General features: G+C 39.1%; 2 protein-coding genes and 1 long non-coding RNA gene across 5 annotated transcripts; 2 read left to right on the top strand and 1 right to left on the bottom strand.

The window, feature by feature from the left end:
* Positions 1 to 23613: 23613 nt before the first annotated feature.
* On the bottom strand, positions 23614 to 24898 carry LOC134519980 (T-cell activation Rho GTPase-activating protein-like). The gene is made up of 4 exons (XM_063344860.1): positions 24834 to 24898; positions 24290 to 24485; positions 23931 to 24053; positions 23614 to 23658 (listed from the first exon to the last, which is right to left on the bottom strand). Exons 1-4 carry the CDS (start codon positions 24884 to 24886, stop codon positions 23632 to 23634), a joined length of 399 nt encoding a protein of 132 aa, XP_063200930.1. The 5' UTR covers positions 24887 to 24898; the 3' UTR covers positions 23614 to 23631.
* Positions 24899 to 26259: 1361 nt separating this feature from the next.
* On the top strand, positions 26260 to 28582 carry LOC134519936 (uncharacterized). The gene is made up of 3 exons (XR_010072336.1): positions 26260 to 26868; positions 26962 to 27111; positions 27690 to 28582. It is a non-coding gene; the product is annotated as an uncharacterized LOC134519936 (long non-coding RNA).
* An 11248-nt stretch (positions 28583 to 39830) lies between these two features.
* On the top strand, positions 39831 to 98133 carry RBM26 (RNA binding motif protein 26). 3 transcript variants are annotated; one of them, XM_063336059.1, is made up of 22 exons: positions 39831 to 40345; positions 53540 to 53658; positions 54208 to 54344; positions 55228 to 55316; positions 55924 to 56135; positions 57975 to 58235; positions 60994 to 61233; positions 62681 to 62821; positions 63193 to 63333; positions 64363 to 64474; positions 65287 to 65446; positions 66847 to 67011; positions 70551 to 70682; positions 71708 to 71779; positions 74973 to 75101; positions 77298 to 77372; positions 77986 to 78156; positions 84001 to 84105; positions 86621 to 86830; positions 89290 to 89376; positions 92716 to 92829; positions 95045 to 98133. In XM_063336059.1, the coding sequence occupies exons 1-22, from the start codon at positions 40275 to 40277 to the stop codon at positions 95132 to 95134; spliced, it is 3033 nt and encodes a 1010-aa protein (XP_063192129.1). In that variant the 5' UTR covers positions 39831 to 40274; the 3' UTR covers positions 95135 to 98133. The 3 variants fall into 3 exon arrangements, with proteins under 3 accessions (XP_063192129.1, XP_063192121.1, XP_063192136.1); XM_063336051.1 differs by having other exon boundaries at positions 62681 to 62848; XM_063336066.1 differs by lacking the exon at positions 74973 to 75101 and having other exon boundaries at positions 62681 to 62848; positions 95045 to 98132.
* Positions 98134 to 144179: the final 46046 nt, after the last annotated feature.

The raw sequence follows: 144179 nt of genomic DNA, 5'->3' as shown, positions 1-144179 counted from the left end.
CTCAGACGGAGGGAAGCTCCCCTCATGTAAACTCCTCATGTACTTTTTAGAAAAAGTAGCCAACGGACACAAAAATATGGCATCCTACCAAGGCATGAATATTTATAGCACCAGATGTTTGAATGAACTAGAAGACCCTTAACTCCATCTGAACCAGATTCCCATAAGATAAGAACAGAGCTAAGAGGGGGAAAAAAGACAGCTTTTCAGGCTTTTTTTCTGAATCAGAGAAACATGAGTACCATTTCAGTAGGAGAGAGGTATTTTCTTGTAATGGGAGGCTTGGGATACGTCACAGAATTAGTAGCCTCTGCTAATTCTGAGAAGGCTACTTACCACCAGGGTAGAGATAGCTGATACAAAGTTCAGATTTAGCAAAGGAAAAAGCGGTATGGATCTTTGCTGTCTCTTGTTACTCTGCTGTTCCTAAACATTATACCTGACATTTATTACTGAAAAATGTAGTGATTCTATATCAGAGAGAGTAATAGAGAATCAGTCAGTATTCAGGAAATCAGTGCTGGTGACCTCTATCTTTTGGGATAAAGAGGCTGATGCCACACTCTTTGATACTACTTTTGTCCAAATCTAGCTGGCAAGTTAATACATCCAATAGATCAAGTTGCTAATTCATTTCACTATTAGTACTGTTGCCCCTAAAGGTGAGTAATTGTGTTTAGTGCCTGTGTTTGTAAACTCCATTAGAATTGGTTTATGTGATCATCACGTCACAGTCATGCTATAAGAGCTCTTAAATCTGAAAGACTTAACTACCTATACCAGAAAAAAAGAATTTCTGTGCAAAACCAAATGATTTGTTCAAAAATATTAATGAGTCAGAGTCTATTAATGGCCCCAAAACTAAGTGACTGGCTTCATTCCCAACAGCATGAATAAGAAAAGTAAACACACTAAGGAGCGACTAGGCTGGTTTCATTCTTCGTTTCTTCAGTACAGCAGTCTGGCAATATTTAGGACACAAGCACAATCCCAACAGACATTGTTAACTAGAGTTGTGTCTTCAGTATGTGCACTATGTCCACCACAGCTGGAATATTCATAGACAAGTGCTTAAACTTGGTTCTTCAGAAAAATAAACCGCTGTATGTTGACTTCGTATTGAATTTCATGCAGAGTTCAAGATTTGAAATACCTACCTCCAAATCTGTGATTGATTTATGTCCATGATAACCAAGAAAAGATGCAGATCCACAACCGCTCTCTCTTATTTTCACAATATGAAGCACGCAAAAGTGAGCGTAATGATTGCTTGTGGGTTTTGAATAATCACTCCATGACTCAGTATCTCTTGTAGACTGTAAAATTTGCTATGACTTACTCTTCTTTTTGCTTCGCAGTGCAGGGTGTAAGCTAATTTTCTCTCATAGTAACACCCAGACTATGGTACAAACTGTCCAGTTTCCCTTTATGAGAGCAAAACAGAAGAGGCACCTGATGTGCAGCACCTCAGCAGCAGGTATCTCATCAAGAGGATGGCAATGAATGCAAAAGGACATAAACAGAAGTTTTCTGGTGTTTTATGAAAGCACATAAAGTTAGTTTTCTAAGGCCATAGGAGGATTTTAAACGTCTGTCTTGAGTTTAAGACAGCTGAACACATGCGTAGTTGACAGCAATGAGAGTTTATTTCTGAATTGCAGGTAAATGTGGTGGAATTGCTGTTGCTGTGAGCCTTCCTATAGAAAATGCATAAAGGCACAGGAATGAACTCTTCCTGAAGGACCATTTCCTTCCCGTAAATTTCTATGGAACAAAAGCAAATTTCCTGCAAAAGCTCTCATTCACCTCACTGAGAGCAGAATTGGGTGCTTAAAAACGAAAGAGGATAAAACCAAGGTTATTTAGCAGCTAACTGTAAGGGGAAGTATGTTTTCCCTGGCTACTGCAGAAGAGCTACTACATTGTCTGGCATTCCCCTGAAGCAGTGTCCTTGTCTGCACAGAGGCTGGATGAAAGCTCTTGCACCACCTTTTATCAGAGGAAGGCACAAATGCTAAAGATGTTGTGCCAAAGTACACATTAGTATTTGATTTTTTTAAAAAATACCATTGTGTCCAAAGCTAAAGAACAAATACAACTTTATATTTTTCCTGTATCTTGGTACAATAATGTGTTGTCACTTCAGCCAAGTATGAATAATTCACTCAGTGAATCATCATCATTTCTTTTTAAATGAGGGTAGAATAAGATAATAGTGCCTTTTGCAACAACAGTTGGTACCACAATAGTATAACTTCCTAAGGTTAAAATAAGCATGGCTAAAATAAACATCTTTGAACTGTAAGGGCCAGACACTTCGCATGTCCCTAACTGTTTCGATATGCCCAAAGGCACAAACCAGCTATAAAAACAGGATTCCTAAATCCCTCTGGAATAAATTCTCAGGTGTCATCAAGCTGCTGTATTGCTCCAAAACTAATTTTTTTTTTTTGTAAATAAATTATTTTCTGGAATAGAGTAGATACTCCATCGCACACAGACCACTGGAATTTAGAAAAAAACATAGCTATAAGACACTGTTAACTTAGGACAGCTATTAGACCTGCCCCAGTTCAGGGGAAAGTAATGTTGGATTACTGCAATTGTTTCCTTTTGTTGTCTCCCTTCACATTATATTTGTATTACACAACTTACCAAATCAACTGGAAATGCTAGATTAAAAAAAAAAACAAAAACAAAAAGACCACACCCCCCAAAAAACCCAAACCAAACCAAGACAAAAAATAAAACCAACCAAACAAACCCCCCCACGCTTTTCCATCACTTCAGACGTTAGGTGAGGGTCATCTGAAAGGCCCTAGGGCACTCAATAGAGGGCTGGCAGAACCTAGGGGATACCTCAGCTTTTCGAGGTGTCAGATGGCATCTCTCTGAGAAACCTGAGGGCCTTTGAAATGGCAACTGAAAACTGAGGCAACTGAATCAACCTTTTTTTCTATCTTTTCTGTCTAATTCTCTTCCTTCTCCCCCCCATCTTAGGAAGCACACACAGCAGTCTCTAAAGAAATAAAGAAGGAGCTCTCAGTAGCAATTCATTTTTTAATTGATAAAATTATATTTCTGGGATAACTTTTTTTTTCTTCTTTTAAGTTCTCAAAGATTAAAAATGGCCAGACTGGCTCGTAAATGAAACAGCAGCAGGCTAACAACAAAGGCAGATGACTAAAATACTGTATAGATCCATAACTATTTCCATTAACAATCTGCTATTACAAAAAATACCCACACAAATAATGGGTCATTTTAAATTATGCTGTTACATAAAGGAGGAAGGGTGTGTACTGAAAAAAAAGGTCTTTTATGCTTGCCTTTTTCACAGTTCTAGCAGTTATCTAATAAATTGAAATCTCTCTCCCACAGGTCTTGCCTCATTTCTGTTCTTGGACAATCATGAAAATCACAACAATAGTTCCACGCTTATTTTATAAATCAAATAAATGATGAACTTTAGAGGCAGTAGAGCAAGAGATCAAGAATACTGAGAATGGCCAGAATTTCATCTGTCAGATTCTCTTTCCTAGTCATTATTTGGCCCTATTGGAAAATACCTTTTTTTCTGAGATTTGTTGGATAATAAAATTTGGTCCTATAATATTCCTCTCTGGAATCTGACTGGGTTCCAGGAAAGTATTAATGAAAAGTGAAAACTATGGACAGTAATTACACTAATCTAATAGCTTCTGTCTCTCAATCATTTCATATTTAAGGAATATCTTTAGCTTGCATTACTCATATTGACTTATTTTCTGTGGATTTTATAGATATGCTTTACATATGCAAAATTACATGTTAAGAAGATGCTTTGAAAAATTATGATGCCAGTTGGTGGCCACTTAAGTGTTGTCTGTCAGAATACTAAGGGAAGTTGACTGTGAAGCTGTAAAGCACCAAAAGGCAGTGAAAAAACCCAACACCTTGGCACAATAAAAAACAGAAGAAAAATAGCCGAGGTGCTCATAAAATACAGTGTTTTGGAGAAATCCAAATAAAGACAGGGATATCAGATAATGTTAATACAACGGGCTTGTGGGTTTTAAAACCATGTGAATATTATGGCTGATCTTGATGCAAATACGGAGGCCATCAGTATGGCAACAGGAATGATAAGGACAGGGTTTTGATAAAGCCTGGAAAAGAACAACTGAGAATAGATGTGCCTCAGAGATCATATGTCTTTGGAAAGAGTATCTCTGAAAAATGTGGTAAGGCAGAAGAGAGGCCAAGGACAGCCTTGGCCTCTAGGTCATACAAACGCTCCCAAAAGCTACCAATAGTAGATGCAGAGAGAAGAGGGTAAGAAAAAGACAAGCATATAGTGACACATCCCTAGAATATTTGCCCAGCTCCCAGCAATGTGGCTTACAAACTGTATGCACCATCTTCGACTGCATCTAACAGTCCCCACCGGGATTTTCTTCAATACATTTTTGATTGCTTTTTGAACTCTTGTGACATTTTAATACTCCAGTGCCATGTGGCCAAGACTTCTACACTGTGTGAAGAAGTATTTCCTTTTCTGATTTTTTTATCTGTCACCCACCACCTTCATTTGATACCCCTTATTTATTTTTCTGGAAAAGGCAATAAACAATTGATCTCTATTCACACTGTCCACCCTACTTGTGTAGACTGCTGTCATCTTTCTCTTGGGTCTTCTCTTTTTCACACCTCCTAGGTCTGGTATTGAAAGAGCCAGTGAAGAGCTGGTGGTAAAAGCACTGCATATGTAGCTCTCTGAAGGAGATGGAGTAGGGCAAAAGGAATATGGGAAGACAGTATCACTAAACTGGAGAAGAGGTTCTGATGAAGAACAAAAATGGTCATCTTTTCATTTCAAAGAATACAGTTATAGAGCAATTGAGGGAAGATTTGAGTACACTTAATTATCTTAAAAGTAAAAACTTTTTTTCTGGAAGCAAATATGGGAGAAATAATTTTTAAAAGAAACTGAAGAAGAAATTACATTGCTTGGGAACAGCAAGATAACAGATACTGGTAAATCTCTTGATTAATTATTAAACACAGAAGATAACAAAAAGACTTGACAAGCTAGACTTACTGGTCTGGAAATAACTCAGCAGAACAGATGAACATTAACGCATACCAAATGATGAGAAAGCATGGCTAGATTAAATCAAAATATTATCCCAAAATCAAAGGAAATGGGAATATCAATATGGGATTTACAATAAAGGTATCCCTGGGGTATCAAATATTTTTGCATTTGTCAGCTACTCAAGAAAAAAACATGGAAAATACTATTAAATATATGGATTTTATCAAATCTGAAAAAAGAACATCATGACATTCTGTAAAACAGTCTTGGGTTTTGATGAAAAATTTGAAATCTCAAAAGATTTGAATTATAAAATTAGATGCTTGGAACTGAAAAATACACTGTATAGGTAGGGAGGGAAATCTCTCTTCGGTTTTAAAAGTTTATGAATATTCTAGGATATACTGTATCCTCTTTAAAGTGATTACTGAAAAATGGTTTAATAGAAGGTAAAATTTTCAGAGCATCACAACTGGAGAAGAGTTTTACTGTCTTTTTAGATATGCTAATAATTTGGTTATGATAGGAGATATTTTAGATATGGAAAAAAGGATTATTGGATTAGGAAAAAGGAATTTAAGATCAACAAGAAGAAAGCCAAACTTCCTATTGTAAGCTGACAAATAATATTAGCCACCAGCCAGTAAACATAACTATCAGTAAGATAAAGCAATTTAAATACCTACAAGCATTAACCAAGAATTGTTTGGGGACAGAGTAAATTAAGGCCTGGGTGCATATACAGAATGTTTATAATTATTATTCAGATAATTTTAGTTCCAAAAATTTAGTTGTGGAAGACTGTCTCACATAAAAGATTCTTAAAAGTTTTGTTTTCTATGGATGGAATATTTGAGTAAGAAAGACAATTCAATATATTATAAAATTAAGTACCAATTTATCTTTGGGTTAGTGAATGTGTTTTTTTCATTAAATTTATAGGAATGTAATTGTCATTTGAATTTTCCATCCCTTTTTCCAGAATACCTTGAAATAGTAAATAGGTTCAGAAGGAAGGACACGCTCAAGTGTCATTTTCCTAGGAAACAGGATGAATCTTTCACTTTCCCTGTGCATTTTTCCACTGTAGGTTTTTAAAGGATCATCACCCCACAGTGATTGCTGAAGAATCTTTGTTCTTTAACAGAACTAAACATTTGAGCCAGTTCATACCTACCTAAAAATTAAAGTAGAAATGTGTGATGCAATGCTGTACAATACTGATACAACTGTTTTTCTTATTTAAGCAATCTGAAGGCTTATGAACATCGAAGTACTTAGGTGTAAGTCATCCCCTTGATATTTTCATGGTTCGTTAAAGCCAAAAGAAGCTGTGCACTTTCAAGGAGTGAAATCTGGGCATTGGATTTTTTTTCCATCTTTGAGCATCTTAACGTAAGAATTTATTTTACGTATTTGAAGCCTTGTTAGTTCATCAACTCGTTTTGAGACATAATCTGCTTGAAAATGCTGTGCTGTAACAAAGAGGGTAGAGGAGCATAAGAGAACCAAGCCATTCGTGTTGCTATTTTTGTCACAACTGTTTGCTGATGATAACCTAAGTCTTTCCGTGTGCATAAATTATGTACAAATGGGCAATGGAAGGAGAATTTCTGGGCATTTACTGAGCAGCCAGAGGAGGGGAAAGCCAATACAGTGCTCGGAGAGAGTGTACCCAGCTGGCAGCTGGCACATCTCCTAGACATCAGGTTTCCTCCTGCATTAAGGAAGAGCTCTTTGCCCTGTACTTGTTCAGTTATTCAGGCCAACATCTTTGTAAAAACAGGTCTATAATTAGGCCCTAAATACATACATTCAACTTAAGCAATCGCACTTTCTGAATTGTCAAGCATCTGGAAATTTCCACATCAGCTGGCTGGTCTATATTAAGAAATCAAATGTACCAAGGACTGTTCTCTGGCACTAAAGGCAACTGGCATACAGCCGCCCCCAACCCCGTACCAACGCAACTTGGCTCTTCAGAACAGGGTGGTCTGGCCTAAGTAGTGTGTTGGGAATGGTCTCTTTACTCATGCTATTCCCCAAACCATGCCTGGAAACTGTTAGAAAGCCGGGCAAAGCCCAGTCTTCTCCAAGGGATTGTACTTGCAGTTTCATGATATAAACCATTAAATGACGGTGCCTGAGGATTCTCCCGTCTTTTTAAATTGCTAGCACGGGCATGGCTGGTAAGCATTCCTGGGTGCTGGAGATTTCTAAAAACAAGGCCTCTTGGTTGTTTTTTTTTTCCTCTTACTCTTTCACTGTTCCCATTTGGAAAAGATTAGCCTAAGCCACTTTGTTTCTTTACTAATGTCAGTGAGAAAAGACCTTCCATTCTGTCCTTCCCACTAGACTAGGATGTTCCTTCCAGCTTTTCACCGCTTCATTTTCTTAGATACGGGGTTACACATTAACCTGTGAAAGTCAGAGGTGGGCTGGGGCAGCACTTTGGAGATCCAGTCCTGTTCTTTGCCCTGTACTTTTTAGGCAGCCCACTGTGATCCTCTTGCTTGTATTACGTCATATCTTACTCTGAGTAGTCCACTGATGTCAGCGTGATTGCTTCTGGTGGAAATAAATAACAATGGTGAAAAACGCTGGCAGACGTAGTTCCTGGGAGTCACTCCCCACCTTATTATCCATGGATTTATGACTGCTTTGGGTCTCTCGGACAGCAGCTGGAACTTGGAGCCTTTCACAACGTAGTAAATCAGTAAAGGAAAGGAAAAATAGATTACAATGCTGGTCTAAAAGTTAAAAATTAAAGATGTCCATGGTCAGACAGAAGCTATATAAAAAGGAATAAAGATCAGTCAGCCAAGTATTTGCATTTCTTCATGCCCACTTAAGCTTTCCAGCAAAAATATAAGCAATAATTATTTGGTGTGAAAGACAAAATGCCATGAACTTTTCCAAAGACAACTCTTACAAAGTTACCTTTGTGAATCGCTCAGTTTCACTGGTAAGCAGAAGTGTATCCGTAGTTCCTCAATTAGAGAGTTGGGGTTGTTCAGCCTGTAGAAGAGAAATCTCCGGTGAGACCTTATAGCGGCCTTGCAGTACCTGAAGGGGGCCTACAGGAGAGATGGGGAGGGACTCTTTATCAGGAGTGTAGTGATAGGACAAGGGGTAACGGTTTCAAACTGAGAGAGGGGAGATTTAGGTTAGGTATTAGGAAGAAATTCTTTACTGTGAGGGTGGTGAGACACTGGAACAGGTTGCCCAGGGAAGTTGTGGATGCCCCGTCCCTGGAAGTGTTCAAGGCCAGGCTGGATGGGGCTTTGAGCAGCCTGGTCTAGTGGGAGGTGTCCCTGCCCAGGGCAAGGGGGTTGGAACTAGGTGATCTTTAAGGTCCCTTCCAACCCAAACCATTCTGTGATTCTGTGATCTTCAGGGAATGACCAGCGTGAGTGGGTGGCGTGAGATGCACTGATGGGACCGTGTCATGTGAGGACAGAAGGACTGGCCAAAGAGAACTGCTGTCAGGATTATATGAAAGGAAACTTAGGGACAGGAAAATTCCTAGATTTAACTAGCATTAAAGACTTGGGTAAGAGTCTAATCACATGTTTTAAGAAAACTATACTCTTTCAGACCTCAGATTGTTTTGGCATAGCTTCTTTTTAGTATTTAGGAAGTCTGAAAAAGGAAACAGCGGTCTACCTATATTTAAGCATACTGTAGTACAGTATGCCACAGAAAGTGGCAATGAGGACATGTCTAATTCTCCCATAACTGACAATTATAATCTGAAAGTTGACTCAAACTGAGTTCAATCATTTTCATTTAAAATTTAATTAAAAAAATTCCTTATCTTCTGTTTGGATGAAGACCACAAAAATTCATAAAGGGAGCTGCTATTCCTCCTGATTTGCTATTAACAAAAAAAAAAAAAGAAAAAAGAAAACTGTATTTTGTCAGAACTATCTGTTTCTTCTGGTACTAATTTAAGGAGGGAATTATCTACACATGAGAACTGTATTTTTCAGTTCTAAAATGCTGTAAAAGAGAGAAGCAACAAAAGCTGGGATTGAGGCATCAGTTTCCTCCGTAAGTAAGTAAAAAGGTAGTGCTCCCTATTGAGAGTGCAGCAAGCCTTAGGATCTCTCAGACAGAAAAAGAAAAATCCAAGCAGAGCTTTGTGGAGAACCTTGAAGCTTGAAGCTTTTAAGCATCTGGTACAATTATTAGCGTGGCTGCCTATTGTGCTTACATCTCCAGTTGAGTTGCCTCAATACATCAGCTGTGCAAACACAGGTAGAAAAAGGAGCTTGAAAATGTTTAGTATGTTTTTTTTTCTGTTCTTCAGAGAGGCTTTTGGTGTTTTTTTCTTCTTTTTTCTTTTTCTTTTTTCTGAGATGACATGCCAGGGTAAAATCCTTTTATTATGCCGGTGAAGTAAGCAGAACTGAACCAGAGATTATTTTTCCCAAAGCATATAAATGTTTAATGTTTATACCGAAAACTTCCTTATAGACTATACCATGGTCAGTCAGACTAATGAGGATATTTCGTGTACGTAAGAAGTTCTCGTTATTTCATCTATGTTTCAATGAAGACCTTGCAACAGCTATAGCATTAATGTTGCCAAGTAACAATAATAAAAAAGACAACTTTGATCAGTGTTTGCTTCCTACAACAGATCTATGACATAATATAGATCTTCTGACATATAATAAAGCACGGGTATTGAGTGAAGCAGGTAGGAGGGAAATTTGTAAAATACAGTTCAAATATTCTTTCAGGCAATTCTTCATCAAGACTTGTCATCCATATGTTTTCCCAAGTGTAAATTTTACATGGGAACAACACTTTTTATGCTTTTGGTGCTTTTTATGCCATTTCTATTGAGATGTCTGAAATGTAAGAACATAAATGTAAGTGTGTTCAAAGCCGAAGACCAAAAAATAGGATGATTTGGCTTTTGAAGGAGAGCATTTACACAAAGTGAAGAAGGAAACCAACATTATTTGGATGGGTATATGGGACATAATTTTATCTACTCAGTTGCTAAAGACGTAGGGGGGTTGTATGTTTATACTCGTGTTTTAAAACTGTTCTTTCCTAGCTTTATCTTTCTGATTCCTTTCTTAAGCATAAAATAAATGGGTCCAAGGAAACAACTCCTATCCCTTGCAACCTAAGCCCGGATAAGATGCACTCTTGTTCTAGAGACGTACACATGTGAGTTCCAGTAGCATCCTAACTCTAAGGAGAACTGAACATGTCTTGAAAGGTGTTGAGGGTTCTCAGTTCCCATTGGCAGTAGGACTGTGTATGTAATTAGTGTTTAAAGCAGTGCATGTACTCAAACTAGCTAAATCTGAGACAAATAGTGGGACTGCTTGTATTCTTGAAGTTAAGCACCCACTTAATATCAGTGGATTTGATTTTTTACTGATTTTGCTATTTAGGAGGTATTTTCCTTACAATAGGTTAGCAAAATAGTTGCAAATCAGTCTCTAAGTTAGAGTTTTCTGTAATAGTGTAGTACAAAATTAATCTGTCAGTATGTACGAAGTCTACAGTTTGCAGTAATTACAGAAACAAAATGTACGTGTCTATGGAAGGAGTGCCAAAAATAAAAGAATGGTAATCAGTCCTTATTTCTGTGCTCAGAAATCTTGACTTTGCACCCTGTTGTGAATTAGCAATGCAAACTGACTTCAAAAAGAAATACACATTCCCAGGGCTCAGTCACACAGGTGCCTTGGGGTGCTAATGTTTGAAGACAAAATACACCATGTAGAAGCAAGAGTTGTGTCAGGAACACCTACGCTTTCAAATGCAGTATCGCATTCTTGCTTTGAATTAGTACGAGCAGAGATGTTGCTTCTTGAATCACAAAGGGGAAAGGTACTAACATGCAAAGTGACAGAAGAAAAGCAACATGAACTGTCTTGGTATAAGGAATATACATTAAAACCAAGCCAAAGGTCATGAAGCACAGAACACTAACGAGGCGCGAAAACCCATGGTTATGATTAAGCTAAAGACATAGTTTTGAAAAGTCTAGAAATCAGAGTGGTATCGAGACACTGTGGGATTTGTGGACTACTTGTAATAAAAATAGCTAAGAACAGCAAGGGTGCTTCTAGGAAGCTTAACTTTGCGTTATTTTTCTCCTGTACAGGAGATACACACATTGAAATGGATTGAAAACTACTGAACTTTTTCACACTTATAACCTGAACAGAATATTCAAGGGAAAAATCAACAGTATTATCCCTATGGTAATTTATTGATGTACTTAATTGTATTGTTTGTTGCAAACACATTATTAGTAACATAAATAAACATGGCATTGGTTTTTACGCCTATATATACAGCTACCAAATGTATGTATAAACAGATTATGTCAGAGTTAGTGTTACACTGGTGAAAGGGGCAGGATGCTGTGGTAGCATGTTGTTTTTTGCTATTTTGTTATTTCTGTAGCCTATTTACAAATAACATGAAGAACGGCGTTTTTAAACAATTCAATTTAAAAATCAGTATGTGTCCCTTTCCCACAAATCAAACTCCCAGCAGAAGCACCTAAATGAACTATTTATAATTTTGGTGTTGTCAAGACAAGCTAGTAATAGACTTAATAGCAGCTGGACCATTTCCTGAGGAACAGGGAGAGCTGGCTCTGTGGTTTCTTGAAGAAGCAGCCACGGCTTCATGGAAGAGAGAACACAGGGCAGAGGGCAGAGAGCACAGCCCCGTGCAAGGCGTAAGGGGCCAGAGAGAGAATCAGGCAAGAAAACAGACAGAATGAAAAGAGAGATTGAAAAATCCATGCTCTACACATGTATTAGTTTGTTATCGATGAGGTTTTGAATAAAAAAAAAAATAAAAGTTTTGGGAATATGGCCCAGATTTCAAATATATTTCTTTGGGAGCAAGTGTTGTATCTGCTGTGATGCTGTAAAGGAAGAAGAAATAACTTCTTCGTTTCCCTCCCTGGTATCCAGCTGGGCCCTTCAGGGAGCACAGACACCCAGGACAGGATCCACCTGACCTAATTGTAGACACTTAACATGTTGGTAATTAGATCTGAGTTAGCTGTCTGGACTATCTTCATAGCAAAGAAACAAGCAGTTGTATGGCACCATTCCTCTCAGTTGAAATAAATACTCATAATAAATAGGTCAAATTAATCGCTTCCTAGAAATGCGGTTAATCATAAAGGGAGCCCAAGGTGACTAATAGAGGCATAGATCATAAATGCACAGGATAATTCAGGCAGGCAGAGACTTCAGCAAGTCTTGCTCACCTTCCCGCAGGCACTGGGGGCTGCTTTATGTGTCCCTGAAGCCATTGTTTCTCCAGGCTGAACAGGCTCTGGACCTCAGCGTCTTCTCACAGGCCAAGTGCTTCAGCCCAAACCATTGTGGTGGCCCTCCGCTGAACTCACATGAGTTTCCTATACTGGGGAGTCCAAAACTGGATGCAATATTTCTAGAATCATAGAATGGTTTGGGTCAGAAGACACCTTTAAAGACCATCTGGACCAATCCCCCTGCCATGGGCAGGGGCAGCTTTCACTAGACCAGGTTGCTCAAAGCCCCATCCAACCTGACCTAGAACACTTCCAATGACGGGGCATCCACAGCTTCCTTGAGCTGCGTGTTCCAGAGTCTCACCACCTGCATTGTAAACAATTTCTTCCTTATGTCCTATCTAAACCTACCCTGTTTCAGTTTAAAGCCATTGTGCCTTGTCCTGACACTACAGGCTCTGGTAAAATGTCTCTCTCCATCTTTCTTGTAAGCCCTCTTTAAGTACCAGAAGGCTGCTGTAAGGTCTCCCTGGAGCCTTCTCTTCTCCAGGCTGAACAACCCCAGCTCTTTCTGCCTTTCTTCATAATAGAGGTGTTCCATCCCTCTGATCATTTTCATGTCCCTTGTACATGACATTTTCATGTCCCATGTTTCTTGTACTGGAGACCCCAGAGCTGGACGCAGTACTGCAGGTGGGTTGTCACCAGAGCAGAGTAGAGGGGAACAATCACCTCCCTTGACCTCCTGGCTACGCTTCTTTTTATGCAGCCCAGGATACTATTGGCTGTCAAGCCCACTGCAAACACGTATTGCTGGGTCATGTCCAATTTTTTGTCTACTGGTATCCCCAAGGTCTTCTCTGCAGGGCTGCTCTCAATCCATTCATCCCCCAGTCTGTATTGATACTGGGGATTGCCCCAACCCAGGTACAGGACCTTACACTTGGCCTTGTTGAACTTCAAGAGATTCATATTGGCTCATTTTCCAAGCCTGTCAAGGTCCTTCTGGACGGCATCCCTTCCCTCTAGCAAATCAAATGCATCACTCAGCTTGATGTCATCTGCAAACTTGCTGAGAGTGCACTCAATCCCATTATGTCATTAATAAAGATATTGAACAGGGTCTTTATTAAGTGGTGTCTCTCAGGGGTCTGTATCAGTACAGACCCCTGAGGGGCACCACTTGTTACTAATCTCTACTTGGGCACTGAGATGTTGACTGCAACTCTTTGGACATGGCCATACAGCCAATTCCTTTTCCATCAAATAGTCCATCCATCAAACCCATATCTCTCTAATTTAGTGACAAGGGTGTTGTGTGGGAGCGTATCAAAGGCCTTACAGAAGTCCAGGTAGGTGACATCAGTTGCTCTTCCCTTATCCACCAGTGCAGTCACTCTATTGTAGAAGACCACCAGATTAGTCAGGTACAACTTGCCCTTTGTGAAGTCATATTGACTGTCTTACATCCCTGTCATCCTGTCATTTAGGTGTGGTCTAAGTACTAAGTGAAGCAGGAGATAATCACTGACCTTGACCTACTGGGCTCCTGTTAACATTGCCCTGGATGCTGCTGGCTGTCTTTGGTGCCAGGGTGTACTGCTGGCTTACGTTCAGTTAGCTGTCCCCCAAGGACTTCTTCCCACAGCTTCTGCTCCCCAGACCATTGTTCCCCAGCCTGTGTCACCACCAGAGGGTCTTCCTTCCCGGAGGCAGGATTTTGCATTTGTTCTCATTAAGTTTAATGAAGTTCCTGTCCATTTTTTTTCCAGCCTGTCTAGGTCCCTCAGGACAGAAGCCCTGCCTTCCAGCTTATCTACTGGCCCCCCCAGTTTGGTATCATCTGCCAACTTTCTTGAAGTGCACTACATCACCTCCTCCAGGTCACCGATAAAGACGATAAACAGAACAGGTCATACCATGGATCTTTATTGTTACTGACCTCCAAGTAGCACTGCCCTCTGGCCCCATCATCCAACCAGTTTTTTACTTATCTGGCTTTTCACCCAGCTGGATCATAGCATCCATAACATGGATACTAGAAGATTATGAAAGACAGCATCAAAACCTTCCTAAAGTCAAGATGAGTGTAATCCCTTATTCATAAGTCCAGCCACCTTATCACAAAAGGCAATCAGGTGGGTCAGGCATGGTAAATCCGTGCTGACCGTTCCCAGCAACTTCACCTTCCTGTGGCACAAGTTTGTTCCCAGAGAACTCATTCCATGATTTTCCCTGGGGACTGAAGTGAAGCTGACTGGCCTGTAGTTGCCCAGATATCCTTTCAGACTATTTTGAAGATGGGTGCAACATTTGCCTTCCTCCAGTTATCAGAGATCTTCCCTGATCTCCATAACTTTTAAAATATGATAGAAAATAGCCTTGCAAGGTCATAGAATCATAGAATCATAGAATCATAGGGTTGGAAGGGACCTCTGGAGATCATCTAGTCCAACCCCCAAGCTGGTCATCGACCAGCTCTCTCAGCACTCAGCGATGCAGTCCTGCAGGTAGTGTGGACTTGTTTAGCATGAGTCCTCTGAAGTGTTCCCTGACTTCATCGTCATCAACAGCTGATTGCTCTTCTTTTCCTTGAACCCTGCCTCTAAGCACAGGGGCCTGGGAGACCTTGTTGGTGAAGGCTGAGGGAAAGAAGTTATCAAGCCTCTCAAGCTCTCTGAGTCTGCTGCCACCGAAACCACCCGCCACCCTCAGCAAGAGGCCCACATGTTCCTTGGTACAGTCCCACAGTTTTCTCATTGACCCTATGGACATAAAACTAGATATATTGGATCATAACTCTTGTTAGTGTCACTGCCTTTAGGTCAACGGCAAGTTGGAGTTAAGCACAGTATGCAAAATAGTAGTGTTGTGGATGCCTACATTACTGCAGCTTTAGTTAACTAAGTATTTCAATTATGAAGAGAACTGTCTTTGGTTACTGAACTATTGTAGATATTTTTTTTAAATGTTTTATTTAGGTGTCTAAAGTCTGTGTAAAGTGAAAAAAAAAAAAAAGAAGTAGGTTCTGAAGTAGGTTGTGTTGTACTCAGTGAGTACTACGCCCTCAGGTCCTGATGTTCTTTGGGTCTAATGTCCTGTAAAATACACAATGCCAGTGCCAGCTCTGGTGTTTCTACATCTGCAGAGTAAATATCCTTGCATTTTCTTTAACTAAACCAAAATGGTTATTCTCTCTATTAAACCCTTTCAACACTTAACGAGGAGAAGCAGCAGTGGGTCCTTTCCTTACCATGAGAGGGCCATAAGCTGACAGTCATTGGGCTGAGACACAAAACTGAGGCCATTTTTGCTTAAACTCATGGAACATAAATATGCCATGAGAGTGCCACGGGCGTAGGAGGTCATGCAGAGCGCTGGTCATCTGTCCTTCCTGGAGGGGTCCAGAACCTGTTTACTTGCAGGACAGGAAGAGATAAAGTTTACTGACTTCAGTTGGACTTAAAAACATATTTGAGCTGAGCATGTGGTGGAGCGGCTAGCTAAGTCCAGGATGAAGGACGCATTGTAAATGTGTGGGTATTTAATTTGTCTACTCCATTTTGACCAGCAAAGTCTTAAAGGACTTAGAAATCATCAGCACATTGAAGATATTCTAATAAGCTGATCTATGGCTTTGGCAAATCTCTGTTCTACTGTCGTCTTTTCCTTTTTTTCTACCTTTTCTCTGCACTTTACAGCCTTAATAGCATGAACTGTCAAATACAATGTATTTGTTCAGAGCCTATAGTCGTTTGGGATCTCTAGACACTTTAAAATGATAACAGTGCTCAATAGTATATAATGTGTACGCTTTTAATAAACTACTATTACTTATACTATTTGTTGTACTTTATGTTATAGTTTTTCAGTACCGTTAAAAATTTATAAAATATTATGTCTAATTTATAGCACATGGATATACCAACCTCCATAGGCTAGTTTGAGATGCAAGGTTAAGTCTGTTACAACTTTTATAGGTTATAAGCCATTCCGAAATTAGCTTACTTTTTTAACATCTGCAGGGCAGCACTAATACACAAAACACACTATGAGATCCAGAAATATTCTGTATCGTGGCTAACATGTCAGCATCTGTTCTCACATCTTCAATTTTAGCATATAATGTTAAGATGAAAAGTATGTAAATCTTTCACCGTTTGGAGGGCTTGGTTCCATGCTTGTTATTAAACAAATTACGTAGTTAATTTGCATTTAATTGAAAGTTCACTGTGTATGCTTAAAATAAAGTGAGACTTCAAAAGCAATGTGATTTTTCAAGCTAAAGCTGTGACCGCTTGACAATTTGCTCCTCTCGCGTGATGCGCAGGGATGGCTGTTGCATTGCTCAGGATCCAGACATTTCAAAAATCACTGTAACATTTTCTCAGAGAAATTTTGAGGGAAAAGACCATGTGGAAATAATAATCTAGATGCTCTGCGTTGCCCAGCAATCAGTGTGTGCAGCAGGAAGGGGCTAAATAGTAGTGGGAAAAACAAGGGACTTGGGGGTTAAATGATGACAGGAAATGCCTCAACTCAAAAAGCGTCTCTGTTTAGGATAAGACTTGAGCAGCCATGTGTAAGTCTCTGTGTCTGTGTCTGGCCTGACCTGCTGGGGTCATGCTGTGGGGTCCTGAACCCTTGTAGAACAGACATGGAGGCAGCTGCGGCTCTCCCGTTTCTGTCTAGCTTCAGTACCTCTTTTTTTTCCCCTCAGTAGATATGGAGTAGATATGGATGCCAACATGGATGCCTCATAGCTGGCTGCGCATCTACCCCGAGGAACATAAAAATATACCTGGGTCGGATAACGTAAAACATTACCGTTGCGGTCACACGCAGCTCAGGTACCAAAAATGCTCTGCCCAGTTTGGTCAGAGCACAGAAACCCTCCAGTGCTGACACCAGTTCTGTGTCATGGGCACTTCCAGCTGGGAATGCGCAACTGCTGGTCGCTACCAGGGAACCTGGACCACTCGACAGCCAAGTGGTAGACAGAAGGCTGTTCTTGCACAGATATCATGAAACTGAGTTCATGTCTTCTTGCATAAATTTAACCAAGTGCTGCTCCTCATTTCAAAAGTGAGGCTAATAATATTGGCATTATCGGTTTAGCTTGTAGATTTTTCCACTACAGTCTTTCAGTATGTATTGGTATTCTGACCAAAGTTCTCGGTGTCAGCTGGAATTTGTAGGTATTTTTAAAAATAGAAAGAGTCAAGGAGAAAACCAGCAAGGTAGCATTTGGCCATGTTGCTGGGAACAGCACTGTTCCAGTACTTGAGATGAAATGTTGATTAATAACAAAAAAAACCTGCAGTATATCATTATTTTGAATGGCTGCATGAAACCTTTCCTGATGCATTTGTCCATCATGCCAGGACCCGGACCTTGGACTTGCCTCATCACTATGGGCTTGCCTGGAGATCGCTGGATGGTGGATGACCTTGGTTGCCTGCACAGACATGCTCCCCACACAGGGAAGGGTTCTGACTTCCCTTGACCCCAGACCTCTTTCATCCCCACAGACATGTCCAGCGACCCAGACTGATGGTTGGCCTGGTTGCCATCCCTGGCTCTCCTCTTTTCTCTTTGTTTGGGTGCCATGGGACTGCAACCCATTGAGGAATCGATGTGCTGCCAGCCCCACCATCACTCCCAGCTGCCAGACCCCCTGCCCCTGTACAGCCTCCCACAGAGCCTGGCTGTCAAGCACTCAGCAGACACTATTGAGTGTTTGAGCACAGGACGTGCATGTGGGTACTTTTATTACAGGTGGTGCTAGAGATGTTTTTTTGGAACTGCTTGTGACTTGTTATGAACCAAATAACCCTCCCTCCTCATTCAACTCTGTTCTTAAAATACATTTTATACATTTTTTTTTTTCACCAGTATGGCCTTGTACTTTACTCCTTCGTGTATGCTTCAAAGTATTACAAGTAGCTAATGTTTTGGATAATATTTAAGCAGGAACATGGCTATTTCCTATTTATTTATACAAAACTAAACACGCATTCAAGGATCAATAAATAACAGAGTATGACCGCTACCAACTAGAAAATGCCAAAATTATGGTGAAAAAAGGCCAAGTGTAGAGAGTATATCTTGCCAACAACTTTTTTATTGTCTAGCCGTATGAAAGTCCTTTATCTTCTCTTCCTGCTCATTGTCCTTTGGAAGAACAATTATCCAATATATATTGGATTGTTTTGGCTACATATATATTGGGCTATACAAAGCCCAATATAATCTTGGGCTGTACCCTTGAGAAAATCAATAGAAAGTGTCTGCGGGTTTTTGTAGTGTGTTAAATGCAAAGATGCCACTACTTTAATTTCACTTATTAAAGTGCTTTGTGTGTGTGTGTGTGGAGATTAACTGTACTCTACTTAAGTTACTGTTTAGTTAGCGTTATAACTTTTGCCAAAGAACAATTATATTATCTCTTCCAAAGTTATTTTGTGCCCTTAGATAAGTCTGCCCACTAACTCCAAATACAAGCTGACTTTAATGGGGCCGTAAGTGAACTAATTTAACCCACTTAAATCTGGCTGGGCTTCAGAGCCAGCTGGTGTTTTCCTTGCATGGCACAGCTGAGAACTCCTCAGGCTTCCTCTTGCTCCCTCATAATCTGACACGGCATCTATCCACAGGCTTTTGGCACCCCCTCACCCTCGTTGAATAAATAGCGAGGAGCACTGGTTTTTAAACCAACGAGATTATAATAAATGTTGATAGGAGTCAAATTCTGGAGCTTAAAAGGGTTCCCCCTCTGTGTCTTGTGTCTGTGCTTTCCTGGCAAATAAGTTTAAAGGCATTATTTCTGTAGAAGCCCTGTTGTAACCTGTGACTGTGTTATTATCAGTATTTTTATCCATACTATTATCCTCAGTGATATTTTTAAAACTTCTGGTATTATTTTAATGTGTGAGTTTTGCAAAAATTCTCTTGAGTATCAAACTAATTTTTAGATATCATTTTCTGATTACAGATAAATATGGAAACATAAAAAGGGTTCTAGCGGGTGAATAAATTATTCCTTATAACATGTTTTCATGTTTCTAACTCCATGGCCTAAATTTTAAAATGTCACCAATTATTTTGAATGAGTTTTTGGAACCCTCACCTGAGTTATAAATGTGCCTGGTTTTGAGAAAACACTACAATCAGAAAGTACTAAGCAATCCCTTGCTGAAAATGTGCCCCTTTTCAGCTATCTGTCTCAGGCAGAAAATTAAAATTTAGATTCTCAAAACCACAGATTGATATTTGAAAATGTAAGATAAGTATAGAAGAAATCCCATTCCTGCAGAAATTCTTCGTAAAATCGGTTGACTTCTTTGGTGATAGTATTTTACAAGTTCTTAGTGTAATAGTTGCTCAACAAACAAGAAGCTTTGTTGTTATGTTAAACAAGGCATACTGTTAAGGATTTTAACTAGCAGAAAAGTTTCCCTTGAATATTTTCTATGCATCCTGCTTCCTCCATTCAAAGCTCTGTCCTTTGGTTTGTTTACATCATCTTCATTAGATTATACTAATCCACATGTATCTTAGTATATTTATAGGAAATATCATTCCCTCATGGATACCTTTTACTGGTGACAGTAATTTCTATTTTTAGTTGAACAACATATTTACTGGGTGCCGGTGCAAGTGCTTAGTTTCAGATTTGTAACACAGACAAGGTTTCTTGAGCCAACAGCTTTATGGACATATTACTATGGGTGATAACAAAGGTGTCAAATACTTACACACAAATCGTGTGTATTCTTACATTTCCAAGATTTATATATTTAAAATTCTGCCAGCTTCACTCCTCAGACTGCGCCTAGGGTGGTTTTTTTTTTTTTGAGCTGACCCCTCCGTAAATATATGCCTATATTAAAATAGGCAAATACCAATATCTAATTCTCTTTGCAAAATCTGACAGAGATTTAATTTCATTTCATTGCAGGCTAGCCATTACCATGCCCAAAACATTACTATAAATGCCTATCTAGAGCAGAAGAGTCTCTGTCAGTGGAACTATGTCCCATGAGTATTTTGGGAGAGCCCTCTAGTGGGAAAAGAGGATGGTTTTTGGAAGAGGTTTTTTTTCTGTCACACCGCATGACTGAAATGCACGATGGGCCTACACTGCAATATGGGGAGAGGAAGGAAGAAAAGGGCGTTTTGCTAGAATAATCAGAAGTTAGATGCAAAAAAAATCATTGTAGATCAGGCCAGGTCAGGGTGCTTTATGGAACTGCGTAAAATGTGATTGTCATCTTCCCTGTGTGTGTCTTTATTCCTCTTTTCCTAGAGGAAAAAAAGACACAAGAAGTTTCTTTTATTAGATGTGCTGCATATTTTTTTATAGAAAAATCCTGCATATCTTTGCATAAACAGCAGGTTTTAAATGCCTTTCAGTAGTACCCAGCATAATCTTCTCCATAATTTTTACAGGAACTGGGGCCAGACTGACAGGTCTGTGGTTCCCTGGGTCTTCCCTCATGCCGTTTTTTGTAGACTGGAGTAACACTGGGCAGTTTCTAGTCAGCAGGGACCTCCCCAGGCTCCCAAGGCCCTTTGTAGCTGATTGAGAGGTGTCCTGCCATAACATTCAATAATTCCTTCAGTACTCTGGGATGAATCCCATCAAACTTGTGATGAGTCTCATCATGAACTTGTGAATATTCAGCTGATACAGCTGGTCCCTCACAATTTCACTGCCCACAAAATGACAGTCATTGTTCCCAAACTCATGGTCCTCTGACTCAGGGGACCAAGCACCCTAAGGTTTATCATTAATATTAAGTACTGAGGGGAAAATAAGCATTAAAAGCGTCAGCCTTTTCTTCATCACCATTTGTCAGGTGACCGTCTTCATCAAGTATTGATCCAGTATTATACTTAGACCTCCTCTTGCTATGAACGTACTTAAAAAAGCCCTTTTTTATTGTCTAACACAAAGCTGGCCAGTTACAACTCTAGGTGGGCTTTGGTGTTTTGTGTTTTCTCCACACACATGTGAACTACAGCTCTGTGATCTTCCTGTGAAGCCTGACCTTGCTTCCAGAGATCATACAATTTCTTTTTCCGCCTGAGATGCAATAGGAGTTCCCTGTTCAGCAAAGCTGGTGTTCCACCTGGCTTGCTTGACATAAGACAGCAGGTGACTGCCTGCTTCTGTGTTTACGGAAGGTGGTTCTAAAAAACTGGCCTGCTGTCATGGACCCATAAGTCCTCAAAAGCAGATTCCCAGAGGACACTGCAAACTAGCTCCCTGAGTATCTTTCTCAAACCCCAGGGTAGCAACTCTGCTGTCCTTTATGTCTTTATACCAAAAATGTTAAACTCAACCGTTTTGTGGTTACTGGGGCCAATACACCCACCAACCTTCACATCTCCTATGAGTCCTTCAATATTATCAGTTGGGTAGATAAGCAGCCATGGGGAGATAATGAGCAACAGAGCGACTCACCTTGTTGGCCATGTGCAGCCTGAGTGAGGCAAAGTGCAACCCTTGTATGACATTTTTGTCTCCTTGGACAGTTAAATAGCAGGCACAGGGAGGTGAAACACAGAGAAAGAGAGAGGAAGAAAAGGATGGTAAGGGATTTCTCCAAATACTGAGACTGGCCAGATATACGTTTGCTACTTTATTTCCATAAAGTAACAGTGAGAATCTTTAGGAAGAAGGACATGGGAGGAAATGCTAAGAAGTGGCGCTGCGGCTTCGTGGTGCGCGAGTGAAATCTGCCGTCCAGAGCAGAAGGTCACAGGTGCCTCTCTGCTCGCCTCCGCCGAGGTGGTGCTGGGGCTGCATCGTGGCCCTGGCAGCCCAGGCGTCAGAGCTCACCCAGGGAACCCAAGCAGCAAAAAGAAATTGGGACCTCCGGGGAGAGAGTCAGAAAGCGCTGATGAAAGCATGGAGGCAGGACCAGGCGTGTCTTTGTCTCCCCTTCTACGGGAAGTTCAAGGGCCGCTCTCCCAAGGGCAGGCGCATGCTTCCTGCCTGGGGCCACCTCTGTGCAGCGCGGAAGTGGTGTTTGGTTTAGTGGCCAGCCCAGCCCAAACCGCGACAGTGGTGCATGAGCGAGATGTGCCGTCCAGAGCAGAAGGGCACGGGTGCCTCTCTCCTCGCGCCCGCCGAGGTGGTGCTGAAGGCCAGGCATCAGAGCTCATCCAGGGAATCCAAGCAGCCAAACTAAATCGGCACCTGCAAGGACAGAGTCAGAAAGCACCGATGAAACCATGGAGGGGGAACAAGCATGACTTTGTCTCCCATTCTTTGGGAAGTCCCATGCAAAAGGAGTAGTTCCTGGCACAGGAGAGAGGGCCCTTACTGGTGGCGCCTACGGTGATGCTTTGCTCCCTTCTCAACACATGCGATAGCCTGAGGGCACGGCAAGTTGGCAGAGATGTGCGGTGCCCCTTTGCCGGGCAGTAGGGCTGGGCAGGGAGCCCGCGAGGAGCTGTGGTGTGGCCCTTTGCAAAACCTGCGTAGCAGCATCCCTCACCGTCCCTTGCTAGAAACCCCGGTCTGAAGGCAAAACAGGCTTCTCCTGTATGGTTTGGTTGTTTTCTTCTTGCCTCGATTATCTCAGGTGAAATGGGAGCCTTTTAAGAAGTGCCAACATCCCAGTGTCTACAGCTCCTTGGCACAACTCCGTGCTGTGTCTTTGGGATTCAGACAACACCAGGCAGTGCTAGGATGGTCAGCTGACATGAGCGGAAAAGTGGGACTTTGCCTCTTTCTGTTGGTAGTGTGTCAAAGAACTCACACCTGGGAGTCTTGTGACCCTGCTGGGGGATCTGCTCAGCCTTGCGCCAACATTGCTCCAACGAGTGCCAAATGCAGCCTGCCAGGGTTGGGGTGGCATGTTCCTCCTGACGTGCATGTTCTGCCAAGGGCAGGTGCATGCTTCCGCTCTGGGGCCGCCTCTGTGCACCTCGGGAGTATTTCCCCTGCTCAGAGCAGTGTTCAGAGCTTTGAAAGACGGACAGCCGAGTCTGCTACGCACCTGGGCTCCTCGTTCTCCTTGCCTGCTTGGATGTGCTCCGTTGCCCGTCCCTTAGAGCTCACTTTCATGCTTTCTCCTCTTTCTCTCTGGTTGCCCGTCGCTCCCCTCTTCACAGGATGGTTTTCTCTTTCTGGTTTCTTGTGAGGAGCCGGGCAACCTTTCCATTCAAGAGTACTGTTAGACAGGCAAAGCCGGGATAAACTTGAACCAATTCTGCTCTTAACCAAAGCCGTCTCATTTTACCTGCTCTCCTGGGACGAGCTCTGCTGGGGTCAGCTTTCTGGCACCACTGGAGGCACCTGCAATGGAAATGTGGCAGTTAAGAGGTGGCAAGGACCTACCTGCCCCAGCTCTGAAAGGCAGATCCTTCGCATGGGTTTGCTCCATTCAGCTGAGCCGCTGCTGTTGGGATCCCCACGCAAAGTGCGTTGGCCAACCTGCATCAGCCTTCCTCTGCGCTTTTGCAGAGCTGCAGGCTGCTGCGTGACCTTGTTTGTCCCTGCGGCGGCAGCAGTCCCACCCTCTGAGGGGGGAGGCTTTTGCTGTCACGCTTTTTGTGGCCCCGACATACCTCTGCTGTTTCTTCTGCCCGTCGTGCTGGCGACTCCTCACCCGATGCCCCAGCAAGGCCAGCCTCCTGCTCCTCAAAGAGTTCCCCATGGTGGTCGATGAGGAACTCCACCAGCTGCGTCACCTGCACACAGCAAACCATTGGTTTCCACCTAGGTGCCTGAAAAGGGGTCAAACAGCCTCCCCCACCACAGACCCTTGCTTCTGCGCACAAAGCTGCAGCTGTGCGCAGGGCTGCTCTTCCCGGCACCTCTTCCCGTCCACCAGCGTTTGCCCAAGAGAGGAGGCAGCCAGGTCCCTGTGAGCAGCAAAGCTCGGGTGGGTCCGGAAGGCTGTGGGCGGCTGGTAACCAGAACGTACCTTCTGCGTCACCTGGACCAGCCTGTCCAGGGGCAGCGTGTGCTCCTTGGGTGGGCTGAGGAGGTTTGGCCCCATGCAGATGGCCAGGTTGTGGGCTGTCATCTTGCTGGTGGCCTCGTTCCTGCTGATGTCTTGCAGCAGGGACAGCAGGTGTTTGAGGAGGAGGAGGTTGGCTTGGGGCAACTTGCTGGCCACTCTGAGGGAACAGGAACACAATGTTGAGGTAGCCCAGGCTAATCTCCCCCAAGCCCAGGCAAGGGAAGTCTCCCTGGCCATGCATGGTCTACAGCAGAAGGACTGCCTTCCCTGAGGTACGGCCACCTCCCTCCCTCCCTGCCCTCCTGGCTAGAGTCCCTCCATGGAGCAACCCCCAATGCCTGCGAGAAGTGCTCCAAGGAGAGAAGGGCTTTGCTGTGCCACTTTTCCCCACGGCAGCCAGGGGTGGCTGGCACAGAAGACGGCCTTTTCAAGGAGGCCATTGCTTTGCAGGCAAGTGCTGGCCTCTGCCAGTCCCTGCGCAGCAGGCAGGCTGCCGGCCACTTACTCTTTCAGTGCCGCCAGCTTCTCCTGCCTGCTGGTCATCTGCAGGGCGCTCATCCACTGCTTGTAGAGCTGTGCCTCCGGGAGCTTGGAGGGCATCTTCCGGAGGAAGTCCTGCAATGGCAAGGGCTGTGGGTGAGGCTTTGAGCACTCCCGCGGGGAGCACAGGCAGCATCCCCGGCACTCTGGCTCACGAGCAGGCAGCCGTGTTTTGTCTCCTGCTCTCGCAGGTGCCCATGGGCAGCGAGAGAGCCGGGAGGTGCCGAGCCCCAGGTCAGCAGGGTTTACCTTCAAGATGACGGCCAGCAGTTCCGTGGGCTGGCTTTCAAGATGGACCTCCGCCCCGCTGTCGAGGGCCTCCCTGAGCTCCCGGGAGGCACACTCGCTGGCCGCCAGCCGGAAGATGCCCTCCGTGGATGGCCCGTGCTGGTGCAGGAGAGCCAGCAGGTCCTGCGGGACACAGAGGAGGAGAGTTGCTTGGCTGGAGACAGGCCCTGGGGCAGGTGAACCTACCCTAGGGGCAGGAGCAAGCGTGGGCAGCTCTGCAGCTCTCATTGGGAAAGGAACCATGGGGACATGGGGAGGAACTGGCTTTGTCCCCGAGTCCCACTTGGGCTCCCTTTGCTTGGGCCAGTGCCTCTGTGGAGGAGACAGAGGGATGGGCACCCTCTGGCCAGGCATGCTTACCTGGATGGGCTGGGGCAGGGTGCCGTCCTGGCTGCAGAGAGCTGCCAGGGGCCGGCCAAAGAGAGCCCCGCTGCCGCCAGAGCCCGATGGCTTGGGCTCCTCTGCAGCCGCCGAGGTCCCTCTCTGGGCAAAGGGCCACGGCAGACGCATCCTCCACCTCCCGCGGGTCCCACCTGCTGTCAAGGAAAGGAGAGCAAAGAGACATGGAGAAGATGTGCTAGGCAAGCAGTCCCGCACCCTCTCAATGCTGTCCCCCGACTGCCAAAATCAAGGGAGAGGCATCTTTTGGGAAGGAGGGGCCCTGAGGGCTCAGCTCTCTCCTGCCACAGAGCCATGGGGATGGACGTGCCTGGCGGCAAAGCAGCAGCAGCCCCGGTGCAGCACGAGTGGCCGCCTGCGAGAGGAGAAGGGCCGTCCCATCCCCAGCTTCTCCAAACTCACCAGCCGCGTGGCCAAGTCCACCTTGGTGGCCAGAGGGGATGGGAGGTGGCTGCTGCTTGGGACCAGCCTGCAAGAGATGCACTGCGCTCAGCGGGCAGCCCCGCAGCAGACAGGGACCCCGGCGAGCTGCATCAGCCCTGGACGTGTGTGAGAGGTGGAGACGGCCGAGACTGCAGCCCGGGCGATCCTCACCTCTGCCTGGCCCTGGACCAGCCTCTCCAGGCTGCTGGCACGGACTGTCGTCGCCTGGGCAAGGGGCAAAGAGCAGAAGGTGAGAAGCCACGCAGCTGCTGCTGGGCTGGAGCAGGCTGTGGGGGCAGAGCGGGAACGGGAGGGACACTCACAGGATTGCGGCGTCTCAGCTCCTTCAGCAGGAGCTTGAGGGAGGGCAGCAGGGTGACGCGGGCTCCCTCCACTCCTTCTGGTGGCCTGTGCGCGGGGAAAGGGCAGAGAAAGAGCTGTGTGAGACCCAAGCTGCCTTGTCCCTCTCCTGCCCGCCCGGGGAGCACTCCCAAGCTGCCCCGAAGCAGCCGGGGAGCGTGCGGCGGTGGAGCGGAGAGCAGGGGCAGTGGTGAGGCCGGGGCTGGGCAGGCGTTGGCTGGACACAGCTGGGCGAAGCAGCTGCGCCAGCTGTGCCCGCTGGAGAGGTGCCCGCAGCCGTGGGGACACCTCTCCCCAGCTGGGCAGCGGTGTTTCGGCACGGTCCGGCTGCGCCTGGAGCATCACCCCGTGCTGTGAGCCCAGCTCTTACCCAGCGTCCTCCTGACAGTGCTTTTTGGAACCGAGAGCCTTTTGTCAGCAGCCTCACATGGGCCAGCTGGGCACTCTTGTGACCCCCACAGCTGTGTCCCACGTGAGGATTCCCCTGCCCTTGTGAAGATGGGACAAGTGAACTGCTGCCACGGCTCCAGGTGAGCTCCCGCCATGGCTCGGGGACACGCCGGCACAGCCGGGCCCCGCAGCAGCCGCCTTGCTCATCATGCCCGATGCCGTCTGCTCCGCAGGGACGACCCGGAGCCCGTGCAGCAGGGCCTGCCTGCCGGAGCAGCACCCGAGCCGCTGCAGCGGCAGCGCGTGCGGGTGACCCAGGGCTGGCGCACGAGGACCAGGGACCTCCTCCTCTTCCGGGACTCACTGGCCATCGCCAAGGCCAAGTAAGTCTGACAGAGCCCAGCTGCCTTTCCTCCCGAAAGCCGGTAAAGTCGGCTTTCTCGGTAAAGCCGAGTCCAGCATTGTGATGGCATCGATGGCAGAAGAGGGGGGTGGTGTCGGGGGAGGGGCACCGGGGGGCTCTCCCCGGTATAGAATCATAGAATCGTGGAATCATAGGATGATAGAATGGCTTGGGTTGGAAGGCTCCTTAAAGACCATCTAGTTCCAAGCCCCCTGCCATGGGCAGGGACACCTCCCACTAGACCAGGCTGCTCAAAGCCCCATCCAGCCTGGTCTTGAACACTTCCGGGGAAGGGGCAGCCCCAACTTTTACTGGGGAAACCCATTCCAGCGCCTCACCACCCTCACAGTAAAGAATTTCTTCCTAATATCTAATGTAAATTTCCCCTCTCTCAGTTTAAAAACCGTTAGCCCTCATCCTATTGCTACACTCCCTCATAAAGAGTCCCTCCCCATCTCTCCTGTATGCCCCCTTTAGGTACTGAAATGCCGCCCTATGGTCTCCCTGGTGAGCCTTGTCCAGTTGAATAACCCCAACTCTCTCATCCTGTCTTCATAGGAGAGGTGTTCCAGCCCTCTGATCATTCTTCGTGGCCCTCCTCTGGACCATGTGGTTGGCCCTCTCTTGTAGACCCTAGCCTCTAAAACATGGAGGGGTAACTCCAAGACACAGAGTGACCAGAACAGTTGAGTTTCTGAGCACCTTTGAACCTGTATTTTTCGATTCCTCCTTCCCATCAGCACTTGGCATCACCACTTCACCCTGCAAGAGCAAGGCAAGATCATGGTCAGGACCCAAACAGAAGTCTGGACCTTCTTGTCACTCAACATTTGAGCACAGAGCCAGTGGGAAGGTAGAGGAGATGAAAGGATGATCGGGACCTTTCTCTGTACAGGATGTTTGTTCCCTAATAGCCTGTTTGTTCCAATAATGATAGCCGCCCTTCTGAGGCAGACAAGACTTTGAAAGGACTTGAAATGAATAAGTTGCTATTTCACAAGTGGAATATACTTTTGGTAACTCCTACAATAATTTGACGTAGGTATATGTAGGAGAATACATGGTATAAATCCAACCACAGCTTTTGCAAGTGATCATGGGTTGCTGCTTTAGAGTGGAAAAGCGGCCGAGCCCTCTTGTACATGACAGCAGTGAGATTCATGTTCCATTCTTTGCACACAAGCTACTTGGTGGGGTGGTGGCCAACCGTCTGGGTGACTTTGGACTTCTGGAAGTTCTGCTGCTTTCTTGACACTGCAGAGAAACAAAAGCACCTTCCAAAAAGCAGCCATGGGTATTTCTAGCTTCTCAGGAGACACTCTGGCTGAGGTGGGAAGGGCTGCTGTTTACCCTTCTAAGAGCTTCAGAAGCCCAAACGCATGCTGACGTTTGTTCTGCCTCCAGTTACAATAGCAACCAATGGGTGCTGTGGCTTGAGGGGCTCCCTGTGATATTACTGGTGATGGTGGCCTTAGACAGAGAAGTGTTACTTAACAACAATTAAAGCTACATTCTAAAAATTGTTTTTCCTGCTGCCTGGCCATTTATTTTGAAGCCTTTCCGAAGGACAGCTAGGGCGGGTCCATCACAAATCGTTGCTGTAGTAGAAGCGGACAGCTGGGGCTCTTGTCGCTGCTGTGCTTGCTGCTGCCACAAGTGCAGTGGCTGACCCGACTGCGGCCAGCGGGGTCATCTCCTCTTCAGAAGGAACAAACCACGAAACAGAAAACGGAAAAAGCAAAGTTAGTGGCTGAGGAATTTGTTGTACCAGAAGAACTTAGAGCTGAGCTCCATCCCCACGAACGCCATAGCTGAGTACCCTTGGACTCTCTAAATGAAAATACATAAACATAGAGCTGGGGAAATGTGGCTTTTTTTTGATTTGTCAGGAAGAGATCGCGTGGAAGTTAAAAAGTAGAAATTCATGAAGGAAGGATAATTTAGTCTGCCCATCACCTAAAAATGTAGCATCGGTTCTATATAACTAATGTTTTATATTGTTCTCTGGGTTGAAAGGCTGTAATTTCTGGGTTAGAATAGAATAGAATAGAATAGAATAGAATAGAATAGAATAGAACAGAATAGAACAGAATAGACTAGACTATTTCAGTTGGAAGGGATGTACAACGATCATCTAATCCAACTGCCTCACCACTTTAGGACTGACCAAAAGTTAAAACATATTATTAAGGGCATTGCCCAAATGCCTCTTAAACATTGACAGGCTTGGGGCATCGACTGCCTCTCTGCAAAGACTGTTACAGTGTTTGATCACCCTCTTGGTAAAGAAATGTTTCCTAATGCCAAGTCTGAACCTCCTCTGATGCAGCTTTGAACCATTCCAATGTGTCCTGTCCCTCTAGAACTACCTGAAAGGAGGTTGTAGAGAAGTGGCGGTCGGTCTCTTCTCTCAAGTAACAGGCGACAGGACAAGAGGAAACATCCTCAAGTTGCACCAGGGGAGGTTCAGATTGGATATTAGGAAAAAACTTTACACTGAAAGGGTTATTAAGCATTGGAACAGGCTGTCCAGGGAAGTGGTTGAGGCACCATCCCTGGAGGCATTTAAAAGACAGGTAGACATAGTCCTTAGAGATATGGTTTAGTGATGGTTTTTGTCAGAGTTAGGTTGATGGCTGTACTAGATGATCTGAAAGGTCCCTTCCAACCTATGAAATTCTATGATTCTTTGGATCCCAAGTAGAAGCAATCAGCACTTCCCTCTCCACTTTGCCTCCTCAGAAAGCTGTAGAGAGCAACGTTGTCGCCCCTCAGCCTCCTTCTCTCCAAACTAAAACCCAGAGTCCTGAGCTTCTCCTCGTAGGACATTCCTTCCAGCCTTTTCACCAGTTTTGTTGCCCTTCTCTGGATGCACTCAAGTACCTTAACACTGTGGGGCCCAGGACTGCACACACCACTCAAGGTGAGGCCGTACCTATGCTAAATGCAGTGGGATAATCAATTCTTTGGCCAGCAGTTTGTACTGTGTTTGATGCACCCCAGGATGTGGTTTGCCTTCTTGGCTGCCAGGGCACACTGCTGACTCATTGAGCCTGCTCTCGACCAGCACTCCCAGACCCCTTTCTGCCGGGCTGCTCTCCACCCACCTCTCCCCCAATTTATACTTGTGTCCAGTGTTACTCTGTCCCATGTGCATAATTTGGCATTTATTCTTGTTAGATTTTATGCCACTGATGATTGCCCAATGCTCCAGTCTATCTAGATTCCTCTGCAAGGCTTCTTGTTCCTTGAGAGTCAACAGCACCTCCCAGATTAGGATCATCAGCAAACTTACTAGGGGTCCTGGTAGTACAATCTGTAGAGAAAAATGACCTCTGGAACAGGACCTGTTAGTCTAGAAATAACCACAGACTCCTGGAGTTGGTGTCCTCAGTCTACAGCATTGGCTGATGCTGTGCAAAGAGGGAAGGACGAGGGCTTGTTCTGTTGTGACCCATTGAGCTTCTGGGTTGTGTCTCTATCATGTCTTTGATGACAATGACTTCTGTGCCAGCTGCCAGAATATGCATTTCCATGTTCTGTCGCATTTTGAATTTGATAAGGTTTGTGGCTTTCTCTCTCTAACGAGAAATTACAGGAGAATTACTGCCTGTCAGCTCAGCAGAGTACCCAGTACTTCTCAAATGGGGACCACTACTGGTGGGGTCCTTTTACCAAAGGATTGTATTGTGAGCACAGGAGTCTCCAAATGCCCACTTCTGCCCACCAGAAAGCCCTCCATCTTACTGAGATTTAACAGGTTATTCTCCATCAATATAGTGGCTAACACAAACGTTCTTTGGTTACAGGGCATACCCTTCAGCCTGACAATTCTTAATAGGCATTTACAAATCCTTTCCCCTTCTGTGGGGTTCTGTGTACTTTGTTTCTGTTAGGTTTTCTTTCTTCTTTTTTTTTTTCTGTTTTTTTTTGGTAATCTTTCAATGGTAAAATTTGGAAATTTTCAACCGAATTCAATCACTATGGCAGCAGGGCTATCCTAGGGATGAATATGCTCAGTTAAACGATTCCTGAAGTTCTATTGGCTTCAACAGAACTACGCTAAGATATAAACTTTTGAATTTGTGAGCGTGACCACCCTGTACTGTCAGCACAGGAATATGTGCTCAAAATATAATACATTCAGTAGCATATCCAGAATACAGTATAAGTAGTATTCACCCTATCTTATTTCAGTGCCCACCAAAATAATTCTATTTGTGGAGTTTTCCTGAGTTAATGCCTTTAGGACCTGAAGTTTAAACCTAGTCAATAGGATCTATAAGATTAATTTCAAGTGCAAATAAACATCACTAATAATCTGACCACCCACAAGCAGTTCTGCAAAGAACACTGACTCTAGGAAGAGATCTGAAGGAACATGTATGCTACTATTCAAAAGACAGATGTTGGCACGCAAGGAAATAAGAAAAAAAGCTAGTTTCATTTAAATCTATCACAAAATCTACTTACACTTCCGTGAGAAAAAACTCACTGGTTAAGCTTCCATTCTTTTACTGGAGCTGTAATTTATCTCACTGGGAGTAGCAAAAGGACCAAAGTTTGAAGAGCAAGTGCAGTATTTAACTACGCTTATCCAAGAGGACAAGACCAAGTTCATAATGCCACACATCCCTTGCAAATGCACACTTTCGGGAAGAGCAATCCACAGATGACCTTGGGTCCTGCTCTCACAAATCCCACACAGAAGCCAGTTTAGGCAAAACCAAAGGCATATGAGTGAATCACTTCTCAGTACCACAAAGTCATCACACTGATTATAAATTTTAATTTTATTCAGGGAATTCTTAAAAACGCTTCACACAAGTCCTGCTGCAGGGAAGCAGTGCGACTCTCCTGTATCAACAGATTAAGTAGTAAAAATGATTATCAGGGTGCAACAAGGCACCTTCTGATAACTTTCACTACAAAGTCAGGAGCATCTAAGTTGTATGAGAAATTATAACAACTGAGAAATATAAGAAATGACAGATGTGAGATATGAAAAGTTCTAACAACTACTATTAAAAAGTTTACTATTAAAAAGAATTTATGTGTGCTTTGTGTCTTTAAAATAACGTTTTTAATATCTGAATATATCTGAAAATTACTGAGTAAATATATGATCTGAAGTTAGAATACAAATATGCTTAAAGACACTTTCTAATATTAATTAGACCAAAGTGAAGCAAGCTTTTCTATCATATTTGGATTCTGATAAACTTCACCTTCCTCAGTGGCTTCAGATGAAAATGCAAAAAAACTCTGTAAAAGGCGTTCAAAATGTTAAAATGCTATACCAGCCATTCATAAAATTGCAAACATTTTTTTTTTTTTTTTTTGCTTGGTAAGAATTGATGAAAATACCCAGTTCTTAATTCCCCTTCATTAAATCTTATTTAAAAATCTTATTAAAAAAAGAAAAAAAAAAGAGAAGGAAAAAAGTATTCTACAATACCTCCTCTAAAAATAGATGTAGCGATTTTCCTCTGTGAAATAATCCAAGTCGCCTCTACGACGTGGCCAAGAAGAAATAATGTCTGTGCTCCCCCTTCTGGCTCTGCGGCGGCGTTGACCTAAGCGAATCCTGGCCGCGCTGACACAAGGGCTGAGGCCCGCAGGACACCGAGAGAACAAAATCCCCAAGCACCGCCCTGCTTCAGCTTCCTTAAAGAGGAAAATCAAACGTTGCTTCAAATGGAAATTAAAACAGTTATAAAAGTATTTTACTGCCAGATTTCCTGAAAGTGTTTTCCAAGATCTGACAGTTGAGAAATATAAAATTGCCTTGCACAACGGACGCCGGCGCTTTTTCGGTGTTTGTAATACGGCAGTAATGTTCAATAATCCAAGCAGTTAGAGAAATCCTGATCCCTGCGGTGGGCAATCTGAAAACTTTAAAATAATAACTTCTCTAACAAATTGTTCACAGAGAAGATTTAAATAACCTTTTTAATGCTAAATTTAGATCCTTTTTAATTGTCTAATTGTAAGCCAAATAACTCATCCAAAACAAACAGTAACAGAAATGAAATCAGATAGCCTCGTCCTCTCAGGAGTGATTTATTTGTATATTTCTGTAGGAAGAACTCGTACAACCAAGACTTCGCGGCTTCACCATAAGTGATTCCATACACAGTGGTCTACTTTGAAGAAGAATAGATAGCATAAACAACACAACTTTCACCTCAAATATGATAGAAGGTAGCCTTTAAAATTCTTTGGCAGTGTTTCTAATACATTGAACATGGAGCTCTCACATCGGTCGTATGAAGCCGTCCTTGCTGGGTTAGTCACGTGGCCTGTCAGAGCTGTCATTAACAATGGCTGGCACTCAGTTTTAACTGAAAGGACTATTTGTTTATAATTAAAATTAAATTAGTGGTTTCAAGATAAATGGGTAAAGTACATTCTGCCCCTTGCAATTATTCTTTTCATTTACTACAAGTTCGATGATGATCTTAGATAGCTGAGCCATCTCAGAGGCAAAGGAGGTTCATACCGTGGCTCGGGAAAGCCTTACCCCTGGCACGGTGCATCCTGCACAAAGACTGGCTCGGAAAAATAATTTGTCTCTACGCTTGTTCAATTTAACAGGAAGGTGGGCTGGGGATAAGGGGTAGCAGGAAGGGTAAAATCAAGATCCTGCCTGCCTCCTCCTGTGGTTTATGTATGACGAACATCTGAAACAGAAAGGATACTGCGTCTTTTATTTCTGTATGGGATTTGCATAGCAAAATATACTAGAAAGCACCAACTCAAAATCTGCCACTCCAGGAGTCAATAGTCCATGTGCTGTGCAATGTGGCCCAAAACTCTAGGCTTATGGCCAAAAATGGTGCAGAGCTGATGTAGAAGATGCACAGCAGACAGGAGTTTGTAAATAACATTTGGGATGGATCTACTTAATTACTTGGAAGCCAGTCTCTCTCCCCCACACACAGGGCAGGTGCTTCATGACATGAAAGCTGCAACCACGGTGCCGTCATCAGCGTCACAGCTGCCTCCAGCCTCTGCTGGGCTCACAGAGCCACCGTGTTCTTGCAAGGCACGGGAGCCTTGCTGCTGCCTCTGTCACAGTGGTTTGCCCGAGGGGACTGGGGAACGTGGGCGGCCGCTTACCCCCATATGCAGGCACAAATCCATCCAGGTGTGGCTCTGCCCCGTAATCGTTGGCTCACGCAGACCAGAATGACACAGTTGGTACTTGCTGACTGCACTAAGAAGATTTCTGGAAGATGAAGCTCTGCTGGATGGTGTCACAGGGGCAGAGTTATGTATGAACTATGTCTTTCCTTTCCTGCTCCACCACATTTTGGGAAGAAGAAGAGGTATTAATTACACCCTGGGCTCTTTCCCAGTCATCCTTCCCATAGGCACAAGCTGGGGCTAAGCTTAATTTTGCTGCCGTTGGCAAAGTGGAGCAATCCTGTCCCTGCACTGGTACAAGCTAACGAGCAAGTACACAACAAGCTGTCCCCGCGTTAGTACAAGCTAATGAGGTTCCACAACACAAGCATCTTGTATTACAAAATTGACCCATTTTATTTTGTAAAACATGAGGCCATTTAGAGATACACAATATAGACTTAGCATAGTGTGACTTCAGAAGCATGATGCTGGTTGCTAAATATTCACAACTGGTAATGTCTCTATATGTAAACAATAATAAAAACCACACAGTTTGTACATTTGACTTTTGACTTTAACAACTCTGACCTTGGCTTTCAAGAAAACCTGTTAAACAACTGCTATGTCAGTTCAAAAAAGCAATGCCCAATTCTATGACCTGCAATCTCAGTCTAAATGCTGTGTGTACCAGCTACGAATACTTCAAACACCTGTGGCTTTGGGACACTCTGCCAAAAGCCTTTCATAGAATCGTGGGACGGTTGAGGTTGGAAGGGACCTCTGGAGGTCATCTGGTCCAACCCCCTTGCTCCAACAGCCTTTTTCTCCATCTGTATCACCTATCTTCTTCCTGCAGCAACACAGGAGAGATACACAACCCTATAGCTTAGGTCTGCTGTATAGAAAGACCATGGTCACAGAAAGTCATCTAACATTCACAGCATATTTCATGATTAAATTTTTCTGGTTTCAAGACTAGAGGCAGACATTCAGACCTTAAAGACCATCTGCTCTGACACCTTTTACAGGCCCCAGTTTTTAAGTCGCAATAACTTGATTTGACTGAATTCACTATTCAACAGTAAAAAAGCAAAGGACTAAACATTCACATAGACATCGATCTTTTTGAGGCACAGTCAAGTAAGAGTAACACAAAGCTGACACACTGCCCTGTTGAAGCACTAGTAGGTGTATTTATGGATAAAAGGAAGCAGTGCCTCAGCTTTCAGATGCTCGGGAATTGATAGATATTTGCTAATTGTGAAGGACCGAAGGACGAGTCTTCAGGTTTGGACCCATTCCATGACATTATCCTCAAAACTCATATTGATGCCTCCCAAGATGAAACTTGCTATGGAGCAGACAAGGAGCATCAGGAGGAATATCATTTGACCCTTCTACACAGAGCAAAGACAGTACATCTACAGATGTACACTTACACATATATAAAGAGCAACTCACAGCAAAATCCAAAACTCAATGGAACTACAAACTAAAAATCTGAACAACATACAAAACCAGTTTTGTTCCATCAAGCCATCCTGATGCCACCCAGTTTCATCAGCCCTGCTGTTTTAGCCCATGGTCTGATGCTAGGGGCTGTGGTACGCTGCAAGGACACGGAATCCTTGATCTCCAGATCATCCACTCAGATACATCTGAGGCCTGTAATGCTTAAATACTTTTTCTGTGAGATGCTAGGGACCCCACATCTGGAACCGGTGGATTACATCTGCTAAGCAAAACCAGAATCACATTTAATACTAGTAGAAAACCTACAATCAGAGACAAACGTTTAAATCCAATTGCAAATCCAATCGCATTTTCCTAAATAAAAAAGATGAAGGATTAGAAGGATAGCCTGAAGAATTTCATAATGCCATAGACTAGTCTGGCAGCTTCAAAAAAATTAAACTCACTTAAAACAAACAAAGAAAAAAAAACACAAGAAAAAACAAACACAAACAAATAAAAAAGAATAATAATTAATCTTTTTTCTGTATGACAAACACTGACTGATGAAGGTAGCATAAGTTTGGCAAAAAGATGCATGTGCCCAAAAGTTCTACAAAAAGTTCTACAGTGACTTTTTGTATTAAAAAATTTAAGGGACAAATCTGAGTTAAAAAGAGATCTATGGATATTCAAGAAAATTAAAACTTTCAAAGAAAAATCTGTAACGCTTAAAACTGCAGCTTTACACAATGACAAAGATGGTTTATAAGCAGAAGTCCAATGGCTTTGGAGAGGAGTCAGCAGAAATAAAATTGATTGATTGATATCTCTGTCTTGGCTTGAAACATTCAGCTCTCACATGAGTATGTGGAACAATAAAAATGTGAATAAATAAATACAACCCATTATTTTTAGACATCAAAGGTCACTAAATTGAGTTAGATAAGACTACTGCAAACTAAGCGCACACCAAACCTATGAACTTTGGGAGTTATTATATATGAATACATCTATACTACTCTGAAGAACTTAAAAATGTTTTTATAAGCCAAAAGGGCTGGTAGGAATCAGTAATTCTGATCCATGAATAAATAAGGGCGTTAGATTTGTATTACTTTATTAACATAACAATTTATTTCTATTTTAAGTTATTGATGTTAAAACACACTTTTTATATTAATCCATATAATATATATGTATATATTTGTATTTTTGAGATTGCTATTATTTAGTTCCCATTCAATATTTGGTATCCGTGGATCATATACATGATACAGAATATCACAAGCAGTTAGCAACAGGAACCGATTTTTTAAATGAAGGTGGTAAATTGTTGAAACCTGAGGAGAACATGTTCAATTCTTCTTTTGCCACTTTCCAGTCTTTTCAAAGATTCATTCTTTTCCTTGGTGTCTTCTTCAGGCCTTTAATTTTACAGGTAGGGATGAAATTTAGGGTATGTTTTACTTTCCCTCAGACTGTTTATGAATTTTACATTGAATAGCTACAGGAGAAACAGAAACATATTTGTCTCACAGAAATATGACACTGTAGAAGTTAATAATTACTTTGATCCTTTGTACAGATTCTCTATTATGTTGCGTTAAATGGAACATGACCTTCAGGATTTTTTTCAGTTAAAGTACTGATTTCATGTGTGACTAAAGACTGATTTAACAAAAGACTATTCCTTGTGTTTTTAAAATTGTTATTAAGAACCTAAAGATGTTGTGTGTTAAATAGAAACCACGTTATGTGTAGAAGCCACTTTATATTTTAGAGGAAATGGTTTCCTCAGATCTAATAAGCAGTTTTACTTTGTACTCCTCTAATTCCTGCCATGAAATGAAATGAAAATTGCCTCAAGGATGCTACAGAACATTGCAGTCACTTCTGAAGATGTGGGATCTCAATCTTTATAATTTTCAAGATTTCAAGTCTGCAAACTGTAGGACTGGGAATGTCATCAGCTCTTATTTATTTATTATACTTACTCTGAATATTGCCCCAGAAGGGTGATAACAGCATACTTCTATAAACACAGTAATGTTCAAAAATTACCACATGTGGACAAGTCTTATCCAGTGCATAAAATGTATTCATGAAGTCCTTTTGCTGATCACAAATTTCATTTACTTACAGCACTGTGCTTCTGAATGGCAGGAAAGCAGTTTAGAAATAAAATGTCAAACACAGAGAAGCTGCTACCATGATTATATCCATACATTTTATGTGGGGAAGACTTAGAGGCTGTGTTTTCTTGCTGGCCGTTGCATATTCAAGGATCAAAGGTAGTTACAACGATGAGAGTGAAGTGGACTGACACAGTGCTTGCCTGAATTATTTCCACTAGACACTGGCTTTTGCAAAGGATTAAGAGCCAGATTCAAAAACAAATTTAGATTCTTATCACAATGCCTAATTTCTGTGTGACTGTCCCTTCAAAGACCCATCAGAATCCCAAGCTTAGTGACCCTTTGTATGTGTTCAGGGGGAGTTAACTTCCAAGTTGCTGACTGTGAGCCAAGGACTTCTTAGATGTCTACAGAACAGTCTCCAGAGAATTTCAGGCTCTGGTGATTTTCTGTCTACTGACCTGATGTGCTGTTCACTCTCCACTATGTGAGGAAACCAAACCATATCTTGTAATTGGGAAGTCCTCACTGAAGTACCTACTAAGCTGGCAGTTTATTTGGTTGGCTTGACAGACTCTCACGTTTTCAACCAACTTTCAAGGATGATAATCAAGCCACAAATAATTGCGTGCAGGCAGCCATAGCCTCCTCCAGCTCTTATTTAGCTGTCTCAGATACCGGATTTCTTGGCAGTGTCTCTGCTGAGGTTAAGTGCTTCCCGGCGGCATGAAAAATTGTGAATAAGGGTCATAATTGCCAATGATCCTTGCTCCATTCCAGATGCAGTGAAGTAAAATTGAGTTGTTTCAAACAGAAGTACTAGCATTCCATTGCAGGTTCCCAAGGGCAGGATGAAGCTGGGGACGGATCTTGGAGTTCTCATGCCAGGAGAACATGCAGGTATCCTACCTTATATCCGATCAAGTCTTCTTGGCTTCGTCCCCGCTCTCTAGGGCTCCCTCTGCTATTATCCCGATTCCGTTGTGACAAAGGTAGGACTTCAGGATATTCATAATTTGACAGGTCAGCCAAGACCACCATTGCCATTTAAGATTAAGTGAACTACCTGAGGTTCCTCTCTACCTGAGGAAACCAGGCAGGCAGTTCGAGAGTCATCCACTCTGCCCTCGAAAAAGGCAGAGCGAACCATTTCTTTAAAATACTCACCTTTGTTCATTGACTGTGCAGAAGGAATCACTTGGGAGCTCAGGTTAAGATGCCCGCCTTTTGGAAGCCCACCAAACCGACTGAGGTAAATTCACCGTGGCCATTTCCTTTCACCGCTTCGTTACTCCAGGGTCCTGGCGAAAGCCACTGCGTCCACTCACTTTTCATGGGCAGGCCCCGCACTGGTGGGCGCTGTTTTTTTTGGGGGGCCCTGTCCGTGTGCCCCACCGCCATTACCTCTGGGGGTGACTGAGCAGCCGCACGGGCTCATCTCCTCCATCAGGTCCATCTCGCAGGGCCGGGACCAGCCAGGGCACCACCATGTGCCCATCAGCGTTGGCACCTGCCGGCCCACGGCAGCCCCTCACCCCACCCCACGCGGGGCCCTGCCTGTAGTCGGGAAGACGCGGCAGTGTGCTGCCAACACCCATGTTTTCAGAGAAATTTTGTACTCCGATCGTTTCTAAGAAGAAATAATTTATTTTTTTCTGTCAGTTGCAAACATTTGTGGCACTTCGCGTCAAGGCAGGGAGGGAGGGAGGGAGGGACGACTCCGCTGTGCCGCCCTTTCTGCTTCTCCAGGGCGCCTTTCCTTATTGCAGCGCTTCTCCCTGCAAGGGAGGACGGGGGCAGGCCGGGGGACGGCTCTCCCCTCCCGGGAGGGCGGGACAGGCTCCTCCCAGCCGGGCCTGGGGCCGGGGCCGGGGCCGGGGCCGGGGCCGATGGTCACCACAGGCCGCGCCTCCCGCCTCCCGCCAGCCCTCGCGCGCCGCCCGTCCTCGCGAGACTCCTTATTCTCGCGACAGCGGGGCGCCGCCATCTTAGCTGCTCGCTCCCTCACTCCGCCTGGCTCTGCGGCTGAGGGGAGAGAGAGAGAGAGACCGACCGATCGAGGGGGGGGGCTGTCCGGCACGTTTCGGAGCCGCGCTCGGGGCCCATCGGTCGCGCCGCCCTCCGCTGAGGCGGGGGAGGGGGGGAACCGCGGAGCGGCCGGACCGCGCTCCCTCGGCCCAAGGAGCGGCGAGAGCGGGGCCCGCAGGGAGCAGCAGCCGCTGCCGCCGCTCGGGTGGTTCCGCCCCCTTCGTGGCGCTGGGCCTCCGGCCCCTGCCAGGCGGCCTCTGCCGAACCGGGAGGCGGCCTCGGCGGGTGAAGGGAGGCGCGGCGGGAGCCGGGGTCCCGGCCGGCGGGGCGGCGTGGACCCCGCCGCCGTTGTTGCTGCTGCTGCCGGGGAGGCGGGGGGCCCGGGCCGCTCTGGATGGTGGTTAAAATGATCATAGAAAACTTCGAGGCGCTGAAATCCTGGCTCAGCAAAACCTTGGAGCCCATGTGAGTAGCCGCGACCCCTTCCTCTCTCTCCCGCCCCCCTCCCAAAATCAACCTCCCCTTGGAAAAGACGGGGATCCTCAGGGGAGGGAAAGGCCGTGGTGGAGAGGCCCGTGAGGGCGTCCCGGCATCTGCCCTCCCGGCGCCCTTCTTCCCCACACACACTCTCGGCCGCCTCCTCTTATGGGGGGCTGCGTCGTCCCCCCGCTCTCCCGGGGCCGTCCTCGGCTGGGAGGGAGGTAGGACCGTCTTTCTCTGGAGGATGCAGCTTCCCCCCCTAGCGACCGCCTTCGCCTTTCCCTTTGTAGCCCACGGTAAGCGAGAGATAATGTGTGTGCGTGTGCAGCTTGCTGTTCCCTGCTCTCGGCCCCCGTAAAGGACAGGTTAATAACGACGGGTCGCCGCCCCGTCCAGTGACCTTCTCTGAGAGAGCTTAGGTGCCATAGGGACGTTTTCCAGGATCCTGGGATCTTCCCAGTAGCGTTTTACGCAGATTCGTCGCACGTCGTTCTCAGTTGTTTTGAATATTGGACGCTCCCTTGTTTCTCTCCCCTTGCGCCCCGAATAAAAATTGCATCAGTAGAGCGCTTGGGAGTAGAAGCCCCAGAGAATAATTTGCCTATTTGTGAATACCTGCTTGGTCTCAAAGCATAACATTCATGTGAGTAATTGCGGCTCTTCTGCAAGTAGTCTGTGTCTTTCTTCTCTGAATGATATTTTAGTGGACCTGAGATGTGGACTTGGTTTTAAATGTTTCATCTTCTGGAAGTGTGGACGTTGTAGATTAAAGCATGCACTTCACTTGTCATTCGGAAACACCATTTTAACATGTCTGAATTAAATTGCTGGAGCTTGATTTGATTCAATAGAAAAAGAACATAGAAGTTAATTCTGGTATTAACTTTCCTTCTGAGATGTTTGGCTCCTGTCAGCTTTACTCTGATGCTGTTGAATTTTGGGGGCGGGGGCGTGTGTGCTTTGTGGCTTCTGTAGCCATTAGTTAAGTATATGTATGTACACATATAATTCGTGTGGCTTATGCTGAAATAAGTTGAATAAGTTGTAAAATGCTGGAACACTTTTAGGAGAGCTTTGTTTGTGTTTTTTTTTGGGGGTGGGGTGGTGTTCTCTTTTTTCCACAGAGCCTAATCCAAACCACACTGAAATAGATGAGTCTTGAACTTAATTTCAGTGGACTTTGAATTAGGTCTGCAGCAAATTACACTAAGTGCCTTTATATAAAAGGTTTGACCCTTAAGACTGTGGTAGAATTATTTTTTTTTTATTATTTATAAAAAAAAAAAGCATCTTCTTCTTGTAAAGGTGTAGTTTTGGGAAGGTAAATTAATATTCCTCTCAGGTCAATGTAAAGTAATATTAGAATAACAGCACATCGGTAAGGTAATAATAGAATAACAGAGCACATTATGTTCTGTGGTAATAGATCCAGCTAGTCCTCTGGTGCAGAATGCTCCCTGTTGGTCTCTAGATACTTTCTTGCATGAATATTCTGTTAATGGCAATCAGTAGTTTGATATCAGTATTTAGAGTATGGTGATCAGGAGGCTTGGAAAAGACAATATTTGTCTTTGAAGGATCTTGTCATTTCCAAAATATATGTTGGTAATTTGAAATGATAAGTCATCAACACTTACCTCTTGGTCAGCAGCTGGAGATTGATACATTAGCTTCAAACAATTTACAAGGAGCATTTTTAAATTCTGTGAAATATGAAACTGGAAGTCCGCTGGTGGAGTTTACAGAAAGGCTTCAGTTGACTTCAAAATCCGTTTATTGAGCAGATGTATTAGGCTCTTTGGATTTTACAGATCTGTATCCAGAATTAATTTATACAGTTTTTCTGGTTTTCTTGAGTTTTATGCGTCAGGACCTGAAGGTTGACTTTACCAGCGAATAATAAAAGTCTCCTATTCACAATATAAAAAGTGTCAAGAGTTTGCCCAGATACTATTTTAGCTGGAAATCGTTATGGTTCTTCAGGCTTTCTCCTCAAGCTCCATTCACTAGCGATCTGTAGTATTAACTTCTTATTCTGGTAAAAAACTCAGGTTGTTCAATGTTTGTGTATTTGTTTTAATATTGCACTGTGGTATCTGCTAGTGATAATCAGCAGTTAAAGGATGAAATTGGGATTCTCAGCTTCTGTGATCAGTGCAATTTTCTGCTTTTTAGTACCAAAAGGACCAGCATGTTTCTGTTAAGTTTAATGTAGTGTGTGAGCAGTTCAAATCTGGGTTTCATGCTGGAAAACGATGTCATGGGGTAGGGAGTTGCTGACCTGGAAGATGTTGAGTTCTCTGAATTTTTAGCTTTGGGAGGAAACAAGCAAGCAGGGACTGTTAAATTCAGCTGTCATTCAGTTTTGTGCAGAGTCCTATGTAACTCCATTATTCTAATAAATGTTGGAATTAGTGGAGAAGTATTATCGTTTCCTAGCAGTCAAATACTCTTGGAGCTGCTTCTGATCTCAGCTGCTTGAAATGTGTGCCTACAGCCATAGCTTCTGGCTGTATGAAAATTTGAGTGTGTAGTTACTTTTAAAGTTACTTCTAAAGAAGTAACTGCTGTTGGTGGACTACTAGTACAATGAGGCCTTAAGTGCTGGTCCTCTGGAGGTGTTACTGTATCCTGAAAATAATTTTTTTTTTGTTTTTTCCTTTTAATGAAACAAACATGCCAGCTCTTTTTATCTCCTAACTCTTTCAGAAACCTTTAGGTGCAAGGTAGGCAGATTAATTTCCTGCCTAGACTAAGAAACATACCACTGTATTAGACCATTATGGAGCTGTTGTCGTGGTAGTTTTAAGGAGAAAAGTGTGTTTAAGAAGATATGTAAATAAATTTTATACACATGTTCGTAGGTCTATATTTATGTGCTAGGTATGTAGAGCTGAGTAGTTAGAATATGCTTTACTTTCCAAGTTGTCTGTTTTCAAGTCACTGTCATTTTTAATCAGGATGTATAGTTTGTTCCAAAGGCCATAACACATGTGTTTCTGAAACAATGCTTCAGCACTATAAGGTGGCAATATCACTAAAGATTGTTTCATTTTATGATGAAATTTTATCTTTAAACCACTACTACTTTAAAGCATTAGCAAGAATGCTAACTTTTTAGTGTAATGAAAAAAGTGTGTTTTATAATTGTATGGACTGGATGTCATTTGGTTGTTGGATTGCTTTCACATGGTGCCTCTGGGAAACACTGTTCATAGACAAGAACGTTTGGAGGAGAGGGATGATGGAGAATTTAAGTTTTGGAATTTTTTGTTTGTTTGTGGTAGGTTGTTGGGTTTTTTTGTTTCTTTTGGACTGCTCTAATGCCTTTGGCAAAGCCTTAGTGATCCTCCATACAAACACTCCTGATCTGAGTTTGACCATGTTGCAGTGAGGCAGAAATTGAAAATGCTACCATGCTGGAGAGTTTACACAGTCCAGCTCTGCTTGAGGGGTGATATTTCTCTAGGAACTTTATATAGTTGTCTGAAGAGAGGCTGCATTTGTGGATTTGGAAAGAACTGTTTGAGCAGCTCAGGTTGGTGTACAGAGAATTGCTAAATATGCTCACAGAATCATTGCAGATACATCTGTGTCAATGTAGTACCAGTGTAAACAAAGTGGCAGGAGTATTTTTGTGTGCTGTGGCTGCTCTGTATTTGACTAGAACTATCTTGTATGCTCAGCTCCAGCCAGCACTGTAAAGGAGGCATTTGTCAACAGTTGTCTTCGTTGCTTGCAGACAGCAGTATGCTTAGTTTCTAGTGTTATACACTTTTTCTTGTCCATCACATGGCTCTTGTAAAGTGTTTGAAAATTATGTTAAACTTGGAATACAACCTTATGTCTGTCACTTCTAATACCTGTTGTAACATCGTCTTCACTGAGCCATATCTATTGTGATGGATTTCTTTTCTGCAAGTCTGTTCCAGATCTTGTATAAACTGTGTGTATAATCCTTGCTGGAATATCAGGATCTGGCTTGGCAAAGTTTCGAGTCTCTCTCTTGTTTTAATTTTAATTTGTTTGAACCTCTACCTATGGAAGAAAATAAGGTCTTTTGTACTAGTGCTGCACTCACCATTTTGCCTTGTAAAACATTGTAATGTTCTCCCCCTTGCCCTAATTCTTTATAGTGGAAAATTTTCTTGTTTTTAATTACTTTGTGTAAAATAAATTCAATTAAAATCTTCAGTGGCCCGCTGAATTTTACTTACAACTTGATTAAGGCTCCCATATCTAATTTTCTCCGCATCGCTGTATTTACGTTCATGTACTAAATCAAACCTGCAAGGAAGATGAAAAAATATCTAAAACAATGTTTATGCAGTATTTAGGCATACCTCATTAAAATTGAAGAATTTTTTGCATTGGTTAATTCTGCAAGTGATCATGGTATTTGTAATTACTTATGTCAGAGGGAATAAAATCCAAATAATTTAAAGAATATTTTGAGTATATCGTTAGAATATTTTGTGGTAAATAGTCAATATGTTCTGGTATTCAGTTATGGCTTCACTATTCTGTTTTTGTTTGTCATGCTTTTCAGCCTTTCTTTGTTAAAGTTCATTGTATCTTTTTTGCTGTTTGGATCTTTGCTTAATTGTTAATTGGTTACTCGTTAGTCATCTTCACCTAGTTACTTAAGAAAGGTAGTGAATAGAAAAGGCTTAGCAGTGGTGTAAGGAATATGCTAATAAGCTAGGATACTGAAAGAACAGAATAAGTTAAAATGAAAAACTTTGGTATTTCTTTCTACATAGATGTGGCATGCCATCCTACCAGTAACACACATTGACCCACCAGGTTTCACTCGTTTCCCATGAAACTTGATAAGGAAGTTCAAAAGCAGTAGATGTTTCTCTTCATTTTACTTACTCTGTTAACACTTTACATTAAGCTATTTATAACTAAGATAAATAAAGCACAGATACACATCATTGGTATAGCCTTCTCTTAACACTAGGTAGTTACTCTTCTACATCTCTTATGAAACTTGACAGTGTGTTCACCTGACGCATGGAGAGCTGCTGTATTTGAGAAACTGACGTTCCTAACTTAAAGTGCAGATACTGCTAAGCTTCTGTGTAAAAATACTATGATAAAATTAAAATATTGATATGGTAAGATATAGTCAAAAGCAGAAAATATAGAGGAGAAAATTATTCCTGTTACAGGAAACCTTTCTTCTTACATGGAACATAGGCAGCGAAATGGAACCCCTTGGCTGCATCGCAAATCATGGAGACGCTATGGTGATTTTTGCTTTCTGCATTGAATGTGTGTTGGACAACCAGCACGCTGACAGCTGTTCTGCCACATGAGAGTTGGCTTGCATCTAGAGGTGGCATTTTAAGCTGCTGGTTACTGGTTGCAGCTGTATGAACATGTCAGATCTGGGCATCGTGATAATTTAGAGCTATTGTAATGACATCAGTAACTTATGTAACAGCATTAGAGGCTGCTGCATTTCTCAATATATTTCTGTTGCTTTAAGTACTGTTAAAGAGTTAATGAAAGTGAGCATTATAAGAGTAGTCCTTCTCATCTACAGTAGCGTCTTAAGATAAAAGTTGGATCATGCTGAATGAGTCTGTCATTCATTTTACTTATTGAACACTGTAGCTTTTTGTAGTGTTTTTGGTTTTAGTAGCAACACAACAGAATGGTACAACTGCCTAAATTAGACTGGTTACTCTGCCCAATATGTGACGTACATTTTTCTGCACCCACTTAGCCCTGCAAATATGAAGCATGTCTTAGCCTTCAAACATAACCATGTCCACCTTGGTTAGTGTCAAGAACTGAGAAGTATTTTAGAGAAGTATAAATATTAATCTTTAGGCAACAAAGCTAGACTCTGAAATTTAGGTTGTAAATTTCCTGGGATCAGGGTACAACAAATAACGTATACCTGCATGTTATTTCCTTTACAGAAAGACCATTTGCTGCCTGGAGGAGTTCAGACATGCTTTTGTGGTTTCAATGTATTGTGGTAGATTAAATTTGTCAAGGAACTAGTTTCAGGGTTTGCAGCACCTATTTGTCTGTACATTAATTTTAAAAAATGAAAATGTAGCTTTTTAGTGTTTTAAAAAGGTACTGTGTGTGCACTAGCTGTGTCTAAAATGAAGTCTAGATTAAGGGTTTTGGCATTAGCTTGAAAGAAAGGCAATGAAATATGTCTGAAAAGAACAAGTAGTGTTTTTGTTACAAGAAAACGTCATGGAAGTTTCTTTTCTGTCCTCATTCTTCTCCCTCCCCCAAGCACACTTTTCCCCCTAAGTAGTAACTGTGTTCATTTTGTGAAAACTGCCAGATTACAGTTTGAGAGCTTCAGCATGGGAAAGTTGAGGGTTTTTGATGTTTTTTGTTTTTTTTTTTCTCCAGATGGTAAAAAGGTTAGGTAACATATAGTTAAACACTAGTTATGAATATCTCCCTTAGGGAATTTGCATACATTTGCCAGACATTTTCACCAGAGGGTAGACTTTGGAATGCTAGATTTTTCTTAATAGAAAAGGCATGTAGAAAAGTATGAATTAAATTATATTGCCAAAAATCTTATAAAAATCAAATTTATTTTCTGTGTAATGGTTGAGTTGTTGTAATAACTGTAAAATTTAAGCAGCAGTTTGTTTTGCCATGGCAGTGAGATTTTTAGCAAAATAAAGGATTATCCTCTTCTTAAACTGATTTCTGTAGTGTTTACTACAGCACCATAGTACCAGGTCTGCACCAGATACTGTAGATACTACTTCTAAAGAAATGTCCAGAAATAATTACTTTTTTAAGGCTCTAGTTCAAAGTGGCTACTTTGCTTATTAGGAACTGACTTAAATGATGAATAACAGCGTGAGAAACTTCATAGCACTGGAGATATGGGGTTTTTTCTGAGGGGAAAGTATCTGGGTTTAGATGTTTCAGAGCTTGCCTCAAGCTAATTAATTAATGCTTTAAAATGTTTCAGCTTGATGTATATGTAGGATACCTAGAATATGTATCTCTACTCATTCTGTGCTTTTGTCACGGAAAACGTTATTTGAGGAAGTCAGACTGGAGTAGGATAGGCAACATTTATAAGCTATTGAAATATGTGATTTTTATTTCAGGTATATTCTCATCAACTTCACAACTATTATTCTTGAGCCCGCTTGCCACTTTTTAATTCTTTGCATTTCTTCCTCCTTCTCTTGGTTTAAGAATTTATCAGTTGGGTTTTTTTCTTTTTTTTTTTTTCTGTTGGTGTGAATATTCTAATGGGAGTCCTAGTGGCCTTATGTTCAGATTTACTTGATGGAGAGTTCAGGGTCCTGGTGGGGAAACATGCCCAAAGTCCTCAGTTGATAGTGGAATATTTAGTCCAACAGAGGCTTTCAGATCTGCCTTCCCTTTTGATACCTTTTACATTAAAAATACTCAAATAAGCAGCATGTTCTGTCATTCATTTTAATGTGTATTTTTGTACTGATGCTTAAACACATTCATAGGCACTAACCTGGCAAAATATGTATTCAAAGTTTGTGTTTTTCTCTCTTAAGTCTTGAGAGTTATTTACTGTGTGCTTCTATTCAGTATCTTTTAAAATGGTTTTTATGCAATATTTATGTACAAAGATTTATCTGCCTTGTTAAATTACTTTTAGCTGTTTTGGCAAAGACTCTCTTAATCAGTGTGAGCTCCGTTGTTAATAAGGGTGTTTGTATGTACATCTACCCCAGTAACATTTTTTTTGCAAACAATTTCAATAAGTATTTCACATCCTGATGCCTGTAATTGCATAGTGATTATAAAAATCAAAGTGTGTTCTCATAACATATTTAGTATTTTATATTTTAAAATATGTAAATCTGAGTGTTGGAAATGGATAGATTGAGTGGTGTTTAATGAATTGCAAAGTAGTCAATTAAAAAAAAAAACTATACAGAGAAGTGAGTCCTCTTCAGTCAAATTACTTTCCCTTCTCAAACATTCATTATTTAAAAATATGTATATATAGTTAAGGTTTAAATTTACTTGTAACAACTTCAGCTTTCCTTTTCTGCTTTATTTTCTTTATTTGAAATGCTGATTTCAAATGACTGCAAAACCAGATGAGATCAGAAACAAATGATTTTGAAAGAGGGATTTTGAACTTTTCTGCAAGGTTTGTTGCAGCTGTGAACTGTTGCGCCTACAATTGCGCAAAATATTTGATTGGGTGTTACTTTACTTTTTGAAGCTTTTCTCTGGTGGACAGCAGTTGGAGGTATCCAGGTCATTTTCTGAAGAACATTTAGAGCTCTAACAAGAGAATTCTTCCATCTATGCCTGTATATTAAATACTGTTTATTAAAGCAGGGTTACAAGAGCGATCTCCCTTGTTTTATATAGAGCAGTAGACACTGTATATTGTCTGACTGATAGAGTACAGACTCTTCAAAAAAACATCACTAGAGGTAAAAACATTTAGCATTGCTAGTTAGGATCATGTATTCAGAAAGTGGGTGTAAGAAAATGTGCTGGGGTGTTTAATTGTAGCAGGCACCGGGATGTACTTGCTGCAGTGGAAATGAGTTCAGATTACATGTGCCAACTGATTTTTGTTTGTTAAAGAAATGAGAAAAGAGGGGGAGAAATTTATGTGATTACTGATGATTATTACTGCTTGCAGCATACACCTACAGAAAGTTGAGGGGATGTAGATTCAAGGTTGAGAAATGTTCTACATGTTTAAATGCATGTGAATGTTTTTCTAGTAGCCAGATTTTAGCTAAGAATGAAGTTCTGTCTAAATGTCTGTCACACTTTTAATGCACAGATTCCATTTATGCTTAGGTCTGTGTTGTACCGCACCATTCAAATCTGTATCTAAGAACTGAAAATGAGTTTCATCCAGTGAACACTAGAATTGAAATATAAATTCTTTTTTAATTTTGAGCACAACTTACACAATTTGAAATGTGTAGGTGCTATTCTCATTTTTCTGAATTGTCAGGTAAGGACCTTTCTCTATTAATCTTATAATGTGCAAGATCATACATGATATATACTGTATGATAAGTCCTTGGTCTTATCACAAATCTTTTTTTCCACAGTATCTTTTGCAGCTATCTGAAAGCGTGCCTTTCCTGTTTTCTTTAAAGTGACATCACTTAATAAAACAATGTCAACTGTAAGAGCATAAAATGCAAGACAGAGGTTTAGAAAAACTTATAAAGCTAGCTCAAAATATGTGAAAAATCCATGTATACAGCAAGCATATTGCATGTTATTCACTCACAAAGGCTGCTATTCTGTAAGAAAATACTGTCAAACTAGACAACATAAGAACTTGCTTATCAGAAAAACTCAAGGCCCTTATAAACCAGCAGATTTTGACTAAACCAAAGGATGTAGAATTCATAGACAACATTTCAGAATTCAGTTTGAATGAAAAGGTAGAGAGGAATTGCTTTGAAAAAAAGCAGCTGTCCCCCAAACAAAAGCATTAACGATAATATCCAGAACTCTTAATAGCTATGAAATACAGGCATTTTCACTCAGATCTCATGAATTCACAATTCTGTAAAGTTTTAATTTCTTTTTTACTTCAAGAGACCAGTTATTCCTCTCTTGCACCACTTCAAGTTGCTAGCAATTTAATTTTAGCATCACTTAAAAAAAAATGAAGCTTTTTATGAGTCTGAAAAGCAGTAAAAGATCAGACTATAACCTTGTTAAATCTTTTTAAAATACTAGCTACAGAAACAAGCATTGTCTTCACAATAGTGTGGAGAAAACAGATCAGTTGTTTGTGGGTTTCGTCAGGCTTTGAACAACAGGTATATAAGAGGAGACCTAAGTTTCAAGTCAGTACATAAAAAAGGAAGTCAGCCTTCATCTGTGTAAAGATCATTAGCAGTTTAATTTTAAAAAGTGGAAAGAAATCACATGAAATCATACTGTCAATTTACAAAAATATTTTCTCCATCTCACTCTACCACAAAATGCATTGTATTCATTATTGCTTAATTAGCATCAATTTGAAGTAATTAATCTGTTACCATTTCTTAAAAAATAGTATTTGTTGAACAGCCAAAATAAATACAGAGTTTTAACTTGAAAGCTTGTAAGTTCTTCCTGTTGGGTACAGGGGAATTTCTACCCTGACATATTGAATAATAGAGTTCAGTGTGATTGTTTTGCGTTGTTCGGATGTGGTTGTATCTCATACAGAGTGATAAATTCTAAGACAGTGATGAATTCTAAGACAGGAGAAAGTGCTTCTGTGCTTTGGAAATTAAAAGTACATTGATGTGCATTTTTAATGAAGATATTTTCTTGAAAGTATCTTGGAGTTGGGTGGATGGGTTGAAATTCTGATGTCATTCGGGGGTGAACAATGTTGGTAAGATATCCAAAATAACCATTGATGTGAAGGGAGGAAAGCACTAATTGTTTGTTATTTTTAACAAGTTTTTTTTGTTTGGTTGGATTTTGTGGTTTGTTTGCTTGTTTTATTGTTTTGTTACACCTTTTGGAGTCTAGGTGGCTTTCCAGATTTTTCATTTTCTACCCTGCTCATGAAAGAGGAATTTCTTTAAACTTTAAATGAGGCTGTTGTATAGGTGCTAGGACATGGGAAATTCAAGTTCATTGCAGTAGCTAGCAGCAGTGGGGTTTTAACCTTATAGTCTGACTTTTTTTTTCATTTCCACTAAGTAATTTTGAGTGCATGTGTCATCATTTCAATCAGTTGTAGCAGATTTTGAACAATGACAGCTGACTTCATATGATCAGATGAGAACCAAATTTGTGGAAATTAAAGTAAAACAATTCAGCTAGTAATGTTTTATCTGATTTTTGTGGAGAACAGAAAGGAGAAGAAAAAAGAAAATAATTGAGGATTATCATGTAAAAAGTGTCCCCTCCCCCCGCCTTGTTTTCCTGTTATGACTATAGATAGATAATATGAAAATAGCACACTAATTTTCTGAGACATGATTCAGCTTGAAACTGGGAGAGGACTGAAAACCTTCTGTAGTGACATTGAAGTTGCATTAAGGAACAATAAAAAAGAAAAGGTAATTTTGCAAATTTAAGCACTGAAGTTATGAATTGCTGGCATTAGGGCCTCTAGAGGGCTGTACCGGATGAGAACCCTCACTGGAGCCTATGACAAACACTCTGTTCAACATCAGGCTTTCAGCTAATCTGCTTGGATGACGTGCACAGGTGCTGGCAGCGTAAAAGAGACCATGTAGTCCTACTGCTCTCACTGTAGGAGGCTATTTATGTGCCTGCTTCCCAGATGACTTGGTGCTTGGACGGCATTTTCTTCTGGGTAAAGAATTGTTAAATCTGAACAGGGGCAAACCAGATGTGGTAGTCAAAGGAAAACATTTCTGAAGATTTTTCAGTCAGTGTGCAGTCTGTTTTTCGATTAACAGCATGTATTTGCATTTTGTCAGTTTAGCGTGTGCGGGTTTTTCAGCAATGTAGACTGATTGTGAAGTCCCATCTCCTGTATCTATGAATAATGCAGACTAATACAGAATACTGTGATATGTCCCCTATCAGCTCAAGTTGCTTTTAGAGCATGAAATTTTGCTATTGCCTGCTTTCTAGGGGATGCTGAGTTACGTTTGAAGCTTTGACCTTTAACTTCGGAGCATTCTGTGCTGGGCCCAGGCTACCCAGAGGGTCCCCTAAGGGTGGAAGCCGACAGGTCTGCTTCCTTTGCTTACTGGATAAGTTTGCATGGAGAACGTTGCGTGCTGTGCAAGAGGTAGCTTCTTTGGAGACAGGAATTAGGGAGTGTGGTATGGTGAAGGACTTGGTTTCTTTTGTCCAGTGTCTAAAATACTTTTAATTTAAATGACCAACATTCAGATTTATAATTAAGCTTCAGCTTTGAAATGTCACTTATTTTAATGTAGAAGAGTTTGAGAACTGCAGTTTTATTCTATCGCTGTGTCTAGTGGACTTCTGTGCTGGAACAGTATATGTGTGATACTCATATTCAGTGCAACTCCCTGATTGCAGTTTTATTTTACTTCTCAGTTATTCTTGCTAGAAAGAATGTGGAGTTAGGATGCATCAGTGCAACTTTTTCTTCTTCTTGTATTTCTTTAAAACACTAGTATTAACTTTGATCACCACCCAAACAAGCTAGCTGTCTGTATCATGTGACCAGTGTACATGTGTTAAATTCTGCCTGGTTTTGTAGGGTCCAGGGTCTTCCTTTGGTTTGTGCTAAATGTGGGATTAAACGATTTAAGAAGATGCTGCTGTTCTGCCTGATAAACCAGTGTCTAACCATTTCGTTAGTGGTTTTGAATTATGAAGCGTGAAAGGGTTTTCTGCAGTAATCACAGTTACTCTATAACACCACTACAAAGTTCATAGTAGATTACTATTCATGAAACATTATAATAAAATTATATCAGTTATATTAAATAACGTTATACTTAATGTGGATATACAGTTTACTCTGTTCTGAGTTCTTTGATTTCTACACTGATATGCTCTGTACTTCATTTGTTGAATTTAGATGTCTAAAACAGGTAATGATCCCCTAAATTTCACTTCGTTGTCTGTGTACCTCTTAGGGAAATTTCCATGATAATATTGTATGAACACTTTTTCTTTAGGCTTTCAAAATTAAGATTTTTCAGTTAATCTGCTTTTTATGATGTTCATTTGTAGGTAGTAATGAGATTCTTTGAAATCATATTTCAGACAAAGAATCTGTCTGAGAGTCTGAATTTTTTTATAGTACAGATCACTTCTGCTGTATCACTGTATTCATTTGTAATTGGGTAGATTGAGTTTTCCCTGTTAAGTCACTTAGTATTACACTCAGAATGACTGATTTCGTCATTGGGAATTTATGGAAGTAGTTGTTGTATTTGTAGTTGTTCTTAAGACTGTTAGGCAGTTGGAGCTGTTTCAGTCTACATAGTTCTTTCTAGTTTGCTATGAGGTGCTCCATGGAATATTGTTTGGAAATATCCTAGGCAATTACTTTGTAAAAGAAAGGTGACACTTAGGTATCTTGCATATCTGGACTCTGTCTTAAAGAATACCCCGGAGTGTTTTTCAATTACTTTGGTAGGAAAGGTTTTGTTCCTCTATATGTATTGGTTATACCAGTTTCAGAATTATCTTCTGTAATTTAATTGCTGCTTTTTTTTTTTTTAATTAATCTATTTGCAGATGTGATGCAGATCCATCTGCCCTAGCTAAATATGTTCTGGCTTTGGTAAAGAAGGATAAAAGTGAAAAGGAACTGAAGGCATTGTGCGTTGATCAGCTGGATGTATTTCTTCAGAAAGGTATGGTCTTTGCTGTAGCAGTTAAGCTTGAGTGAAAAGCCTGTCTTGTTTAATTCATTCAGACAATCTTTTACCATAGAGTCATGTGTTTATCTCTTTGTTAGCTGTGTTACTTTGAAGTATGTAATTCAATTTTCATGAAGTAATTTGCTTTAAAAAACGTGTATAGTGCAATATGCATATATTAGGTATATGTTTTGTGTCTATTGGTATTCCTGGAAGAAAATTACGGATATTAAGAGTTATTGCCAGAATTAGAAGTATTGGAGATCTGCACATATTCCAGGAATATTCTTCCAGATGTTTTATTAAGAGATATTAAATAATTCAATGATTGAAAACCTTTATGAAACATTGTCATTATTGACATGTTTCTTGGCTCTGTAAATGTCCTTTTAAAATATAAAATTAGCATCAGAGTATTCAAAAAATATACTCTTCGTTGTTTTAACTTTTGTGATTGTTGATTTATTTTTTTAAAATTTATTTTTAAAGCAAATGTTACCTGAAGTTTTGAATAATGGGTATTTGTATGCTTTTTATTTTTAGAAACTCAGATATTTGTGGAAAAACTGTTTGATGCTGTGAATACAAAAAGCTATCTACCTCCACCAGAGCAACCATCGTCAGGAAGCCTGAAAGTAGAGTTTTTTCAGCACCAAGAAAAAGAGACAAAAAAAGAAGAGGTAGGCATTGATTTTATTTTAAATTCATGTCTTTTTTTCTTCACTCCTGTAGTTTGCTTATATGGTTCAGCTTCATCGTATTTATTTATAAACAATATTTCCCAAACTTATACTGTAGCATTAAAATATGTCAGAAGATTTGTGCCTTGTATGTTAAGTACTGCTACACAAGTTTTCTAAACATAAGTGGGTGCTTCAAAGGTAGACCAAAGTGTTTCTGACTAGGCAAATGTAAATCAAGTCATTGAGTTGTGTAGGAATTGTAGTACAACCTACATTAGTTCTTTGCTCAGGATTGCTGTTGTAGTTCTGCTGCCCTTTAATTCAGCATAAATCCAAGGCTGCCATTCCAAATGGCAGTCCTCATTCCTCCAGCTGCTTGATCCAGATAAACACTTGTGTCAAAATAAGGATGTTATGTTGTTCTTTGAGGCAGGAGAATAGCTTTGTCCTTTTCAACATCAGCTCAGGTTTGGCTGCATGAAAGTGTTTAACCGTGATCTGAACCAGCTAACCTGCTGTTGAAGAAAAGACATTACAGTGTCAATCGTTGAATATTCATGTCTTCCTAGATCTGTCACTGCCCCGTAGTATGGGATTTTGCCTACCTGTAGCAAAAGCAGATGTATTTTCAGTACAGCACAATAAGTACTGTTTATTCTGCTTTATTTTCTCCCAACTTGTGCCTTGAATATTCCTAGAAATAGAAATCTAACACGTTATGAAGGTTCTCTAACTGCATTAGGTGCAAAAATATTGTTTCAGTTCAGTGTTACTGCTGACTTTGCTCAGCATTTTGAGTTTTTTGTGTTAATTTGATTGTGCTGAAGTCTTCACGGTAGTGTGCTCATGTTTTGGTCTAATGTATATACTTTAAATTCAGATAGTGAAAGAGGAAGAGCGAGAGAAAAAGTTTTCTAGAAGATTAAATCACAGCCCTCCTCAGTCAAGTTCTCGCTACAGAGATACAAGGTAATAAATTTTGCTTAACCTATTGTATTATATCAGTAATCAGATGGATTTGGATTTTTATGGTGTTACCAAATCAAATATTTTTATTCTGTATGGTCACCTAATAAGCCTAAAAATAATACTTTATTGCTCTTTTGCGTATGTAGTTAAATGGCAGGTATATCAGTGACAGTCTAAACTGCCTCGGAGTTGTGCACAACTATCACATTTGAGTTTTTTGACTTGTTTTTATATTAGATTTGTGGTTTGTGTTACAACAGTTACTCTGCTCAGTATTGGGATATAATTGTGATAATTTTAATTTAGAAGCCTTCCCTTCAGTAACTGTTACCTTTTTGGTGTTTCCATCTTGGGGAAGGTGCAGTGTTGGGCAGAAACAGAATTTTACACAGGTTTTAAAATCATATGGATAGTAAAAGTAAAAAGAATAAACCAAATAAAATAATTTTAGAAGCCTTTTGAGGAGAAAGGAAGGGCCATAGTTAGATTCCATTTCTAGCTTTTCTCTCATTTTCCATTGCCATTTCTTAAGGGTTTTAGTAGTAGTTAAGGTTTTAAATTATGGCTTCATAATTCTTGTAATTAACTTACCAAATTACATGTTTAGAAGCCGTGATGAAAGGAAAAAAGATGAGCGTTCTCGGAAGAGAGATTATGACAGAAATCCTCCCAGAAGAGATTCCTATAGGGATCGATATAACAGAAGAAGAGGGAGGAGTCGGAGCTATAGCAGGAGTCGAAGTAGAAGTTGGAGCAAAGAGAGATTGCGGGACCGGGATCGAGACCGGAGCAGAAGCCGGAGCAGAACACGAAGCAGAGGTACCAACAGTTGGTCTCTAAAATACGGTGAATGTTGCCTACAAAATTTAGACACTAAATCTAAACACTATGTTCAAATGCACCAAAATTTCCTCTGTTGTTCTTGTTTCTATGTTAAAATTTAGCTTGGTTTTCTGTGGAAATAAGGCTTATGTGGTTGTGTTTTCAGTGCTTGTTTTCCCCTCTTTCCCTCCATTCTTCGCTAATACCTTTGACTGTGTTGGCCACTTCTAAGCAGTGTTCTAAGATAGGCAGAAAAATCCAAGTTAGTTCCATTTCATTAACTTTTGGGAAACTCAGAATCTGGTTTGGGAAGATACAGAAATTAATACCCATCTACGGAGGTAGAACTGGCAGAAATTATGTGTTTGACAACAAATGACTTGTCAAGCAGAACAGTAGGGCTCTATTCTTTTTGTCTTGTCCCTTCCTTGGTGTCATAGGGAGGGGCTGAAAGTATTACAGTAAATATTTGCATTTGCACACGTATCTGTAGAATTTAACGCTTCAGTGTAGTAGTTTTTCAAATTAAACTTCTTTAAAAACAAGGCTGTTTATTCAGCTGAAAAGAATGCTTTTTCTCCCAATACTGTTACTGATAAATTGGAAAAGAGCATTGAGGGTCATTTTGTATCTTTAGTCTGTTTTAAGACTGTTTTTACCTCTACATTGTTTAAGTCTCCTGTGTGTTATTTTTCTTTATGTAGAATGGGCCTTGGTAACTCAGCCTTAAAAGTAGGAATGCAGAGTTCCTGAAAATATGAGAGCAGGTAGTTTCCAAACAACTTACGAATGAGCAAGTTAACCATGCAGCAGTTTAACTAAAAGATTACAATGTGATTAAAACTTAATTTAAGGTTTATTTTACATAAACTGGAATGGTAATATCTTATGTATAGACAATATCGTATAGTGAAAGCTTGTTTCTTTTTCTAAGCACAGTAAGAAAAGCCTGTGTTATCCACACTTATCTTGAAGACATTTTTATTAGTGTTCCTTTAATGTGGGGTTATTTGAGTCTATGAACTTACCTCATGACAGAGCTCTTCTTTCTTAATCTGGATACTTACTGTTTATTTGATGGTAATATTAGAAAATTGGGAGAATAGTTTATATGTATTCAGAATAAAAGGTCATATTACTGCTGTATCCGTCCAGGAGGGTTCCACACCTGTCAATCACCATTATTTCCCCAGTCATGACAAACCTTTGCATGCGATAAACATCTGCATTTGGATGCAGAAAAAATGAAGATAAAACAATAACAGTGTCTTGCAACCTTAAAGATGTGTAACTTTTATAGTGTTTTTAAGTGGTGGTTACCTTTTTCTTGCCCATTGCTTCCCTTTATTGAGAATAACTTTCCATCTGAAGTTCTTAGAACATATGCATGACTACAAAAGATGTACTCTGTTTGAAGTTAAATAGGATTTCTGCTTTAATGTGGGTATAACTGTTATTAAAATACCCCAATGGCTGAGTCTGTGTTTTTAAGATTATTATTTTTCTGATTAAACCTTTGGAATGTAGAATCATGGAATAATTGAGGTTGGAAGAGACCTCTGAAGGTCATGTAGCCCAACACTTCTTCTCAAAGCAGATAAACTGGACCAGGTTGCTCAGGACGCTGTCCAGTTGGGATATAAATAACTCCGAGGATGGAGACTCTGCAGGCACTCTGGGCAACCTGTAGAACATTTCAGTTATTATTTTTATATTTGGAGTTGAATTGATGTGGAATAGAGATACTTGGTGGCTGCTTCTGGTGAAAATGTGCAGAAGGAATCATCCAATGTAACTTAATGTGACTTTTTTTTTTTTTTAATCTTTCAAATATAGAAAGGGATTTGGGAAAGCCAAAATATGATATGGATAGAACAGATCCATTAGAGAACAATTATACTCCAGTTTCTTCTGTGACAAATATTTCATCCGGCCACTACCCTGTCCCTACGCTGAGCAGCACTATTACTGTTATCGCTCCTGCTCATCATGGAAATAACACTACTGAAAGCTGGTCAGAGTTCCACGAAGAGCAGCTGGACCACAACTCCTATGGAAGACCTCCGCTGCCAAAGAAACGCTGTAGAGATTATGATGGTAAGTCTGTATTTTGTTAATTGCTTCCTGCAGCGTTGATTGGCCCCTTTCTGAAGAGACTGAGGTAGTTTTCCTTTCTTTTCCTGATCTCCTCTAATACTGTGTTGTTTGTTTTTTTTTATTACACAATTCTTGAACGCAAATTTTATCCACTTTTTATTAACTTAGCTTTTAGACAGCTTTCTTTATTAGCGTTTGGATAGATTTTTAGTTCCTAGAATTAATTTATATAGATGAAAACTAGTATATTTATATTAAAAAGTTATAAAAAACCCCCCAGTAAACCAAATACTGTATTTGCTAGTTTTGACCATGATTAGCACCTTGTTCCATACTAGCTGAGAAATAATTTTTAACTAGAAAGGTCTAGAGCTGCAGCTTCCCAGGCGAATGTTAAGCTACTTTTTCCGTCTAGGTGTTTCTTAAAACTGGGTGGCTTTTTGTGCTTATCTGTGTCTTAAGCTATCATTTTGCATGTCTTGTGCCAAAATCCACAGAAGACGCTGCTGCAGTTGGCAGTGACTTAGCTAAATTCAGCCAATCAACCTATTAGCTCAAAAGACTTTAAATTTCCCCCTAAAGTTTTTTCTGTTGTATATCACAATGACGAGTTTAAGATCTATGCCAGCTTACACTTGGAACTCTGATTAGAATATAATTTGTTTTTCATTAAAGAAAAAGGGAGGGTGAGCTCTCAAGCATTGGCAGAGTTGCACTTGTGAAGAAAATCTTTGCCAGTATATGTCACAGCAGTGCTGTGGAGCAAGTGGAGTTGTGACAGTGTAGTTTTGTTTTGAAGTTTTCTGCTAATGCAAGCTGAGCTGCAGAATGTTGTGTCCTGGTCTCCCAGCTCTACAGGTATTTCAGAAAGGAACAAAACATGCAGGCTAGTATACTTTTGAAATAACAGGCATGACACTGGGACTTGTTTCCTTTAACAATCTCTCTTCTATAGGAGCTTATTATTTCCAAGTATGAAGCAAATAGTAGTGTGTTGGAAAACTGTGATATAGTTGTCCTCAGATTTTTACTACTGTTGTTTTTTTTTCCCCCTACGTTTCTGACTATTACTAAAATCTCTCAGTAGATGTATATTAGGAAGAAATTCTTTACTGTGAGGGTGGTGAGACACTGGAACAGGTTGCTGGGAGAAGCTGTAGATGCCCCATCCCTGGAAGTGTTCAAGGCCAGGCTGGATGGGGCTTTGAGCAGCCTAGTCTCGTGGGAGGTGTCCCTGTCCATGGCAGGGGGGTTGGAACTAGGTGATCTTTAAGGTCCCTTCCAACCCAAACCATTCTATGTCTTTTCCATTTTCTTTTCTCATGGCTGTTTGTGTCTTCTAAATTTATAAACTCACCTCTGTCTTCTGTGGCTAGCTGGTTCCAACCTACTGCTCTTCCTATCTGCACTTTCACATTTTTTGCTTGACCCTCTGTAGAACTTAGATTTTTTTTTTTTTTTTCCCATAACTTTTCAATTTATACATTCTATAATTCTTCCTGAAAATGAGGTAATACAGTATGCTTTTCAGCATCATGTTTTGAGGAAGCAGACGCTCAGCTTTCTTCCCATTTCACCTGAAGATGTTTTGAACTTTTCCCCCATATTGCGTTGTATTGTGTGAGGGGTTTTGTGGATGCTGTTTCTAAACAGATAATCATAGAATAGTTTGGAAGGGACCTTTAAGGGTCATCTAGTCCAACCCCCTGCAATGAGCAGGGACATCTTCAAGTAGACCAGGTTGCTCAGAGACCCATGCAACCTGACCTTAAATGCTTCCAAGGACCTACCGCCTCTCTGGGCAGCCTGTTTCAGTGTTTCACCATCGTCATTGTAAAAATTTCTTCCTTATATCCAGTCTGAATCTACCCTCCCTTGGTTTAAAACCATTACCCCTTGTCCTATTGCTATAGGCCTTACTAAAAAGTCTGTCTCCACATCTTTCTTATAAGCCCCCTTTAAGTATTGAAAGGCCGCAATAAGGACCCCTGGAGCCTTTTCTTCTCGAGGCTGAACAGCCCCAACCCTCTCAGCCTGTCTTCATAGGAGAGGTGTTCCAGCCCTCTCGTCGCTTTTGTGGCCCTCCTCTGGACCTGCTCCAATGTTTTACTTGCATGTAAAAGAAAATAAGTAATTTTTTAATTTATTTTTTATATTAATATATATAATATATTTTTAATATTTTTTATTTATATGTGCGTATTTCATATTTCCATATGTATGTACATATATGCTTATACAATGCATATATATGTAAATAACAAAGTTTTTTGCTCTTACATAATTGCATTAAACTATAGCAAAATATTCTAATTCTTCCTGAAATAATTGCAAAGGGGAAAAAGGAATTGGAGTGAATTTTCTCACATTGTAATTTTACAATATTAACTTCTAACTTTATTGGTGGTTTTTCAATCCCAATATCTGCAGTTGTTACTTAGAAATACTGTGGTTTTGTTAATGCAATTACAACTGGATTTCATTCTTTGCTTTCACAGTTTGTTACAATTCAGTGCTGAATTAATTCTTCAAGACAAAATGTAACTCCTATATTTATTCTGCTAAGATCTTGCTGCAGTCTTCCTATGTTCTGACTGTTAAAATAAACAGCCAATTTCATTTTCTAATATAAAATTCTGCTGGTATGTGAAGCTCTTAATTTACAAAGTACTGCATTACACAAGAGAATGTGTCATACCTACTGTCAGTCAAACTACAGCTGTTGAATACTAACAACAAATTTTTTTTGATGTTTCAGAAAAGGGTTTCTGTATGAGAGGAGACATGTGCCCCTTTGACCATGGAAGCGATCCAGTAGTGGTAGAAGATGTGAATCTTCCTGGCATTCTGCCTTTTCCAGCACAGCCCCCTGTTGTCGAAGGACCACCTCCTCCTGGACTTCCTCCCCCTCCACCAATTCTGAGTCCTCCTCCTGTGAACCTTAGACCTCCGGTGCCACCACCGGGCCCCTTACCACCTAGCCTTCCACCTGTAACAGGTAATTTAAAAAGAATAAAACCCATCTTTTAGTAGAAAAGCCTGGATGTTACATGGGTTGTGTGCAGTGCAAAAAAAATGTTTTAAGAATGCCAACTATATTTTAGAAAGTTGTCCTAGGCTCTACTATGGCATAGCTTACCCCAAAATGATTGATTTTTATCGTAATTGTTGCAAAGTTGATTGTTGTAAAATTTGCATGTTAAATGTGAATCTTGACTATGGAATTATATTTTAAATGTGTTTAAGCAAAAGCATGGCGTGACAAAACTCAATTCCTTGAGTTTTATAGGAGAAGTTGTCCAAAGCTGACTACTGTTAGTGGAGAAGGGAGATTCCTGGAAACAACAGATATTGGGCACCACATCAAATTTGTACCTGAAAATATATTATTTTCAATTAATTTCGATACTAAACTTGTAACTAAGAAAATTCTCCAGCTTGTTTACTTTTTCAGTGGAAAGTACGTTGGCTCAAGCACTAAAAATTACATGGAGAGTTGTGTTCCTGGCTGTCATTTGTAAAATAGCAGTTTAATATACAGTTCCCTTGTGTAGTGTAAAAACTGTTATGTTAATTTTATGTGATTATTCATTTCTCTCTTTTTTATTAACTTAGATGTCCCACTTGGTAAAATTATTAAAGAATAATTGGTATTTGATATTGCTTGAAAGTTTCTTAAACTGTTTTCGTTTCTGGTTGATAGTATATTTAGGTAAGAACTGAATTTATTTATTTCACTTAGTGTAGAGAGTAACTGTATTGCTGTGGTGATCAGTTCTGCCTCACATGCTATTTCCAGATCTGTGTGGAAAGTCCAAATATGTGACTTTGTGTCTTTTTTCCAAAACCTGTTTTTGACAATGATTAAATTGAAGGTCAGGCTTGACTGCTTAGCTTTGAAAGTGTCACGTAACCTGTTGTAAAAAAAGTCAAGCCAACCAACCAAACAAAAAAACCCCTCAGTTTTAAGAAAGATCCCTTTGGCTTCCACCATAGTTGTAGGTTTCTTCTTGGGTATTTGGAAAAATAATTTCAATCAAGTTAGTTATTGTCATCACAGAATACTTTTGTTATACCCTATTAAAAAATAGAATTTATTTCTTTGAGTGGGTTCTGTAGAGCTTCAAAAATCTTATGTTGGTGAAGATGAATACTGGGTTAGCAATTAAATTTTGCTTCTGGAAAGAAGGTGTGAAGAGAAACGTTAAACTATTCAAATGCTTTTCTCTATAGTCTTAAGTTCTGAGTCATTTGCTGGTGGGGTTGGTTTCATATGAATGAATGGTGCAACATCTTGTCTGTATATATGCCCTCTCACCCCCCCCCCCTTATTTTTTTTTTTGAATAGCCTTAAAAACATTTCAGATCAATTTCCTTATGAGTTGAGTGTAATGCAGGTGTAGCGGATAATAAATTAACACAGTGTTTTTCTTTGGTTTTGACAGGACCACCCCCTCCACTTCCCCCATTGCAGCCTGCTGGCATGGATGCTCCCCCAAACTCAGCAACTAGCTCAGTTCCTACTGTTGTAACAACGGGTATTCATCACCAGCCGCCTCCTGCTCCACCCTCTCTTTTTACAGCAGGTGTAGTACTGAGGCTTTGCCCACAAGGTTTGCTAAATAGAATAACATTGATTCATATTATACTGTACTTTTTAGAGATTATAATTTCATAGTTTGGTAGAATAAGTGTGTCATTTACACTGTGACAGTAACTTAAACGCTCTTTTTTGCTAACTTATTTCAGGACAAGTAAAATTTGCATGTAAAATGTGAATCTTGACTGTGGAATAATAGTTTCACTGTGTTCAAGCAGAAAATTTGGCATGGCAGTTTTAGGATAGTTGTTATACGGCTCTTACATGTGTATCTTGTAATTAAATAAAATATTATATTTGAAACCATAGGGGTTTTAACTGCAATTTATTTTAATTAGACAATTTCTTTGTTACCAGAAACGTATGACACAGATGGCTATAATCCTGAAGCTCCAAGTATAACAAATACTTCAAGACCTATGTATAGACATAGAGTACATGCCCAAAGACCAAATTTGATAGGACTCACATCAGGTGATATGGATCTACCACCCAGAGGTATGCTCTCAAAGTTACAAAGTTTAGCTGGTTTTCTTACATTAATGCAGATTGAGGCAGTTTTCAGAGAATGTAATACTGGAAAACATAGTGGGGTTTGGTTTTTGTTTGTTTTGTGGTTTTTTTTTTTTTAGTCTTCTGGAATTAAAAGAAGTTTAATTGAATAGGAAATTGTGCTTCTAGTTGCTTCCTTTCTGCATTTTTACAGGTACATGGTAGCGCTTGCTAGAGTTTTGCACAGTTTACACTTGGCTGTAATAACTGGTCACTTTGTATATCTTTTATACAGAAAAATGTTAATGTTTCTGTAACACTCCTAGGATAATTTTTGCTGTGGAGAGGAGTTATTTTTATCTGGTAGCAGACAATTGTGTATGACTAATCTTAACCTCATAGTTCTATGGCCCTGAGAAGAAGCAGCAGCATACAAAATGAGAAAGGAAGAGGAATAAAACTATTTTTTTTAATGCGGATTTGTTTACATTTGTATATATTTGTATTTAATCTTACTATGTTTTTGTTGGTATGTTTTTAGTGAGGGGTCCCCCAATACGATTCCTGTTCTTCAGCAAGAGCCACTCCTCTCCCACTCCATCCCTAAATCTTGCTCTTAGGTGTTAGTGCTCTGGAGTACTGTACATTTCCTATCATGAGCATTTTTGTGTGTGACATATAATAGTAGAATGGAGTTGTTAGCATAAAAGGCGTGAGCCTCAGAGGATTGTAGGGGACATTGTGAATCAGTGTGTGCAGTCATCAGGAGGCAGATGCCTTCTGTCACACCTCTTTTGTTTTTCCTGTGTATGATATTACTGTGACAGATTGAAAGCTATTAGCAATTTTGATCTGTCATGGCATCTGTTGGTAGTTAAGAAAACTCTGTGACCAAGATTTGATTCAGTTTGAAAAAGGATCATAGTCGTTTCAAACTAAACAGTTGTACTTTTCAATGTAAGTTCAATGTGAGCGGAATACCTTTTAACACAGACATTACAAAAAGTATTGTAAAATCTTTTCATCTGTTTACAGAAAAACCTCCTAATAAAAGTAGTATGAGAATAGTGGTAGATGCTGAATCCAGGAAAAGAACAATTGGTGCAGGGGATGGTGGAGTTCCTACAAAGAAGACTTGGTTTGACAAGTGAGTGATCATTAACACAAGGTTGGCTTAATAGTTGGAATTCCATGGAGCTTTTTCCTGTAATCTGAAAGATATATAAAATGTATATAAATTGCAAGCAAGTTAACCTCTGAATAAGCTGACTGTACTAAAATAAATCACACTATAAGAGTGATCTGTATTTGACTGTCTTCTCTCAAAGGCAGTATAGAGATAGCTGAAGTTGCTTTGGATGATACCGAGATCTACTCCCTGAAAGCGGGAACGATCTGAGAAAGGGAAGCTGCAGTATGGTGGCTGTTAGAGATGACTGATTTTAGTTTTAAAATGTGGATTGTGTCATTGTCATTGCTATTTTGTATTGAGTTGCCAGGTATGTTACTGACAGAGAATAGAGGGTGCAGTGCTTAGTGTCCAGATATACCTGGGGCGACAGAAGGTTGGAAGGGATTTTAAGAGATTACTGGGACTGTGGAGAGCCTTCAAGTAATAGTTATTTAAAGTGTTAGTGGGGAAATTCCATGAGTAGCTGAGAAATAGTTTTTGGAAAGAAGCAATGTGGAGGTCAGGACTTGCTGTTACAAGAAAATTATTGTGAATTATCTCACAGATTTATGTGCTGGGGTATGCTGAGAGTATTGGTGGGGAAAACTGCAGGTATATGGGCCTGTGTGCTGTACCTTTCTACACTTTTCTAAAATCATATTTTTTTTTTTAAAGTCTGCAGATCTTTCTGTGTTTCATACACACATGCTCCTATGTAAGCTTATACAATTTAACATTGTGTTTGCTAGCGTGCTATGGATTTCTGGCTTGATTTTTATTTGTTGCAGGCAAAACTTTAACAGAACAAATAGTCCAGGTTTCCAGAAGAAGTTGCAGTTTGGAAATGAAAATACAAAACTTGAATTGAGGAAAGTTCCCCCAGAACTTAACAATATCAGCAAACTTAATGAGCACTTCAGTAAGTTTGGAAACTTAGTCAACTTACAGGTAAGAGTCAACAAAGAGAAGGCAGTATGCTTTGACTTGAGGTAGTTGCTGAAAGGACAATGTCAGCTGATTTTTACCTGGTTCCCTGAAACTTGTTTCTTAAACATGATCTCATTGTTTTTAATGGAACTGTCATTGAAAAAGCAGAAGTGAAGTGTTCTAGTTGTCTTTTAGATTTTGAACAACCGTTTTCCTCACAGATAAAACATTTAAGATACAATGTTTAAAACATTGAAAATTGATTTGAAGTGTTTTTCCTTCAACCCTTTTCTCAAGTTTGGATCGGATATCATAAACCATCTGTATTTTTTTGAGGTAAATCGTGAATACAGAAAACCTGTATTTCTCATCCAGAAAGCAGTCCCTGTGATACAGTTTCTTTCTAGTCCCACAGTTTATCCCTTATAATTACTTCGTGGTGTATCCGAGTGACCCGCGTTTATAAACAGAAATAGGCAAACAATTAGAGAAAGATTACAAGAGAGGTGCAAAGAACTAAGGCCTAACTTAGGTTGATGTTACGCATTGCAGGCTGTATGTGTAATGTCAGTATTTCATATCCGGTCTCTGAGCTGCTCAGTCTGATCTTTCATCATGTTTCGTTATCAACAAGTTTAAGATGCTGGCTAGTGGTTTTATGTACGCTTTCTTGTTTGCACTGAGAGGTTAGTAAGTAAGAGGTGTAATAGAATATTTTTGTGTGTACTGATAAGACTACAGAATAAAGCTCCTGTGCCTGTCTGAACACTGAGGGAATTTAAATCTCTCTTAATTGCTTTTAAATATTTCTTAAGCCTTTCCATAGTTCACCTAAGAATATTGGTGTATTAGAGGCAGTGTGGTTCAGTAAGGCAAGTAAAACTGTGTGTGAATGCGTATAGAGAGACAGACAAATATTCAGATAGATATTGCAAGCTATCCTCTTCTTCCAAAAGGTATTTTTTGTTCTCTTAATGTGTCTAAAATAATATGTTAATACTCAAAGGAGGAAAACCAAAATGAACTTTGTTGTTTATTTCTCGTACTAGATAGGACATTTATTAACTGACCCCTGTATTTTTTGTAGCAATTTTATTTACTTCAGTGATGTTTCCGCTTGTCTTTTAACAGCTACTCTTATTTGCAATTAGAAAATAGTGTTTGACTATTTAGGCATTTTACTTCAGTTTGTTTGTTTTGGTGTTTTTAACTATTCCTAAAGTTTATTAGCTTAATCTCAAGGTTTTTTCTTGACACGAGGCTTTTCAAACAGTGTAATGAATGGGAAGTATTTATCAGCTGACCCATATTGGGTTTAAATTGTGAGCTTCTGAGCCTTGAAACTAGTGATTTTATGATAATCAAGACACAAATGAAAATCCTACATGCAGTAAGTTTTGTTCTTCTGTTTTAAATCTTAGGTTGCCTATCAGGGTGATCCAGAAGGTGCCCTTATTCAGTTTGCCACGCACGAGGAAGCAAAGAAAGCTATATCAAGTACAGAAGCAGTATTAAATAATCGTTTTATTAAAGTTTATTGGCATCGAGAAGGCAGTGCACCGCAAATCCAAAATACTCCGCAGAAGGTACAGGATCTAAGTCTATTCTGTCTACAATTTTATGTAAAATATAATCTTTTAAACATTTTTAAAAAATGTTTATAGGAAGTAAACAAAGTACTTTTAAAATAATGGATACTTCATGTAGTTCTCCAAAAGTTACTCTTTAATTCTAGATTCTTTGACTTCAGACACAAGGTTCAGGAGTTAATTAGCAAGGTAAGACTGGAGGTATTTAAAGAAAGCCCTTGTGTGACTTACAGAGAATTTAGCTCTGTTGTCATCTCATGTGGAGCAAGATTTGATGCTACTGTCTGGTGGATAACATCTATTTTGCTTTAACTAGTATAGGCTTTTTTTTTTTTCTGGTGAGCATGACAGACAGCAGAGTTACATTTCTTTTCTTGGAAGATAATCTCCGTTTTCTTCCCAAAGGTGCCGTTTTTTCCCGTCTTTTCCTTTTTCCTTTCCTATTTAGCGTGCATACTGCTATAGAAAATAGAAATAGAATTTATTTTACACGAAGGTACCTGTATGTATATACAGATACACACACACACACATACACATATGTGTGTATGTATATATATGTAGAGAGAGAGGATATGTGAATGACAGTGTAAGAGGAGAACTGCATTAGGAGACTAATTTTGGGGAAATAGATCAGGGATATTTTGTACTTTTAAGTGGAGAGGGAGGGAGGTGCTGATCTCCCTGGGATCTAGTGGCATGGGAGTGGTTCGAAGCTGCATCAGGGGAGGTTCAGACTGGACATTAGGAAGTGTTTCTTTACGGAGAGCGTGGTCAGAAACTTCAGGAGGCTTCCTGGAGAGGTAGTCGATGCCCAAAGCCTGCTAGCGTTTAAGAGGCATTTGGATAATACCCTTAATAATACTCTTTAGCTTCTGACTAGCTCTGAAGTGATCAGATAGTTGGACTAGATGATCACTGTAGGTCCCTTCCAACTGCAGTAGTCTATTCAAGTCTATGTTTTTGGATTGAATGGCACAGTGGAGCACCTGTTGGTAGTTGTCACGTGTATAGTAGCATTGGAAACTTCTTAAGAATGTGAAACAGTAGTTACTGTTGTGGAGCTTAGATTCATAACCTGTGGCGAGCCAAATCGGATTTATTAGCAGGCATAGTGGTTCTTCTCAAACATAAGAGGAAGCTTGGATTTTCCCAGGTTGTGTAGGTTATTGGATAGAGTCTTGTCAGTTAGCTCCTGCTGTAGCAAGTCGTTCTAAATACTCGTGTATCCTACTTCATTGGGTTTGCTGTCAGTGTGAAACAACTCACTCTACACTTAAGAAATAGGAAGCAGGCTCTGTAGAAGAAAAGTTCACTTATTTATATACACTAATATAATGAACAAATGAGTTGTTAGAGGATTCTTTCAATTGCGGCTCTAAGTTTTTAATTCCATCTTTCTCTGGATGGCGTATGTCATCATCATTCAGAATCAGTGATTCAGTTTTCCATAGCAATCCTGCTGTAGGGCATTTTAACAGTTTCTTTTCACTCTAGTGCCCCAGTTTTTATCTACAAAAATGCAGTTTTAATGACGCCTATCTCACTGTCTCCCCAGTTACCATCCTATAGACTTGAGTTTGGAATCAAATTTATGAATGTCATGCTGGATCTGAACTAGTGCTACTCAAAATGGTATTTTTTAAGCTTGACTTACATCTCATCAGCCAGAAGAGGGCAGTGGAGTATGTCATTTGTATTCATACAAACATTATATCTCTTGAGAAGGATAGCTTGAACAGTTATTGCCATCAGCTTGTCTGCTGTTTATGCTATCAAGCTTGGCGTATTATCTGTGTATTTCCAAATAAATATTGGATCTGTATATTTGTGATTTTGCAAAACATCAATTTTAAATAGTCTTATAGTTTTTAGTGATGTTACTAGCTTCCCAGCATATCACCTTTGGCCAAGTAATCCTTGATGGTTTGAGAATGAGTTCCCTTTAGTACCAGGTGACAGTATTAAGGGTTCTCACTTCACAAAGGACAGCCTGAAAGGCATGTGTTAGGAGACTACAGTTTGAAGTCTGTTACGGGCAACAGAGGGCGCACAGTGACAAGAAAAATTTAAACAGGAAATCAAAAGTTAAGGTGCAATGCTTTCATATTCTTCTACCTCAAAATACAAGAATGATCAAATTATTGAGTCAGTAAACAGGTATTTTAAATTCATAAGCCTGTCAGGAGGATGAATACTTACTTCCCTTTTAATTGAAATTAATATTTGGTATCGTATCTTCGAGTAGCGTGGAAACTCTTTTCTTCTAGTACTTCGTATACTATAAGTATTTGAATTTTTGTCAAGATTTCTGGAGTACTAATTTATTAATTACAGCTAAATTAATTTCACTTATATTTATAATGGTTTCCAGACAGATATTTTTCTGTCAGGATCTAAAGACAGGCTTTTGAATTTTTTTCTACGTAAAATCAGTTGGCTTTCAAGTTGTCCCTTCAGTAGTATCTGATCCTGCACAATTTCTTGACCATTGCTGTTACCTCAGCAGGATTACTTTGGAAAATTCTTGTGGAAGTACTTAGTAAAGATAGTGGGAGTCAACCATAATAAATCATCAAATAAAAGGCTTCTGCCAGGAAGCAGAAATAATATGCTCTCTACATTTGCAGTAGATAAAACAACAAGTACGGGCCTTAAAAGGCAGCACAGGAGATTTAGGTTAGATATTAAAAAACATTTTCCAATTCTAAAGGATACTGAAACACTTCTGCCACGCGAGGTGGTAGGACCTCTTTCATTGGAAATCTGTAAGAACTAGATAGATAGATACTGTCAGTAATGGCTTAGTTATAGCTGACTTTGCCCTGGAGTGGAGGAATGGATTAGGTGACCTCCTGAGGGTCATAAATATGACAGGAAGCTTGCTTGGAAGCATATTTTTTCCTTTTTAAGTGTTTAATGTTTTTGTCAAAGAAAAAAACAGGCAAGGTGTTAGCTGTCAGGGCATATCCATAGTAGGTTCAAAAATTAGCTGCTCTGTATTATTTTTCCTCGGTCCCATGACTGTGTGTCTCCATATCCTTCTTTCTTTTTCTGTTTTGTCCAAGTCAAACACAGGGGAGATGAAAAGCAACATATTGCTGTAAAAAAACGAGAGTCTTTATGATACAAGTTTGTATCTAAATGGTTGATGATGAAAGATTTGTGAAAGGAATCAGGAGACTGCTAATTACTTTTTATTCAGTTCTAACAGGTGGAAATTAAAATGGTCTAAGTAGATGTGATTCACAGAAATAGACCAGACTTGTTTCACTTTTGAGAGTTGCAAGTACAAAATAGATGTTATTGCTGTATGCACTACACAGATAGTCAGTATAACATCCTAAATCTCACTAAGTATTTATTTTTGCCATCAGGTGAAAAAGCTGTTGAATGATAAAAAGGAAGAATTGTAAATCTAAATGCCATTGCAGCAATTTCTTTGTGTATTTATTGAACTACATTACTAGATATTGTAGCAGCCTCCTGTTGTTAATATTATGATGTGCTTTTTGGGGGGTGGGGCGGTATTACAGGTAATACAACCCTTAGTTCCGCAACCTAGTTTACCGGTAGTGAAGCAATCAGTCAAGGAGCGATTAGGTCCGGTACCTGCAAGTAATATTGAACCTGCAGAAGCACAGAGTGCCAATACAGAAGTCGCTCAGGTATGTATGAAAATCAGTTGCGTTTCTGTTATAGGTTCCATCATGTATGAATGTATCCATTACATTTACTTACATAGTGCAACTACGCATTTACTACTTGTAAGTGCATCTAATTTGATTGTGAGTGGTGTTTTGATATTCAGGCTTTCCTCAGTGCAGTGATATTTGGCTTTCTTACCCAAGCATGGTATTTAATTCTTAGTATCATAGCTTTTTAATTAATAAAAAAAACCCAAAAGACTCTGACAATATTTCGGCAATGTTGTGTTAAATTGCAGTTTTCAGATTTCAAAATAAAGTGGGTTTCTATCCAAAGAACTAAAAGCTGTCCTTTTTTTAATATTATATATGTTAAACAGCTAAAACCATTAGAGACGGATGGTCAGCATCTAAAAGTTTTTTCTGTATTTGTACATCACCCTCAGTACCAGGAAGACTGTAACCGCAGTATGACATGAATAACCACAGAATCTGGCATGTTACTCCCATGAGAAAAAAAACTAATAACCTTTAAATTTTTATTGTCTTAGAAGTATCTCATTATCAGTGTTGTGCCATTACTTAGTTTTACTTGTGAAAAGGAAGATCACCACACTTCAGAAAACATTTGTAGTTTAAATTGAAGCAACAGCTTTCTGCAGTTGATGCCTACAAATACCAGATTATAAAATGCAGAAACTGAAGTATAATTAAAAGGGCCTGTGTAGATAATCCTTTTCCAACTAACATGTCATTCACTTCTTGCAAAAAAGCATGTACTTTAATCTTTGATTCCAAATTTGAGTTTATCTTTGTCTTCTCCAGTCTAGTTATAGATGTATATTAACTGTAAAATCAAATATCTAAAATTCATTTTATCAGCTACTTCAATATTATTTGTCTTGTGTTGTTTCTCAAAAGTCTATGGTTTTATTAGTTAAATATGTTTTTTCTAAATTCCTAGCATTTGTAATTACACAGGAAATGGTTAAAATATTCATAAAGTAAAATATATTTGAACTGTAATTTTGTTCTGGTTTTTTTAGAATGTGACTAAATTATCTGTGAAGGATAGACTGGGTTTTGTGTCAAAGCCAGTTACTCCAACAACTGAAAAGGTAAGAGAATGTCTTGTTCTCTTCCTCTCACATTTAATTTCAGTAGAATTAATTTTATTATAAAACGCCTTGTGTCAATACTAAGTTTGTTTCATAACTATGAATAAAGTTATTTGTTAAAGTTTATTTTTATGAAGTATAATATATCAAAACTCAGCAGATTGCGAAAGGACTACAAGAAGAATAAAATATGTTAGGACAGAAACTGCTGTTTCGTGGTTTTTGTTTTAATGTAGTAGTTCCTTTTATTCAGTCATGAAAATAACTAGATATGTTCCGGGATCCCGAGTTGTTAGAACAATACAGAAATAAATTTAAAAAATAAATAAATTTTGACACTCTGTTTGAATGAGGTTCAACCTCATTTCAGCCTCATACAGAAGGGTTGAAAGCTTTTCTATAAAAACAGTTTGGGGTTTTTGTGTCCCTTAAAACCTAAACACTTACCCCCTCATTTGGTCTTACAATTTGCAGTACTTGTGAAAAGATAAAAATGGAAATTAGTAAGTATAGAAAGGACAAGGAAACATAAGGTGGGAAAGGTGCATCTGAATGGTGGTTATGAGTTGCGTATTTTGCCCAGTGGTTGCAATTTTCAGAAGACGGAGTTGTTGATGTATTTACTTTAGTAGCAAAGTTTGTGATGCATGTTTCCAGGTCTGTTTAGCACCTTAGGGGACAGCCTTCCCCAGTGTTCACAACATTCATTTGAGAAGACTTTTGATAGAAAGGCAGCAGGTTTTAGCTGGTGACAAGATTCCTCTACCTAGGCATATATCTTTTTGATTGGGAATTGGCTTTACCTGAAATGAATGAAATATCCACTGCATTTCCCCCCCACCTCCTTCAGTATGGCTGTTAATGCATTTAGTGGAATCTAACAAGTAAAATTCACTCCAAAGATACTATGCTGTACTTAGCATACAAAGGTAACAATGTTTCTTGTTGAGATTTAATTGTAGAGGGTGTCTTTCTGACTCATTTCAAGCTGTCCACTTCAATACACTGATCTTGTGTCCTTGCCTGTGTTTTGTGGTTGGTTTGATTAGTTGCGTTCTTGTTGCCCTAAATTAGTTGCAGATAAGTATCTTACTGTGTATTCCTGAACTATATTTTGCATACATGCTGTATACTTACTTTACAAATAGGAAGTATGCTTCAGTTTGAATGGAAATACTTTTGAGTATAAGGGTTGAGTTATCCTGAAACACCTCTACAAAGAGTAAAGTCATGCTACAATGGTTTTCCACTGTGTTGTCTTATAGTACAGACTGATACTGATTAGCTGGTAGGCTGTTCAGTGGACTGGTTGTGAAGCAGCAGTTTCCTTTGTCATTTTTAGTAGGGTTATGAAACTTTGTTTGACCTGTTTTTACCTATTGCTGTCCCTTTATGAGGAAATGCCTTGCTTAGTTTGCAGTTATAACACTCTATAAACTATTAGACATTAAAAGATTGACAGCTGTCAAAAAACATAGATGTCATGTCCTAGATGTATTTTTGCTTCTGACTGGGTGCAGGGTTTGACAAGAACATTCCAGTAAGAAAGCAGGTAGCTATGCTTCCCAAAGAACAGGAGGAAAAAGAGATGAAACAGTCATCATGAGGCCTTTTCAGATCTGTACAGGGACTTGCAATTTATGAACTTGTAAAGAGATTCACACTATTCCTTCTCTTGAATAGTATTAAGAGATTTAGAAGACACTAATGTGTTGCTTCTTGCTCTGCTCTATTAGTTGATGCAGGTACATCTGCTGTGGCATCTCTCCTTATATTAAAAGATGAGGAAGCGTGGTTCACTCTGCCATGAAGTCAGTTCAGGGCAAAAGGAGTGTGTCAGTATTTTTGACTTGACTTGGTCCTCTGTTTGTGATGTAGCCTGTCCTAAACCTACTGTGTAATAGGAACTATATAATTGGGATGTGCATATATTAATGTGCTTTAATAACTTAAAAAAAGTTCCTTCATCTCGCTTTTAATGGCCTGCTTAGAGCATTTTATATCACCTTTTATAATACCCCATAACATGCTTTGATTTTTTTTTTTCTTTGTGGTTTTTTTTTTTGTTGTTCTTGTCTCTGTACTGCTTACTCTAGAAGGTACTCTACTATGGGAAGAAATAGTATAAATAGCACAATGAAGTGAAAAGCTTTTATTTAAAGTGTTCATGTTGTAAATTCTTCTGATCTCTTGATCTTTTCTTTCCAGTCTTTCTTGACTGTCTTTTTTTTTTCTTTTTTCTTCTGTTGGTGGGCGTTGTGTCTATTTTATGGAGTGCATGATGACCAATAGACTCTGCATGCATCTTTTAATTTTCCACATATATATATATATAAAAAGTGTTCTTAAACTCCTGGAAATGATACCAATTGCATAATTGCTGTGATTTGCTAACAAGGTGGACAAGATCATGCCTATATTATCTCCAGCACTTAGCCGTGGATTTTTCAATACTGACGTGGCCAAAATGTCATTTAAGGAATGTGATAAGAAAACAGAATAGTCCAAATCTTCACGTGTTGTGGAGATGTACATAGTATACTTTAGAGAGGTTGTAAAGCAGGCAGCTGTGCTCTCAGTAAGTCATGGAGAAGTTTTCATACCTCATTGCAAGTGTAGGAAAGAGAACAGAGAGACATAGGAGTCTCTTCCTTTGCTGTACGATGTTGAAGACTTCCCTGTACTAGAGTTACTACTTCTTGATTGTGCAAGCTTTAATTTGCATAAACTGCATATGAAAAGGAGCAATTGTATCTACTTTGGACCTTAGTCTCTAAAATTGTGTTGAATTTTTCCTTGGAAAATTCATGCAGCCATGAAAGATTGTATTTCAAACTTCAAAACAAAAAAGAAAAACTTCAGTTATTCTTGGGAAAATCTCAGTCTTCTGTTTCCTTAATTAAACTCAAATACATAAAATTTTATGTATTTGAAACTTGGAAGTACCTGTAAAATCTCAATGGAAAGGATTTATAATCTGATATTTATAATTCTTATATATCTCATGTGGTGCTGCCTCTTTAAAAATTGTTTAACTTCAGCAACTCCAAATATAATTGTTACGCCAAATTTTTATATTCCATATCATCAAAACAGACAAAAGAAAAGACGCTTATATATTTTTTTAAGCATTCATGTTTAAAAAAAAATTGAAATTCACTGGCAAAAAAAATAAAATGATTTCCTCCTATAGGTTTTATCCACTTCTACTGGCTTGACAAAAACTGTGTACAACCCTGCTGCTTTGAAGGCAGCACAGAAATCTTTGCCTGTTGTTTCCACTTCCGTGCTAGACTCTAATGAAGCACAGAAGAAAAAACAGGTAAATTAAATACGCTTCTTTATAAAATGGACCTAGATTGGGAACTTGTGACCACTAGAGATAGTGCACTATGTATATTCATTTCAAGAGCATAGGTGAAACTAGTTACAAGATTAAATTCACTGTAATGGTTTCTTTTCGAAGGACAAGAAAATTCAGCATTGTTCTGATACTTTTTCAGTGTATGTTCAGGCAGTGCAAGCAGGTTTAAAACTCTATAGAAGTTCAAAATGTGAAACACTTTTTCCTGGAAGCAGTCTCCATGTTGAGGCATGAGTTGTCTATTATGAGTTAGAAGGGAGTATTTTACAGTTACTGTTCGCTCTTAAGTCTTTCTGGGACTGGCCTTTATTCTCAGTGTATTTTGTACTTGTGACCAAAATTGTTTCTTCACTTGAGAGAGCTGAGAACTGTCTGACTCTGCATTTTATTGTTCCCAAACTATAGTTCTCCTGCATCCATTTTTATTTTTTGCATAGTACTAGGTTTTCTTTTCTTTTTTTTTCTTTTTTTCTTTTTTTTTTTTTTCAGAGGAAATGCAAAAAAAATGCATTTGTCGTTGACTAGGTCCCCCAGTTGTAGTTTAGCTTGCTTGGAATTTTCTAAAAAGACCGGTAAAGCTCCTTTTTCAGGTTTATTCTTACCGCTTAGAAAAACTAAATGTAGGAGGATGATTATCTTACTGGTTTCAAAACACAAATTAAGAGATCAATACTAAGTTAGATTCAAACATAAGTATTAAAAGCAGTATAACCAATAAACAAAGATTTTAGCCTATTGGTAAACTTCTGTAAGTAATGTCTAATATAGTTTGAAATAGCAGTTTTTAGCTGCTTGTCAGCTGTGGCATTGGTCCAGACTTTAAAGAAATCACTTCTAATTTGGGGATTTCATTTCACATTCGTCCCCTGAAACATGTTTTTCAGAATTAAAGCCTTTACCTTTCAAGTTAAGACACTAAGTGCCTGTGAAATGGCTAAAAGCTTTTAATAAAATTATGGACTTATCATAAGAGCTGTAGGGTTTTTTTTGAGAGAAGACACTGAAGACGTGCTAAGTGATTGGCTCTTTTTTAATGTGCTCTTGTTCTCCTTCCTCTCTTCAGAGATTTATATTACATTGTAATACTAGTTGTGGAAAAACATGATTTTGTGGGACTCACTCCCTCCTTTCCTCCTGTCTCCCTAGTTTTTCTTAGCATTCATCCCCTTGTCTTATCTTGCCTTTCCCTTCAGAAAAATGATTGCACGCTGTATTGCAAAACTAACAATTCATGCAGCAGATTTTGTCAGTATTTGGGAAGACATACAGAAACGTTATTAGGATTTCTTTTTTTATGGCTGTTGTGCATTTACCCTCTTTGTATAAGATAATCCTCTTGCAGCCTGATCCCAGTTGATTGGTGATCTAGAGGTGCAAAATAATCTTCTGCCTCTCCCCTTTTATCCTGTTAAATATGTTGTTATCAGAGCTCTTAATTGTTTTCTGCAAGAATCTGCTATCTAAGACTTCTACATTATGTATCTGAGAGCAAGACGCAATTGCTTGCTCTCAAGCAGCATTAGTAGGAGCTGTGACATCTCATCCTGCTTCTCCTCAGTGCAGTATGTCACAAGTTTGAGTTTCAATTACTTTTTCATTTGCCCATTGCAATGTCAAGACTCTCTTTTTAGCAGATTGAATGGTAGTACTTACCACTTACAAGTTATAGTAGTCAGATGCAAAAGAGATGGTTTTCTTTGGGTAACATTTTATTTTTAGAAAATAGAATGTCTCTTCTTTCTGCTTGTAACTGTACTGGAGAATGCGCTTTAATTGATGGGCTTGATTTACAGTTCATTTCGAGATATCGTCCTTGCATGTTTAAACTCTTATATTGTACCTCTTGCAGTAGCGTAATGTATTGCCTTTGAGCTTTCAGTGAAGTTGTGTAAGGGGTTAATGTGTATATAAGTAATAATTAAGTCTTCACAGTACAGATCTAATTAAGAACGATCATTAGATCCTTCGCTAACTTGGTGATGCAGTTTTCCAAAATATAATTTGAAATATTGCCTGTTAGTACCTTGAGTTTCTGTTTTTCCCCTGTTATTGTGTGTTACTACTACTGTATAGTTGTCAGGTATAGTATATTCTTCTGGCATTATTTTTCAAAATCTAGAAACTTTCTGTGATTTCTGTTTTTTTACGCTCTAGGAAGCATTACGACTTCAACAAGATGTGAGAAAAAAGAAGCAAGAAATCTTAGAGAAGCACATTGAAACACAAAAGGTAAAATGTTAGCATTAAAGAAAGTCAGCAATTCAGTCTTAAAATGTTGGTTCACTTTTTAAAAATATTTCAGAATTTGTAAGCTACAAAACTGACCTATAAAGTAAGTATTGTCTTAGAGTGGTATTATCACATTATTTTAAGTTTGGAGTTTTAATCTAACTTGCCTTGTTAGTTCACTTAAACTACAAGCTTATGCAATTTTAGTTGAAATTGCCTAATTTGTGTGCAACATGCATATGTTTTTTTGGGAGAAGCGACAGCCTGAGAGTTCTACTTGACAAAAGCAGAAGAGATTGATGTAGAAAAGTGTGCGTGACTGCACTCGGGCTTAGGAGGAGAAAAAGGCCAGAATTTGAATACAAAAATTTTGAAATAATTCAAGTATGTTGAGCAAATCTGTCCAAATAAAATGGAGATATCAATTCATTAGCAAATGAATTAATCAGAGATTTAGACAAAGATTTTGATTTAATGTAAGCTGTTAAAAGCCCTATACGTTGTTTGAAGATCACGGCAAAGGAAATGCAATATTCTGTTCTTCCATTAGTTGTAATGATCTGTAATAGTAATTGCTAAGTAAAAGATTTATTTTTTTTTTTAAATTGGACAGATGCTGATTTCAAAGCTGGAGAAGAATAAAGCCATGAAGTCAGAAGACAAAGCAGAAATCATGAAAACCCTGGAAATTTTGACTAATAGCATTACGAAGTTAAAGGATGAATTAAAAGGTGTATCACCAGGAGGAGGGGCTCCTTTAAAAAGCATGAAAACTAAGACTCAGGTACTCAAGTTTTGGTCAGCTTTTTAGTAAGATGGATTCACGTGCTTATTTCAGCAGAATAAAAATATGCAGCCACATCATCAGTATTTAGAACCATACTGGTTTAATTTTGAAGTTGTCTTTGAAGCGAGATTGGTTTTGCCCTCTTTTTGAAGGAACATAGTTAATTTTAAAACCATGCTGTTGTCTAAAACGTGTATCCACTGTTACATAGATATTACATAAATTGGAAAATCAAAAAAATACCCCCAAAAATCTTATGATTACTTCTTTTGCCTTATCCAGTCTTTTCTGTATAGTCTATCACTTTCTTAAATTTTCAATAGAAGTCATGACAATGGTATTTCATATGCAAAAGGATTACTGTTATGCAACACAGATATTTTCTGGGTTTTTTTTTAATGTCACCGAAATTTTTCAATATATGGATCTTTTTAGATTGAAGATTATCCTGGTCAGTTTTCCTTTGATCTAGCTGCCTATGTTTGGGTTGTACCTGTGAGAGAAGTTTCCCTCCTCTGCTATCATTCTTGTTAATATATGGCCATAACCAGTTTCCCAACTGCTTAAAGATGCAATCATATTACCTTCTTAAAAATCAGCATTTTGCTTTTTACAGAAGTATTTGTTCCAAAACAGGTCATAAGGTGATTAAGAATTAAGCGAGACTTTGAGAAATAACATTTTAAGATATTGATATGTTCTTCTAAATACATTACAAGCTTTGCTTGCTTTATCAAGCGAGGAGGTGCGTATTAATAAAAGAGCAGGGCTTTTTGTACAGTGTATTTTCTCGTAGAAGACTGGAAAAGAAGCCTTGATCTTTTCTTGCTGTTTTCATTCCATTCTTAAATGTTCAGAATGCTTATCTTCTCTTCTAATGTTTGGAATTCTGTTTTAAAAAGCTGATGTAACATTACAACCCAGATTTCATTTAAATGGATCGTTAGATTCCGGTTTGAAACAGCATTTCTACTGCTTTATTTTACATAGAAATACAGGCATTAAAAGTAACTGCAGTGTAAATTACAGTGATGTACAGTTTTGAAAAGAAGTATCAAAAATACTGAAATGACCCGTATGTACTCACTGTAGCTTCTTACATCATTTGTCCGTCACGAAAATGTTGAAGCAGCACATTTTTACCTGAAAATGGACATAAATTATAATTTCTTGAAGTCATTTTATACCCATTAAAACAACTTGCAGTGGAATACTCTTTTGTGTTTTACAGGGGGAACTAACAGTAATCATGCCAGAATTCAGACACTACTATAATATTAATATTCTTTTTTTTTTTTTTTGGAGGTGAGAGAAGAGGGTTGGTTTTTTTTTTTTTGCAATGTTTTTGAAAGAGAGTGGATGTTGTTTGTTGAGAAAATGTTTCTGAGAGGTCTGAAGGAAGTTACCTATTTGTAGAGTGAATTTGAACTACAAAAGCCCTAGAAATTGGGGATATTTTCAAAGCTGCATTTGATTGTTAAAGCTTCGTGTTTTTCAGAAATCTTCTGTTGGTAGAGCACAGTGCTTCATAAATTTGAGGAGGAAGAATAGGTTATAACAGCTTTCATCCAAGAATAATGGCGGTTTGGGGTTTTGTCACACGCAAGGGAAAGAATCCAGACCCATAGAAATGAAGAACCGAGTTGCATCATGAAATCTTGGTAAATTCTTGACTACAAAATCATGAATGCAGCATTTTAACCTGTTACAGCTATTTTACCCTGAGAGTGGGCTAGTAAATTCTTAGAGCAGACAAGAAAATAATCTGATAACACAAAACTGGTTGAGGTTCAAAGGGATCTCTGGGGATCATCTTGTTCATCAGCAGGTGCCACTAAGAAGAGTCTGGATATCGTTTTTACTCATCCACACTGGGTATTTATACATGTGGATGAAATCCCATCCCCCCGCCACTTTCTCGTCCTGAAGTCAAACAATGCTAGCTCTGTCGGCCTCTACTCATATAGTAGTTGTTCCAGTCCCTTAATCATCTTTGTGGCCTACATCTTTGTGTAGTTTCCCAGATCTCCTTGCTCTTCTTGAAGATCGGAGTGATGTTTGCTTTTTCTCAGTCCCAAAGAACCTCCCCCAAATGTCATCACCTTTCAAAGATAATTGAGATTGGCTTTGCAGTGACATCAGCGAGCTCCCTCAGTACTTATGGTTGCATTCTGTTGGGTCACAGGTATTTGTGTGTCCAGTTGGTTAAATGTTTCCTAATTTGATTCTCTTTCGACAAAGATAAGTCCTCTTTGCTCCAGGCTTTCCCACTGGTCTCAGTATCTGGGATTGCTGAGGGCAAGTTTTTCCAGTAAAGACCAAGGAGTAGAGGGTATTGAGTACCTCGACTGTTCCTGTGTCCTTTGTTGTCAGGTCCCCTTTCACATTCAGCAGCTGGCCCATGTTCTTCACAGCACAGTGTTCTTTTGCTGCTGATAGGCCTGCAGAAGCCTTTCTTCTTGTACCTCATCCCCTTTACCAGATTCAACTCCAGACAGGCTTTGGCTTTCCAAAACAGTCCCTGCATGCTCAGACAGTTTCTTTATATTCTTTCTGTGGTCTGACCATGCTTTTCTCTCTTGTATACCGTGGTTTTGGATTTAAGTTTTGTTAGGAGCTCCTTGTTCATCCAGGCAGGCTTTCTGCCACCTTTGCCTTATTTAGTGCACACTCTGAATCTTGGGAGGATGTGATTCTTGAAAATCATCATAGAATGGTTTGTGTTGGAAGGGACCTTAAAGATCTTGTAGTTCCAACCCCACTGCCATGGGCAGAGACACCTTCTACTGAACCAGGTTGCTGAAAGCCCCATCCAACCTGGTCTTGAACACTTCCATGGAAGGGGTATCTACAACTTCTTTGGGCAACCTGTTCCACTGTCTCACCACCCTCACAGTAAAGAGTTTCTTCCTAACGTCTAATCTAAATCTCCCCTCTTTCAGTTTAAAACTGTTACCCCTCGTCCTCTCACTACACTCCCTCATAAAGAGTCCCTCCCCATCTCTCCTGTATGCCCCCTTTAGGTACTGAAAGGCTGCTCTACGGTCTCCCCGGAGCCTTCTGTTCTGCAGGCTGAACAACCCCAACTCTCAGCCTGTCTTCATAGGAGAGGTGCTCCAGCCCTCTGATCATCTTCATGGCCCTCCTCTGGACCCGTTCCAACAGGTCCATGTCCTTCCTGTGCTGAGTAATATCTGCCTTTCCAGCAGTTATCCAGGACAAGGGTCTTCAAACAGGAGGCCTGTTTTCTTCCAGTTGCCTGAAGAAGGCCTCCTCTACTTCTTTTATCTGATCAGGCAGTGTGTAGTACACACGCACTGCGACATCACCCATGTTGGTCTGCCATCTTAATCCTGATTTATAAACTTTTGACTGGCTCATCATCTGTACCCAGGCAGAGCTCCATGCATTCATACTGCACTGTCAAAGAGCAACTCCTGCTCCTCACCATCCTGGCTTGTCCTGCTGTAAGAGACCACATCATCTGGTGTAGCACTCCAGTTGTTTTTTGATGTTTCTGTAGTCTCGGTGAGACTGTAGCCCTGTAACTGCGCACAGGCATCGTAATTCCTCTCTTTGTTTCACATGTTGTGTGTATTAGACTCTTCAGAGAGACACTGATTTCCCAGGAAACAAATGAGATCTTCCCCCGTGATACTGTTCTGTAGGCCCTCCCTCATTTGTGTAGATTGGCATGTGTATGCTTGAGGTGGTTGCCCTTCAACCCCATTTTCTTGATCTTGAGATCTCTTTTGCCCACATCGCCCTTTGCTGGGCAGCCTGGTCCCCCACTTCCTTGTGTGATTGAGGCAATATGTTAATTTGAATTACAATTTTAATGAAGTTCTTGAGTTGATTTACCATTTCCTTTGTAATATGGAAAGTGAAGAAACATTTTAAGCAAACTCATTTCATAATGGACAAAATACCCAAACTGTAGAAAAGTTGATTTTATTGATAGCTTTCCTCACAGGGAGATGTGTATAATCTGTGAGCGTTGTTTTGTTAACATTTGAAAGAGAAAAAACAATCAGTCCCATCTGACCTTTGTGAAAGTGAGTAATTAACAGAGCCTTCAGTTAAAATTTACAACTTCGACAATTTTCTGAAAGACTTTGCTCTAGGTTCTCTTGCATTTGCTTAGTGTTTAAAACCTGGGCAGCTCAGAAGACCCTGCAAACTTGAAGCATTAAGTAGATGAGGCCCATGTGACTGTGCCATTATCTTTACCTATTTTTGTCTTGTTCCAGTTCACACAGATTACAAAATACTCTTTCCCCCCCTGAGTGTAGAAACCTTTGCTGCCTCTTGGTGTATCTTGAAGGAGGTATTTTCTTCTTGAGACCTGGCACAGCTCTATAAGAGAGAAGTCTACATTAAGAGCACCAGAAATAAACCTCAAAAGTCTAGAGACTTTCTTTACGACACCCATGTCACTGGCTGCTTTGTGAGTTCTAACTGCTAGCCATTATTAAACTTCCAAAGTGCTTGTTTTGCCATGTCACTGATGCGTTGCAACACAGTGGGATTTGAGAGAAACGCTTCCCAATTTTGAAACCTTTGAGAACCTTTATACAGGAGATAATGGATTTCCTTCTGTGGTTGCTGTAGATAATCAGAAAACGGGGCTTAAAAGGGGTTCAGGTTGAAGTTGCCAGTTGAATAATCCAGCTTTTTTTCTTTTAAAGCTTCCAGGAAAAAACAAAGAAACAAAAAGCCCCTTCTTTATCATTCAGTGGTGATACTTGGTTTCCAACTGTCACAACTGCGAAACCTTCATCTCTTGACAACCAGCCTTTGAATATATTACATGCTGTGGTTTTGAATCAACAAGTGTAAATGTAAAACTGTTTCACAATCATCTATAATTTTATCCTTCATTTGTGATGTCACCAGAACATTTGGCTGCTGCTTTTTCCATTTAAAAAAAAAAAAAAAAGCTTCCAATTTGGAACAGAAGTTAAATAAAATTTTCATGGTCATGTAATGCCCTTTCCTGCACCTGTACCAGCACGTGCACCTCACTGGTTGCAATGAAAATGTCTAAATTTGGTTTCAGAGACATCTTTGGGTTCCATATGTATTTTTGAACTTTCTAATATTTTTTTTTTAAGGTACTGTGTGCTGGAAAGCACCTCTGGGTGCATCAGAGACCAACCTTTTGTTAGCAGAGGTCTTGTTGCTGTGTTTTTTCTTTTGTGGTCTGAACAGAATTACCACTTACGTAATTATGATAAGCTTGAATGCTTTTTCTCATTACCGATTATAGATTTCGTATTCATTCATGATTGTACTGGGTTTTTTTTGTAGAATCTTTTTATCTCATCATCACTACCATACAATTTTGCATTTTCTATTTTGTGTATCTCTAGTTTAGAAAGAAATCCATTGGCTTTGGCTTTGTGTGGTAGTTTAAAAGCTTTGACATCACCAAGCTCAGAAACATACTACTACACACTGAAGTTTTACCTTGCTGAGCAGGCTCCTAAGCTTGTGCTTGGTTGGTTTTTCAAGGTGTAAACCTAGTGTAGTAAGCAGTTACAGCTGGGATCTGAATTAATAAGCCACAACTTGGTTAGGCTTAAAATTTCACTACAGCTTCTAGTTTTCAGATTCCCTTTCCTTAGAGTTTCTAGAAATTTGTTTTCCAGATAGAGGTGCTGTGGCAGATTTCTGCCTTACCTGGAGACCAGTGCTGGCCAATCCTTAAGTCGCTGAGTATTGCTGAAATAGCCTGCTGATAGGAGTGTAGCGATAGATTCTTGGCTTTCATTGGTAATTTTTTTCCTCAGTAGAACATGTGAACTGTGGAACTAATAATTTACCGTAACAATTTCTTAGATGCAGAAAGAGTTACTAGATACTGAACTGGATTTATACAAGAAGATGCAAGCTGGGGAGGAAGTTACTGAATTAAGACGAAAATATACAGAACTACAGCTGGAAGTATGTTTGTCTCTTCTTTTGTAGCAATTAACTCTTAATCAAATATTTTCATACATATTTATTATCTTGTGCATTGTATCATAAACTATTTTTTTCCAGAGTTCAATATTAAGTTGCATATAGATGGAGGCATTTAGCAATAATATTTTTAAAAAAATCAGTTTCTGAATTCCAGTGAGGTAGAGAATTGTCTTTAATTTTGATTACTAATCTATTTAAATTCTGTATCTGTTTAGATGACGTGATATTTTGTAGATTTTTGGTAGCAATGTTTCCTTGAAAGCGTGGAGTGTTTTTAAATTGTTGCCTGTAGATGGTGTTGTGTTTGGTACAAAAGAGTTAAAAAAACACTGCTTGATCTTTTATTCTTAAGTGTTAGCATCCTCTTAATGAGATTAACCAAAAAGGCTGAAGTGCCAAAAGTAATATTGTTACAGCACTGGTTTCAAGAGAAGGAGGACTTACCAAAAGGAAATAGAATGTTTCAGAAGTGTTCCATATATAGAAACATGCATTTTCTTAAAGTACTTTTTAAAAAGTTCAGAAAACTGTGCAAGATTCTTCATATCTGTGTCTTATTTTGAGAATTTCTGAATGCTGTGGCTGTTATTGTGTGTTAAATTGCACTGTTTTGCCTATATGATTGTGTAATATCTACTTAATTGCATGCTAATCTTATCTCTTTTTACTGTTAAGCAGGCTGCTGTGTTGCTTAAATCCCTCTTGTGTTAATGAAGTTTGGTCATGTCTTATGTATAACTACATATGAACACAGTGCACATACGTACGGCTAAGTTGCATTAAAATCTTACTTTAAAACTATGTTGTTATGCAGCTTTGCTAATTGTGAAAACAGATTTGTTAGTAAGGCAAGCCAACTGAATAGAGATGACATAAAAGCTTATGTTAACAATATATATTCTGATGGTGAATAATACTTCATAGGTGTACTGAAAGCTTATAAATAGTACATTTTAGAAAATAGGTGAATTCAATAATATGTAAAATAGTAGTAGAAAAGTAGGTGTTCATTCAAGATGAAGTTACACCATAGTTTAGTGTGCTAATCCTACTCCATTGGTCATTGAATCTGTTTGTATTTTGTGTTGGAAAAAAAAATTTGTAGCTTTTTCAGGAAAATTAATTTTTGCTAGTTAAATGATTATTCCGAGGCCTTTAGCAAATACTGATCAAAGTAGATAGAGAAAAACAGGGTTATTAGTAAAAGCACACCTCTATGTTCCAAGGAATAGCATAAAATGTATCCCTTTATAATTTACAAGAGGGATATGATTTTTCAGTATTCTTGCAAATTCTTTAGAAAAATTTTTATTCACACATTGTCTTTGTGACTTTAACTCCTGCAATATTCATGTGTTGCTTCTGTGGCTCATAACCTGCTGTTGTGTTCCAGGTGGCCCTGATTTTACTGTGAGAAAACCAAACACTATACAGCTTAATTGTTGAGTCAGCACAATCTTTAACTTTCTGGATTATTCATTTAACTATTTAAAAATATTTAAAAAAAAAAAACCAAACAAACAAACACCAAAATCCACAGGATTCTCTTTACAAAAAATAAAAAGTGAACTATATAATATTGTATAATTATCTGAATAATTTCATTAATAAAGCTATAACAGATTGATCTCATGGATGACACCACTGGCATGCATTAAAATAGTACTGTCAGTGCTTGAGTTGTAAACATTGTAGAATATATTAAAAAAAACATTGTTACGGTGATTTCATTAAAGATTTGATTCCTACATCAGATCTATTTGGGTTTGAAAAGATTATTATTTTTTTCTTATTATAAATGCTGAAATTAAATCCTTTGAAGTGTTTTTTTGAAACTTAAAATAACTTCTGCAAATTATTTTTTAAATGGCTGTCAGAGATACTGTCATCGGCCTTCTGACTTTTCTTGGAGAGTACATGCCAGTTCTTTAGAAGGGATACACAGGTATTGTGGGAATGGAAGTAAGTGTGTATGTAGAGCCAAATTTTTAGCAAATACTTTGTCCTTGGAGGTGCTCGTTAGAGCCTCTGTTTCATACTCCACAACCCTGTGGCCAAAATCCGTTACGCTACGTTAATTCTGGTCAGAATAAAAGTCCTGGATGGACTTTGAGACATATTAAGAGACAAAGATAAAGAAACAAATTAAGTAGTTAGTCACCACATGAAGAAAATCTGTTGATGAAATTTCCATGTTCTACGGCAGGTCCTTCCTCCTATGAGGAATTACCCTCACAGATAAGGGCTCTTTTGATATCTGTTTTTAACACCGTGTTCTTTTTTCCTATTTCTGATCTGTTAATAATTAACAGTATTAGCTTTTTAATGTTACTAACATGTTCACCTTTTGTTATTTTAAGACCTATAAGCTGCTCTTTCTGAGGCTTGTTTGGGGATGTGCTTTTAGGAAACAACAGAATGTGTTTGTTAATTTTGTCTAAATATTTAGATTATGAATTTTAATACATCAATATGTTATGTATAAACATCTTAGGCTGCCAAACGAGGGATTCTTTCTTCAGTTCGTGGTAGAGGGGTTCATGCAAGAGGTCGGGGTGCATCACGTAGCAGAGGTAGAGGAATACGAGGCCGGGGTAGAGGCAGAGGAGTTCCTGTGCATGCAGTTGTGGATCATCGACCTAGGGCATTAGAGATCTCTGCGTTTACAGAAAGTGATAGAGAAGATCTTCTTCCTCATTTTGCGGTATGTGGCAATTTCAATTCTTCTGTTCTGTGGATGACATTCTTCTGTTGAATGACTTGTTTTCTCTTGATTCAATTAATCTGGAAATACTATTTAGGAGTGAATCTTTAACATGATATGGAAAAAGGGAATGTGTCAGAAAAAGGTGAAACAAAGAAATTACACCATTGATTCAACTAGTTATAACTGCATAGCATTTACAAAACTTGGGTTTTTTTCTTAAAAAGAAGGGAAATTGGGAATATAAAGTAATGAGTTATTCAGGATGTGTGTAAAATTGGTACAAATTTTTAGTTATAAAATAACTGAAGGGATGGTAAGAACAAAGACTGATTCAGTGCCAAACTTTCTGTGCCTGAAGTCTGTTTGTCTTTATTGAAGTATCTTAAAAAGTGCTTTTGCCTAACTTTCTGAATTTAAGAATCAAGATGAGAATATTCAGATCTTGGCAGGGCATCCAAAGGTTTCTCTCTATTCATCATTGTAAGCTTAAGAAGTCAGAGCTTTTTCTACATATTTTTTGTTATGGTTTTAGTTTAAAAAATGATAAACTGATGTACATAATTTTTTATCAAATTTTTATTTACAAATATAATAAAGTGAGAAATCAACATAAACTTATAAAACCCCTTATCCTCCATTTAAAAAAATAAAAGGAAATTTGTTTATTTTGTGGAACAAATGCTAAGAATATGTAGTGGCATAAATTGTGTGAATCTTCATCTGTGTCATGTCCTACCTATCCCCTCCATTGTTTCTTTGGTGTTTTGGTGTTTGGGGTTTTTTTTTTGGTGGGGGTTGTCCGGGGCTGGCAGGGAGGTATTTCAATATGTAATTGCAGTGGTCCTCTCTGGAAGGTAGACGTCGAAGAACCAGTAAGTCCAGTAAATTTTACTCCAGTCAGTGTACCTAATATTTCCTGTCTGGCAGCCATGCAAGCAGCTTTTCAGAAGAAGAAGAGCCATCAAGAACCTGTCTGTCCTTTTTAAAATAACAAAAAAAAAAAACAACAACAAAAACCAACCAACCAAAAAAAACCACACCAAAACACTGCCATTATTATACAGCTTTTTTTAAGGTGTCGTGTTTCCAGGAGCGCTCTCTCTATATATATGTATATATACACATATAGAAAAATGTACATATATATTTTGTTCCCTTTAAATATACCACATCGTTCCTATATAGGGGAACAAAAAGGGAACCATCATACCCATAAAGGAAAGAAAATTACTTTCTATAGAGTTGAATGACAGATGAAACTTTTATACGTATTTGTATATATATGTGTGTGTGTATTTAACGGGAACGGAAGTACTTTCTATAGAAATGTATGATGGACTGAACATTTGAGCAATAGCTTCACAAATTTTTGGTATAAATCTAAGAGCATGTAAATTTAAAATGAAGCAATGCAATCCACTTATTCATCTGTAGGACGTTTCTGAGTCCAGTTTCAATGATGAGTGTAAGAAAAAATTTAGTTTTCATCAACAGCATTATATTGTGATTTAGTCTGCCTTATTGTTGCTGAAGTAAAATTTGCTGGTCACCTTTCATATTTTTAATCTCATTATGTACTTCTAGTGACTACAAAGAATATAAAAATGAAGACAGAATCTGCCACTATTAAAAGCTTGCTGCGTGGTGTCAGTTTATGATCATAAATTTGCTCAGAACTTAGTGTTTTGTTATACTTCGGTTTTATTGCAGGGAGTGTTAAACTTACCATCTTTAACAAACCAAAAATATTAACAAAAAAGAAGTAGTAACATCAACAAATGCAGTTCTGTTCACAGTGTTAGTAGTATAACGCTGAGAAAAAATGTTAATTATTTCATTTTGCAGGTTGTGCATTTGCTGTTTTAAGCTTGCTTCAAATGCCATGGAAATGCACTGAGCTGTATTTCTGTTTCTGTGATATGATATCACAACTCTGCACATCAGCAGTGCACTCCACCTATACAGATACGTTGCGCATTGCAGCTTACAGTGATGGCAGCATTAAAGGTAGCAATACCATAGAGACCATTACAGGAATAGATGGGTCAGGTTTTTAATATGCTAAAATCAAGTTAAGTTTTGAAACTTTTTCTACAGTCTCTGCATCTAATAAATATTTTGTAGAAGAGTTTCATAATAGACTAATGGAATCATCTCAAGATCCCTTTTTCCCCATCAAGAGAGTACTGAAGCAGAAGGACCTCTTTTTCTGTCATAATTTTACTTCATACCTGTATGTTTACAATTGGGAAATCCAGAGGCTACACCACTTTTATATTTTAGAAATGCAAGTAAAACTACTGTATTCCTTGCAAAGACAAGTACTGTGGTTGGCATTAAGTCTGTGACAGGTACACTATTCTAATTTTATATGGTTTTTGAGGGCATTTGATTTAGGACAGCATTTTTAGAGGTGGAGAACTATTTCACTAAGCCTTTTTTTTATTTATTAAAAGCAATATGGTGAAATTGAAGATTGCCAGATAGATGACTCTTCTCTCCATGCGGTGATTACCTTTAAGACAAGAGCAGAAGCTGAAGCTGTGAGTATGATCTTTGTTGGAAATACTCTGCAACATTCACCTACTTCGTAGTTCCATTATAATTCTATATTTGATAAAATTTATTACTAATAATTATTTAAAAACATTTTAAAAGGAGTCTGACACAAAAGTTTCATTCTGGATTAAACAAATCTGTCTGAACAGCATCTTACTGAAATCCTTGGGAAACTATATTTATAGCAAACTCAAGTACAGGATGTGAGAGAGGAATTAAGAGGAAATGCTTGGGAATTGATAGCTGCATGTCTTGGTTTATCTGTATTTAATTGCCAGTTGTTTTCATCTGAAGACTTGGTACCCTCACAGTCTTCGTGAAATTTCACTGACATGCTGCAGAGTGAGCCTGTATATTTTGTTTGGGATCAGTTGGATTTACCTTTGTCTGAAAACCTGTGATAGTGTAAATGTGATTTGACGTGATGTGATTTGTTTGGGGTTTTTTTCCCTTTTTTTTTCTTCTTTTTTAGCTTATTTCATAGAAATGTAGGAATTACAGAAGTATAGAGTTACATAAGTAACTTTTAGAGACTAAAATCCAGGGTTGAGTTATGTTGTAATTCAGCATCCTCACGTATGGATCATTAGGACTTTGCACATTTGGCTCAGCAGGACTTCTGCCTTAGTCAGTCCATGGTGTAAGCGGTATGGGAACCTGAGCAAAATAATGAACATAGTTGTCCTGCAAATGCTTCTGTTTTCTTTAAAATCTTTGCATCACTGTTGGGAAGGAGTATCCTGAAAATAACAGGGACTCCAGAAAGAATGGATTCATATTTACGGTATGGTTGTATGGGAAGATTTCATTTTCTATTTGTATTTTGCACAAAGTTTCTATTTTTGCACAAAGTGTGTCTTGTGGAGTTTACTTGAACACAATTTTCATACCTGGCCAGACTCTTTGTATGCTTTTTCTTGAGACACAAGTGATCTGATTGACAGTAATACTGATATTGACAGTGCAGATTAAGCCAGTGGGGACAATAGTTTTGAACACTTACAGTATCATTATGGCTACATATTTTGAGAAACAATTTGATGCACATGCCAAAGATGTTTTACGGAAGCATAAAAATTTTGTTTGTGAAACTCTTAGTTATACCAGTGATGAGCACTAACTGTATGGAGATTGTAATTATTCTTTTAAAAAGAAAGTGTAATTAATGGTACATAGTATATCCTGACTGATAGGGAAAACCAGTACTCTACAACGGTGTTGAAGGAACACAGTTCAACAGTGAACTAAAGTTCTGTGGAGAGTAAGAAATACCTGCTCACAGATACAAGCTGTTACAATTAGTATACTCACAAGTGGACTGAACTAAGGTTGGAGTTTTAGTTTTGCTGCTTCCTGACATTGGGTGCTTCATTTTGCAGCTTCATATTCTTTCACAATGTAGTTTACATAAGAAATATTCTAAGTATTGAGAGGGAATTTGCTTCCCTGAAAATAAAAATAGATCACCAAAACCAATAATCTGTTTTTATGAACTGTCAAGATAAAGTCTTTACTTCTCCCAGGTGGAGTATGATTCACAACAAAGATCTTGACAGTATCTTACTACAGATACTTGTTTATCAGCAAGGCATGGAAAATCTTTTCAGCCTTAGCTAAATTTCTGTACCCAAAAAGCAGGGAATTGTAATATTTTGGAACCAAACATAGAAGTGTACAGATAGGAAGCACCTGAAAAAGAAGGTAGTGCAGAGAATAAGACAGACGTGGGCAGGGGGAGAAGGGAGTTATGTTTGGTGGAAAGATTGAAGTCAAAATTATATACTTTTTTTCTACTTTTCTTCTTATTTTTTATTATGCATTTCAGTGCATTGGAAAAGCAGTATGTTTTTCTTCAATCACTCCCAAATAGGATAGGGGGAGTTCACAAGCTGTATTCAAGGTGAAGTTCAGAATATGCTCTGGAAAGTGAGGATATTTCAGCTGGGTCAGAATCGATGTGTGAGATGTCCACATTCTAGTTAGCTTTAAAACTTTTAGTTGTTGAATGACTTTGTGTCTGGTTGCACCTTCATTTTTAAATTAAAATTTTATGAAAACTTTGTTTGATCAAATATAGTAAAATCTGTATTTTCCTTAAGATATTCTTTATATATTAAATATATTTCCACTGGAATTTCTGTGTTTACTACTAAAGCAGACTTTAAGACTGGCAATTGGAGAAATTGTAGAAATTGTAGAAGGCAATCATTAAAAACCTCTGTTGAGGCCAGTTGTGAAGTAAATGCAGCTAATATTTTACCTTCTTAAATGAAAATAGGCCTAGGCTTTATGACCTATATGTTCTAGCCTGGAAGGAAGAGGAGGATTCCCTATTGTAAAATGTTGCATTTTTATGTAGTAGTAATTTCTTCCAAAGATTACAAGTTGTTTCTGGACCTAAATGTCACGTATAAGTACTTTTAAAAATTCTAGTTGTGTGACATTGTGATGAGACCATGGACAAAAAGCTCCTGAGCTGCATTTTAATAAGCATAGAATCTTTTAAATTTATCATAAATTTATATGTACAGATTTAAAATTTATACCTGGGGACTTTAATATCACACAATTCATGTTCAGATGTCATTGAACATGTAATTGTTTCTACATTTCACATTATGCTGTGCTTTCAGATTGTACTATAAATCTTTTGTGACTATGACGGTTATTTCGGAATGTTGCTAACGCTGATTTATGCTCATTCATGTTACTTTAATTTGAACATACTATTTCCAAAGCAGCCACTTAATGCAGCTGGTACTTAGAAAAGGCATGAATATCCCATAAGTTAAAAATTTTTACATTTCAATTACAACAGCTTTACAGGAAGTGGAACGTTTTCCAGTAGATTAAGTTGTAATCACAAAGGGGCTTTTTGTAGTTGTTTGGGTGTTGTTTTTTTTTTTAATATATTAAATCACTTGTATTTGTGGGATGTCTTACTACTTTGAGTAAGTTATGCATTAACCATTTTGTGTCCGTCTTTGAAAGGTGAAGAACCTATCAAGATAATATTAAAAACCAGGAAGGTTCAGTAGGTTACCCACATCACCAAATGGTTTATGGTTTTCAAAGCTTATTTTCTTCTAAACATACTTTGATAATTTTCCCGAAAGGATGTGTGAATTCCATGTGCTGTGAATGAAGTTGTTTTGTTTTAACCTATTGACAGTAATTCAGTATGAACATGCTACAACCTGGATTTTCTTTTGAAAAAGCAGGCTGTTTGCCTGGTTTTTGGTGTACTTTCTGGCATTTAAACATTGTTGAAGTTAATTTTTCCCCTGACAAATATATAACTAAAATATTTAAACTTGTTTTAGGCTGCAATTCATGGATCTCGTTTCAAAGGACAAGAGTTAAAGTTGGCATGGAACAAGCCTGTTGCTAGTATGTCAGCTGTTGAAACAGAAGAAGCTGAACCTGATGAAGAAGAAGTAAGCTTGCTTTTTCTTTTTTTATTTCCTTTTTCTTTTAAGATTAAATAATGTGGGTCTTCCAAAAGAAAATGATGTGTTGATTCATACATTCTTTATCCATGTAAAATGTCTTAAGTTTCTGCACGCCTGCAACTCATCATGCTGCTTATTTAACTTCATTTTATAGCAGCTATTGTAAACACATGAAAAAGGTTTCCTTCATTTTTCCATGGCTAAACTACCATTTTAGTTCAGCTGAGGAATATTGTGCTAAAGAGGGATATCAGACTTAAGACTTGAGTGAAATTAAGTACCTTGATGTTTAAAAGAAAAGAAAAAAGGGGAACTAGATCATTCAGCAGAGTGACCTTCTTAATAATGAAACAGGGCTCCTAGTCTAGTTATGAAAATACGAGGTAGGTCTTTTGGACTTGGATGCTATAGAAAATACCTGCTGAGTAGCCACTCAATTATGAAAGCACCTGACTTGCTAGATGCCTTACATTCTACACCTGGGTGCCTAGCAAAAAGGGGTGACTCTACTGAAGTCAACAACAGATACCAAGGAAGAGTGTAAGACCTGTAAGTAGAGAGAAGCTTTTAATCATCGGTGGTTTGCAGTTCGGGGACCTGTTGAGTCAGAGGTGTGATGTCTTTGTAGTTGAAAGTCCTTGATAGATGTTTACTTTATGAATTTGTCTGGTTTCTTTGGAATCTAAATAGCATCTCTAATGTCCTGCAACAGAGAATGCTACTGTTCAACTATGTCTACCAAGAATAAGTATCTTTATATGGGACCTGCCACCTACGTGTTTAGTTTTGATGTTCAGCTGCTCTTGCATCAAAAAGAAAATCATCGTTCTCTCTCCGCTTTCTCGGAGACGCTTAATAGATGTGGACTCCTGTCATTTTTTCCCTGGCTAGAGAGTGCCTACAGTTGTTCCCCTGTGTAGAAGTTGTTCCAGGCTTTTTGATCATCCCTACTGCAACTCAGCCTTCTGCACCTTAGAGTTCTGCACTGTGTGGTGCCCAGGACTCCTCCTTTTTGACAGCAGTGTCGTATTTTACATCTAGACACCAGGGGAAGAGGCTAAGTCCTCAGAAAACTTCTGTGTTTTAGTCTGGTTCAGAGTAGCCGAGCATACATTGACAGAAAGGTCAGGTGTCGACAGAGCTGCTTGTTAAAATTCACTTTCTGTAGGCAAAAGTAATGAAGATAGTAGTTTCTCCCTCCTGTAAAACAGCCTACTGGAAAGAGAGAAAGCTTAGTTCTAGGCTTTCTTCAGCCTAGAGCCTCACATCTCTCCAGAAGGCTCCTTAACTTCAAAAATCAACCTTCACACCTCGTCTTGAATTCGGAAATTCTGTAGCAAGAAACTACAATTACTGGGACAAGAAGAATAAGCAAGGAAGCTGTTATCTAGCAGCTGGGAGATTTTGCTAGGGAAAGACATCCTTGTGTTTTAGTACTTTAAGTTAGTGCAGAAATTGCTGTGATAGGTGCAATCATCAAAAAAGTTTTGAGACAGGATAGTTTATATATACACTCTTGTGTCTATCTATATGTAGACAAAAATTAAAACAACTCACTGTTTATCTTTCTTTTTTTTTAACTTTGCCTCTCTGAAGCCTTTAACTGTCAACTTGACATATTCAGGTTTCTGTGAAGTCTGTCGAGTTACTATCTTTTTAGTGAAAGCAACTGAAAATACGTTAATGTATTATGTCTAAATTTCTGTAAATACTTGTCTCCCCACCCTGATCTTTTAAACCTTTGTATCAGTTTTAAGCTTGATTAAGCTGTCAAAATGAAAATGTCTCTGATTCAATCTTTTTGATACCGTGACACAGGTAGATTAAGTTCTTGGATGAAAACAGGCATAGTTACTGTTAACGTGCAAAAACTAACATTAGTTTTCAGTATAGCATCTTAAGTGTTATGCGAAATTGCAGCTTGGGCATGAATGATATGCTGAAGAATTGAAAGAGTTATTTAAGTATGAGGTGCACATGTCCTGGTCATTTTGAAGTCTATAGAAAAGAAGAAAAATGTTCCATTTGCCATTTATTAAAATATTTATATAATACATATAGCTCACTTTTTTGGACACATTACTGTTTACCTATTAAAAAAAATTGTTATTTATTCAGTTGCAAGTATCAGAGATTTGTATTTTGCCTTTTGATCTTTTAACATTTTCTGACATAAGAGTATCACATTTTTGTCTTAAAGTTTCAGGAAGAATCTTTGGTGGATGACTCGCTGCTTCAAGATGATGATGAAGAGGAAGAGGATAATGAATCTCGTTCATGGAGAAGATGATTCAACTGATCAATGACAATGCTAGAACTGCACCTGTGTTGCATTAGTATTACCTAATGTACTTCTGCATCTTTGTATTAAAAGGGGTTTTGTGATGAAGTTGGATTCAGATATAGACGAAAAAGCAGCTGGTCGGTTATACGTTTTGCGAGATTGATGTTTGAGTTACATTTCAGTAAATGATTGCTAAAGACATCATACTAGGAACATATGCAATGTTTTTATTACATAGTTCTACAGAAAGTTACAGAATTCTTTGGGTTCTTTGTAATTTACCGAATTGGTCAAACACAAATGACCAGAAGTTGTTATAACATAGATAATTTTTGTTCTATTCCAGATACGGAATGAAAATTTGCATTTAAAATCTTTGTGAATGTTTTCAGAAATGAATAGATAACAGTACTAAACTGAAGTCTCAAAAGTTATGTATTCATAATATTGCATAGTAGTATGCTTAGGCTTTACTATGTACTAGCCTTTTGTTGGATTTGTGTACGTATTTTACCTATGGGTTTTAATGATAAAGTGTATGACTGCTTTGCATATAAGTCCTTATGACTTTAAGATGTTAAAAAATAAAGAAATGGAATGGTCTTCAAAAAAAAAAAAAGAAAAAAGAAAAAAAAGCAATAACCAAAAAAGCTAAGGCAAATGAAAAAAAAAAAAAAAAGAAAAAAAAAAAAGAAAAGAAAAAAGACCATTCCAAATGGCAACCCCCACCCCCATATTCACAAAAGGAGCTCTTATCACTTTATACTAAAACAGTATTGAATATAAAAAAAAAACACTCTCAACATAATGATGTTTCAGTTACATTAACATACACCCTGTGTACTCTGTTGCATAAAAACTTTTGGATGTTGTCTGAATTTTAAACCGATTTAAGTCAAATGGTAAATAGAATAGTATTCCAACAATAAGGAGTTTATTCAGTATCCCTGCACTGTGCAACTGTAGAAGAAAATTTGATCGCACAGAAATACACAATACTGAAATGTAATTTAGAAAAATACATTAGGTCAAGTGGAACATTTGGTGGGTATTATTCTAAGAACTTTGACTATGCACACTGGTGCATCATTTTTATTCCTGTGTTTCTATGATTACATTTTTTCCATGATTACATTTTTTCCATTTCAAAAGTAATATTCAGCAGATACTAAGTTCACACTATAGTGCATATTCATCATTTAAAAACGTACATACATGAGATGTTAGTAGAACTTCTACTCCACAGAAATACTTAATTTGCCATTTCTAACAGGCCATTCTGTTCTGTAAGGCCTGAAGTTTCTCCTTGTCTTAGGAAGGGGAATGGCCTAGTCCTTCGCAGTAAAGGTCATCTCTAACCAGAAAATCCCGTTTTGTTTTCCATTTGGTGGCATTCTGCTGGCCTGTTTTCAAAAGAAAATCCGTTTATTAAGCATTAGATTTGCAGGGTTTATTTTTGGTTGGGGTGGGGTTTTTTTCATCCCCCATCAACTCATTAACGACTGCAGCATAAAACCACTATCTCATTTATCAAATAGATGCAGTTAGCAGTATATTTTCTTTAGTCCGTGTTTTTGTCTTTTTGGAGGGGAGGTAGGGGAGAACTGCTATAAGACATGTCCCTGACTTTTTTTTTTTTTTTAAATTCCAAAATAGGAATGGAGGAAAGTAGTAGTATCCCAGAGAGAAGAGCTCTGCCTGTAGAATTTTTATTCTGTACTTTTCAGTTATTTGAGCGGGTTTTGAGACCTGGATCCTGTTCTGGGGTTGTTTTGGGTTTTTGGTCAGTTTTGTGTTGTTTTTTTTTTTCCTAAGCCCCTGTGTGTATGCATATCTTGTTGCAAAAATATGCACTTAAAATTTTTGTATAGTCTTAGTTTCACATTGAAATTTCACAATCGACTGCCATGCTTGTTACAGTAAGTTCTAAATCTTGCCATAAGGAATTGTATTTGAGGAAATTGATTTCCTTTTACGCTGAATTTCAGGCAAAATAAAATATTTTAAGAACCTTTTTATCCAATGCTCTGAATGAGCTGTTCTAGTTCACTGGATTAAATACAAGCTTTCCTACTTTTCTCTTTTAATAATTTAGTACAGCTGAAGGGTGCCAGATTGACGGTCCAGGAGGTGGAGGTTTTTTGTGTGTTGTCTTAAAGAGCAGATAGAGCAGAGGAAAGGACTGTGGGTGCTGCCTTAAGGTGGTTGTGTTACATGCTTTGGTGCTCAAACTTGTCTTTTCACTGCAGTCAATCAGCACAAGCCACTGACAATTATTAGCGTGTTCTTTTGCATGGATGCTTCTTATGAATCACCTGAAATTGCTGTATCTCATAATTTTAAAATTAATAACCCAAGTTTGCCTGCTTGGTTTGAATTCAGCCTGGTGATGCATCCATGCGAGATTTGTTTCTTAGTAACTGTTTTGCACCTTGGTCTACCTGTAAGGGGATGAAAATTTTTAAAATTCTTTTTACCGCCTTCCTCCCCCAAACTTCCATCAGTGAAGGGTGTCCCAGGGGGGAATTCTTGCTGGCGTGTATTTCGTCCCCTGCTGTCACCTTGTGACACTCTGAATGATTGAAAACCGCCTCAATCGGAATGGCTTGGTTTGCTCTCGCTTTAAGAAACAAACCCAAGTGTTTGTTTCAGTCAGAAGTAATCTGTGATTGTGTGCCATTCAGCAGAAGAGAATGGCGCCCTGGTTGCAGTCTGTGGATTCTGTACGTATTTGTGTCATTATCAAATTACTTTTTTGATTTGATTTCCTTTTGGCATGCTCTGACCTTGTATTCCTTGCCTAGCTCTGCTCTCCTTTTTTTGCCACTACCTTGTCATTTCAGTTCAGTCAGATCCCTATTAGCATAGCCTTCAGTGAAGTCTGTTGTCACCTGCAGCAGCATCTTTTCTTGTTTGAATCAACAAACCGAGCATCCTGCTGACTTTCATTCCCTTCTTTTTACTTAATTCATCCTTCTGAATGCATTCCCAAGTATGCCTCCACTGTGATTAGCTAAATTGTTGTATTTTTTTAACAGTTCTGCAAATGGATTTTCCTAGTCTGAAACATCAAGAACGGGGTTACCTTCGTTTTCCCCAGACAGCTTTTCAAAATTTCTGTGGAAAAAAAAAAGGTAAACATTTAAGAAGGTATTTTCTTCTCCAGCTAGATGCTAAAGGGCTTGAATAAGATGTGATGTGACATGTAGTTTGACAACAATACTCTAATAAACCACATTTGGTTGAACTACAAAAGAATTTAGGTAACGGGAGTCAGTAATTCAGACTATATTACAGTGTCTACAAAACAGTAAAGTAACAAGAATACCTCTTTGAAGCGTTACATGTGGCCAGTGTTATTTGCATTTTTTCTTCTCTTAAAACTCATTTATTTCAAATCGGAAAACACATAGGAGAAACAGAAGTTGTTTATTAGTGAAACACAAAGGTACAGGACTTATTTTACAACCAAGCGGGTCTATTTCTTAAATAGAAAAAGCACCCAATGAAAAGTATTTGTATAACTTCAGGCACTTAAAATACGTTTCTGTTCTAAACCGCGCTCTGAAAACAGTCTCTATCCCTTAACTAGAAAAGGAGTCAAAAAATGCTATCCAGGTAACTTGGGTATCGGAGAACAGCATAGCATGATTGTACCTAATATAAAACATCCGATTTTATTGTTGACCATCCAGAAGTCCCCAAACCGACTAAACTTACTATTCTTGTCAGCTCTTAGATAACTCTTAATGACTACATTTATTTGAGGTTTTTTTCAGGTGGAATGGACAATTTGTAATCCTCGGTTGTCTCATATGAGTATAAAAGAGCACCAAAAGATGCACAAGAGTTCGGTTTTGACTCAAGGAAATGGATTTTGGATGTTCCTGTATTATTTTTTTTTTAACTAATCCCTGCACTAGTCGGTCTCACCAAAAATAGATGGGGAGGGGCAGGGATTTTTTTTTTCCCCCCTCTTCCCCAGGCGTACCCTGCTGTTGTACCCGTGCACAAAGTAACGTACAGGGCATAGGCCTTCAGTGAAGCACCTGTTCACTGTAATTTAACATTGTTTTAACGTTGCAACTAAAGAAGATATAGTCAGATTTAGTCCTATATCACTTACCTTTTATTACAATTAGCACATTAAGTTACGATTAACAAATTAATATTAGAACGACTGGCAGAAACAGCAGGAGTTTGAGGGGTTTGCAGGAAAAATAATGGGAGTTAAGTATGAAAATCTGAACAGTTTTGATTGTTCTTCATCCTATTCTGAGTTGGAGCTGTTTCTTGCTGTGCTAATGTTATAGCACTTGATTACTTTCAAACCCATTAAGTCAGACAAACTAGAAGTTCTTGATCAAGATTTTTTTTTTTTAAAAAAATTCAAAAAAATGTGTTTTTCAGTGAAGATGTAAACTGACCCTTGGTGAAAATTAATTCCTAGATTTCGTAGACTCATACAGACCTTTGAACACACTAGTGTGCTTGTCACACAGTTGCCTAAATAGTGTAGTTTTATAAAATAATTATTTTCATTTTTTACTTTAATATGTCTGCATGTTTTATTCTGAACCATGTTTTAAATCGGTAGACATCAAAAATACTTGCAACAAAAATAGACTTCAGTGATTTCAGTCTTTTATTGGAATTATCTTTAGATCTAATTGGAATGCTAATAAGATGGATTTCAAGTGCATACTGCACAAAAATTTATCTTTTTTTTCCCTAATGGATCATTATCTGTAAAATCCTTCTGTATGTGTTATTGATAAAGCTTATCTGAATGTTGGTACTTTGTTCTTTGTCCACGTGAGTGAAGATTTTTTTTTCTTTTCTTCTTCTTGCAGTAAGCTTGTAATCCTGAGCCCAGTTGATGTCTTTGAAAATCATCTCGTCTGACCCTGTGGTATTTTATAATAATTTCGATGTTACAGTTTGAATTCTTGAATTCGAAGATCCTTCCTGCTTCCAACAGACTAACTCAGTTTCTCACCTTTCACCGGCAAAGACTGGAAAACCACATTCAGCAAACCTGTCTGTGCTAGTTGATGAGCGGGATTTTAGTATTTCCCTGTCAGCAACTGGGAGAAAAAAATTTTGAGGCACGTACTCTTCAAAAGTCATTTTTCAGAGAAACATCTGCAGCAGACGTTTTTTTATTTTGACCTTTGCGATAAGTAAGGGAAAGAGTAAAACTGTCTTTTTATCCTTTTACCCTGTTTTACTCTTCTCTGTTGCAGTTTCACGTAAGAGTTTTGGATAGTAATTTGATGGGTAAATATTTTCTTTAAAAAAGTCAAATCTTTTTTATATCATCTAACATATATTTTCCTTTAAAAAGGAATTTTTAAAAAAAAAAAAGGCAAACTGTTTTTTACAGTTCCTCCTGGCAAACTATGCAAATTGTCTGAAAACCAGAAATGTTATTTACAGGCCTCAAAACTCGAACAGTGCAGATGACCATTTCCCAGTTGCTAAAGGGTGACTTGTTTTAAATGCAAAGGAAGAAACACCAACTTCTCCAAAATGTTTCCTAATGATCTGCAGCTAGACAGAAAATTTCTCAGCTCTGAGGCATACTAACTCTTCTCTCTACACAATAATTTGCTCTCTAGGGAAATGAGAAAAGTTTCTTAGGTTTTAAAGGTCATAATTTATTCTTCATCTCGCACGGAATTTTGTGCAATGAAGATGTTTGAGCCAAAATGTTTCCTCCTTGTAGTGAAAACAAAGGCTTCACAAAAACGTATGTTGATCTGTGCACGTAAAAAAGTCTATATCCTTTTGCCAAAATCGTGTGCATGTTGCTAATGCACGTACCCTGTAGGTGAGATCTACAGAAGCACAGAAATGCCTTTAGGGTACAAGAACTCTCGTTTTACAGAGCTTCCCAGCTCTGCAGGACTCTGCTGCATAAAAGCCGAGAGAAGTGTCCTTTCCATTAAAGTACCCTGTTTTAGCGTGAAGGAATGTTCTTCCTTGCATTTGCAAATTGTCCTTTCTCTGCTTTAAAAAAAAAAAAAAAAAAAAAAAAAGAGAGAGAGAGAGACAGTTCTGATTTTATATATTTTTTTTCCTTGAGCTAAAGCCCTGTATTTTCTCTTTCGAGTGCTAGAGGGCACTATGGCTACACAAGTGGAACACAATAACTGGAAGTCATTTGCTCCCATTTCAACACTTCTGTGATATTTTTCCTGTTTCAGTTCTCGTACTAATATTTGCATTTCTTGCAGAAACCTGTGTACATCTCTACCATGTCAGCAGAAATTCTATTTGTGTGAACCGCAACAAAGTACCTCTCTTTGGATTTAGGTACCAATGATAAAACGTGACTCCAGGTGTTTAAATCCGAATAAAACAGAAGAACGTTTCCGTGTTGCAAGAGGCATATATCCGTCTCCTTTTCTGCTCTGGGAGTTGAATGAGGTTTTGCTTGATTATAGTTGAAGTTTATAAAAAAACTTTGGGGGTAGCTACGTCCTGTTTGTCAAAGTTTTCCCTAAGAATTAACATTTTAAGCATGCGTTTGTGCTCTAGAATAGGACGTATGCGCTGAATGGAAAGCTAAAACATCGCTGGAAAGTGGGGGGGTGCAGGAATGGCAGACGATATTACATTTTTATGCGAACCACAAAAGGAATTGCTGGCCTAACACGGTGTGAAGAAATTTCGCCACTGTAGACGGTTATCTTTGCTATATGCTGGACTCATGTTAAATACCTCGAAGAATTACTGCTGTAGCTCCACCAACTGGCGCAGGGTAACTGCACAAAACAATTTTTCAATTGAATTCCAGTTATGGAATACTTGTTCATCCTGGTACTCCCGATAGACTGTCTGTTACTGTCTTGCGCACGTGCAACGGGAACCTACTGGTAGCCCACACGTCTCTACGCGTGGAACTCTGAACGGGCAACATCCATGCACACGAATCACGTTTAGGCCAACAACGCGACTCATTCTGTGTTGTTTTCTTTTCTCTTTCAGTCATTAGTGCAATATCAGAAAGCGCTGAGGTATCACAAAATTTGTTAACGCACCTCCTAACTCACAAATTCAGCTGTCTGGAGATTATTATATGCTCTGGTTTTTTTCTTGCAAGGCAGCAGCAGTGTCTTCACCTGTGGAGAGACATTGTAAAATGCTGGAAAACTTCCGAGTTGGTATCTTTGAATTCACTTAACGATGGAAACCTTGCTTACCAGAAGTGATTGTGAGAAGAGAAATTCTTGTTGAAAATATTCTTTGGTTTTATTTATCATGATTATCTGCTTGCATTCAGATCCGACAGATGATTAACATTTACCCACTGCTGCTCTCAGAGAGGTATTAGATAATGTTTAAAATTATATATCGTCCATGTGCTATTTCTACCAGTTTGGTAGCAAATAGAAGAGACATACTGTGTTCATATGTATTTTGATACAATTTTTAATTATGTTTTTCCATCTGCATTCTCTACGGTGATGTCTTACCTTAGAAAACAGAGAAGAACGGTAGGATACTATTTATTTATTTGCAATGTTCTACAGTCTGAACCTTTCTCATTGCTGCTGTTTTCAAAACTCCACCATAGGCCGTACCGTCCTTCGTGTATGTACAAGGCAAAAAAAAGTTGTGGAAGGTTAAGTAGAATTGCAAGTTTTATCAAGAACGCAAAAGTAGAAATACCCGGTAAGAAGCAAGCGAGCAGATTTAGAAAATCTTGCTGCAGTACCAAATTGTGGACTACAGATACTCACGAAGGTGGACTTTCTGTACCTGTGTAGTTCAAATCTCGGCTGCCTTTAAACAAATTCTTACAGTGAAGGGAAATGTTATCTGCTTATACCTGAAAACTGTGTTTCCGTGCATTATTCCTGTGATTGAATGGGCCTGGATATGGAACCATAACTGCTTATCTACTAGAACACCTTTTAAATGGGTTCATCTTTCTTCAGAAGAGAATAGAAAACTTTTCTTGCTGCTATATCCAGGAGTACTTATTCGGTCTCTTTTTTTGGGGGGAAGGGAGGGGAATCTGTCTACTTTTAAAATACTAAGTCAAAAATCGGTGAATATTTGTTTCCACTATTCGGGGATCTGAACACTGAGGGTCCTACAAGCTACTTCGCTTGGGTTTTGTTTTTTTTCACTGTGGTAAAATTTCATCAGTTTGCAAAACTACCTTTGGGAATCTGAAAAAGGCATTTTCTGGGTTTAGAGTTTGAAATTCTTTGTTCCCAGAAGCAACATCTTGTACATAGCATATTTAGATATATTATTGTGATGCAGCCGAATTTCTGTGTGGGAGTATTCTACTACTGAAAAAATGGGAAATTAAAGAGCAAAGAGCAATAGCAGTAGCCTTTGTGGTGGAAGAAGCTGAGAGATAACTGGTTAACGCGCAAAGTGCTGCTCAGCAAACTTGCTGCCTGACCTGAATTACAAAATAATGTTTCTATTAGAAATTATGTAAGGATATTAGCAGTATGGCAGAATGAAACTGAGCACCTTTTTTTCCGTCGATATATAAAGAAAAATTAAGGAACGTAAGTCACAATTAGACCTTGTTAACTTTTAACAGGTTAATGCTGTCTGTATTCGCAATTTTGTATTGGTGAACTTCCCACAATATTATTTGTATGTCTTCACTAAATTTATATTTTGATAACTTTAATATTAAAATAATTTAAAATGCATTAGTTTCTTCAGTTTCTGTGTTGAAGTATCTCTAAACATCCTTTCAAGTGAGTTTAAAGTAAGTGCTATTTCTTTTCCATCCTTATTTACTATAATGCTTCCTGTACTGAAAATACTGATATGTTTGCTCTTGTATTGGCCCTTCTTTCCAAATGTACTTTATATGGAATTTTTTGAAGACAGCTTGCCAGAAAAACGCTAAAGAAATAGCTCTGTATTAGGGGAATAAGTTTACAGAAACCAGAAGCTGAAACAATAAAAAGATTAACCAGTAGCATTCCCTACACTGCCATTTTTAAAATGGCAGTATATCATGCTACAATGCTATCTGTAGATAAGCTTTTGTTAAACTTTTAAAGTAATTTGAGTAGGTAATTACTAGTGGTTTAGTAGTCTAAGGCAGGATTGATGGCAGCTTGATTGGCTGTAGCAGTTACTAAAGTTCACATTTTATGACCTCCTTAAAAATATTAATTTAGAAGCTTATGAATTACTCTCTGGAGTCACCCTGAATTAACAAATACTGAACTCTCTTTTAGCTTTTGAATCTTTTTTTTTGTGAAATAATTTCATCCCGCTACTGAACTTTATAGTGTTTTTCAAGAACTCATTTTCTAGACAAAGCAGCAGTAACTCTTTGATGGCCAGGACTAAGTTGTGCAAAATGTTCTCATGAACAGTCTTATGCCATGCCAGCATTAAAGACAACCCTGGCTAATTACTCCTGCCCATCCTTTGTGCTTGACACAGCAGGTATTTCTGTGATAAGGTAGTAATTGGGGAGCTGGGTTATGCTTTTTAAAATGGGATAGTCCAGCTGAATTACCTTCCTTATCTACTTCACCAGGTGGCCAAAAAGACATTAGTGGTGTGGAAACGCCGGCACCGCTGTGCTGTTCTCAGTTACCCCAGTGTTTAGCTTCTGCTCCTGCTTTTTTCTCTTCTATTCTCTTGATTTACACAAGTCAGGACAAAACATTTAACAAAGTATTTAGTGAGCAGAATGTGGAAGCTGAAGCGCTTCCATAGGAGATCAGAAGAGCCATTGAGAACAGAAGCATCGCGCTTGCACGGGCTCCTCAGAAACGCCAGGCGTGCTCCGGTTCCACAGTGACCTGCTAAATTGAAAGCTGCACGGCTCTGCATTTGAGCTGTGGCCCTCTGTACCCATTTGGAAGTCAGTAAAAAGGGCAGTCTTAGTAGCCTTATAAACAGGGACTCTGCTGTGGGGCCTCTTGGTGGATCACTCAGTGGTTCTGATGGGGGCGAGGGGGGAAAAGCAGTCTCAGGTGGATTAAGGATCACCTCCGAAGCAGGTGTGAGAAGCCTTGGAAGAATTTTTTTCAGACCTTTTGGATCTTCGCTTAGCTTATTGTGAGCACAGTAGTTCTGCGTGTGACTCATGCGTCAGTACAGGGCTAATGCAGTAGCAGCAAGCTCCCTGGGAGATGTTTCCTCCTCCAGGTCCCCATTGCGCAGTGCCTGCACTTTGGCTTCCTGGGAGAACTGGGGTTTGCCAGCTGGGTAAAACAGCCCTGAGGCTAGGCTGCAGCAGGAGGAGATCATTGCCTCTAATGGATCTGTGCAGACAAGCTAAACCATTAGAAGGGAACACAGACAGTTCTGATGGCATTTAGGGACCTTAGCCAGCCAGGGGAACCAAGCAGGTGGGAAGAGAGTGGAATATGTATAGGGAGGTACCATATGCTATAGGACTTGTAGTTAGGTTAGACAGCATCAACACTAGTTTTGTTGAAGGTTTGTTGGGTATTTGTGAAATCAACTACCAATATCAAATTTCTAGAAGGTGGTTCTGAGGCAGATGGAAGCTGAGGTTTCAAGTTTTTTGGCCGAACAATTGGTTATGGGCATGTCTCCTTTCCTGCGATCCACCCACTGTCTGCCACAGCTGTGGGCAGCCCAGTTTGTTGCAGAAAAGACTTGCCATAAAAGACTTGGGAAATACTGCTAAATCCACAGAATTGAGCAAGGAAATACTGATCCTCTGCCTTGTCCTCTCACGGAGGCTTCCATCTGGAACTTTAAAACAGCATCCAAGATACCTAATGCTTTGGGCAAACCTCGCGTTACTGTTTTCTTCTGGATGGCTTGGGGATCTCAGAATTCAGTGTGTCTTATTATGAATCCCTATGGAGTATGTTGTGTCATCAGTCAGTTGCTGTTTTGAAAGACTGCTGTCCTTTTCCAATCAGCCTTTGTGTGTTCAAACCTGTTTGTCCAAGTTAGGTTAGCTTAAATAGGTCAAGTAATGGATCTTTGCGCGTGTTTAAACTGTTCGACCCTGCTGCCTGAGTGAGCAAGTTAGGAAGCAGTTCCACAACAAGTTAACCTGCAGATCATAATTTCAGATGGGAAAATGAATGATGATGAGCTGTTGCAGTATAGGAATATAGGATCCTCTTTGGCCATAACAGTAGCAGAATAAGCTGGAAGGTACCGGTCTGAACTCTTACAGTTGGATTAACGGGAGCTTGTGTCAATTGAAGCTTTAGAAGTGGACACATTTGCAGCGCAAAGCATTTCAGTGACTAACTCCCTTCAGATATCTCTCCAGCTGTCCAAAGAATCAATGGTCCGGTCTTGCCCTGCTTTCTCTGAACAGTTTGGGAACTGATCTGAACATCTGAAGTGTCGGGAGCCATACCAAGTACCGTCTTATCTGAGAGAGATTGTGTGTGCTTTGATGGCTGCTTTCTAAAATCAGGTAATCAAAAACATTCAAAATGGAAATACTAATATGAAAGGAAGGGTAGACTGTGATCTTACATCTTTGCTGGGAGTCCAAAAGTCACAATGAAAAGTAATTTTCTACTTTTATCTCCATGGATCCACTGGTCAATTTACAGAGATCTCAGAGCTGACAGTAGCACATACACAGATCTCTAACATGCACCCAAATACCATACATACTGTTACTTGCAGAAATAGGCATTGTCTTTTGAAGAACTCAATAGTTTGTTTCCTTCTAACTGTCCAAACAAAAAATGAGTAGTCTTCTCTGGACACTCTATATTTAGTATTATTTAGTGATTATGGAAATAAAGTGCTAGGAACCCTCAGCATCAATTCTGTAATTTTGTTTACAAAGATACTAGATGAAATGATAAATGACATGGGTTTCTCAGGTCCTTCCGAGTTTTACACCAAATGTTTATGGGACAAAGGACAAACAATTGCATACAATTTGCACTTCTACCCCAACAATCAAATGGTGAGAGAAGCCCATCGATGTTCTTACAACACCAGCTGTTCCTGCCTGTAGCACCTTGGCATGAAGAGTTTGCAAGGTGGTACACTGTGGTGGCTTCCAAATGCCTTGATGTCACAGAGACACGCTGTGGTTTAGTCTGCTGCCTATCTGGCACTATCACATTTCAGCATGTCTTCGTAGCTTTTGCTTTTAGCAGAACTCACTGGAGACGTAGGTTTATTTCAGTGTCTTGTTCCATGTCTGAATGTTGGTGCTCAGCCTCTTAGTCTACATCAATACTAGTAAATTAAACATGGCTGGGACTGTTCTCTGATACTGAGGGCAACTGGCATGGAACAACTCTCTTGCACACTCCTAGGCTTCAAAACAGGACAACCCCATCCACATTCTCTGCTGGGAATGGTCTCTGGCTTGGGATAGCTGATCCAGGTCTCTGCGGTGCCCAGGCCTAACAATTCGATGGTGCTGACAACAAAGTTCCAGTGCCTATGAGATGTGCTGGACCTGTTTGCTTTACTAATTCAGATGTGGTCTGAGTTGTGCAGTGTCTTTAAATGCCGAGCTTTGTCCAACAGCAGCCAACAGGTAATGGGATCTAGATCCACTGGTAGACGGAAGGACCTTGAGGAAGATCTCTTCTTTGGAAAGGCCGTGACAATTGACAACGCTGTTCTGGAAGGAATCCATCCTCTCTAGCGATAAACGTCACTACCTAAAAGAGAGAAAGGGTACTTTTCAAAAGATCCTAATACTTTTGCTAGCATACAAATAAATGGCAATTAGCAATCAAAAATTCATAGGCCGTAGTAACAGTTGGATTTAATGAGAAGTGTAAAATACTGATGGTCTTGTGAGATAGAGTTAGAGGAAACCTTCTTAAAGAAAATGAATAAAACCTTAAACTTGAAATACAAATAGGCCATTATATCCAAACTCCCCTATCATTACGAAGGTTTGGATGTCCCTTGAACTGTCCACTAAGTATTATCAGCCATCTTGAAAATTAACCTAGCAATAATGTAATGCTGTAATCAAAGGGGCAAGCTGTGACACTTTTCTGGCAAGCCTACTACAGAATTGCGGTTTCCCATAGACTGACAAAGGGGAAGCTGTACCCAGATAATTCGTGCTTTAGCCCGTCATGCGTAAGTATCCTTTCTAGCACAATACATCACCTTAATTATTATACCTTATGCAGCAGGACAGAATTCTCTGACAAGATTTATTATTTTTTTTTGTTGCCAAATTATTTGCACATACATGGTGAAAATATTTTCCGTGTCTGTAAGAGGATTTCATCCGCCATCTGTCAAAGTAGGGTGAATGCTTTAATTGCTTCATCAGCTTTTTGGGTCTCCCATGCAGGCACAGAATTACCACAGTGAGTTGTATAGTTACGTGGTGGCAAATAAGCGATTATTAGAAGTAGTTTTCCCAACTTTTGTCTTCTAGTAGGCGACAAGCACGCTGGATTTAGTGAGATTATAGGTACGGTTATTTACTAGCAGAAGCGGATGTTTTTCTGCCCTCTATTTTTACATTTGAGGGTAGAGTACAATTTATGTTCTGGGCAACATCTTGTGGAAGTTCTAAATCACTTCATGAGGCTTTCAGCCTGGCTTATGTCATTTATCCATCAGCACTCAGTCCATTTAATCCAGGCCTCTCAGCTGTACAGACCCAGCTCCTGTTGTGAGTGATCGGCCTGCTTGAGTGCTCCCAGCTTCTCCTGTCACATCACATTTGCATAAAAGAGGACGGATAACCAAATTTGAGCACACAAATGAAAATGCTAAGCGCTGAACCTGTCACAGTTGTTGTTCAACTAATTGTGAAAAATTTGATTTGCTGGCTTTTCACTGTTTATCATGTGGACCCCCTTCTCAAATTTGCCTTGGCTTCTGCTTCTGTACATGTAGCTTTTAAACTCTCTGCACAAGCAGCCCACCCTGGGGATTACTTACCTCTCCTACCAGCTTTTAATGTTGGCTCATCTACTTGACTAAATTAGGCCACCATGGCAAACAAACACATAATTAAAAACCTGGGAAAGACAACTGCAGTTGCACTTCTAAATTGATTTTGCAGTCTATTACTGGTATATGCCTTTGCATTTTGCCATTTTATCTTGTCCTATAAACCTTGAGTATGTCTTTGCTTTTGCTTATATATAGGAGGAACATATACTATTTCAAAATGAAGACTGAGATTTTCTTCTCAAAAGGGAATAGTAAATAAAAACACATTTTTATTTCTGGGTACTTTGTGGCGGGCTATTACAGAGACGCTGTATTTATTTGAAATTAAGACCCATTTTTGAACCGACGTTGAAAGCTCTTGGATGAAGTAGTATTCAAATGATCATGACTTTTCAAAATTCTGGGGTTTGACTTGGCTTTCCAAATGTACTTACAACTGCCGTCATAGTTCTATTTCAGAACACCTTCTCTTAAACTTATCTGTATAATTTACACATAATTTCTTAGAATGTATACCAGAAGGTCACCAATTAAAACAGTTGAATGTCATGTTGCTTTTTTGTGAGGGAAGAGGAGGTTCAGCCTAACGATTATCTATACAAAAAAGAAAAAAAAAATAATTGTCTGCATATCTGAATCATCCATCCCTTTGGAATCCATGTTGGTTCTACTCTGAATGTGCATAACTATCATGATTTGAGACGGTCGATGATAATATGGACATAGGGGATACAAATCTATAAAGACCATTGAAAGTTTCTAAAAACAACCTGATAAGAGAAGCTGGTATTTAGACACATACAAATAATTGATATTTTCCTGGAGGTACTAAAATATCAAAATAATTGTTTTCAAATGAAGAAAATAATTTGTCAGCAGATATGACTGAAATGGTTTAAAAATAAAATTGAAAATATTTTGCTTAAAATGCTTTTTAATTTCATTCTGTTGGTGAAGGGGGAAAAGTCCCTGAAGAGATCTTCATGTCAAATGCACTTCACTGATAATGGTGGTAGTAATGTGGCATAATCCCTTTCATAAACTAATCAAGAAGTATCTTAAAACTGTAGGCTACTTTCATCTGGTTTTCTGGTAACGTTGCACAAAAAAAAAAAAACAAACCCCAAACGTATTTTTCCGTATTATTGAGAACAATATAATTTTTAGCCTAAACCAATTTACATCCAGGCTAACTATGGCTAGCTATCCTTCATTTTAAATAGCTTTTTTCCTTCATGATGTTCACTTCCTTGATATGTTCATGAGCAGCTGTCATGTCATCACTGCCTTCATTTCACTAGGCTAAACGGGCTGAACTGCTAAAGGGCTTTGACAGACAAAGCCTGATGTATTTAACTTCAGAGATTTAAGACATTAACATTCACAGCCCAGTGTGTTGGAGTTCACTGTCCTTTACTTAAATAAATTTTACTCTTTTCCTCGTTTTTACCACTGAATTCTACTGCCATTAAAAACGCACCTGGAGAAATAAATCATGCTGTACTCTAACCTCACTGCATTTTGCTTGTTTGTGAGCTCGAGAATACTATGTTTCCTTTTCCACACCCTTCCTTCACATCATACTACTTTATCTCCTTCCTCATTAATAGCTTTCCAAAGTTGATCTCCTTTCCTGCCCTCTTTCTCAAGTTTGCCGAGGAATTATGCTAAATACACAAATCATTTGCAAAATAAAGGATTTGGAAAGGCGAGATATAGGCACTTTTGGAAGAGATTATTCATTAGCATGTCAGGCCCACAGCATCAAACTGAGAAATAATAGAAATTCAAGAAATGAGTTAGCTAACAAAAACCTTAATTCTATATTTGACAAACTGCAACTATGTTGCCAACAGGTTTGATTCTGAAAATCAATGAAGTAGCAGCTCTTGGTCCAGACCAAAAAAGACGGCTTGCGGATTTCCAGAATGTTGTTACATCTTTTAGGTTACTCTAAGTAACCTCCATCAAGATGTTCCATTGTGCATCTAATATTCTCTCCCAGCTTCTCCGACTTGCAAAATACAACCCAATAGCTGAAATGTCCCGAGATATCTTTGTGATCAAAGAGGCAGAAGAAGATTTATCTACTCATGAAAATAGGTACCATTTTCAGAACCTATTTTCTTCACATAAAAGAGAACAATAAAAATTCCTTAGTTACCCTGTTCTTCGTCAGTGGGGCTAATATCTATTGATAAACTGTTATCTCTTCTTACCATGCAATTACTTGATCTGGAAATCTCAAATATGTTAAAACTGGTAGAACTGAAGTAAATATTTTGGTTCATGCACCATATTGGCCTTAGGAAGAGCTATGCTTATGGAGAAGATTCTGCCCTCTGCTTTTACTCAGATTTTAACAAGAAAACAAGACATTAATTTCTTGCTTTGTTTCTAATTTAACTTATTGGAATGTGGACGTTTTATTGTTAAATCCTGGAATTTTTTCATTCATTAAAAAAAAAAAATCCTCATCCCTTTTGCCTCCTTTATCTCTTTCTGAACTTAGTTATGTGTATTGTTAGCTTTATTCTGAAGTAGTGCAAGAAAAGAACGGAAGAGAACAACTATAACAGCCACAAAACAAAATAGCAGCTCTCAGAGTAAGTTTTGCAGTCAGAATACTTGTGACAGTAGGACTTAAAGGCAGTTCTTGAAAAGGAAAATTAGATTCTAAACTTTCTTCATTAAGCTTATCTGTCTCCTAAGTAAACGTGAACATGCAGTTCTCCAGTCTGGGTTCTTGATGTAAATGCCTGATTTATAATTTCAGAAACTACACTGCAAAATTTCTTCAAGTTCTGTATCTTTCAATATCCTTATCCATAACATGTTTTGCTCGGCAAGTCAGAGAAATACATCAGAGTGAGGGCAAGAAATGTGTTTAAAATTTTGAACAAGTACTAATGGAAAATGTTTCGCCGTATTCCCTCAGCTCTAATAAAATGTACACTTTCCATTTATCCTTCAACTAGATATCTATCGATGTTTGATTAAAAACAATCTCCCCTGCTTCCGTAAGTACCTTTGTGTAATTCGTGGGGATTTTCTCATTTTCCCAGGTCTGCTTGGGTAAATAAAGGTTTCTCATCAGCTCAGTCTCTGAGGTTGGATGTTAGAATAAACAAACTTCCATTAACTCGCTTTTTGTTTTGCTTTAGAATGCAAGTAACTTCATCAGCATGTAAGAGAGACAACTGCTCCATCTCTCCCTATATATTTTATTATACAAAGCTGACCCCCTTCCCATGAGCTTAGCTCTTGACTGTAGCTAAATGCAAAAGCATAAGCACACACAGAAAGGATTAGCAGGTTGCACATACACATCTCCATGGTCTATGGGAATATGCAAAGAAAAACATATGTTAAATTGCCTGTTCTTTTTATATAAAAAAAACCCACCTTATTTACCCTATGGATAAAATGTGTGTTGACCTACTGTATTACAGTATAAGCATGAACAAGGTTACGTTTTCCCCCTTTCTGCTAAATAATAAGGCAACTCATGCTGAGGGTGCACTTAAACTATACCTATAACTCTTGGAAATTCATAGATCATAAGGCCAAATGGGATCATTATGATCATCTTGCCTGACCTTCTCTATAGCACAAGCCATAGGGTTTCGACAACATAACAGTATTTGTAATTTCATATGCATTAGAGTGCTATTTATAGGATATATATTGTATTGAAATGGTAGAATATTCATTGCTCTGGAATTCTGCTAGATAATTTTACTACTGTAGTGGCACCTAGAGCATTCTCAGTTGGTACATATTAATAATAATAATAAAAAAATCAAATAATTTAATGTAATTTGCTAAAAATGTGACTACATTAATAAATGTGCATGGGACAACAGCTTCAAAACTATATGTTTAATGTAAAAATATAGTTGATACAAAATAATCCAAGTAATTTATTAATTACCAAGTACAGTAGAATCTGAAGTCTAATTAAGAAAAGAAAAATGACAATTGGTCCGTTGCACTAACTGAAATCTTTGAGCAAGAATACAGACAACTCAAACAAAATCTGTGTACGTTTTACAAGGCTTACTCTTGTCCTGGGCTAAAGCTCTTTTTCCTTTGGGCTGATATCAAGAACTATGGTACTTGATTTTCATTTTCATGGAACCACTGCTATAAATGAGTGTTATAAATGGAAATCGATTTTAAATGGTGACTTGTGCAGAAGCAGACATCTGCACTGTTAAAACGTCTAAAGCAAACTGAGCTTCATCCCCTGCCTTGCTTTGTAAAACTCTCACCTTTTCTTTATATGAGGAGGTATATTTAAAATTAATATTTCCCTTTTAAAAAAATAAAATAAAATAAAATAATATAAAATAAAAGAAAAGAAAATAAAAGAAAAGAAAAGAAAATCATTAGTCCTCAAGTTTCATTTCCTACCTACCTGAAAACCAGAAAATGTTCTCTGCCTTTTCTACAGGAGTCGCCAATGAAATGTACTACATTCAGCAGCCCTAAATGTCCCAATCAAACCAAACCAGCTTCACCGCTCAAATCTCAGAAACAGTAGTATGCCTGATTTTTAAAGATAAGAATCCAGATATCGCCCATGTTTGTATTTGCTGCTGGGAAGGGAGCAATAAAAGGGCAATTAGCATTTCTACTGATCATTGGTTAAAATGATTTAGCCCGCCTTTTAGCAAAGTAATAAAGATCCTTGAAGTAATTACATCATTTTGTTAAACGCGAAGAATGATGAGATAAAACAGCATGGATGTCATTGGTCAAAGATGTTTATCTGTGCATATTAAAAGCTTTTAAACATGGTGTTGAAGAAAAGCCTATGCCACTCAGATCAGTCCCTCCTTCTCCCAGTCTTCTCTAAAATCTAAAATTTAAAGACATATACTTACATCGACAACTATACCCTTAAAAAAGCAGATAGAAAACTAAACGCATCGCTTAACAGACAGTTTCAGGAATTAGTTATCAGGAAAATAACACGATTTTGTAAAATAACATGATTTTGTGAAATCTGAAATGCTTTGCTCAGAGAGTCTTCCTGCCCTGCAGAAGGTTTGACAAACTCCTGTCACAAGCGCAGGAGGAGGGCTGTGTCTCGAGGTTTGCATTTTGATCCATTCACGAGTAAATTCTCTGAGAACCTAGATAATCACAAGATATAACTAAAAAAGGCTAGTTTAAAAGCAATTTTAAAAGATATTTCAATGGAGGGAAAGAGAGCAGGGACGAGGAGACCAATTAACCAATTTTTCTTGGCCTTTCTCTCACATGCAGACACACTCTGTACAAACCTCTGTTTTGATGTATTATTTTAATTAATCCCGGTCTTTTGATTTCTGCGAAAAGAAGGTTAGCAAATGTAACAATGCTCGAGAGTTTCTTTATCGTAAAAGACACATAATTTCAAGCATTTAATAAGGTAGATTTATTCTGGGTAGTTTAGTTTGCACATTCACTCAAACAGCCCTCCCCAAAGACAACATTAAAAATGTGATTAGTTAGCTGCCATCAATAACACAAAATAGGAAAACACTCTCTGAAGGGACAGCTTTGTGGAGGGCACTGCACAGTGTGTAGTAAAAATATATGGCCTAATAAGTTTACATTTGCAGGCTCATTTGTTAAAACTCTTGAATTTCTAATTTGTGTCGGAAAGATAAATGGATGGGGCCTCAGTAAAGTGTGAGATTAATACTGATGGATGGGGATTCAGATTTTTGCTCGCCTCTTACTTCTCTACAACCCAGTAGGCAGTTTGTGGGGAAAACCAAATGTAAATAAAAAAGAGGACATTATTTACCTTGGTCAAGGCCAATTACCAGTTATATTGTTCTTTTCAACTTTATTGTTTGGATGTAAATTATCCTCATCTAATTATTGTTTAATGCATTTTGGTAATCAAGCCCTTACAAAGTGTAATTAGAGGCTAAAAAGGACAGACACCCGACGGTTACTTTGAAACATGGCAAATAGTCAAATGGTAGAAACGGTGGCTGCTGGGACCTTTAGGGGTGTAAGGTGGAAGAATAATAATAAAACACTTTGTTTAATAAAAACTGCCTTACACCTGAATCAAAATACTCACATAACATGAAAATGAGCTGAAGTTAACACGAATAATAAAATAAGTGGGATCTGCGTGTGCCGTACGCGCTTCATTTCAAGAGCTCGCCTCCCTCCTGCAGAGCCAGGGCAACGCTGCCGGTGTGCTGTGAAGACACAGACAGTGTAGGAGACAGCGGTGCTTCTCACCTGGCTGGCAGAAGGTACCTCTGAACTTGGATGAACTCTTCCAACGTAGAGAAAGGAGCGTGTGTTTTGGGTGTATGGCCAAAACAGTGTTGATTGATAAACTCACCAATGTGTTAGCTGTTGCTGAACTGTGCTTGCACAACGTTCTCTGTTTCTCACCGTGCCTCATTCCAACCCCACCAGCAAATAAGCTGGAGCTGGGCAAGAGTTTTGGAGGGGACACAGTCAGAGCAACGGGTCCCAGCTGACCAAAGGGGTATTTGACAAGTTATAGCATCATAGAATCACAGAATCAAAGAATCATAGAATGTGTTGGGTTGGAAAGGACCTTTAAAGGTCATCTAGTCCAACCCCCCTGCAGTAAGCAGGGTCATCTTTAACCTGGCTTGATGTTGTGCTCAGCAATAAAACCGAGGGAGTAGTCTTTCCGAGGGCATTGGTCTGCTGGTGGGGGGTGGTGAATGATTGCCTTTGCATTGTTTGTTTTGTTTTGGGTTTTTTTCCTTCACTTACTCAACTGTCTTTATCTCAACCCCACTTCTCTCCCTCATTCCACTACAGGGTAAGCGAGTGAGCAGCTGGTGGGTCCTTAGTTGCACCATAATAGGTATGGGTAATATATTGCCAAAATAAAAATAAAACCAAAAATACGTCCTAAACAAAGAGACGTAAGCACTTAGTTAACTGAAAAAAGAAGGTGGAGTAGTGACTTGGCACATTCTACATAAAGAGAAAGTTCTTCAGACCGTGTGGGTAAATTTTAACAAGAGTAATTTAGATGAGAATTCACTGCTGTGTGACTTTCTTAAATTAAGATTTTATGTCTTCTTAGAAACAATGCTCATCCAATTCTCTGTTGAGTGAACGTCTATACCCATGCTCCTCTCTTGCACACAAGCATTTTCAGCTCCTGAGCCTGGAGTTTTGGAATAACCCGTCTCTCTGTGTGTTTTGCACTGAGGACCTAAAAGGGCAAGATGCATCTTCTTCCTGCAAGGCGTTTCTAAATGCTGTAATGTAATTGAACCATAAATGACTGCACGTGATGCAGAAACTACTGACTCAAGTTCTACAGCCAGTGTTATGGAAGAATAGAGTAGAGAAGAAAAAAGGGAAGGGAAGGGGAAAAGGAAAAGAAAAGGAAAAGGAAAAGGAAAAGGAAAAGGAAAAGGAAAAGGAAAAGGAAAAGGAAAAGGAAAAGGAAAAGGAAAAGGAAAAGGAAAAGGAAAAGGAAAAGGGCATGCTCATTGGCTCTTACTACCTTTGCAAACTCTGAATCTGTTAAAACAGATACACATGTCTCATATACTCATTAACCAAGAAAACTGGCAGCTGTTGTTATTATACAAGTTTAGCTCTGGTTTCTGTACGACTCATGCACTGGTATGAGTACATGTTTAAATGTATGTTCATTTGAAAAGGTCACAGAATAATCATGATTGTAATGTCAGAACGGCCCTTTTGTTGTGGATAAAGCTATTACCTTATTTTTAACTGTCTGCAGCTCTGCAGTCTGGCTAGATAAAAGATCCATTTGTATTACAGAAGCTCACGGCTTGAAATGTGAATTTCATCACTGGAAGCAATTACAGTATCAGTGCGGTCTCTGCACGTAATCCCTCATTTAGTAATTTAATTAAAAACAAGTAGTACCATGAGCACCAGAACTAATGAAGCTTAGTTTCCGATAGAACCGTGTCACATGGTTGATTGACTTTGAACTGAGCTACAAGGAAGCTTCAGTGTGGGTCCCTCTTCTGTTTCCATCATTTCAGAAAATGTTTAACTTCTAGTTCAAAAACATTAAATGTTTTGTATCTCCACCGTTCATGACACGGTTCAGAGTTGCAAGAAGGAAGCAAGTTGGGTTGCGGCAGTCGTGGCAAGAAAACATTTCTCAGAAAGAACCAGGCACCCAAAAACCCAACAACCACCGCTTTAGCACGATTGCTTGCTTATGATGGAGAAGCAGCGTATTTGTGGGCTAACTGTGCAAAATTTGGGACGTGGCTGATGAAGAATAACGTAACAGTAACAGGGAAATTCACAGACCAAAACACGCTATTATACTTGCATTTCTATAAAAGTAAATGACAAATGTAGCGTATTCCTTTTTTTTTTTTTTGCCCCTTATTAAGTTTTGAGTTTTCATTCTTCCTATATTGGAAAGTACCAATAGGAGAGGAAAGAGTTCAACTGGCTGAAAACAAGGGAAAATTAAGAAGCGTTTGAACAGCCTTATTGTAAGCCTGAGTCAGCAGACCTTTGACATCTAGTACATGCTATGCCTGATTCCTAACTGCTTAGGAAAATGGGGAAATTATGCACCTAGTAGCATAGTCTCTTATGAAAAGAGTTGAAGAATGTTTCAGCCACACTGAAACACACCTACCTGTCACATACACATTGGACGTGTATTCGAACCAGAGACACCATACTGCAGTTTATAGGATGTGATGGGGCAGCTGGCGGTGTTTGGTTCTGCTGTCTCCATCACTGAAGGATGCTAGAAAATAAGAGGTAACACAATACGCGCCTGCATGTTTATACACCAGATCTTACCGAAAACCATCCATTCAATCCATGATGGAGAAATTGCTGGCATCCAGGGTTTCCAGAACAAAACAAACTGAATATTTTCTAGTGGGAAAAAGTACAAACACTCTAGATTAGAAACACAAGAAATCACAACAACTTGAAATTAAGTGTAAAATATTTATCAATTTAGACCTTAAATTTAGAGAGAAAACTGTTGGTGCTTTTTATGTTTGATTTAAATCTAGTGCTAATGAATCTTTTATTCTAGACATTTGAGATAATGGTTACTAATTACAGAGTTTTATTTGGAGAGGCCTCCAAAAATGTTTCACTTTATAGTCTCTCGAGACAATTGCTTGTGGTAAACTTTTATTGCTGGTAGCACGTTGGGACCAAAACTATACATCCTCTAAGTCTGTTTTTACTAAGTCTGTTTTTTTGTAATGTAATTACGACTCTTGAAAAAATAATTAAAATGACATTCACACTGATACCCATGTTTCAAAAGGCATATATTCAAGTCCATATATATTCAACAAAGGATGCAGGCACATCTTTAACATCATACATGTATTTTAACCTCTATTGATTTCACCAAGATTTTAACAGTTTCTCGAGAGCTTTGCTGGTAAGAGCCTTAATATAAGCTTTCTTTCTAGCACTAACGATTTCACGAATGTTGCCTTTTTCAATCTATTAACCACATTTAATACCAAGTTTTAGTGATGTTGAATGCATGTTTTCAGACTTGACAAGGCAGGATACTGTGTCCCTTATTTTGTATACATAATTGTAGTCTCGCTTGCATGGTTTTTAGAAATTGTTTATTAAAATCAATCTCTACCTGTTCACCGTGTGACTGATCAAAAAATGTAGTTCTTTAGATTAGTTTGAAAGAAACAAATTATACCAGTTTAAAATTCCCTAAACAATCTGCAACATGAAGCTGTTTACTTGGGATACCAGAGATAAAAAGGACCCTGTTTTCCATGAAATAAGATAGTTGCCATTGTTATGAATTATTTCTAGTCTACTTTATTCAATGAAATCACAGTGCAGCAAGACATTCAACTGTGGAAAAAAAATTCCACCCTACCCTTACGATTTAGAGGAAGTCACATACATAAAATTCACCACACACCAGGCTATGTCATGTAGTAGTTTATAATTAATTGCTTTTGCCAAAGTCAACAGAAAATATTTAAAAAATCAAATTATCCAGAAATAAAACCACCCTCTTCCTTGTTTTATTCTTTTGTTGGCACCCACTCTTTGCAGTGACGGAGAGAAACGTTTTCACAACGTTGTCCAGATGTTGTCCATACTGAGAGTTTCATCTCTGATGGGACTTTTACGCACATCACTCTTCCACTCCTATACTCCAGTATAATTTTAGTTCTGTTTTCTCCCATACACTGTTCAGCAACCGCTTGGGGTGAAGGAGCTCAGCTGTTTCACACCGTACAGCATGACCCTCTGCAACAAAACCAGTAACAACAAACAGCCTTTCAAGAAATTGCAAAGTCAGTGGAAACTCTCATGTAATGCCATTGCAATTCGCAAGGAGTAACCATTTATACAGAGCCCATAAGCTGGGCCGCATATCCCCAAAGTTCATTAGTTTCCCAGCTACCTCTGTGCACAGAATTGGGGAGCATGTATGCACCCCAATATAGAGACCTCTGGCTGCAGAAGCTCTGCTCTTTCGTGAGGCCTCAACATGGCTTGAGAAGACTTGCTTTAGGCTCTTGCTTTAAAAGTGTATCACCGTACATAGCTTTGGAGTTGCGTCAGAGATGTGTGATGAGATGCTGTAGGTTCATGAGTTTTAGCAGCAGAAGGGGCAGGAGCGAGCAGGTACAATGCCCGTGGCATTCCTGCACACCTGAATGGCATCTTAGCTAAAAGGTGGGTATCCTTCTCAAAAGTTAGGCCGATTAAGTAGCAGCACTGAGGCTGGGTGGTTACATTGTTCTTCATGAATTTTATGCAGAACAAGTATAAGTTCTGTAATGAATCAATGTGCAATTGCTTTCAACTCTTCCCCAAGCGGATGACATTCCTGTGTATGTTCATCCACATTTGCGGCTCAGATGGATCACTGCGTTTGACATTTCAAAGACTAAAAATGATCTAAAAAATAAACACACTGCAATAATTTTGAAGGCTGATCAGCCTTTTAATGTGGTGTCAGTTGACTGTTATTTTGTAAATTAGGCAGCGATTTGATTCTTTATCAATTTTTAGTGGTGTTTAACATCACCTAACTCATGAAGAAGGCAGCAGCGGTAGCCTGAAATGTAATGAAGCTTTTATCTACTTGAGAAACAATGACAAGTCTTTTAAAAAATTTGGGATGACTTAAGTACTCATGAAAGAGATGCTGATGGCATTAGCTAACACAGATACCGTGCCAGCGTGCCTTGCGAGCTCCCAGGCAGAGCTCTGACAAGTCCCCTCCATCTGCCGGCAGCAGTTTTTGTATGGGGCATCTGCTCGACCTGCGAGTCTTGAGAAAAAGGGGAAATTAAAAAAAAAAAAATGATACCGATACAAAGTTCCTCTGGATTTGGGACTTATTTCCTTTTCTTTGGGTCTCCAGTAATGGAAAGTGCACTCCCAACACCCTGAACAGGTAACTGGTTTTGGTGCTTTCAGTAGGGGGGAACTCCTTAACTCCCAGTTTTGAGGACTGAGTACAGTTCGATTAGCGTGACTCAGCCATTGTTACCGGTAGTCAGAATTGAAGCAGGTGTGGTTTTTTTTTTCTTTTGAGGCTTTATACAATGTAATAGAATCTTTAAAGGATTTTTTTTTATTTGTGAGGGGTTCCAGATCCTAATAAAAAAACCATGCAAGGCGTCATGTGGTGGATTTACAGAAAAGTTTGCCTAGAAAGGAAGCCCGGATGCCATTACTAGAAGTGGTAAGACATTGCGAAGACTTCTGCAGGAGACCTTCACTCATGGAGATATTGAATGCTTCAGTCCAGGCTACACTGGCACTTTTGTTGATTACTTCTAAGCAATTTTGTCAGTGGCAGAGCCAGCTTCATGCAGAGCTTTCAGCACAATACATTAGTAGTGAAATTGCTGTCAACGTGTTTTCGTTTCCAATCTTGCTTTCTTGGAGGTAAAGAGTGTGTTTTGGATTAATTTAATTTACTATTAAATTTACCTTTTAAATTACTTGACCACAGGAGAATTGTTCCGTGGGAGGCATCCAGGTCTCTGGTAGTGTGGAAACAATTTGGGTTGCCTGAATTGATTATAATTTCAAACAGAAAAGGCAGTTTTGAGGTCTCAGGAATGGACAAGCAAATAACATACGGATTTGATTAGAAATACAGTGTACAGTCTACTCTGCATGCAAGTTATAAGTGATGATTGATTATTCTAGGTTGATATTGATAGGTTGATTATTCTGCAGTAAAATGGTTAACGCCAGCCATCACCAAGTGAGTTATTTTTTCTAGAAAAGCAAGTTGATAATCATCCTTATTTTTACAATATTATCCTAGAAACGGGAAGTTCAAACCCATTACGCTTGTGCTGTCAAAATGACCCGTCTTTCAGCCTTCGAGTTCTACTTTAAGACAGAAAAGTCTTACATGAATTCTAAGCAGAAGTCATCTGAACAAGACAACTGAACCAAAACAGGTTTTCTGAACTCAAAACTTCCCATGTATTTGATGGACACATATAGGTGCGTTTAAGACATGATACAAAAAAAGGAAGGTTCTGGCCTCTCTTACACCCGTGCGAATCCAGAGCAATTCTATTGAGAGCCATCAGGGATGAAGAGGCAACTCCATGCAGGTCAGTAATTCCAGGACCCTTGGTCTGGCTTGACAGTGGCATACCTGATTCTAGTCCAGCACGTGCAATGATATGGCTGCTTTGAGGATGCAATGCTGGGGCAATGGTTTGCTCATTGTGTGTGCAATTCTTAAAAGCGCTAGCAAATAGTCTCAAATGTATCTTCTCTTTGAAATGGTGGAATGATTACCTGCAAGTAGTGAATATTAAGAAGTATATGAGCAGCAAATAATTTACTACTGGCATTATCTAATAATTATCTCTAGATGAAATTGCAAGACTGCAGTGTTTTTAAAGCCCATTTGTGACCCATAAAATATGGGTTAAAACCGCACATTCCAACACTTGCTTTGCAATTATTACTGCAAATGGTGGGAAAGTACAAAGCAATCACCAGGAGAAGAGATCTTTTAACTACTATAATTTCTAAAACTAATCAAAGGTATAGAAGAACTTTCCCGAACACTTGATACCTATCTTCTTTTATTTGCCAGTGAGACAACATAAATGTAGGAGTGGCAATCTCTCTTTCCAAATCATTCTCCTTCTATCTAAATGATCTAAAAGAACCTTCATTTTTACTTTTCTACCATAGTATAAGAGACCAAAAGACAGGGTCTAAGGTCACATTTGGAATAGAAACTAGAAGACCAAAGCAAGGACCAAAACAGGATAAGACCTTCTGGAAGCGTATCATAACAACTCCTGGAGTAAAAAAAAAAAAAAAAAAAAAGGACTAAGCATCAGTCTTGTCATAAAATTAGTTTAGCTCATAATAAATATACACAAGAGATGACAATAGTTTCTTCTATTGATTACAGCAGCAAAAAGAAAGCTTTCCCATGTGAAAAATGGGGACACCCACAAACACACACACCCCCCACACAAAAGAACAGTTTTAATGTGGAGCTTGTCAAATTCATGGAAGACGTAATGTGTGCTACCCAGTCACCACTGGTAATGTCGAACTGGATTGAAAAATCCGGAAGACCCTATTAGTCCTACATTTTCTTAATGAAAATAAATCCTACAGTCAAGGAATGTTACATCTGTTGTGACTAAACCAAGATGAGTCATTTTATCTCATGCTCAGGACAATAACGACAAACAATAATGACAAACATCACTAGCAGTCCCTCCTACAAAGCATTTTTATGCTCTTGGAAAACCCACACAGGGTAAAATCCAGAGAACGTGGCTTGGGAGTTAAGATAGGATCAAGACAAAATTTAGGACCTCAATTCTTCTGTTTGATTTCTGGGGCTAATTTTCACTGGGTTCAGTAAGATTCGGACAACCTGCCTCTCTACATGTCAGGTCCAAAATCAACTTTACATACAAGATGGGCCACAGGCAAAGCATGAGTGAGAGATATCTGAAATGATGAAGAAAATGTGTAAATATACAAGTAAAAAAGCCTTTTCATCTCAGAGACACATTGACTTCAAGTAGTAATAGCCTCATAACCTTTGATGACTGGAAACAAAAGATTATAACCTCAATATTTGTGTAAAAAACAAACCCAGGTGAAACCAAACCGAAGTCCCTCCCCGCACCCCAACACACCTCACAGAGTGAAAATAAACGAGCTGTTTTATGGCAGATGCCTACTTCTCCATGGAAGCCAAGGGCAGCTTCTCTTGCTGTACTGCATTCCTATCACTAAGTGGCAGTATGTTAAAGTATATATACGGACGGCTCCACTAATAAGAGCTTGCAAAGCTCATTCATCTTTCCTGCAACCTAAAATGAGGCATGCCAACATCATGTCTTTCACCGACTCCACAGAAGAAATACCGACCTATTAATTTAAGAAAAAAAAAATTTTTTTTTGCGTGTCTCCACGTTTTAGGTAGAAGAAACTGGCTACATAGCATTTGCAAATGGATTCATGTTTCTTTCTTTTCCCTCTAAGACCTTCCCTATAAGTCATTATAAGTTTTAATACAAAGACCTGTGTTTTGGGTTAGTACCAAGATCAGTCCCTTGGTTTTAATGTTCCTGCGATAACTTGATCTCTCCCAAGAAATTCTGTAAGAGGAGTTAACAGACAGCACCAAAACAGTAGAAGTATTGAAATTACTTCTGGGAAGTAACTATACCATCTATTGACCTTAGCGGGAGTGTATTTCATGGTAGGATCCCAGATTATGCATGAGGATGAGCCAGGTAGACTTGCGAGGGACCTACTTAATTTCTGTAGCAGTTGCTTCTGCAGAAGGGTCTTGTGCTAACGTGCATGAGAAACCGTCTCCTCTAGACTCTTATGAAAGCATATGCCTTCAGCACACAAACACCATTTTGACAGTAAAGTATAGAGGGATAGGTACAAGCATATTATGATTTGTTTGGTTTGTTTTTTTTTTCAGAAATGCACCCAATGAAATCACCTAGTCATGGAATCATAGAATGCGTTGGGTTGGAAGGCACCTTTAAAGGTCATCTAGTCCAACCTCCTGCGGTAAGCAGGGACATCTTCAACACCTAATGAAGGGGCCCAGTTGTCACTGGAATATCCTTGAGTTCCCCACAGTTTCTCATTTTATCCTGTCACTAATTCTTTTCTTCAAACCTCTTTGATTTGAGAGTGGCTCAAAGAAAGAAAGCACTTTTGTGATATAGTTCATTGTAACAAGCAAGTCTGTCAGAGTAACACCCGTCTGCAGCACTAGATACCGGAACCAGAGGACACAGTGTCTTCGATGAGGAATTTTGCCAAGCAATGAGGAAAAGGGAAGCAGGAAGGAGAAGAAAGGAAGTGGGATGCCACGGCTGTGTTTGAGCCATTGAAGAGGCATGAGCAGGAGTCTCAGGCATGTCACCTGCAGCACGACACGTGCTTTACAAAGACCTATGTTGGCGTAGACCTGCCCAAACCACATCACAATACACACTATCTCTACTGTCATTAATTACTCCATCACTCTTCAAAACATAAAAGGAGTGATACTACCTGATTAAACTACGTAGTAAAAAGAAAGAGATGAGATCGGGGATCCCTTGTCTCTGACACTGCTGTGATACAAGTGCAATGAAAACACAATTTCACTGTCCACTCACCGTGGTCATCGACTGCTGAGCCTCTAAAAAGAACTTGTGCTGCCTCATGCCTTGAAAATTACTTGCCAGTGGTAATTTGGTAGCATTTTTTAACTTTTCCTATCCATAGCTTCAGCAGGATAGGAAAAACTTCCAATTAAGCTTTCTGAATAAAATATAAACATTTAAAAGCAACTCTGCTCAAGCACTGCTGAAACCTGAAACAGTACACACAAGAGAAAACTGCTGCTCTCTGTTTGCAAGCTAAAGTGCCAGTTGGCTGATCATGTTTTGCATTGAGGAGAGAGGGAGGGAGCCTGAGATGGGTAACAGGGGCTTAATAGTAACCCTCTTCCACCCTCATCTCCTACAATGCCTTTTCATGTTTCCCTGTCCAATCTGTTTTTTACAGGAAGAGTAATTTCTAGGATCTCCCTAACAGTTTCAATGAGTCCCACAGCATCAGGCACAAATTCCCACAGGTGCTATGTTTTTCTCCATGTTCACTTGGGGAAAAATAAGAGTGGGACATGGAGAAGATCCTTCTTCCAGAAATGATGCTGTCTTGTCCATTTGTATAAGAGGACATAAGAAGCCTGCAGCATGCCCTTCTCTGAAATCTCTAGGGCAGGAAGGCATCCTGATCCCCCAGAGACGTCAACTGCTCCAACATGGCACAGGAGAGAGGAAAAACTGCCTAGAAACCTGCATCCATAGTTGACGTTCTTTTGTTCTTCTGGGGGCATGGTTTGGGGGTTTGGTTTTATTTCAGATTTAGACGTAATTTTTCCACTGAAGTTTTGGAAAGGGCTGAGAACCACGCAGTTGGCAATATGAAGGAAGTCTTGCAAATACTTTGTGAGAAATAAAGCCTGAACATTTTAGAATATCTTGCTAATTTCCAAAATTTTTATTTATTTCAATCTTATTGATACTCTTTAAACAACTCGAACATTCAACCTTTCAGATCAACAAAAGAAAAACATAATTATTTTCTTCAGCCTGAAATGCTATAATTTATCTGGTTTCCCAAAGATATGAAGCTCACATGATAGTGCTCTGTGATCATCTACATGTGTATACATTGTCACATATGTATGCATATGTGTCTGTCATTCTCATCATAATAATTTCAAATATATTATCCAATTTCAGTTCCATTTGATAAGGTGCTACATTTTTGCAAGTTTTGTAGAAGTAAGTGGTTGTAGAAATAGGTAGGAATTCCTGTTCCTGCCCCAGAGGAGAGAAAGGTTGCAATGCAAGCACTGGTACTACAAACAATTCACATGGGAAGTGAGCCTAAAGATGTACTTTCAAAATAAATGAGGTATCATCCACTATGCTGATGGAAAAATCTACCTGTTTTTGGAACTGCCAGAAAGCCAATAGGTGAGTTCTTTGAGAAACCAGCCTTGACTATAAAGGTATCCTGAGACTTTTTCATCTTTCCTGGACATAGCTTTATCCCACGTAGAGCACCTTGTATGTTACCTGGGTTTGGCTTCCTTTTTGGACCAGTAAGATGTCCTTTAACATAGGAAAAAAATCCCACTAGCCATGTTGAAGGGCTCACTTCTTCCATATTCCCCTAAGACGTATCTTTTGTTCCAGTTCAACTCCCAGAAGAACTTCTCCCTCAGCCGACTTACTGCTGGTAGCATCAAAGAATAAAAGTTCCTGCTGGAGGTCTTCCAGTTTGGAGCTCTGCCTACCACTTTAATTTTCCCTTTATCCATAGCATTGGTTTAAACATGCATCCTAGATATAAATGTTTCCACACTCTGTGTCTGCACAAACACCACAACTAGAATATTGACTATATTTCCCCATGGCTACACCTCAGCAGAGAGCAGCTGATGCTTCACACCAGGGCGTCCTTGAATGCAGAAAGAAGCCTTGTGGTACTAAAATAAATAGTTTATCTTGGGGATGAGGGAGAGCCTCTGACCACAGATCAGAGGTTCTAAAAGGTTTCAGTACGTTGTCTTGAGAGATAAATTGTTTTCCCTTGTATTTCTGACATGTCTTCTAGTCCCTCTGCTTCACATGCTGTTCTTTCCTTCTAACAGTTGACCTTTTCTCTTCCCATTCACCTTTTTACTTAACAAGTGTCTCTCCCTCCCTGTCGCCACCGAAGGATGTGCTGCCACTTGGCGAACCGCTCGCCATCAAAGCTGTGCGTGTGATTTAGGGAGGTCTCATTTCCAGCTCCATGAGGTCAGCACAGACGCATTCAATATTCTTCAGATACCAAGCTGGCTCACTCTTCTGCGTGGAGCTGGCAGAGAGACGTTCCCTCCCTCTCCTCTTCATTTTATGTGCACATTAAAAGTATCCATGACCAAATCAAAAATTGTGCAGCTGTTTCAATAGCTGCAAAACTGCTTAGAACGGGGAGCCCAGAGTATCGAGAAAAGAGACCTTTGTGAATTGAACGCTCTCTGAACTAACTTGTTTGTGAAAACCCATGTATAATTAAAGCCTCTCTTGTTAGTGAATGGAGCCATACTTAAATACACACAATGTATATCTTTATTTCCAGCTCAAATCTTTTTCGGGACGTTTTCCAGCAATGTGTATTATGTGGCTTCAGCAACTGCAGTGCATCATCATCATCGCTCAAACAGTGGAGCTCCCTGCTACATTATGAACATCTTTCCCCTAAAATACTTTTTGATGGACTGCAGTATAGCTAGTCTAGACCTGAACTGCATAATAAATGGATGCTATGATTCCTCTAATGGCAAGGTCCTTTCCCCCACTGCAAATGGAGATGTAATTCAGATGCACACTATCTCACCCTTTGCATGCTGAGAGACAAAATAAACAGCAATGTTCATTTGTCTTTTTCCATTTCCCTTACCAAAAAGTCAACTTCCAAAGAAAATGTTTACCAAAACATTTCCCTGAACAATCTGAATAATATTTTAATGGACCACTTACTTAGTTAGTATCTAATTAAATTTTGCATCATGAAGAGCATATTCAAATCACTGTGGTATTGTGAATAAGGATTCAATAAAAAATACAGGATAAAAGAAATCTGCAAAATAACCATCATTAAACTAATGAGTAAAAATTCAGCGGCTATAATAAAATCCACCAGAGAACAAATAAACTGCGAACAACCATATTACCAAACAATATTAGTCAGGTTTCATCTTGTTCCCTCATGCATCCCTGCACAGAACAGGAAAAAAAGAAATACTCGGAGGAGAACATTTTGACGGAAGTAAGGGCCAAACACACATACACAGAGAGACGCAGTAAACACCAGCAGCTGCATGGCTTAAGGTACCACATAGTATGAAATCTCTTAATTAAAAAATGAATTAATTGTTGTGAGTGTATTTCTCTTGACAGAGCACATTTGCGCTTCTGCAGAAGGCAATTCTTAACACAGCTAAAAAATAAGCTGACAGTTATACCTGTGATATAAGGGCATAATATTAAGAACAAGGAAGCAGGCAATCAGTCTTCCTCTTTCACTTGAACTTGGGCTTATCACACTCCACCTGGATCCCATAAATATTTTCCTAAAGGTTGCTTGGTTTCTGCACCACTCCACGACCCAGTTCAGCAATACACATCCATAATGCTAAGCTTGAGCTGCTCCACTGAAATCAATACTTGTGTGCCTAAGTGCTTCGCTATAAAAGGGACGGGATGGCTATAAGGCCGTTGCCCTGTCACTCCATATAGAGTGATTTCCCTGCTGTGCAGTATAAGTCTGTAAATGTAATCTGTTCAGTATACCAAATAAATATCTCTATTGGAACATTCCACCTAGGGCTTATTTGTGACGTGTGTGAATGTTATTTATTAGAAAATTTAAACATTATTGCAGCCAATTAGAAAAGCACGTTTTATTACTTGCAGCCTTTGCTGCTGCCAGTGCCCCGCGTCCTCCCCCTTGACACCACCATTATATACTGGCTCACTTAAAAGGCACGGTGAGCAAGTGTGCCCAGCTCTGCAAAGGCGTTCTGTAATCTCAGCTCCAGGGTCGTCAGCAGCCTGATTTCAGCTGTGTTGCTTGTGCTTAAAACCAAGCAGGCACGAACACAAATATTTGCAGGATCCAGGTTTCTACAGGTACATAAATTAGGAGTTAACCAGCGTAAGAGAGGGGTTCACTCCTCTGAGCTTTTGTTCTAAGTAAAGGACTTCTTTCTGGAAGAGTAACATTCTGTCCTCCATATTCCCAATTTTTGAGATGCTTTCAAGTCTACTTCCTTTTAGGCCCATGTTCAGGCAAAATGCAGAATACAGATGTCAGAAGCCTCTCCACGTATATAGGTTTGCTGCAGGTAAAGCAGTACTTCCTGAAGAATTTCACTTACGTTGCTGTTTGTCTGCTCCTTGAACAGATAGAGGAGGCTGCCAATTTGTGAATACCTTGTTGTAAGGTCCCACAAAGAACTGCAGATCAATCCTACAACTGAAATGCACAAAGCATATATTTTTCTTTTGCATGTCTAAACTAACCTCAGAAGCATGCATAAAAAGTGAATTTACACAGTGGGTTTCTTAGAAAACTTTTCAAAATCAAGTAATCTGGATGAACACTTGACCCAAAGATTATTTTCATACTATCTTCATGCATATTTATAGTCTCCTCTGAAAAGGTATTTTGATAGCAAAATGTAGACTGCTTTGACGCCAGCTATCAGCCCACAAAATCGAAAGTTATTATGAGGTGAACTTGTGTATGTTTGCATCCCAGGCTCTACCCACAGAACCTGTAGAAATACAGTATTGAAAACAGTCTGCTTAACACATACACTTAACTTTGCCTGAAATCTCAGTATGAATCACAGAATCACAGAATGGTAGGGGTTGGAAGAGACCTCTGGAGATCATCTAGTCAACCCCACTGCCAGAGCAGGGTCACCTAGAGCAGGTTGCACAGGAACGCATCCAGGCAGGTTTTGAATGTCTCCAGAGATGGAGACTCCACCACCTCTCTGGGCGGCCTGTGCCGGGGCTCTGCCACCCTCAAAGGAAAGAAGTTCCTCCTCATGTTCAGGTGGAACATCTTATGTTCAAGTTTGTGCCCATTACCTCTTGTCCTGTCACTGGGCACCGCTGAAAAGAGCCTGGCCCCATCCTCCTGACACCCACCCTTTAAGTATTTATAAGCATTGATAAGATCCCCCCTCAGTCATCTCTTTTCCAGACTGGAGAGACCCAAATCCCTCAGCCTTTCCTCACAGGGGAGGTGTTCCAGTCCCCTAATTATCTTCGTACGTCTTAAGTAGTGACTTCTTTCTACAGCCATAGGCATTTCATTTCCCAATAAAGTCCACGGAAGGGTGGAGACGCTTTCAAAGGATCCCAAAGGAAAAAAAAACAACAAACACTTAAATCTATCTAAATTTGGATGTAATCTGTTTTTTAAGACCTTGAAAGACATCTACTGCTTTCCACTGAGGCAACCGTGGACCTAACAATTCCAGTGGACTGGGAACAGCTACCTAACTTGAGGACTGCTTTGCTCTGTGCCTTAAAATTAAGTCAAGTCCAGGTTAATCCTGCCTCAGGATATGAGGCACTGAGCAGTTAGCTCCTGCTCGTTGATGAAACCTCTGTCCTCTGTGCCTGATGCTGTCAGGCAGAAAGTAGGAAATGGATTAATACGGATACACCCAGACGGATACACCCAAGACATCTGCATGTTTGCAAGGCTAAAAATATATACATTCATTTATTCAGTAACAATTCTGCTTGATAACATAGAACAGGGTACACTGCATATAAAAGAAAGACATTCCAACTAAAAGTGTTTGCTATTGGTGACAAACTTAACAGGAAAATAAACACAGCTGAAAACATATAAATATATGCCATAAAATACATATGAATAGACGCATACACATATACATACACATATTTATAGAAGAGAAAAGAATGCAGAATGAATGCTTCATTCCCACATTCCTTTACCTTTAGTTATTCCAAATACCTTTAGTTATTTTGCATGTGTTTTCTTTGAGGTTTTTGTGGTTGGTTTTTTTTAAAGGATTATTTAACTTAAATTTAACTGAGTTTTTCAACTGAATTTCCTGATTTCATTTTCCGTGAAACTTATTATACTTATTCGAATCACAATTGTGCTATTTTTGTAATAATATGTCCACATACCTTTGAAACCACTCCCCATCAGTGCTGACCAAGGGCACTGGCAAAGTTATAAATCTTTGTATACTGGTTTTTCATTAATTATTTTTCAGACACATAGGTCTCATTCTTCAAGCATTCTCCTGATCTGTTACCTTGCAGTAAACAAGGGTGACGAAAGAGAGGAGAGCTGGTGAACTTTGGTAGGATATATTGGCAGAAAAGATGTTCCTCCTTTACTTAGTAACCTGACATTTAGGACGTGTGAGGATACAGGAGCCCTAGGTTCAACGCACTCTTCTGTGTGATGCTATTTGACTATCAGTTTCCTATTGCCCTGGGGGCTGGCTTGACAACGCAATGGTACCAGCTTTTTAGTTTCTCTTAAGATGCTGTTTCTTTTTGTATAACTATTAAATATTAATGTGAGAAGGGGCTGATGTCCAGATCTCTCACACTCTGGATGCATGCCCTAATCAATAGGTTACCATAAAAAAGGACAAAGACTCTTTCTCTGCAAATCTACCTTTTCATGTCCTTGTTTTTCTCCTAAGCTCCTGAAATATTTCATTGTGTTCAGCATAAAATTGAGTTCTTGCACGTTTCTTTCATGGAAAGCTTGAATTAAACTTCAAACTTAGTTTAATCTAAACTTTTATTCCTGTAATCACAAAGTGCCTCTCCTCACCCCGTACCTCAAATCAGGGCCAACTCAAGACTAGAGAGTAGATGCAAACAGAATGGGAAATGAGGGACAAGGCATAAAAGAAGCGGCTGTGAACAGAGTTCCTGCCCAGACTTACATCTGCATGTATGATATTTCCTAATTAAAAAGTAGAGCTTCTGTCGTCTGTGCCACTCATAGTAAGGGAAAGTTTACACTGCCATTGACTTAATGGGAACTGACACGAGAAGGGATTACTATCGCCATCACAAGAGCGAGGCATCCTTTGATGAGCTCTACAAACAACCTTGGTTGAATACTCTTCTCAGCTAAACTCCATTCCCAGGTGAAGCCGGCTGGAATATATCCTTGTGTCAACATGGCTGTTCCACTTCTCCTCTTAACTTTCCAAAAAAATATTTACTCTTCAGGCCAAAATCAAGTATGAACAGTATCTGCCTAAAAATTAAACTGGTGGAAAGAGATCTGGACAACAGTAAAAGAAGGGGCCAGAACTACCACCAGCTTTTAAACCTCCCTGTAATAAACAGTCACTGTGTCTACAGTAAAACAGAAGGAAATGAATATGCTTCAAAGGCATGTGTATATATTTTCATGTGAAAACCACTTAAAAATTCAGCACCTTAAATTCTCCAAGAACGTTCTCTCTGTTAGGCCTTATGGTACACTAGTATGAGATGGCACACTATGCCACATGATGGCAGTTATTTATAAATAAATAAGTAAATAACTGTCCTTAAACAATTTTGTAGTGCATGCATTTGGCCACCTTTGCCATTATCATGTTAGATTTTGTATATGCATGTGTAGAACAAGAACAAGACTGTTATGTTCGTACTCCTTCTGGTTAATGTCTTCTATTATTTCCTGCTCCACCCCTCTTATGTTTTATGAATTCAGCTGGAGAAATTTTCTGGAAGGTATGCCCTCCTTGGGCATATCACCCATCTTCACTGGATAGTAATCTCTGCAAATTCCAACACCACCACCCCTCGGCCCCACCCCCCAAAAAAAAAATAAAGAGAGAGACTGCAAAGGCATAGTGATAGGTGCAACATTGACTGTGGAGCCCTATTCTCATATGAAACCTGAAATTATCCAAAGCAGGGGAAGGGCAAGAAGAAGATTTCTTTAATCACAGTTGTTCTTGCTGTACAGCCACCACGAAAGTAGAGACATCGAAGTCTCTCTAATTAGTTGTTTGAGATAAAAACTGTTGAAAGGAGGAGGTCCGGTGTTCCAACAGGGTTTCAAAGTTTTTATTACAACCTTATGAACCCACAAAGAGTACACTTTGCTGAGTATCTGAGTTTTGTTTAGAAGAAAAGAAGGCACAGAAGAAGACAAAAACAAAACAATGTGGAGGGAGAAACAACTATGGTGGAGAATGCAGTGAGCTGTGGCACTACACCTGGGATACTGAGGATAACTGACCATGAACAGAAAGAAAAGGTGAAAATAAAGATGTGGGAGGTGTTACTGGGGAAGAAGAAATCAAGTGGGATGGTACAACCAGCAGTGGGACAGGGCTGGCAAAAATATGCAATTTGATGAAAGAAAGCAAGAAGTAAGAGCAGGAATGAGTAAAAGAAAGATGGAGAACAAATAGCAGAATAATATAAAAAAAGGAAACAGAACAGGAAGCGTGGTATAATTTGAGGATTACAGTAAGAGCAAAAGCCCTGGGCACATTATGACAAGTTTTGCAGGGGTTGGAGAGAGGAGGAACCGGAAGGGATGTAAAGAGGGGAAGGTGCTTTGAGAGTACTGTTGTCTCTGCATTGCATCTGCAGAAGAGTGGGGCTCGTAGACACCAGGCTGGGAAGCAGACTTGCAGCAATTTCTCTGGGACCATTTTTCTTATACAAATATAATACAGTCGCCTCCAGTGTAATTCCTTTTCTTCTGGTCTGGCAGAGGTGAGAAAGCATTAGGAGAAGCTAGGATCCACAGGACAAAGTTTGAAGTTCCTGCTGGAAGTTTATGACCATGTCACTGGAGCCTACTACGAGAAGGATATGGACGTGCTGGAACGTGTCCAGAGAAGGGCCACGAGGACGATCAGAGCGCTGGAGCACCTCTCCTGTGAGGACAGACTGAGAGAGTTGGGGTTGTTCAGTCTGGAGAAAAGAAGGCTCCGAGGAGACCTTATAGTGGCCTACCAGTATCTTAAGGGGGCCTACAAGAAAGCTGGTGAGGGACTTTTTAGGATGTCAGGTAATGGTAGGACTACAGGCAATGGATTAAAACTAGAGATGGGCCGACTCAGACTGGACGTTAGGAAGAAGTTCTTCACCATGAGGGTGGTGAGACACTGGAACAGGTTGCCCAGAGAGGTGGTGGAAGCCCCATCCCTGGAAGTTTTTAAGACCAGCCTGGATGGGGCTCTGAGCAACCTGATCTAGTGGGAGGTGTCCCTGCCCATGGCAGGGGGCTGGAGCTAGATGATCTTTAAGGTCCCTTCCAACCCTAACAATTCTATGATTCTATGATTCTAAATTATCTTTAAATGGGTGAGAATTGGCTCAACTAGTTCTGTTTATTTGATGTCTTTGGGAGGAAGAGGAAACAGGGTTTTCAGGCTCTTTCAGATTTAAATACATTGTCCCCACGTGAAATCTTTTCCACATTCTGGGTAAAGCTCTGGTCAATGTCTTTCAGGACTGAGTGTCTCCTTCCTCATCCAGTCTGCCCACAATAGCCGCACAGTCCAATACAGTAGTAGAAATTCCGTATCACTCCAACATAGAAATCAGCAAGAAAGGTGTTTGGGTTTTTTTCTGCCCTAGCCCAGGTTTTGAAGTATTAAAATGTTTTCACCCTTGACTGAAGACATTTTGGCTATTGGTGGGCTTTTCCAAGTTATATAAAATTTAATTTGCAATGTAAGTTACCGTAACACACAAATAGCAGCCAGACTGAAAAGTCAAAACCATTTTTGCTCAATACATTTTTTTTAGGTCATATATATTGCTTGCTGCTCAGAAAGGTGTTTCCCTGGGAGGACACAATATGTAGTGGGTGTGTTTGGGCTCCTACAGAGTCTTTCATACCAGGAAAGAGAAAAAAACTCAGTTTTAATGAGCACCAACACAAAAATGTGCTTTTTACTTTCCCTTAACAAACATATTATAATTACTATGATGTAAAATCATAGTAATGTGAAGGTAAGGGAGAGAGCTTGCCATTTTCATAGACTAGCAGATAAAACTTTTTGGGAATATGGCTAGTTTGTCTCAAATTCCAGACCAGAGAAGCTAAGATCTTATCCCAAACAAGTCATATTTTATGTAACATAAAATAAAACCACATATTTTCCTAGAGTTGAAAAGGATTTAACTTGTGATAACCCATCATGGACTAGCACAGCTTCACAGAAAAGAAAAGAGTATTTTTCATTTGTTTCCCCACTTGGAACATTTTCTGTCCTAGTCACAGAAGAGAGCTAGTACCACTTAGTAAACAAATTTGTTTTAAGAGCAATTGCTGGGAATGCTTACCCTGCATTTTTGAAAATGTACTGATTTCCACCCACAATAAACCCCATTTTATGCTATATATGCTCACCTGATGTATTTTTGTAGCTCAGATGATATATACATATTTTGCGGTATTTAATTTAAAATATACTTGCTCCAATGGTGGGAAGAAGACCTTAGTTATAGAAGGACCTCCTTCAGTGCTAGAGTTCAGGTAGCGCTTCATTTTTCATTTAAAGAAGGCATTCAACTACTGACTCTTATAAAAGGAACACCAAAATACAGAGCTGCTTAGAAGAAAATTGAACCACCTACAAAGTGGTATTTACCTGTATGAAAAAAATTTCCAGCAATTTACAAAGAAGCATATTGATGAGTCAGAATAAAGTTTTATTTTAAAATAGCTCTCTAAAAGATTTAACACTGCACAAGAATATTTTTGCTCTAGAATTATTTTAAGATGGAATCTCTCTCTCACATTCACACACACACAAAATCATCCATCACACTAAATCGATGAATTACTGCCTACTGGGTAAGAGATAATACTTGCTCCTTCCCAGCCACTCCAGTGGTTAACACTTTTCCACTGTTCTTTATAAGCAATGGCAGTATTGGAAAGTTATTTTCCAATGCAGCGTTTTCAAGAACAACCATCGTAATTGCATGACTTTGGAGCTAGCCTCACTCTTTTATGTCATTTTGTAACAAGAAAACTTGCACAGAGCCTTGTTTCCTCTTTTCTATATGTCCATACAGAAAAGAGAAGTTTGGTGGTTTAGTGAGTCCAAGTTATCACTGATTTAATTAGCATTCCCAGTATCTTACAGTGCTCTACTACTGTCTTTAAGAACAATAACAACATGGTGATAGCAGAGACCTCAGTGCAGAAGGAGAAACCCAGAGTCTCAAGCATCTTGTACAGGTCATGCTAAGTGGAGTCAGTCGTGGCTTCTCTATTCCTGCTACTCCTACTGACAAGATTAAAGCTAGCATAAATAACTACTACCTATTCATGCTGCAATCACACCTTCATTTACAGCGCAAGGAGAGACCTAAAGGCTCTTGCTTAAAAAATAATTACTTCTGCAATTCATGGTAACAAAAGTGATTAGCTCATGTGTCAAGGTGAATTATCTGCTAAGCCAAAAAAAAAAGCCAACATCGTGTAATTAGTAATAATAGTATGAAATTAGGAAATAATGATATGAAGGACATTTTAAACAAGGGTAGAATAGGCAGTGAAAATTGCTTAAACAAACTACCACCATCTGTTCTACTTCATGAATTGGCTAGGTTGGGACCCACTGTGTCTATTACAACCCTAAAACTTATAAAGTAATAGTAATATACTCCAAATCAAATGAATATTTATAAAAATTGAAGGGAGTCAAAGCTATTGAGATGCAATTATCAACTTAGAAGCTGAGAATATGTTTGATTTTGCACAGAAATAGATCGCTTTTGGAATGGGTGAAAAGCTTACAGGCGAGATTATCTTTACAACACTTACAGTGTGCGTACTGTGAGAAAAGAAAGAATTTTGAGGATTTTTTTTTTGATTTATTAGTTACTTTGTAAACACTATAATGAAAATATATCTAGTGAGATGTTTTGTGAGTTTTATCAATCTTTGTAACAAATGATTAGATTTTTTAGAATAACATGCATGCCTCACATATTCTATAATTAAATGAATTCCATTAGTTAAATGAAATTTTTTACATAAATTGAATTTGAGAAATTACAAGTCAGTTGTAATGAAACAGTTATTAATAACTACTGTATTAAGTGGTTACAATCACCAGATTCAGGTAACTCAAAAGTGAGTCTTTGGAGACATGAACAGTAACTCAACAAAATAGCATCTCTTGTAACTAACCTGGGTGCAATATTTTGCTAGAGTGAGTTAGTAGTATGAGACAGACTCAATTTGTTTGTCCAGCAGTTTCATTTGCCCACCTGGCTCTGCTCTTGAAATGATCTGCTTACAGTGTATTGACACATTAAGGATTCCCCTGTGGGGTCTCCAGGGTTGTTTTTTCCCAGAAGGCAGCACAGCTGGTGAAAGCAGAAAGAGACAAAGGGGGACAATGTGAAAAAATAGAGGTTTTTTCATCCTATCCCATTCTAACAGTGCTGGTTTTGCCACATTGTCTCCCAGAACAAACAGTATAGTGAAAAACAAAGCCTTGATGCCGCCTTACAATTTCACTGATTTTGCATGAATGCAGTATCACATCTACTTTTTAACTGTCCAATATACTCCAGATGTTCTGTTGAGGAGGAGATTTAGAGATCCAGAATTATCCTTTAAGGCATGGTTTATTTCCAAGACCACTGGTTCCCAAACTGAGGTGTGAGGTATAATTTTCATGTGATTTCAGAGAAAAAATCAATTGCAAAAGAAGGTGTTGCAACCAGAAATGGGAAGATGCAACTGGACATGCAAGAAGAATTGAAGGCACAAGGCAATGATTTCAGAAACTGCTTCCTTATACTGCTAGGCATCTTTCACTTGCACTGTCACTACCACTGTCTCACTGTGTTCATCCTCATTGAAACCACTGAAACCATTACTCCTCCTCTGTATCTGGGAAAGGTACTCTAGAAGTTTTCCTCCCATATATTTTTGGCTGTCTTTCCCACAGTTCCCACAATCTTTTCTTCCCTCAGACACAGGGAGACTTTGGGGCTCCCCTGAAGAGCCTCTCATTGCTGTGGAAGCTCCCAGAGCTGGTTGTAATCCACTGACTGTGGCAGGTAGGTTTGCAAGGAAAAGGAAACACACTTGTTACTTATTTATTTCATAGAATCGTACAATGGTTTGGGTTGGAAGGGACTTCAATGATCACCTAGTTCCAACCCCCCTGCCATGGGCAGGGACACCTCCCACTAGACCAGGCTGCTCAAAGCCTCATCCAGCCTGGCCTTGAACTCCTCCAGGGAAGGGGCCTTCACAACCTCCCTGGGCAACATGTGCCAGTGCCTCACCACCCTCACAGTGAAGAATTTCTTCCTGATATCTAATCTAAATCTACCCTCTTTCAGTTTAAAACCGTTAGCCCTTGTCCTATTGCTACACTCCCTCATAAAGAGTCCCTCCCCATCTTTCCTGTAGGTCCCTTTAGGTACTGGAAGGCCTTTATAAGGTCTCCCCAGAGCCTTCTTTTCTCCAGGATGAACAATCCCAACTCTCCCAGCCTCTCTTTATGGAAGTGTTCTATCCCTCTGATCATCTTCGTGGCCCTCCTCTGGACTCGCCCAACAGGTCCATGTCCTCTTTATGTTGAGGGCCCCAGAGCTGGACACAGTCTCACCAGAGCCAAGTAGAGGGGCAGAATCACCTCGCCTGACTTAAACTTTCCAAACTTAGAGGGGAGGTTTTCTTTTACATTTAACTTTCTGCAAGGAGAGGGTCCCTGTTGCAGTAGTGGGCCTTGGAGTCTTGCAAAACCCATGTGTGCATTGAAAGCCCTTATAGGGATGGCAGAGGTACCCGAGGGGAGGGAACCTGCACATCTGCCTCTCCCTCCTGTTGCTGCTTCAGCCAGGCATGCACTGATTTATTCAAATTACAGCAGACTATCGGCAGTGAACCACTAATGCAGTAATTTTCATCTCCCCTCATTCACCTGATCTTTGTAGCAGGAACAAGCAATGAGACAATGCAGTGAAAATGAAAAGGAAAAAAGAAAAGCAAAGCAGAGGAGAAGCAGGAAAGCAAATGAAAAGTGAAATCATGACTGAGGAACAGACTGATTCCTCTAGTATGCATCCCAAAACTTCTGGTATATTTACTGGGCTTCTGAGAGTAGCAGAATGGTATGTTGTTCCTATTGCAAACATCATTCCGAGGCTGTTCGTTTTCACATTTAGTCATATCACAGCAAAGCTAAGGGGGTGTCAATCACGCTCAGTACATCTGACTGGGAGAGCGCTCCCTTCACAGCTGCATCTGGCAGAATACACTCCTTATTTATTACATTTTTAGTAAGGCATGCTATCTTGTTCATGTGTGAGAAACTGTAATGCATCTTTCACATTTAAAGTGCCCTCTGAAGCTTTCTGCCTCGCAACCTCCTGCCTACTTTCACTGTTACCACTAAATTTTTTATATTGTCTTGAGCATCTCTGAAAGAATTGCAAATTCCAGATAGAACATGATTAATTTAGCGCTGTCGTCTCCTACAATATACTGCACAGCCGTCCATCCTTCTTCAGCGTGGCTACGTCTTATCTCGGCTCTTAGTGAAAAACTAAATTAAGGCAAAGGCTGAAGTCGCTCATGTGTGGTACTTTTAAAATTAATTTTTGCTGACAGCACCGTAGAGTCAAAAGCATGTAGTTGCATTATGAAAGCCAGAACAGAGATTAAAATATATGTGTATTTTTGTTATTCCAGGAAAGAGAGTCTTTTGCTCCTTCTACATTAGTCATTTTCCCAAAGGACTCCACATTCTTCCTTATTTGGGGAGTAAAAGTCGAAACATCAGTGTCTGTTCCATTTGCTAAGGATTTCTGCTTCTTATTGTGTTTAACTCCTTGTACTCGCTATCTCCTTTGTAAGATGCGAGTGAAGTTTTATGATGGGCAACTTGGGTGACAGTTTGGAGACACTAACTTTTTTTGCAGTATGTCTCATTTTCAACAAGTGATTTCAGAGAAATCCTTCTTGGGTTCTAAAAGCTTAAAATGGTTCAGTTCCATGCACTTGAAACAATTCTTCACCCTAACATTTACTTTTATTTAATTTTAAAACCTGTAAAATGTTCAGAATGGTAACAATTTTTATTTTTTTTTTAACTGAACTTTACGTTTTTTCAACTTTTTGACTACCTGGTAAAACAATACTTCTCTCTTGTTTTTAAAACTATGGCAAACCCCAAACCTGTATTTGTCTGGTTTTATTTTCTTTTTCTCTCCCTGGTCTTATCAAGAGCCACTTTTCACCTCTGTGATGTAGAGGTGAACCTGAAGGAAGAACAATGGGGAAATGAATGTTTTCTATGCTGGAGCTTCTTCCCCAAACCTACACATCACTGTTCAAGCTGGTACGAAATGCAGCAGGGGCAGGTTCTCTCATTCCTTGTTTATTACTCTCTGAAGCAGGGTGAATGACATTCGCTGTTTTCCAGATTACCAGAGAGGTTTAGCTGATGCTTCTGAATCAGATCAAAGACGAAGAGAACAGGGACAAGCTCAGCAGCAGCCTTGCTCATCCAGCATTCCCTTTTAACGCGACTAACGTTAAGCAGTAGTCTGACTTTTCTCACAGTGACCATACTTACAACGAGCCTTTGCAACGACTCTGAAGTGTGTCTCTTCCAGGATGCTACAGCAAAAGCAGCCCCTTTGAAAACCTGTTTGAAAGCAGAGAGTGATGTGCCATCAAGCTGAGCTCCTCACAATATGTGTATCAAAGGGAGCAGTTAGAACAGTGAGAAGACAGTGTTGTGATGGCTTAACATAACCGCATGGACTCCCCACGCTGCAATTGCACTTGTCAAGGGACATTAAAAATTGTATCCAGAGACAGCCCAGTATATGAGACTCTATGTGTGACTCTATGGCAGAAAAGGACAGTGACACTTTTTTAGGAAAAAGTAAGGAGTCAGAATGCTTTTGATGAATAGGAGTAACATTCTATATATGCGTAATATATAGAAAACCAGCTAGATATTTCAGCAGAAAAAAAATAATCTAGCATTCATAATGGATCACATACTAATAGTCACTGAAAATATCACACATTTAGAAAGGCAAATTTCACAATGTGATATATCAATAGGAGCATAGCTTTCAAGACACATGAATACATCCCGTACTCAGCACTGGTGAGGCCCCACCTTGAATATTGTGTCCAGTTTTGGACCTCTCACTACAAGAAAGACATTGAGATTCCAGAGTGTGTCCAGAGAAAGGCAATGAAGCTGGTGAGGGATCTAGAGAACAAGTCTTATGAGGAGCAGCTGAAGGAACTGGGGTTGTTCAGCCTGGAGCAAAGGAGGCTGAGGGGAGACCTTATCACTCTCTACAACTACCTGAAAGGAGGGTGTAGAGAGGTGGGGGTCGGTCTCTTTTCCCAAGTAACAGGTGATAGGAGAAGAGGAAATGGTCTCAAGTTGCACCAGGGGAGGTTTAGATTGGATATTTGGAAAAAATTCTACACCAAAAGGATTATCCAACATTGTAACAGGCTATCCCGGGAAGTGTGGAATCACCTTTCCTGGAGGTACTTAAAAGACAGGTAGATGTGGTGCTTAGGGACATAGTTTAGTGGTGGTTTTGGCCATGTTAGGTTGACGGCTGGACTCGATCTGAAAGGTCCCTTCCAACCTAGATAATTCTATGATTCTATGATTCTGTCCTTCTGGTCTTGACAGCCTTTACAAGGTCTCTATAATAAACTTTGTCCTGTTCTGGCTACTGTATTTCAAGGCAGATGTGGGTTACAGCAAGAAGTCCAGTGAGTTACAAGAATTATGGGAGATTTAGAAAGCTCTTTTACTTTTATAATTGGGATTGTTTAGTCTAAAGAACAGTTCAAGTGGGAACATGGTACAAATTGCCAAGCACATAAAATTTATTCTCATAAATGTCTTTTCAAAGAGGAAAAAAAAGCCACTTTTTTCACATTCATGTGACCAGGAAAAGAAGAAATACACTGAAATTAGGAAAAAAAGATTCATGTTGGATAACAGAAGAAACTTTTTATAGTAAGGGATTTTGAACACTGGTATAGTCTGTGTGCATCTCTTCAGGATTATTTTTCATTGCAGAGCATGTTAGAGAAAAAGTGATCGGGAATGATGTGAACAGAGCTGATCCTGTACTCAACAGTACAGTGGACAAGACAAACTCTCCAGGACCTTTTCCTACCTACTTTTTATTACCTTACCAGCAGTCCACAAGACAGACTGTGAAAATGAGGTATTAGGGTTTAATATCACTTTGTTCCTATTCCAATAGGTGCACGAACAGGTCAACGGTGACTGGAAAAAGTCTACTGACAGAAAGCTTATAATGGTATTTTGGATGAGATTCTTTTGCACTTTGTTCCAAAACACACATGAGATTATGTCCCTGCCTCTAATGGATAAAAACATTATCCACGGATAACAAATGGATAAAAAAACTTCCCCAAGAAAGGACGTTTTTGCCATGTATTCAAACTGTAAGACATTAGGTAGAACATGCAGAGGAGAATAGATCCGTAACGAAAGCCTCCATTTTTTTAGGAAGCTTTGAACAAAGAATGCAGGTAGCTTGGAGCAACCAAGAGACTAAATGCGCTATTCTGGCAAATGCTTTTCTGGTGGATGCCCATCCCTGCACAGCCGCTTGGCTTCTGCCTGAAGTTCATGCATGGATGTCTTCCAAACCTAGACATAAAGGAAAGAAACAACTCGAGCCAGAATACTAGGGATAAAGCCTTGCATTGTGTTGGTATGGGGCAAGAGGTGCACAACTCACACGTTGATCTCTGTAACAACTGCAATATATCAGGAATACATAGAAATCAAAATATAAGACAGAAGAATATTTTGAAAGAAGACTGAAATTTTTACTAATTAATCTTTGGCAATTTCCTGAATGATTGTTCCTTTTTGAGGGCTAAGATCTTAGTGGAGGACTGAGAAAACTGATTGTAAAGAAAGTTCACTGAAATAAACAGAACATCAGAGCTCTCGTTGAATTCCATTAAAATTATGATTGGCAACTACAGATTTTTCTTGTGGATTTTTTTCTTCCAATAACAATTCTCCACAAAAATATAATTAATTATTTTGTGATAATTTTAACGTTTTGCCAAGATACCAACATGATTTAGGAGCCTAACTCTCATCTTCAAATGCAGTGAAGAAATAATTACAAAAAATAGTCTTAGCTTCTTATTAGCTCATGAGGCCATACTTTATATCTACTTGATTAAGACTCAGAGCGGTGATCAAGTGATTTGCCTATGGAAAAAAATTTGGTATTGTAGTTAGGATTTAGAAGATTTGTTTCAGTTCTTAATTTTGCCTCCAAATTGACAGTAAGACTTTAAGAAGTACGTAATGAAACTTAAGGGCCCACACTTAACTTTCACATGCCTGAGGGGTCATTTTTCTTGAGGAAACAGATGTACATAATTATTTGGAATAGCTGTGTTGCTGGAGTGATTATAGTTTCCATGTATGACGTGTAACTATTGGGAAAAAGAGAGGAGATTTTAAAAATGAAATTATAGCAAAATTAATGGGATAAGTGTGAATGACAGATTTTTTTAGTCTGGCAAGTAAGTGGGAAAAAAAGACATTCAAAGAAATAAAAACCCTTTATTTTTCTTCAGGCTAAAAACAAATGCCAAGATATTTCCTTTAGGGTACATTAGAAAAGATTTTTGACTGAAAAGATTCAAACTAAGAAACCAAAATATTTCATCTTCAGAACACTGCAATGAAAACTTCTCACTAGAAAATTTATTTAATGACTGCTTCTTTTTTCTCTTTATTTGCATCACATCTATTTGCCAAACTCACAAGGAGCTGTGCTGTGTATTGAACTATGTTTTTTGCTGGTGTTTTGCAAAGCCACAGATTAAGGTAATTTATTCCTTAATAACTGGCCATATATTTGTTAACACTAACGTGCAGATTTCATTACCTCACAAAAAACTTTCTCCATCAATTTCCTCACAAAGACTAGCTTTAAATATAGCTCCCCTGAAAGTCAATAAGACTTGAAGAGTATATGTCACTTCATCATTTTAGTAAATTGCGCTCCCACCTCCAACTCCTACACATATACGTGTGCACAGATTTCTCTATACTGCATATATTATAAATAAATTAATATTAAAGCAGCATTATGAAAAAGCAAAAATAAAAGGAAATTCTAAGATTGAACTATCATATATTTGAGCTTTAAAAGGAATGAAATACACAAAAGAGAGGAAACTGCTACCACAAGCACCACAGTGTTAACTTCTAGGGTGCCAGATCATTTTTAAATAGCTTTCTACAACCCCCTGCCCATGTTCCCATTCTTCTCCCCAGGTAAACAACTACACAAGAGAAATAGCAGCAGTTTACCCACCGAGTTTATGATTTCACGAACTCTAAAGAAAATATTATAAATGAAAAATTGTCTAGAGTGAATTAAGAGTAGTATTTGCACATTTTTCTGCTTGGCTGAGCTCATATTGTTTCTTTGGGAATAAGCTATCAGTT

Source organism: Chroicocephalus ridibundus, chromosome 1, assembly GCF_963924245.1.
Source record: "Chroicocephalus ridibundus chromosome 1, bChrRid1.1, whole genome shotgun sequence".
NCBI classification, from domain to species: Eukaryota; Metazoa; Chordata; class Aves; order Charadriiformes; family Laridae; genus Chroicocephalus; species Chroicocephalus ridibundus.
Note: the sequence above shows the minus strand (reverse complement) of the source record. Positions and strands in the feature narration are given on the sequence as shown.

Bases quoted from the DNA above. Each gene is read 5' to 3' on its own strand.
- LOC134519980 (XM_063344860.1), bottom strand. From the start codon at position 24,886: ATGAGCGCCCTGCAGATGACCAGCAGGCAGGAGAAGCTGGCGGCACTG. The intron at 24,486-24,833 runs GTAAGTGGCCGG...CTGTTCCCTCAG, and splicing joins AAGCTGGCGGCACTGAAAGA to AGTGGCCAGCAAGTTGCCCC. The intron at 23,659-23,930 runs GTATGTCGGGGC...TTTCCATTGCAG, and splicing joins GGGCAGAAGAAACAGCAGAG to GTGCCTCCAGTGGTGCCAGA.
- RBM26 (XM_063336051.1), top strand. From the start codon at position 40,275: ATGGTGGTTAAAATGATCATAGAAAACTTCGAGGCGCTGAAATCCTGG. The intron at 53,659-54,207 runs GTATGGTCTTTG...TTTTATTTTTAG, and splicing joins GGATGTATTTCTTCAGAAAG to AAACTCAGATATTTGTGGAA. The intron at 71,780-74,972 runs GTAAGAGAATGT...TTCCTCCTATAG, and splicing joins TTACTCCAACAACTGAAAAG to GTTTTATCCACTTCTACTGG.